The 113,538-nt window shown below is 52.0% G+C and overlaps 1 protein-coding gene across 7 annotated transcripts; it reads left to right on the forward strand.

Moving 5' to 3' along the window:
- The first annotated feature begins 1,496 nt into the window (after positions 1-1,496).
- SCN5A (sodium voltage-gated channel alpha subunit 5) lies at positions 1,497-111,981 on the forward strand. 7 transcript variants are annotated; one of them, XM_049870768.1, is made up of 27 exons: positions 1,497-1,769; positions 4,571-4,689; positions 15,976-16,065; positions 16,292-16,420; positions 23,125-23,216; positions 27,057-27,287; positions 28,940-29,003; positions 30,302-30,443; positions 30,882-31,079; positions 32,212-32,391; positions 33,044-33,415; positions 38,742-38,874; positions 40,196-40,434; positions 72,693-72,866; positions 74,348-74,704; positions 81,081-81,521; positions 82,995-83,156; positions 87,785-87,905; positions 88,753-88,907; positions 96,600-96,773; positions 100,266-100,388; positions 102,676-102,957; positions 105,868-105,921; positions 106,022-106,159; positions 106,720-106,824; positions 108,120-108,390; positions 110,597-111,981. In XM_049870768.1, exons 1-27 carry the CDS (start codon positions 1,497-1,499, stop codon positions 111,835-111,837), a joined length of 6,060 nt encoding a protein of 2,019 aa, XP_049726725.1. In that variant the 3' UTR covers positions 111,838-111,981. The 7 variants fall into 7 exon arrangements, with proteins under 7 accessions (XP_049726725.1, XP_049726728.1, XP_049726722.1 ...); XM_049870771.1 differs by having other exon boundaries at positions 82,998-83,156; positions 108,120-108,294; XM_049870765.1 differs by lacking the exon at positions 23,125-23,216 and adding an exon at positions 23,351-23,442.
- The last annotated feature ends 1,557 nt before the right edge of the window (positions 111,982-113,538 follow it).

Genomic DNA, 113,538 nt, shown 5'->3' on the forward strand with positions numbered 1-113,538 from the left:
CTTCCGAGGCCTGGCTGGTTGTGTTTGCTCACTGTTTACCTGTCACTTGGCCAGGTACTGGCTTCACAGCACTCCACGGTGCTCAGGACTAGGGCCCCTTACAGGGTCAGTGACAAGGGCAGCTCATTGGGGTCATTGGTGACGTGCGTCTCAGGGGTAAGATCAAGGCAGAGCTGGCCCTTGGTTGATGGAAAGGGATTCTGACCTGGCAGAGGTCTCCAACAGGTGTTCGTCCCACCCTCTTGAGCCAGTGCCCGGCCATTCCTGGGTTTGATGTGGTCGTTAGTGACATGGCTCCCGGTTGGTGTCACAGCCGCTGGCTGTTGGTACCACATCCTGTGCTGGGGGGGCCGTCCGGGAGCACATTCTTCTGCCTTGGTGTCATAGGCTGTGCGTGTTCACACCAGACCCTGGATCGCTGAGGCCACCAGGGCCACATTTTCCCAGTTGAGCGTCACACACGGGAGCCAGCTGGATGTCCTAGTCAATGAGTGTCACTGTTTTCTGGTTCTGCTGTCACTCAGGATTGGCTTTCTTGTTTGTCCAGATTCGGGAGGAGGGGGCGCTCTGTCAGCATTTTCCAACTTTGGAGCCGGATGGTACGGAGAGGCACTGGGCCGTGGGATTCCTCTGCGACCCTCACTGGGAGCCCACATCTGGACGGCAGCTCCAGAGCTGTTAACCAGCTGTTTCCAAAAACCCACTGGATTTGTCTGGGTCTCGAATGGCAGCTGCAGGTGCCCCATTGGTTGCCACTTTCCAATCAGACACTGGCACCTCGTGTCCCACGTGAAGTCTGGGCACGCACCCCCGTGAATGCCCCCCTACACTCAGACTGGGAACCTACCAGGAAAAGGAGGAGTTCGGGCATGGTCCGGGGGCCTCTGACCACCCTTCCCTGCGGAAGGGACAGGCTTGAGGGGAGGGCAGCGATTGCGTGTCACCCAGGTAGTCTCCATCATCCATTCCGTCATTCGTTTGTTCAGGACCAGATCCGCCGGGGGTCTGGGATACAAACGTGGTAGATTGGCCCCTGCCCCAAGGCCCAGTCCCCTCAGCCCAGGGCAGCTCTGACACCAGCTGTGAGAAGCGTCTGGAGGAGTAATAGCTAAGGAGCAGGAAGCTGCCAGTGTTGCCTTTCGTGTGGAGTGGAGCTGAATGGAGGTGTTTTTGATGACACACCTGCTCTCACCCTCTTGCGTCCAGACATGCTTTTGGGACGTTTGGGAAGGGAGGAGTACCCTCCTCCACGTCCCCGTGCAGACCCCGCACCTGTAGGCTCTGGGTTTATCCAGGTCTGTGTCGGCCATTTCTGGCTGAAGGCTGGGAGCCTGTGTTCTGGGAGCGTCTTTGCAAATGTTGTCTGTCAGTCCATGCACTGTCGCAGGCCCTCCCTACCCCGGCTCTGCACTCAGCCTCACGTCCCATATCTGTGTCTTCCAGCCCCCCGACGGGCAGCGTGAGGAGAACCTGTGCCCCAGAAGCAGGATGAGAAGATGGCAGACTTCCTGTTATGTCGGGGCACCAGCAGCTTCCGCAGGTTTACCCGGGAGTCCCTGGCGGCCATCGAGAAGCGCCTGGCAGAGAAGCAGGCCCGCAGCTCGGCCGCCTCACAGGAGAGCCGCGACGGGCTGCCTGAGGAGGAGGCGCCCCAGCCTCAGCTGGACCTGCAGGCCTCCAAGAAGCTGCCCGATCTCTATGGCAACCCGCCCCGTGAGCTCATCGGGGTGCCCCTGGAGGACCTGGACCCCTTCTACAGCACCCAGAAGGTGATGCCGTCCTCTCTTACATGCAGCCCCTGCCAACCCAGCAGACGGGGAGGAGAGGCCCTGGCCTCCCTGTGGGCTCTGTTTGGGTGGGCCCCCCCCGGGGTTTCGGGGGTGAGTCATTGCTGATCTAGATTCTAGTCACCTCAGTTTGGAGCTCTGGGATATGAGGCAGGAATCATGCAGCCTGAGATGCTGGTTTGGTGCTGGGAGGAAGAGGAGGCAGCCACACTCAAAGCCTGCCTCCTTGTGGAGGAGTGGCCTTGGGTGGTCTGTGGTTAGATTTTCACCCCTGGAGGACTTTCCGGGTCCCCTGTTGTGTGTGAATTGGAGTCCTGCCTGAGTTGAGTTTGGACCCCAGGGCACAGCATGTGGGTCCCCTCTCCTAACTGAGGACAGCATGTACCCCCCATGCCCCACCCCTCTGGCAGCACGGAGAACTTGCAGAGGTTGCCTGGGCCAGGGTGGCTCAGGCGGGGGCCACAGAGCAGCTCCCCTGGGCTTTGTTGGTGGGGGGAGGACAATGGGACCATGAAGGCCAGTGGAAAGTCTGACAGGGCAGAGGGGCAGGTTTCCTTGGGTGGGGTAATTCTGCCCCTGTCTCTCCTTTTGACTGGGGCAGGGTGACTCAGGGTTCCTCCCAGCAGGGATTTCTACCCAGGAGGCCAGTCCCCCAGCCCCCATCTCAGATCCCTGTCTTGGGCTCACCTCTCAGGACCCTGTTCCCCAGCCCTGCTCCGCGCCAGGCCACGGGCACACAGGGCTCCTGCAGCAACTTGGTACACCCACCTGATTCACCCCACTTTCAGGCCTCACTGCTGGAGGAAGGCAGGTTTGAATTTGGGGTGCAGCCTTCCCCCAGCAGGCTGGTGCCAGAGAGGACAGTGGCACTCACGACAGTGGTTAGTGGTGGCTGAGGACGCCCTTGAGGGGCAGGCAGGTCCGTGCTCACAGTGTGAGTATGGCATGTGTGACGTGTGACTGCGAGTGTGACCACGCGGTAGACGTGAGTGCTGTGTCTGTGTCACCTGGCAGTGGGTGCCACTGCACATTGGAGACTAAAAGCTGAGGGTGGGTGTGGGGCATGTGTTTACCACGTGTGTGCACATGCATGCAGGTGTGAGCAGGTGTGGGTGTGAACGTGTGAAGGGAACCCCCCCCCAGTATACTTGCAAAGGCAGGAGAGGAGACCTGGAACCTGGTCCTGCTCCCAGGCTTCCACCTGGTTCAGGTGACTCAGATGAGGCCAAGGTCAGGGGCTAGGGCAGGTGAGGCTGATATTTGGGATTATCTAGGGTAGGTGGGCTTCAGTCATGGTTGGTCAGAGCTGGACGTAAGAATTGATATTGGGGTTGAGGCCACAGCTGGTAGTGAGAGGGTGGGTGGCCATTAGGTTGGAGTTGGCTGGGATCAGGCAGGAGTCATGGGGCCAGGTGGGAGTCACAGGGCCAGGCTGGGGTCATGGGGTCAGGCTGGGGTCAAAGGGTCAGGCTGGGGTCGTGGGGTCAGGTGGGAGTCATGGCATCAGGCTGGGGTCACGGGGTCAGGCGGGAGCCATGGCGCCAGGCTGGGTCATGGGGTCAGGCGGGAAAAATGGGGTCAGGTGGGAGTCATGGGGTCAGGTGGGGATCAGGCTGGGGTCATGGGGTCAGGTGGGAGTCATGGGGTCAGGCAGGAGTCAGCCTAGGGCTCAGGTTTTGAGGGCTAGTGGCAGTTCATCCTAAGAAGAGTTAGAGACACTATCTCTTCTGTCCCTGTGTCTACCAGGAATGCCCTAAGTGTGACTGTGGCCTCTAACCTTCTGACCCTCCTTGCTGACCCTTGGCCACGCTGCCCACAAACCCACAAGTCACAGAGTCCCCACAGCAGAACTTTGTGCCCTGGTATGTCTGGTCAGCCCAGATTAAATAGAACCTTGTACCACCAGCTTCATGCTTGGAGAAGAAAAACTCCAGAGCTGTGCCCACCACAGCCATACCTGGTGCACACCTGGGCAGATGGGGCGACTCCATCCTCAGGGCTGCTGTTGGCTCCCACCTGATGTGCCCTGGCTCAGCCTCCCACTCTCAGTGTCGGCTCCCACGCCCATTTGTGCTGTGTAGATGAAGTCTTCTGGAAGCTTGGGGAGGGAGCCTCATCTTAGGGCTCATGGTCCCTCTAGAGGAGACACTGGGTTATCTGCTTTGGGCTGGAGTGGGCCTGTCATTGGTCCTGGACTCAGGAGACAGAGTCAGGGAACACGTCTACATTTACCTCACACCTGCTCCTCTTCCTGTAGCCTTTCCCCATGACACCTCCTTCCCCGCCCCGCAGCCCCCCCCGCCACACCTCGTACCTGGTGAGGAGCCTTGCAGGGCAGGAGGAGTCAAGCAAGGAGAAGGGGAAGGAGGAAGTGTCAATCAACTGGACCCTTCTGGTCTCTGCTATGATGACAGCAGAGCCTATGGGGGAGTTCTACTCTGACTATAGGGTTGCTATCAGTCAGAATCGACTCAGTGACACATAACAGTATGAAGACAGCTGGGCTAGGCTCACAAAAGGCCCCTTCTTGTCAGGAACTCTAGTTTTTAAACTAAATCCCAACCTTCCCCTAAGTCTCACCTCACCCCATTCCCTCTATGGATGAGGCAACGAGGGTCCACTGAGCCCTATGCTGGCTCCTCCTCTCCCCTAGTCCCTGTTTGCTTCTTTCTACCTCTCACAGCCAGGACCCTAGGGCTCCAAGCCAACAGCTGCCCCCGACAAGCCTCTCCCCACAGGGCCTAGGGGCCACCCCCTCACCTGACACAGCTCTCTGTCCACAGACCTTCATCGTGCTGAATAAAGACAAGACCATCTTCCGGTTCAGTGCCACCGACGCCCTGTACCTCTTCAGCCCCTTCCACCCGGTCCGGAGAGCGGCTGTGAAGATTCTGGTTCATTCATATCCTTTGCAGCTAACCCCTGCTGGGTGCAGCCTCGTTTAGGGCTGGGGGTGGTGCAGGTCCTCAGCAAGCAGCACGATGGTCTCTTGGGAGCTGGTTAGACTTGCAGACTCTTGAACCCTCCCCAAATGGTCAGAACCAGCATCTGCATTTTAACTAGATCCCCAGAGTTCTCAGGCACATGAGTATTTAGGAAAATACTGTGAGTCTCCAGGATAGAGACATCCTGGAAGGTATACAGCTGAGGAGCCCAGAAGACATGGGGCCTACCCCTGTTTCCCTGTATCTGAGATAGTCTCTGAATGTACCTCCCACTGCACCCCTTGGCCTTCCACCCCCCACCCACTTGCAAGGACCTGCAAGCAGGTTGCTGGGGGCCCAGCCAAGGGAAAGCCGTTTCCCAGTGAAGAGGCCTCGAGTAGATTCACACGTGGGCATCTTTCAAGGGAGGCAACACTTGCTTTTGATTAGGTGTTGACAAAATGTTTGCAGCTTCAGAGTATCTCAAAGAACTCTGGTTAGCATTAAATTATATAAACCACAGCCTAAAAAAAGCCCAGGCCTACAGAGGGAGCGACAGGGGTGATGCTGTGGAGTAAAGGATTCGGACCCGTCTCGAGCCACTAGGGTGCTTTGGGCCTGGGGGTGCCCTTTGCCTCCCCCTCATCCTGCCTCTCATTCAGGCAGCACGTGGGGGTGGGGTGGCAGCACCCAATCATGTCTCTTCTCTGTTTGTAGACTCAGGGGTCTCAGTATCTGCTGTCGTGCCTGGGCAGCACCTCCTTGGGCTGTGACTACTGAGGTGGGCGTACACACACAGCCTGCCCCACTGCTGACTTCCTCAGTGCTGTTGGGCTCAGGGCTCAGCAGTGCAATTAGTTGTGGGCCTGCTGGGTTGGCCTGACAGGGCTCCCCAAGATCACCCCTCAGCTCTGTCCTCCAGATGGGCGTTTTTTTCTGATGTCAAGACCAAGGCCTCACCTATCAACCTCTGGGCAGGGGTGGGGGCCTTCAGGAAAACAGCTGCCCAGTGAGCTTGGCTGGAGTGTAACCCAGAGGATGCTGACAGACCAGGAACTTCTCTGGACCAGGGAGGGATGGGTTTGCTCCTTCATGGTGCCACTGTCTTCCCCTATGCCCCAGTGCCTGGTGCTGAACCCAGGGTGAACTCGAGGGGTCCCGTGTCTCATCTGTTATCTGTACGTAGATACGTTGTAAGATGCATGTGTCCAACCACGCTTCTGCTCTGTCCTCCTCCAGCTCCCTCCCGCCTTTCTGAGGGATTCCTGCCCTGTGCGTGTGTGTGTGTGTGTGTGTGTGTGTGTGAGAGAGAGAGAGAGTGTGTGTGGGGGGGGCGTGGGGGGGTGAGAATGTGAGTGTGTGTGTGTATCTGTGTCTCTGTGTATCTGTGTCTGTGTGTCTAGGGACACTCCCACATGCAGGCCCCCACTGTGTACCAACAGTGGTCTCGGGTGGGACAGACAGCGTGAGGAGGGGCTGGATTCAGGGGACAGCCTGCCACTCCCAACAACAGCTTACTTGTGAGGTGTGAGGGTCCAGATTTAATTCTGAGCCATTCCTCAGCTGCTCCTGAGCTCCTAGCGTCAGGCACTGTGCTAAGCGCCCTGGGGGCACTGAGCTAAGTACGACCCTGCCCTTGTCCCTTGGGAATTTTACAGCCCCCTACCCTAGTGGCGCAGTGCTTAAAGCGATCAGCTGCTAACCAAAAGGTCAGCAGTTCAAAACCACCACTGGCTCCGCAGGAGAGAGATGTGGCAGCTTCCACAGAGATCTACAGCCTTGGAAGCCCTATGGTGGGGTCGCTAAGAGTCAGAACCAACTCCTCAGCGGTGGTTTGGTTTGGGTTTGATGAGTAATAAGACAACTGCACGAGCCGTTGTCCTTCCTGCCAGACCGGGGCCCCTCCAGGGGAGAAGGACACAGGGCAGGAGGGCGGGGAACCTTCGCACGGAGTCTTACTTCAAGGACTGGCCTCCCTGAAAGCATGCTCCGGCTCTCACCTGGGGCCTCTCCTCCAGGTATCTAACCAACCCTGGGCTGTTTGGCAGCCACAGCAACCCCCAGGGACGTAGCAGCAGCCCCAGGTTCCTGCAGGGCCATGGGCTGGACCTGAGGATGAGAGGCGAGGGAGGTAGGTGGGCCAGGGAGGCAGTGTGGGCACTGGGGTCCCCAGCCTGGGCCGAGGGTCCACTGAGCTGTAGCTCTGAGGCTGTGAGGTACTAGTTCACCTGGCAGGCCCTGCTCGGAGGACTCTGAGCCGGCCTATGTCCCCCAGGGCAGCTGCCCCAGGGACATGGCTTAGGAGTGAGGCCCCATACCCGGCTCCTAGCAGCTGCCTTGACTCGGCTAACTGGGGGTGGAAGCACGTTGCTGGCCTGCAACAGCACCGCTTAGTGGGCTCACGGGTGCTGGGGGAGAGGAGGGGACCTAGACTTGTGAGGTTTGGAAGCAGCCCTTCTTGTCCTGAGCCTGCCACACTGGTAGCATCAGCATCCCGAGGCTCTTGTTAGGACTCCTGGATCCCGAGCCCTGCCCCAGAACTGCTGGATCAGTCTGTGCTCCAGAAGGTCCCCAGTGATTCGGGGCACACTGCCACAGGGCACTTGTTTCCAAATGTCAGCCCATGAGGGCCACCTCAGGCTCACCTCACCAGGGAGCTTGTTAAACATGCAGGTTCCCACCTCTTTCAGACCAGCCTCTCCAGCGTGTGGCCCCGTAATCTGCGGGCTCTCCGTGCATTTCTTTCTTCTTTTCTTTTGTGATTGAGATATTATTCATATAGGAGCCCCGGTGGTGCAGTGGTTAAGCGCTCAGCTGCAAACTGAAGGGTCAGCAGTTCAAACAAGCCGCTCCATGGGAGAAAAAACCTGGCAGTCTGCTTCCATGAAGATTACAGCCTTGGAAACCAAGTGAGACAGTTCTACTCTGTTCTATAGGGTCGCTATGAGTCAGAATTGACTCAGTGGCACACAACATAATCCATATACTATAAAATTCACCCTTTAAAGTATTCGGTAGTTTTAATGTGTTCTCAAGGTTGTGCAACCATCCAAAAAACAAACCTGTTGCCATCAAGTCAGTTCCTACTCATGGCGACCCCATGTGTGTCGGAGTAGAACTGCGCTCCACAGGGTTTTCAGGGACTGTGGTCTTATGGAAATGGATCACCAGGCCTTTCTTCGTGGCACCATTGGGTGGATTCGAACCATCAACTTTTCGGTTAGTACCTAGCACAAACCATTTGCCACCACTGTTAATTCCAGGACATTTTTGTCACCCCCAAAAGTAACAATCTCTGTGTTTCTGATATGTAGTCAGGGTCAGTGTCTGTGTTTCTGATATGTAGTCAGGGTCAGTGTCTGATTCACGAGCTTTCACTTTGCCCTCATTGTTGTATCTACTGAAACATCTAAGTCCCTAAATGTGCGAAGTCTGCGCCCTCTGGAAAAAGTGGGAGGAACCAAGAAGAAATTAAAAAGGAGACAGGGATACAGCCCCTGCTCTCAAGGAGGCTGCCGCCGGGCAGGAGAGAGCCCCATGAAGACGTTTCCAGGGGGCATGCCAGGGAGTGAGTGCGTGATAACTCCGCGTGGCTTTGCTGTCTGCTCCACGCTTGCAGCGCATCCCAGGAGGGGAAGCTGCCGATAAAGTAAATATGGATGTAGAATTATTTTTTCCTGTGTCTTTTTGTTACTAATCCTGCAGGACTTAATAAAAGAAACCCACTGGGCTCCAGGTTGCACAGCGGGCACATCAGGAGAGGCCTCACGTTCATGTGGAAGGACGCTTTGCCTTCCTGGGTGCACGGGCTCTGTTCACAAAATCCTCCCACGTCTCCACCAGACTCAAGTGGCCAATCAAGCCACATGGTTTGGAATTGTTGTTTTTTTTTTTTTTCCTTCATACTCATTTAATAGCACAAATATATGAAAATACCCCCCACCATTCATTTCTCTCTTTAGGTTTTTTGACTCCCTGGGGACTGAGGGCTTAGGCAGCCCAGGCCTTCAGGCATTTCCCTATCAGCCATGCAAGCAGTCTTTGCTGGCATTTGAATCACAAGGCTGACATGGTCCCTTTAAGGCGAGTGGGTGTTTGGGGACAATGACAGAACAGGGTTAAAGATGTTCAGCTGAGCTCAGGCCTGGAGAGCTGACGTTGGCCTCTGCTCACATGTGGCACCAGCTTGATCACTGGCCTGGAATGACCAGGCTGTGCAGACAGGTGTGCTCTGGCCAGTCGATAGGTGATTCATCTATCTCGTCCTGGCCGCGTGCTGAGCTCCACGGGGGATCTGGGGTTCTAGGGCCTTACGCACATGGACTAGGGCTCAGTCCAGTTAGGAGAGATCACACACACACAGGAGTGACCGAGAATACTGTAAGAGCCATCCTCAAGGCCAGGGGATCCAGGAAAGGACTTGGAGCAGGCACGTGGCAGAGACAAGCCGCTTGCCCCACTGTCAGCCGTGGCTGGGTCTGGAACAGTCAGCACCCAGGTGGGCTGCTCCTGTCGTTTCTCACCGTGGGACTCAGGCCGTGGCTGGCAGGACTGAGAAGGGCTGTCTGCCCTGGCTCCTCCCTGTCTTGACGTTGGTGGGCTTCTCACCTCTATGTCCAGCCATATTCTCAGGTCCAAGGCAGCTATCTTGTCCACACTTCTGCGCTTTGTAGAGGTGTGAGAGCCGTGAGCAGCCTCGCCAGAGCTGAAAACGCCTGCGCAAAGAGGGGCCAGATCTGTGCCTGAGCGATGAGTCCCCCTCAGTCCTCAGCCCACCTTGCTTTGCCAAGTCCAGCAGGGCTGGATGATTGCTGGAGGAGACAGCCTTCCTGCTGTTTGAATGCCTCTTGCAGGAAGCCTTCCTGCTGCTCCAGTGCCTCTTCCACAAAGCCGTCCTGCCTAGCCCAGCCAGGGGCATCTCTGGCTCTCATAGCATTCCACCTAGAGTGCTTCAGGGCTGTGGCTGTGATCCGAGGCCCCCATCACATAGGGCCAGGCATACATGCTCAGTTGGGGTTTATTCTTTTTTTTTTTCTTTTTTTACAATTTTTATTGTGCTTTAAGTGAAAGTTTACAAATCAAGTCAGTCTCTCACACAAAAACCCATATATACCTTGCTACACACTCCCAATTACTCTCCCCCTAATGAGACAGCCTGCTCTCTCCCTCCACACTCTCTTGTCCATTTCGCCAGCTCCTAACCCCCTCCACCCTCTCATCTCCCCTCCAGGCGGGAGATGCCAACATAGTCTCAAGTGTCCACCTAATCCAAGAAGCTCACTCCTTACCAGCATCCCTCTCCAACCCATTGTCCAGTCCAATCCATGTCTGAAGAGTTGGCTTCAGGAATGGTTCCTGTCCTGGGCCAACAGAAGGTCTGGGGGCCATGACCACCAGGGTCCTTCTAGTCTCAGTCAGACCATTAAGTCTGGTCTTATGAGAATTTGGGGTCTGCATCCCACTGCTCTCCTGCTCCCTCAGGGGTTCTCCATTCTGTTCCCTGTCAGGGCAGCCATCGGTTGTAGCTGGGCACCAACTAGTTCTTCTGGTCTCAGGATGATGTAGTCGCTGGTTCCTGTGGCCCTTTCTGTCTCTTGGGCTCATAATCGCCTTGTGTCCTTGGTGTTCTTCATTCTCCTTTGATCCAGGTGGATTGAGACCAGTTGATGCATCTTAGATGGCTGCTTGCTAGCGTTTAAGACCCCAGACATGGGGCTTATTCTTAGAAACAACAGATAATTCCATCCGTCCTTCTATATGGCATCTCCCCACATTTTATGGAAACCCTCGCCTCATTTGGAGGGTCCCTGGGTGTAATGAATGGTTTGTACTCATCTACTAACCAAAAAGCTGGTGATTTGAATCCGCCCAGAGGCACCACAGAAGAAAGGCCCAGTGACCTACTTCTGGAAAATCACAGCTATTGAAAACCCTGTGGAACACAGTTCTAATCTAGCACATGGGGTTGCCAAGAGCTGGCAGCTGGTCTTGTTTTGGTTACCTCCTTTGGTTTTCATACCTGCCCTGCAGGTGACAGTGGCCAGGCATTAGAAGGCATTCCCGTTTGGCACACAAGGGCTGAAGCAATGTGACTTATGCAGGCTGCTGGGTCTGGAGGTGGGAGAGGGGGCCAGGTGACCCTTGATGTCTTTGTGCAGAGGTGGTATAGTAGGGGTTCAGATGGAGGCCTGGACTGGGGTGACCAAGGGTCGGAGCTGCACTCTGCCCTTTACCATCTTTGTATCTATGTAGTTTCCTGTTGTTTTTATGGCCTAAAACAACACAAATTTTTTTTTTTAATTTTATTGTGTTTTAGGTGAAACTTTACAGTGCAATTTAATTTTCATTCAAAAAAATTTAAACAAATTGCTTGGTGACATTGGTTGCAATCCCCGAAATGTGTCAGCACTCTCCCCCCTCCACCCCAGGCTCCCCGTGTCCGTTTGTCCAGTTTTCCTGTCCCTTCCTGCCTTCTCATCTTTGGTTTTGGGCAGGTGCTGCCCATTTGGTCTCGTGTACTTGACTGAATTCAGAAGCCCGTTCCTCACGTGTGTTATCCTTTGTTTTATAGGCCTGTCTAGTCTCTGTCGGAAAGGTGGGCTTCTGCGGCGGCTTCAGTTCTGAGTTAGCAGGGTGTCCTGGGGGCCATGGTCTCAGGAGTTCCTCTAGTCTCTATCAGACCAGTAAGTCTGACCTTTTTTTGTGAGTTTGAATCTTGTTCTGCATTTTTATCCTGCTCTGCCCAGGACCCTCTATTGTGATCCCCGTCAGAGCAGTCAGTGGTAGTGGCCAGCCACCTTTTAGTTCTGAGCTCAGGCTGGGGGAGGCTGTAGTTCATGTGGTCCATTAGCTCTTTGGACTAATATTTTCCTTGTGTCTTTGGTTTTCTTCATTCTCCTTTGCTCTGGATGGGATAGGACCAATAGATGTATCTTAGATGGCTGCTTGCAACCTTTTAAGACCCCAGATGCTACTCACCAAAGTAGGTTGTGGAACAATTATGAACTGGGTTATGCCAGTTGACCTAGATATTCCTCGAGACCATGGTCCCCAGCCCAACATGAATTTATTATCTTATGGTTCTAGAGGCCAGAACCCAAAGTGGGTCTCACTGGGCTAAAAACAAGGTGTCATCAGGGCTGTGCTCCTTTCTGTAGGCTCCAGGCAAGGATTGTTTTCTAACTTTTTCCAGCTTCCAGAGGCTGCCCACATTCCTTGGCTCATGGCCCCTTTCATCTTCAACACCAGCAATGGCCAGTCAGGTCTTTCTCATATGCATCACTCTCACCTTTCTGCCCCTGCTTTTCTTTATAAGGACTTGTCTTAGTTATCTAGTGCTGCTATAACAGAAATATCACAAGTGGATGGCATTCACAAACAGAAGTTTATTCTCTCACAGTCCAGTTGGCTAGAAGTCAAATTCAGGACATGAGCTCCAGCTTTTTGTCAGCTCCAGATGAAGGTCCTTCTCATCAATCATCCCCTGGACTAGGAGCTTCTCAGTGCAGGGACCCTGAGTCCACAGGACGCACTATTCTCCTGGCTCTTGTTTCTTGGGCTTACGAGGTCCCCCCATCTCTCTGCTCACTTCTGTCTTTTATATCTCAAAAAAGATAGACTTAAGACACAACCTAATTTTGTAGATTGACTACTGCCTCACTAACATAACTGCAGCTAATGCCACCTCATTAATATCACAGAGGTAGGATTTACAACACATAGGAAAATCACATCAGATGACAAAATGGTGAGCAGTCACACAACTGGGAATCATGGCCCAGTTAAAATGACAGATGTTTTTAAGGGACACAGTTCAATCCCTGACAGGACCCTTGTGATTACGTTGGGCCCACCGGATTATCTAGGATAATCCCCCCATCTCCAGATCTGTAATGACATCCACAGAGTCCCCTTTGCTGTGTGAATTAGCATATTCACAGGCCCCTAGCATTAGGACATGGTCATCTTTTGGGGGCCGTTATTCTGCGTAATACGATATCCTTGGCCTTAACCTCTTTGTGCATCCATGAAATGGAGACAAAGTCTCCACCCCACAGGGTTGTTGGGGGAATCGGATGAGTTGAGGGATTCAGAAAACAGAGCCTGACACCTTGGAAGGGCTTACCGTGCATTCTTAGCATCCCAACGTCCATCTTTCAGGAATCGCCTGGCTTCCTCGGTAGATGGCTTAGCCACAAATCTGCGGGAAAGGGCAAGGGCTGGTTGAGGGGCTAACTGTCCAGTGGAGAAAGCCTTGGCAGGTTGGCTGGGTCGGGGGAGGTTGTGTGAGTGTGTGTGTGAGAGAGTGTGTGTGAGAGTGTTGTGAATATGTGTGTGAGGGTGTGTGTCTGTGTGTGTGTGTGTAAGGAAGTGGGAGTACTAACCCTTGAGAAATGGCAGAGGGAAGTCAGCTGGCCGTGGAGACTCACACAGGCAGAAAGTTGGGCAGGTACCAAGCTGAGCGACCTTGCTGACTGTGGAGCTGCCTGGTGACCAGGGAAAAATCAGGCTTTCTGGAGCCACTGGCATTTGAGCTGAGCAGTGGTGTCGTCCTGGTCCTGGTTTGATGAAGGGGCTTCCCAAAGCCTGATGCCCTCTCTTTCAAATGAGAAATTGGAGAATGAATTGTGAACGGGGGCCAGGTTTGGGATGCAGAGTTCCGAGCTGGATTCCCTAGCAGGAGGGCTGGAGGCTTGGAGAGCACCTGCCTTGTGAGATTCCTTGGAGGCCTAACCCCTCCACTGCTGAGGCACCCCCAGAAGTCAGCACCCAGCTCGGCCTGGCCTCAGGTCTGACGCCCTGGCCTCCCCACCGAGCCTGAGGCTAGGCCAGGCCATAGAAGATGGCGGAGCTGTGGTAGGGAGGAAAGAGGTTGTCCCCTGGAGCTCAATTACCCTGCTCCAGGGCAGCCTGTGGGAATCGCCTGCTTGGTAGCTGCTACGTGTGGGGCTGGGGTGGGGCGTGGTGTCAGGAGCCTGGGGGATGCCCAGGGAGTGGGAGGCCCGCCTCTCAGGTCAGGCCGTGGAGAGGGAGAGGGTTGGTGAGCACAGCAGAGTGCCCCTGTTCTGAACCTGGCCCTTTGGGGTGCCCTAGTCAGGAGGCCCAGAGTCGGCCCCCTGCTCCTCTGTGGAGGAGGAGCAGAGGAGGTCAGTCAGCTGCGCCCAGCCTAGAGCAGCGAGGACTTGGAGCCAGACAGTCAGAGAGCAGACAGGCCATGGGACCGTTCAGTTGAAGGAAGGGTTCACAGGATGCCGAAGACAGGCCTAGTGTCTGAAGAGCTCAGCTCTGGTGGAGGATGACCATTACCAGTCAGCAAGCAGCCAGACGCCCTAAGAGAGATGTCCAATGGCCTGGGTGGTGTGGCAGCAGCAGCAGCTCCCTGACCAGGAGTCAGGCCGGCTGCTCAGAGGGGTGCCCCTGCCCAGTGAGTGGAGCAAAGAAGGGTGAAGAGTTTGTGCAAAGGCAGGAAGCAGCCAGAAAAAAGGGACCCATCTCCCCCAGGGTCCATGTGTCCCGAAAAACCAAAAACCCAAACCCATTGCCATCGAGTCGATTCTGACTCATAGTGACCCTAGAGGACAGAGTAGAACTGCCCCATAGGGTTTCCAAGAAGCGGCTGGTGGATTCGAACTGCCAGCCTTTGGTTAGCAGCCAAACTGTTATCCACTGTGCCACCAGGGCTCTGTGTCCTGACAAGGTTGTGTTTTTCAGGCAGCAGAGCATTTCTTCAGAGAAGCCCCAGGCTAAAGCCCAGCCTGGGCTGCTCTAATACAGGTGGGAGGAACTGGTTGGGGGGGGCTGTCACCTGGCCTGCCCCTCCCCTCCTCTGGGGTCTGGGGTCCTCAGGGAATAGGCCCCACAAGGAACGCTTCCAAAGGGGTGTTTCAGGTGCCTGGTCCCTGCTGGGTCCGCTGCGAAGCTGGGACAAGACAGAGGCCAGCCTCGGTGGTGGCAGCCCTGGAGGGACTGGCTTCCTGGCCCCGGTGTCTGTCCTGGCAGCACTGGCCTGGCGGTGACCACCCAAGGGGCGTGTCTTAGTCCCCTAGTGCTGCTGTGCAGAAATACCAAAGGTAGCCGGCTTTAACAGATGGAAATCAATTTTCTCACAGTTCAGAAGGCTAGAAGTCCAAATTTGGGGTACGCCTCAGGGTAGGGGGTGTCCTTCTTTGTCTGTTACAGCTTCTGGTAGCCGGTAATCCTTGGTTCCTTGACAGCCTCATATGGCATCTGTCCTCCCTGTTTGTGCTCGTCTCTCTGTCTGTCCTACTGTTTATATGGCTCAGAAGTGGTTGGTTTAGGACACACCCGATGCTGATAAGCCTCACTGACATAAGAAAGCAAAGCCTATCTCCAGATGGAGTTACATCCGCAGCTATAACCCTGCTGTCAAGTGATTCCAGCTTATAACCCACTGCCCACTGCCATCCAGTTGGTTCCGACTCATAGCAACCCTATAGGACAGAGCAGAATTGCCTCCACAGGCTTCCCAAGGCTGCAGTTTTACGGAAGCCGACTGCCACGTCTTTCTCCCGCAGAGTGGCTTGTGAGTTCAAACCGCCGACCTTTCGGTTGGCAGCTGAGCACTTTAACCTCTGCACCACCAGCGTTCCTTTCCACAGGAGTCAACTCTGACTCATAGTGACCCCATACGGTTTACGAGGAGCGGCTGGTGGATTCGAGCCGTTAGGATTTCAGCACGTATTTCGGGGGGCACGTCCGATCTGTAGCAGGCAGGATCCAGGGGCGGTGGTGGACTCAAGCTGCTGGCTCCTGGCTGTTAGGATTTCAGCACGTATTTCGGGGGGCACGTCCGATCTGTAGCAGGCAGGATCCAGGGGCGGTGGTGGACTCGAGCTGCTGGCTCCTGGCTGTTAGGATTTCAGCACATATTTCGGGGGGCACGTCCGATCTGTAGCAGGCAGGATCCAGGGGCGGTGGTGGACTCGAGCTGGTGGCTCCTGGCTGTTAGGATTTCAGCACGTATTTCGGGGGGCACGTCCGATCTGTAGCAGGCAGGATCCAGGGGCGGTGGTGGACTCGAGCTGCTGGCTCCTGGCTGTTAGGATTTCAGCACGTATTTCGGGGGGCACGTCCGATCTGTAGCAGGCAGGATCCAGGGGCAGTGGTGGACTCGAGCTGCTGGCTCCTGGCTGTTAGGATTTCAGCACATATTTCGGGGGGCACGTCCGATCTGTAGCAGGCAGGATCCGGGGGCGGTGGTGGCGGGCGGCCCTGCGCTGTGGCTTTTCTTGACCCCGAGCCACACTCTTCAACATGCTGATCATGTGCACCATCCTGACCAACTGCGTGTTCATGGCCCAGCATGACCCCCCGCCCTGGACCAAGTATGTCGAGTGAGTACCGCGGGGCCTCTCCGCCAGCGGGCCCCGCCCTGCCCTTTCCACGCCTTGCCACTCCAGAAGTCACCCCAGAAAAGGGCTGTGTCCGGGCCCAGGACTCACCACTAAGGGGTCCTTGGCGAGCCCCTCCCCTCTTTTGCCGCTCCCGGTCCTGGCGAGTGAGCAGAGCTGTGGCATGTGGGCAACCTGGCCTGAGGGCTTCGTGGCCTCTCTTCCCCAGGTACACCTTCACTGCCATTTACACTTTTGAGTCTCTGGTCAAGATTCTGGCTCGAGGCTTCTGCCTGCATGCGTTCACTTTCCTTCGGGACCCGTGGAACTGGCTGGACTTCAGTGTGATTGTCATGGCGTAAGTACCCTGCTTGCTTCACCGGGCCGTGCCACGCCGGTCACGCCATGGGGTGCGTGCACCACCCCGGCCCTGGGCTGCCCCACCCTCAGCTTCCCACCATGGCCACACGCAGCTCTGCTCATGGGCTGGTTCTCCTTACCGCTGTGGCAGGAGACAGAGGCGAAGAGGCCCTCGGCTCATCTGGTGGGGAAAGAAGGATCCAAAATAGCTGAGGCAGGCCATGGTGGTCAGGTCCGCTGTCTCCTGTGGGGTGCGGTGGCCACCCTGTGCTCTGGGGACATCATTAAGATTCTGGTTTAGCATCCTCTGCCCTTTCCACCAAGAGAAACCAATATTACAACCCAAAATCCCCGGACCGCTGTCAACAGTGATCTGATTCCAAGGTGATTTAAGACTGCAGCTTCAGTAAGAGAAGGAGCCTGGAGAAGCAAGCAGGCAGTCCAAAAAACATGCCAGGTGTGCTGGCCTGACCGCTGCCTCTGCTCCCAGGCTCCAAGTGGTGCCTTTGAAAGTACCTGGTCACTCACCTGAGCAGTGTATCATCCACCAGCCAGAGAGGTTGGCAGGTTGGGGTCCCTCATCCCATTTTACAGATGGGAACACTGTTGCCCGGGACACACAACGAGTCCACAGAAGGTGAATGTGATCTCAGGCCTGCTGAGCCCCCACTTCCTGGCCTAGGAGGAGACCCATGCTGAGGGTTGGCGCTGCAGGCAGCACTCCACTCTGGGGGTCTCAGGCAGTGGACACTGTGTTCTTGTGGGTACAACTGACCAGGGCAGGCCTCATTCAGAGTTGTATTTAGGGGCTTCCTGAGAGCCTGGTGTGTGCAGGGAACCCTGTGTGTGCAGGACTGAACACCGCACCCCAGCAGGGAGCAGGCTGGGTGAGGTGATGCTCCCTGCCCTTACACAGCCCCCCACGGTTTCCTGACCATGAAGGGCTGGCTTTGGGCTAGGTGATTTCAAAGGTTCAGTTCAACTCCCACTTTCTGGGATTCTTGGATTCACTGAACCCACCTCTTCATGACAAAGTGTTTACTTAACCCCAGCCACAAGCAGGCCTGAGCTTAGTTGTGCTGTGGGGGAGCGAGGAGAGAAGGGGAGAGCTGAACCCTCCTATTAGGGAGCTTTCAAGCTGGTTGGAAAACCAGGTGATTAGAAAATACGTCAGAACCTGTGTTTGTAGATATGCTGATGTGAGCTGACCCCAGCCCTCCATTTTACAGATGGGGAAACTGAGACTCAGAAGCTACCACTCTCCAAATTCAATACAGACTTAGGGGTGGCTGGAGCTGAATGAGCAAGGAGGAAGGCAGTAAGAGATGAGGGTAGAGAGGTGGTGGGCTGGGGACAGACCGTGCTGGCCTCATAGGCCATGGTCAGATCTAAGTGCGTTGGGAGCCACCTGCTTTGCATTCTTAAAGGTCACTGGCTACTGGGTGGACAGTAGACTGGAAGGGAAGAGTGGAAGCCAACAGACCAGTTAGAAGCTGTAGGAGTAGCTGGAAGAGAGAGGGAGATGGCTGAGTTGAAGTGGAGGAGGTGAAACACAGCAGGTTCTGAATACATCCCGAAGGAAGAACCAACAGGAGACCCCACCTTGGTTTTTGGAATGAGCGTCTGGGTGAAAGGCGCTGCCTTTTTTGGGGAATGGAGAAGAATGGAAGGAGGAGCTAGCTGAGGGAGGAGGGGAATCCAGAACTTGGTTTGAGGTGTATTAAGTTTGAAGCATCCGGGAGAGATGTTGAGCAGGCAATTGGATGTTCCCTTCTGGAGTTGAGGAGAGAGGTCTAAGGCCGAGATACAAATTTGGAAGCCATCAGGGTCTAGATGGTGTTTACAGCTAGGAGGTTGGATGGGTCTCCGAGGAGTGAGTACAGCCTAAGGAGAGAAGTCATCTGGAGACTTCAGTGGGGGACGCTCTGGCATGTCAAGGTCAGGAAGACAAGGAGGAGCAAGGGAAGATTCCCAGGAACTGGACGGCGAGGCTGGAGGAAAACCAGGAGGGGTTGGTCTCTTGAAACTGACTGAGGAACGTGATCCAACTCAAAAAAAGGCCATGAAGAGGTCGAGTAAGGTGTGAACTGAGAATGGACCATTGGATTTGACAACGTGAAGGTCACCAGGGACCTTGACACGAGTGGTTCCATGGAGCAGTGGGGCGTCATGAAGTAGAGAAGGTCCGGGAGAGGGTGGGAGGAACAGATAGCACAAGCACAGACATCTGTTCTGTGGGCTGTAAAATCAAACAGAAAGTAAGGTGGTGGCCAGAGGGGAGTATGGGGCCAGGGGAGGATTTTAAAGAAGTGAGGTGTCTTTGCAAGCTGATGAAATGATCCAGTAGAGGGAGAGTTCGATGACGTAGAAAGGGGGGAAATTGCAGGAGCAAAGTCCTGGAGTTGGCTGAGGGGGTGGGAGCCAGCGCCCAGATGGAGGGTTGGCCTTAAGCACAGGGAAGAAAGGCAGACTTTCCTCTGAACGTGGAGAGAGAGAGAGTCAGTGATGAGAGAAGAAGGGTCGCTCTTCTGATTGATTCTGTTTTCTCAGTGAAATAAGAAGCAAGATCATCAGCTGAGAACATGGGGTGGGGAGGCCTGTCTGTGGTGTGAGGAGGGAGCTCTTCCTGACGGAGCCAGGAGGCTGCAGCAGCTTGAGAATGGAGCAGGGTCGCCAGGCTGGGCTGGGGCTCCAGAGTGCTCCATGTTGGAGGACAGCACTGCATGGGAACCCTGAGGGCCCATTGTCATTGGGAAGGGGCTTTGGGCAGAATAGAGGACAGTGTCCTCTCCCCCTCCCCTCCTGTGCTGGGGCCTGAGCAAGACTGTGTCACCACAAAGATGCTCCGAGACCCCAGGAAAAGCATCGCCTGGTTGATGCAGGAGCCAGGCTTTGACCTGTCCTTAGCCTGTATCTCCGGGATGTGCTCTGGGTGACTCAGGCCCTGGAGGAGTCCTTCTGCCCTGTCCCGTGGGAGAATCCCAGTCTTATTCCCCAGGGGTCCCCATGGGGAACCCTTTCACCACCCAGCATCACAGAAGAGCTGTGCCTTTTTCTTCAAGCCTTCTTGGCCTTTAAGCCGGGGGTGTTGCCGAGTGTTGCACAGAAATGGTACATGTATGTCCCATAAGGCTCAGGGTTTCGTCTCTCGGCTGGACTGACTTGGCAGCTTTGATTGACAGTGATTTCTGCTTTTGATTATGAAAACAAATTAACTACTGCCTCTGAAATACGTGCTACTATCGACGCTAGGGGCTCCTACCCATTGCGAAACCCTTTGCCGTCGGTTCCAAGTCATAGCGACCCTATAGGACAGAGGTGAACTGCCCCATTCGGTTTCCAAGGAGCGCCTGGTGGATTGGAACTGCTGACCTTTTGGTAAGCAGAGGGGCTCTTAGGATAATAAAGAAGTCTTTACCATAGGAAACTTTGATTTAATCAGACCTCCCATCTGCTCCCCATTTCACAGATGGAGAAACTGAGGCTCAGGGAGAGCCTACCACTTGCCCAAAATTATAGAATGATGAACTGCAAAGCTGGGACTGAAACGTCTCCTAACTCCTAACCACAGGATAGATGGAAGAGACCCCCAAATCCGATGTTTCTGACCAGGTCTCAGCCTGACCTGCCATCCCACCCAATTTAAAGGTAGTGGGAGGGTTGGAGGGGGTGCGGGGAAACCTCCCAGGCTCAGCTTGTGACTCTCCCGCCACAGCTCTCCCTGTGGCCCCCTCCTGGCTGGGCATTACCTGTAGTTAGCACAGCCTCCCACCTTCTGGGGTTGTTATGGAAACCAAACCTGGAGGGGAAGGGAGGGAGGGCAGAGAGGAGATTGTCCATAGCTAGCGCCATAGCCCATGGGAGTTGCCTAGCAGCCCTGGGAGCCCGGCAGGGGGACAACATGTGTTGAATGGGAAATTCACACAGCACCAGAGATGACAAGGGTCTACCTCTGGCTGCACAGCAAGATGGGGTAGGGCAGGAAGAAGGCCAGGGTCTGCCTCTCCTCAGGACCCCTAGCTTGGCCTCCCAAATGGCTCCCCGCTACACTGGGGCTGGTGTGATGGGGTGGAATTCCCACCCACCACCCTCTTCTCCTTTGTGGCAAGGCCCACAATCCCACCCAGCTGTCTGCTCCTGTCCAGGAGCTGGGCCGTAGCAGAAGGAGAATGGCCAGCCGAGAGAAGAAACCCTGACACCCCGATGGGCCTACGCAGCCTTATGGGACATAGACGTACCATTTCTGGCTCCAGCAGTACCCCATCACTGCTCAGGCTGGCCCTCTGCTACACTCAGGGGCCTTCCAGGAGGCCTTGTCCGGGTCTGGCGTGGGAAGAACAGGGCCCAGGCTCTGGCTGGTATAAGTGGTACAGCCCCTCATGGGGCAGGCCCTCCCAGACACGGCATGCCCTCGGGACCACCAGCCCCCTCCTGCTCTCAGCCACTCGGCTGGCCAGCCTTACAAGGCTGCTAGGAGAACAGTCACCATCCTCGCAGTTCTGTCACCAGCCCGACCTTGTCACCCTGAGATTCCGCCTTCTCTGTACTCAGCAGCAGCCGCTGAAGGGGTAGAGGATGAGAGGAGGGCCAGCACTGTGTGGGGACACAGCAGTGGGGCAGCTTCTACACCAGGGAAGGCAAAGGACAGGCAGAGTCTAAGCTGAAGGCACCAGGGGACAGGCTGGGTCTGTGAGTGACAGCTAGGGAGAAGCAAGGACAGTCAGTTCCCTCTCTGATCTGCTCCACTCACTCCCTGAAACCAGAAGAGGCAGCCTCGCAACCAGTGTCCTGAGCAAGAAGGAGCTGTTGCCCCAGGCCACCACGGTTCCCATGTGATGGCAATGCCGGGATGGCAATATCCCAGGCTCGGCTTGAGAGTCCCGGGGCAGCACCGTGTGGGGACAGATTCCAAGCCTGAGAGAAGAACGTGGGACAGAGGCCTGAGGGTCTGAGCCATCACAGAGAATAGAATCGCTGTCAAAATTCAGCGGGAACTTGGGTCAGTTTAAGAGAGATTTCTGCTCCCTCCTGGAAGACAGAGCGCACATTGGCTGCTGCTCTGGAGACAGACATGCACCTGAAGTGACTCCAGGGGGTGGAATGGAAGCCACCGCACAGAAAGGGCCTGGTGTAGCCAGAGGCGGGAAAGCGCCGGGAATGTGGGTGCAGACTTCTCATCTCCGGGGGGTGCCACGGGTAAGCGGGGAGCAGCACGGTCCTCGGAGCCTCCGGAAGATGCAGAGGAAGGACGCTGTGAGTGGGTGCAGAGGAAGTTGGTTTCATCCCAGTGTCGGTCAGAGCTGGACCAGGCGGACCCACTGACCCAGGACCCTGAGTCCTGTCAGTAGGCACCACACAGCTTGCAGGTGAATCAGATGCTCCGAGCAGAGCAGAGGGGCCTGCAGGTGCAGACTGACCGGCAGACTGAGCCCAGCCAGCCCCTGTCAGCCCACCTTGGCACTCACCCGGCGTCACAGGGCTGCCGCCCTGGATCTGATGTCACTCAGACACCCTGGTCAGACACCCCGGTCAGACACACGGCTGAACACCAGACATCCTGAGTCCGATGCCCTTTGTTAAACATCAGACACCTTCGGTTAAATGTCAGGCACTTTGGAGCCGAAGTCCTTGGTTAAATATCACAAGTCTGTTGTCCCTGTCCCAGCAGCCTCAATCACACACTGTCCGTCCATCTCTCAGACATCCTTGTGGTCATGTGGCCCATCCACTGCGTGTCCTCACACCCTGCTTGGGCAGACCCTGTCCCCCGAGACCAGCTCCTCCTCTGTGTCTGTGGAGGCCAGGAATGGGACAACTGCCCAGGCTCCAGGTATGAGCCCCACACCACCCAGCCCTGCTGAGCATCACTCGGGCCACACAGGGCAGACCCCTGAGGTGGGCTGCTCGCCTCCTAAGGTCCCTCCTCCTGTGGAGACAGACGCAGGACACCGAGAGTCCTGGGGTGAGACAGTGGCTAGATTCCTGGAGGAGGGGCCAGCTTCACCTGGGACCCCTCATGCTTCTTGTTGACTGTTGGCTGTAGAGCTGGGTACCCAGCAGCCTGCGTTCTCCTCTTCCAATGCCTGTCTTGGGGACTCAGAGGACTTTCCATTGAGTGCTTGAGCCATCTATCCCTCATGACTCCAGGACTTCCTGAGCAGCTCCTCGCACAGGGATTTGTGGCTGGGAGGGGAAGCCCGTGAAGACCCAGCTACCCTCCGCTCCCTGAGGTGGTCTCAGCCAGGGCTTCAGGGTCCCACAGTTGGAACAGCCAGGCACTTGCTGAATCTATGCCCCCTCTGCGACCAGACTACAGAAGACACAGAGGAAACTAGGACCAGGAACCCACTCGCTTCCTCCATCACCTGACTGGAGCCTCCTGGCAGCAGAGCTTCCCTCTTGGCTGTGGCGTGTCCCCAACCTCAGGCCCTCCCATGCGGTCCCCAATGGCACAGAGAATGTGGCCGGTTTTTATGGGAACATCCCAAGAGAGCTGCGCGGGAGCTTGCTCTGTGGCCAGCCATACAGCACCCACACGGAGGTCCCCCGTGTCGAGAGGGTCGAGATCAGGAAGAAAACTGGGGGAGTCCTGGGACCACCCACAGCCTTCCCTGCGGGAGGGGAGAAGGGCGAGGGCGGGTCGGGGAGGGTGGCCTATGGTTCTGCTTTGTAATTCCCGATAACTGTGGTTTGATTCTGCAGGTATGTATCAGAAAATATAAAACTAGGCAATTTGTCGGCTCTTCGAACTTTCAGAGTCCTGAGAGCTCTAAAAACTATTTCAGTTATCCCAGGTAAGGTGCCAGGCTGTCCTCTCGGGCCTCAGCCACAAGTGACTCTCTCTCTGTCTCCCCGCCCCTCGTCTTCTGACCGTGTGTCCCTCCTGGCGTGTTGTCACTGTCTTGTGTGTGACTTTCCCTTGTTACAGATACACAACTGAATTTGTGGACCTGGGCAATGTCTCAGCCCTACGCACCTTCCGAGTCCTCCGGGCCCTGAAAACTATATCAGTCATTTCAGGTGAAAATCAGGTTAAACGCCAAGGCTGGAGGGACACGCCCAGCCTTACCAGCCACCTGGGAGCCAAGGCGGCCCTCGGGAATGCCCCTTCGAATGTGCCTGTCACCAGAATACCTTTCCCAGAGCTTGGGCGTAGGGGCTGTGGGCGGTGGGCACAGCTGTCCCCCCAGAGCCTCAGAACGGGCTTCAGACTGCCCACCCCAGCAAGGGCCATCCTCACAGACACCCCAGAGGGGCTCAGAGCACCCCACGGCAGGGACTGCAGTGAAACCAAGCTCCCCAAGACAGAATGCCAAATTCTTCCCAAGATAGTCAATTTCTTTTCCAAACCGAGCTCAGCTATTTGAGTGGCTTCAAAGCTTGTACGTGAATTGCTTCAGCCTGAAGCATTACCCTGTGATAAGGAAACCGAGAGAACTGTGTTTGAGAAAACCCACATACACACAGAGAACCAAAAGCGAAAGCCCAGGTGCTGTCTCTGCCAGCTGAGTGCCCAGTCCCTGCCTTCTACGCCCTCTGATGATAAACCCACAACGGGAGCCCCGGTGCCCCTTGGTGAAACAGCGTAATCTGGGGACAGGCGTCTTCGGGCCTTGGCGTCTAACGGCCCTCACTGCATGGTGCGATAGGGGTTTAGCAAACCGTGCATGGTAGCCTCAGGAAGAGATCCTCCTTGACAGATGTTGGCAATTGTACCTGGGAAATCTCCGAAATCCAGGCGGCCTCACTAGAAAGCCCTTCCCCCTCACTCGTCCAGGAAAGCTCTCCAAAGACTCGTGATAATTTCCCAGTCACCTTGCGTGATAACACTGGTGCTGAAGCTGAGAGCCACCCAGGAGACTGTTTTATCCCAAGTATTCATTCACTTTTCCAGATTAAAGAGAGTCCAAGCTCAAAGGTCTTCCTGCCATAAGGCACTTGCTTTTGGAGGGGCTGTGCCCAGGGCTCCCTCCCAAGCCTTTTCTGAACGCATCCACACTGAGAACTGGAGAAGGGACTTCGTTTATGAAGGTGGCTGAAGACAGGTTGCATGCCACCGTTATGGGGATGTGTTAAAACTCAAGGGAAGAATTAGGTGGACCAGATGGCTGCATCCCTTCCTGATTTGGGGAGTAGGTGGTTCCCAGGTCCTTGGCCTGCATTAACTATTGCTGCACCCAGGAAGACAGGGGCCTGGCTCTGAGCTCCCTCTGGAATTCAGACTCCCCGCAGTGGGTTAATTACCTTGTAAAAGGAGCCTCCACTTAGGCTGTGTTCAAGCTGAATGTCACACCTGGCCTGTGAACCCACTGTGGGTTGTACGCAGGACCCACCTGTCCCCTGCTTGTTGTAAGGGTGCCGTCAGGTCGATTCTAACTCTTAGTGACCCCATGTGACAGAGTAGAACTTCCCCGCAGGGCTTTCTAAACTGAAATCTTTCCGGAAAGAGATCGCCTTGTCTTTTTCCCTTGGAGCTGCTGGGTGGGTTCAACCAACAACCTTTTGGTTAGCAGCAGAGTGCTTAACTGTTGCACCACCAAGGCTCCTCTGTCCCCTGTAGCCCTCCCCCACAGATCAAGTAGCCCAGACCTTTGCCAAGAGCCAATAGCGTGTGAGGCAGTCTGCCCCCAGACAGTCCCATGGGACTACACCATTGACACAGACGTCACTGGGTCTTGGCACACACATATGTGCTCAGCAGCCTGCCTGTCCTCTGGAGTCCCAGGGATAGCTTCTCAGCAGACTACCCAGCAGAGTGTGGATACACACACTTACACAGCAGTTAAGAAAAGATGTGTTTTAGTCTGCTTCATAAGAAAGGCTTACAGAAGAAAACATTTCTCAGTCCTGAGGAAAAGGAGGAAGCCCCTCCCCCCCCACCAGGCCCAGCCCCACTGGATCTTTTCTAAAACTGCCCGCACCCAGTGAGGGTGCAGACAGACCCTGAAAGCAGTCATTACAAATAGGCTGTGGTCACCATTCTGGAGGACTTCCTGGAGGAGGTGTCCCCCAGCTGAGTCTTAAATAGCCTAGGTCCTCTCTGAACCTCAGCTTCCTTCCCCTTAAAATGAGAGTGAAGTCAGAATGGTTGCTTTCCTACCCCAGCCTTTTAGGACATCAGTGGCAGAGAGGGTCTCCCCCCATGGACCCCCAGGACTCATCCAGAAAGAATCCTGTAATTTCACTGGAGTCAGTCTTGCCAGGAGTGAAATCTGTCATCCACGGGAGGAGCATTTAAAAGGGTGGGTCTTTGCACACCACCTGATTTCCTTGGGGCACTGTCTATGCAGACAAGGTCAGGAGGAGCCTCCCTGAGCCTAGAACTGGATAATTTGGGCCAAAGATACCGCAGCTTGAGTGTCAAGGCCGAGTCCCATTTGAGTTTGTGAGCTGTGCCCCCCGCCCCTCACTTTGTTCCCCGTGTGAGCCAGGGTCTCGAGGCCCATGAGCAAGACCACGTGAGTGCCGGCCGAGAGCACAGACCCCATGCTGGGATGAGAAGTCCCACCACCACGTGGTACCACCCTGCAGGGCCCCCCACTGCCAGGCAGTTGCCAACATCTGCCAGGACGATTTCAACTGTGCGCACTGAGTGCCTCTGAGCCTGGGCGGGCGGCAGCATCCGGGCACCACGGGGAGGATGCCCTCTCCCCTCTCAGATATCTTTGCCCGCCGCTGCCTCCTGGTCTCTGGGTCACTGGCACAGCAGCCACGGGTGCTCCTAACACATTAACTGGCTGGACGATGGATGGATGGAGCTTAACCTGAGATCTGGCCGCTTGCGGGACTGCGGGGGGCAGGGCCCTGCTGCTGGTGGAGGAGCCCTTGGCTCCTGATGGTCACTCACACTAGTCGCGGGTCGTAGGATGGTACCCAAGGCCAGACTGAACGAGCTTTTCTGTCTCTTTGCTGTGTGGGGGGCTGGCTTCCGTAGGGAGGTGGGCCGGGCGACTAACAGATCACAGCCTCTCAGCTTTGGGGAGTGTGGTTGAGCCCAGAGGGACAGCAAGTGGGGAAGATGCCATATAGGTTCACCCCTCTCCTGCCCCAGAACTTTCCCCAGAGGTGGGGCTCGAGGACAGAGGCCCCTTAGGACTTTACCAAACCCTCCCCTCAGCCTCCAGCACATACACGCCAGTCCCCAGTTTGTCCCCAGGCCCTGGGTCCCTTAGCTTCCTCTACCACTTAAGACCCCCTGGGCCATCAAAGATCACTGGTCCCAAAGAGAGCAGGGGCAGAGGACTCCTACCAGGGATAGCTGAGTCTCTCCTCACCTCAGGCTGAAGACTGAAGCCCTTCCCTTGCTCAGGGGCTACATTTAAGGGGTGAGTGGCAAGCCTTGGGACCAGCCGGAGGGAGACAGACTTTGAGTGTTTGTGGCTTCAAGAAAAACAGCATGTTTCACAGCCATGTTATATATTTGGCTGGTGAAGAGGAGAGAGGACCAGGGCCCCCTCTGAAGGTACGAGACCAGGAAAGAATCCCAGAGGCTAAAGAATAGGGGGCTTTGGCCTTAAATGCTCAAAAGAAGCTTCTCTCCTTTTGCCCCCATCTCATGGCTGCTGATTCGGCCCCCAACCCACCTCAACTCAGGACCCCTGAGGTGACCTCACACTCCTTCTCACCTCCCCCAGGCCTGAAGACCATCGTGGGTGCCTTGATCCAGTCTGTGAAGAAGCTGGCCGATGTGATGGTGCTCACGGTCTTTTGCCTCAGCGTCTTCGCCCTCATCGGCCTGCAGCTTTTCATGGGCAACCTGAGGCACAAGTGTGTGCGAAACTTCACGGTTCTCAATGGCACCAACGGCTCAGTGGAGGCCGACGGCCAGGTCTGGGACTCGCTGGACATGTACCTGAACCATGAAGGTGTGGACTCGTTCCCTGCCTGACTGGGTGTCCTGTGGCCCAAGGAGGTCTCTGTGAGGTGACCAGGGCCAGGGCACCTCCCACATAGACCTCTCCAGAGCTCAGGCCTCCAGGGCCCTTCCTGCCCCACCAGACCCCCCGAGACCCAGCTGCATGCTGAGGGACCCCAGACCCTGCCCTTTGGGGCTCCAAGGCAGAGGCTAGGAGGGGAGCAGACTTGGGGCTTGCCTTGGTGACATCCCAGGCTGAGGGGACGGTGCTCGAGGAACAGGAAGGATGTAATTCAATGGAGAGGCAGACGGGGAACCAGGCTGCAAGGTTTAGAGTGTGGGGAACGGTGCGGACGGCCTGCAGAGGAGCGTGAGCTTGGGGAAAGGTTGGACCCACAGCCGGGTGGTAGGTGAGACCTCAGAGTGGAGGCCCCACCCGCCGGGCAGGGGGATTTCCCAGTCGACTTTGGTGTTCCTCGCTAGGATGCAAATTCCACATACATGTACCCCCAGAGCACTGCAAGAGGGTGGGAACAAGCTCGGCGATGGTACAAAGTGGTGTGAGCCCCTCTCATTGTCTCTCCCTGCCCCCGGTGGTTGGCACTTCCCTTCTCAAGGCTGATGGCCAGCACCTCTCTTGACAAGCGCCATCCATCTAGATCAAAGGTGGATTTCAGGCTAGGAGGACGTGCTCCGAATCTAGAGCCTCTTGCATAAGACAGCAACCCACTTGGGCTGCCACCACATCTTTCTCCATGGAGCAGTCCACTCCCCCAAAAATTACAGCCTTGGAAACCCTATGGGGCAGTTCTACTCTGTCCTGTAGGGGCACTATCAGTTGGAATCGACTTGACAGCAGTGGGTTTGGCCATATAGCAGTGGCTGTGTGACTTCATTGTCACCAGAGTCCCTGGAGGGCTCCTCGAGGCACAGATTGCTGGGCCTCACCCCCTGGAGTTTCTGAAGCAGCAAGCCTGGTGTGGTGTGTGGCAAGTTGCCTTAATAACCAGTCCCCAGATGAAGCTGATGCTGCTGGTCCTGGGTTCACACTCTGAGAACAGCTGCCCAAGACGAAGGCAGGCAGTGGTGTGCAATGGGGACTGACAAATGGCCACAGAGAGTTGAGGACAGGGCCTGGAGTCCTGTGTCTCACCTGGACTAGCCCACTCCCTCCTTACCTCCGCATCTGAACAGACCAACTTGTTGCCACGGTGACTGCAGCAGGCATCACTTCCGCCATTTTGTACATGGCAGAGTGGGGCCAGAGCTGGGCAGTAATCTGCCAAGACCAGGCAGTGACTCAGCAGCCAGGCTGGAACTCTTCCCAGACCCCTGCCTCCTAGTTCAGGGCCTCTCCTGGCCCTTGCTGGCCCCCAAGTGGTTTGGACAGGGCCGGAAGCTACCCTGTGGGGACAGCTGATCTCTGCCAAGGACTTCCTGTGTCCCCCAAGCACACAGGGGACATCGGCAGCTGGAGGTGTGAGGAAGAGCAGGAGGAAGGCCAGGGAAGCAGCCAGAGCTGGCAAGTTAGAGGAGTAGGGGGCAGGGCAGGGGTGGAGAAGAAGAGGAAACACCACCAGCTACGTCCACACCTGGAAGCAGGGTGGGAAACCAGGGAGCCTGAGCCACGTGTGCCCATCACATCAGATGTCTGTCTTACAGACAATTACCTGTTGAAGAACGGCACCTCGGACGTGTTACTGTGTGGGAACAGCTCAGATGCCGGGTACGTGGTGCTCACCACCCAGGGTCACCTTGCCCAGCCAGGGGAGGGGGATCTCCTGGGGCTTTCTCCACTGATGGTGCTTTTTGTTTAGGCACCTGGCCTCAGGGACAGTGAGGCCTTCCCTGCTTCCCTTCCCTGCCAGGGCTCTGTTGGCCTCCCCACCTCCACCCTCCTCAGAGGAGACAGCTATGAAGGAGATGAAGCAAGGCCAGGGACAGGTTCATAGGAAGGGCTAAGGGGGCCTTGAAAATGGGGCAGGGGCAGGAGGGCAACCTAGGAGCCCTTCAAAGTCCCCCACCAGCCCAGCCCTGGCTCCATTGCTTTCAGAAGCCCCCCAGGGCTGCTCTGTCCCACTGCTGTCTTCACTCGCTCCCTGCTGGTCCTGTCAGGGGTGAGCCTGACCTCCCCAGGCAGCCTGGAGTCCCCCTGAGGGCAAGCAGGACCTGAGTAGGGTACTCAGAGATGCCTGTACAACTCCTTAGGTCAGGGTCAGTGCGGCTGAGGCATGGATTATTAGGGGAGGGGGCGCAGACCACCTGGTTGAGGGTGCTCTGTGGAGTTGTATTCCCACGTCTCTGAGTATGACATTCCAGAGCCCGTGTTTGCTGCCTCCTCGTTGCTAAGGAGATTGTCTGGAGGTTCTTAGGGCATCCACAGGTACAGAAGCTTCTTGGCTACATCCTCCCGCTTGCCAGGTCTGCGTGTGTGTGTGCGTATGTGTCACACACACACACACACACACACACACACACACGGTTCCAACCCAGCGCTCTCTCTTTGGGAGAGAGACTGTCGCCTCCAGTTCCATGGACTGTGGCTCTCTGCCTTAGCTGAAGCAGCACCCGGGTGTGCCGTTGTGCAAATGGGCGCATTCTCCAGACACGGCCAGGCCCCAGCCCGCCCACCCCAGAATCCTTACTCAACCTCATGACCCTGCCTTTGCCCTGAGCTCCATCCTGTTCAGCCCAAGCATTGCTGCTTTTCTCTGTGTACCTGTGCTGTGCTCAGCTCCCCGTGGGTTAGACAGGCAGAGGAAGAGACAGGAGCCAGGCCCTCGGATGGGGTTTCATGTGGGCAGAAGGGAGATGGAGAATACAGGTAGGTGGAGAAAAGGGGAGACAGTGTCCCAGTGGGAGGCCCGGCACAAGCAAAGCCTTGGAGGCAGGCCCTGCAGTGGGCAGGAGGCTTGTGAAGCCTGCCTTGGGGACCGGCAGGGCATGTGCTATGCTGCCCAGGGAGATGTGGCAGGGGCAGCGGTCTCCTTACAGCATGAGGCGAGGTCTATGTGTCGACTGCAGGGCATGTCCTGAGGGCTACCGGTGCCTAAAGGCAGGCCAGAACCCGGACCACGGCTATACCAGCTTCGACTCCTTTGCCTGGGCTTTCCTCGCGCTCTTCCGCCTGATGACGCAGGACTGCTGGGAGCGCCTCTACCAGCAGGTGCGTGGGTGCCTGGTCAGCAGAGGGGCACCAAGTATGGGGCTCAGGGCCCAGGCCTGGGCTGCACAAAGCCTCCGTTTTCCTTTCCCCAGTGAGACAGCAGCTGTCCTTACAGTGGCGGTGGGGCCCCTGTATGTGAAGGATGAGGTCCAGCAAGAGACTTTCTTTTTACTTGTGACCAGGAGTCCATCCTTTATATAGAACGCCTCCTTCTCTGTGTGTGGGACACGCCTCCACCCAATAGGATGGCGTATTCCTTCCCAGTGAGTGCTTGGGACATTCTGCCCTCCCTCTGTGGGACAGGACACTCCCCTCTCTACCACCCAGGTGGTGGCTATGTGAACCCCCAGCACAGCCAGCTGCGTGATTTGGAAACCCCATGGCCCAGAAGGGACCTAGAGAGTGACCTCTGCTGCTCTTGTCTCCCACCCACCCCAGACCCTGAGGTCTGCAGGCAAGATCTACATGATCTTCTTCATGCTTGTCATCTTCCTGGGCTCCTTCTACCTGGTGAACCTGATTCTGGCTGTGGTCGCCATGGCCTACGAGGAGCAAAACCAAGCCACCATTGCCGAGACCCAGGAGAAGGAAAAGCGCTTCCAGGAGGCCCTGGAAATGCTCAAGAAGGAACATGAGGTGGGTGAGCAGCCAAGGGGCTTCCAGATCAAGCCCTCGCCTGGCTGGATGCCTGTGAGCACGGTGCATGCTGGGGAAAGCTGGTGCCTGTATGCATGGCGCATGCTGGGGAAAGTTGGTGCCAGTACGAGTAGTGTCTTTTGGCCAAAAGGTGATACCTGCTGGTTAAAGGTGTCTGCTGAGTAAAAGTGGAAACCCTGGTAGTGTAGTGGTTAAGAGCTACGGCTGCTAACCAAAAGGTCACCAGTTCGAATCTACCAGGTGCTACTTGGAAACTGTATGGGACAGTTCTACTCCGTCCTACAGGGTCGCTATGAGTCAGAATCAACTCGACAGCAAGGGGTTTGGTTTGGATTGAGTAAAGGTATTTTTTACGAGGGTGCATATGCTGGGTAAAAAGTTGTACCTGCTGGGTAAAGGTGCCTGTTAGTGAGGTCCCTGCTAGGTACAGGTGGGCCCTGTGAGCAGGTGTATGCCAGGTAAAGTTGTTCTCTAGGATCGTGGTATCTTCTAGGTGAAGGTGGTGCCTGCTGGGTAAAGGTAGTGGCAGTTGGGTAAGAGTGGTCCCTGTGAGCATAGTGCAAGCTGAACAAGAGACCCGTATATCCATGGACATAGTTTATTCTGGTCAAGGGCTGCCTTCTGGTGGGGTAACGAGGAAGGCCCACGGCTTGAGCCAGCTCAGGAAATAAGCACTGCACTGGCTACCCACAGTTCCCCACACCGAGGGTGCTGAAGGCTGACTGCAGAGCAAGCCTGCTAGACGCCCCGCTGTGGGCATCTACTTTTCTTCTCACTGCCCCACTCCACCTCCCCCAGTGCTCCTTTTGGCCAGCGGAACCTTCTGGAAGATCCCCTGCCCTCTGGTTCCACTGCTTCCTCTGCTCACCAATACTCCCCTTATCAGTCCTACACGCTTCCTGTTCCCAGCGGCTGCTCACTTCAGCCGTAGTCAGCCCCTGGATCTTGGTCTTTCTCAAAAAATTCTGCGTCTGTCTGAACTTACTTGTCTGCGATGCCCTTGTTTGGGGTCAGGTGCCAGTCTACTGACGTTCGGAGTTGCCTGCTCTGCCTCAGCCTGAGGCTGCACAGTGTCATTGACTGAGAAATCCCTTTCTTCACCCTTTTTCAGGCCCTTGCCATCAGGGGTGTGGACACTGTGTCCCGCAGCTCCCTGGAGATGTCCCCTTTGGCCCTGGTAACCGCCCACGATAGAAGGAGCAAGAGGAAGAAACGAATGTCTTCCGGGACGGAAGAGTGTGGGGATGACAGGTTCCCCAAGTCTGACTCAGAAGATGGCCCCAGAGTACTGGTAATCCCCGCTGCAGCTCTGGCTCTCTCAGCGTGGTCTAGCAGGGAAAGCCCATCGTGCCGGGCCCCTGATGTGGTCACAGTCCCCACATACACTCCACAGCATCTTTGAACTCCCTCCCAGCCCTGCCTGCTTCCCAGGCCTTAGGCAGCAGGGCAGGGCAGGTTTGGGTGTGATGATATCCCAACCTGGGGCTGAGTCCCCCAGCTTTGGAGCTGGAGTTAGGGGACCCCCTACGGTATGGATTGGTAGGAGCCCAAGAACATGCCCAGGTGAGTAAGGGGGCATAGCTGACCACTGCACGTTCTGCCCAGGCCAGGCCTACCACAGCTACAGCCTGCACATGCCAGGAGCCTTCTTGCCTCCTTGTCCCCCTGCCCAGCCTTAGCCTCACCTTCAGGCCCAGATAAGCCGCAATCTCAAAGCCCCAGATACCCAGACTTCAGGAGGTCCCAGAAGATGCAGGATTGCCTCTGACCCTGCATTGCCTCCTGTAAACACTCCCTGGCTCATCGCACCCCCCGCCCCCAGCTCCTGTGTGGCAGGCAGAAGCCCTCAATGTCCCAAGGAGTTGAGCTGGGGTGGTGCCACAAGGGCTAGGCTGGGAGCACATGAGACCGTCTTGGTCAGGCCCCCCCCTCCATGCCCCCAGAATCGTCTCAGCATCACCCCTGGCCTCAGCGGGACCTCCATGAAGCCACGCTCCAGCCACGGGAGCATCTTCACCTTTCGCCGGCGAGACCTGGGTTCGGAGACGGACTTTGCAGATGACGAAAACAGCACAGCCGGGGAGAGCGAGAGCCACCGCACATCACTGCTGGTGCCCTGGTCCCTGCGCCGGCCCAGCACCCAGGGCCAGCCTGGCCCCGGGACACCAGCTCCCGGCCACATTCTCAATGGCAAAAGGGACAGTACCGTGGACTGCAATGGGGTGGTCTCCTTGCTGGGGGCAGGCGAACCTGAGGCCACGTCCCCAGGGAGCCGTCTTCTCCACCCTATGATGCTGGAGCGGCCCCCAGACACGGTGAGCCCAACCATGGTGCAGGTGCCACTCAGAGCTGCTCTCCTAACTGGTCACCTGTTGCCAAGTCCAAAAATACCAAATATCTATTGAGTACCTGTGGAATCCTGGGCAGTATAAACAGTTAATGCCCTCAGCTGCTAACCAAAAGGCTGGAGGTTTGAGCCCACCCAAAGGCACCTTGGAAGAAAGGCCTAGTGATCTACTTTTGAAAAATCAGCCCTTGAAAACCCTGTGGGGCACAGTTCTACTCTGACACACATGGGGTCTCCATGAGTCTGACTTGACTCAACAGCATCTGGTTTGGGTTTTTTTTTGTTTGTTTATCATGTGCTGGGCTCTGGGGTTAAATAAGCCCACAAAAAGTCTCTGCTTTCATAAGCTTCCATGCAAATGGGGGCAAACAGACAAAAATCAAATAAGGAAAAAAACGTGTATACATACATACATAGGCATGTAATGGTGATAAACAGAATAATAGTTATATGTTTAGCAACTGGTAAGGCACAGGCAAGGAGCCGTGGTTGTGCAATGGTTAAGCACTCAACTGCTAACTGAAAGGTTGGTGGTTAGAACCCACAAGCAACTCCACGAGGGAAAAAAGACCTGGCGATCTGTTCCCATAAAGATTACAGCCTAGGAAACCCACTGGGGCAGCTCTGCTCTGCCCAGCATCGTCAGGCCGTGTGTTAGCCCGTGCTAGTTGCCGGATCATGGCCAATCCAGGCGGTCCTGGGGGAGGGGCCAGAGTGGTAGCGGGGCATTCTAGACAGCAGTTATTAACCAAGTTTGAAATAGTTTAGTGTTTTACCAACTGGTAACTCAGCATAAGCCCATGTAATAAGTCCTATGTGTGGCAGGGGATGGGGAGGGGGCCGCAAAACGAAGGCCTGAAGGGGATGAGGTTGGGAGCCTGCTGTGTTCTGAAGCCGAGGAGTGGTACAGAGGAGTGGTTAGCGCCGAGACTCGAGAATCCCAGCTCACACCTGACTAGCTAGTGGCCTATGGGCCGTTCCTTACATGACTTCACTGTGCCTCAGAGGTCTCATCTGTAAAATCGGTTAAATATTCCCATCCAGGATCGTTGCGAATATTACACGTGGGTCAGGCAGAGCCCACATGCTGTGTATAAGTGTATGGATGTAGTTAGAACACCGTTGTAACATATTGTCACCGTCATCATCTGGAGGGACCATGTTTAGGCGGAGGAACAGCTAGTACAAAAGGCCCTGAAGCAGAGACATTGATAGCCTGTGGGAGGAGACCTCACGAGCTCAGCGTGGCTGGAGCAGAGGGAGAAAGGGAAGGGAAGTTGGAGTTGGTTTCAGAATGCTAATGGGGGGAGGTGACCAGATGGTGAAAGGCCAGTCTGGTGACAGACTAGTGACTGCCCAACCAGCTATCTGGCATCCTGCTGCCCCCTGCTTCCCCCCACACAGTGTCCAGAGCAGCCCACCCAGGAGAAAGCCTACTGTGCAGCTCAGACTCCCAGGCCACCTACGGGGAGCTAGAGGGTGCCAACAGTGAGGAAGCTAGCACAGATCAGGGAGACTGGATCAGGAAGATGGAGGTGGACGTAGGAGGAAGGACCCAGAGCCAAAATATTGGCAGTTCAAATCCACCCAGAAGTACCTCAGAAGAAAGGCCTGGAGATCTCCTTCTGAAAAATCAGCCATTAAAAACCCTGTGGAGCACAGTTCTGCTCTGACGTAGAGGGGTCACCCGAAGCCAGAGTCTACTTGGGAGCAACTGTGTTTGTTTGTTGTGGAAATAAAAACAATACAGCAGCCAGTTGTGGTGGTGAGGACTGTCGTTGTTGTTGTCTCGGACTCATGGCGACTCCACGTGTGCAGAGTAGAACTGCTCCCCAAGGTTTTCAAGACAATGCCCTTCCTGAAGCAGATCGCCAGGCCTGTCACTGAGGCGCCTCTGGGCGGGTTTGAACCACCAGCCTTCCAGTTAGCTGTCAAGCACTTAACTGTTTGTGCCACCCTGGCTTCTTGCAGTGAGGACTAAAAGAATTAAAACAGGCTGAGTGCTCAGACCAGTGCTCAGTTCATGGTCAAGGCACTGTTATTATCTGTAATTGTTCCTGGAGCCCTGGTGGTGCAGTGGTTAAGAGCTTGGCTGCTAACCAAAAGGTCGGCGGTTTGAATCCACCAGCTGCTCTTCGGAAACCCTGTGGGGCAGTTCTGCTCTGTGCTGTGGGGTCTCTGTGAGTCGGGATCGACTCGACAGCGACAGGACTAACTGTAGAGCAGTGGGGACTCACACCTCTGGAGCAGGGCGTGGAGGGTGGGTTCCTGGGAACGTCAGGATGGGGGAGATAACCACAGCCTCTGGAAGGGCGGGGTACCTGGCTCCCTGGAAACGCCAAAGCCCCGAGCTGCAGCCTCCCCCGCAGGCCCACCTGGGAGCCTCAGCCGGTGGACTCACAGCGGAGCCTGAGCGCTAATAGAATTTCCTAATCTCGTTAGGGAGAGAATCATCTCGTTCTGCTGCACATGTCAGGAGGAATCCAAGTTCAAACACTTCATTACCCGGAATCTGACTTCACCCGTTCTCACTTCTGTGGGGCCCATTTGTACCCTTAAAGGGATTAGCAGGCCACGGCGGGGTCATTTGCAAAGTTAAAGGAATTAGTGGACCAAGATGGAGACATTTGAAAAGTTAAAGAGATTAGTGGGCGGTAGGCCCCTGGGAATGCCTTCCTCCGCTTCCACCCCGTCCGCAGTGAGACCGTCTGCCCAGCTGTAGTCTGAAAACAGCAGCGTCTGGCATGTGCCACCATCTGCCATCAGCCAGCCCTGACACGTGCTGACCCCGTGTGTGTCCGAGTCGAACTGTGCTCCACGGGATTTCAGAAATAGTTGCTTTTTAGGAAGTAGATGGCCAGGACTTTCTTCCACGGCACTGTGGCTGGACTAGTTGCTTTTTAGGAAGTAGATGGCCAGGACTTTCTTCCACGGCACTGTGGCTGGACCTGAAGTTCTGGTCTTCTAGTTAGCAGCCAGTCACGTTAACTGTTTGCACCACTCAGAGATTCCTGGCACGTGTTGTTGTTGTTGGGTGCCGGTGAGTTGATTTTGACTCGTAGCGACACCACGTGACAGAGCTGAACTGCCCCATAGGGTTGTCTTGGCTGTGACCTTTACAGAAACAGTAGTGGGTGCTTGATGGACACAGAGGCAGGGGGAAGGGCAAAGCCAACAGGTAGCTCACATTCACTTTATTTCGATGGGGGGGTGGTGAAGACTTACTTTGTCCCACACCTTTATAAGGAGCCTGGTCCCAGAGGGCACATGGGGCGGAGGGAGACGTATGGAAGCCATTTTTTTCCTCCCTCCACTTGTTAGGCCTTCGCCCCTACCCCCGGTCATCTGACAAGTTAGAGGCAGAGCTAGAACTGCTAACCCAAGCCTCCAAGTTAATTTGTCCATCCAACTAATATTCATCTAGTGCCAGCCTGCCACCCCCCACGTGTCTGTCAGTTTGTCATACCGTGGGGGCTTGTGTGTTGCTGTAATGCTGGAAGCTACGCCACGGTATTCAAATACCAGCAGGAGAAAAAAAAAAAAAACCGACAGGGTCACCCACGGCGGACAGGTTTCAGCTGAGCTTCCAGACTAAGACAGACTAGGAAGAAGGACCCGGCAGTCTACTTCTGAAAAGCATTAGCCAGTGAAAACCTTACGAATAGCAGCGGAACACTGCCTGATACAGTGCTGGAAGGTGAGCCCCTTGGAAGGCTCTTGGATTGACACAGTGGCCGCAACGATGGGCTCAAGCATAGCAATAATTGTGAGGATGGTGCAGGACCAGGCAGGGTTTCCTTCTGTGGTATATCGGGTCGCTGTGTGTCGGAAACAACGGGACAGCACCTAACAACAACAACAAAGCCTGCTGCATCTGGAGCCCTAGTGGCACAGTGGTTAAGCACTCAGCTACTAACTGAAAGGTCAACAGTTCGAATCCACCAGCCACTCCTTGGAAACCCTATGGGGCAGTTCTACTCTGTCCTATAGGGTTGCTATGAGTCGGAATCGACTTGACAGCAGTGGATTTGGTGTTTTGGGTTTTTAGCCTGTTGCATTGGGAGCCAGGCAGTGTTTGTAAACAGAATACAAAATCCCTGCCCTAAGGCTGTTTGGAACCCACCCCAGGCCCTGGCTCTGCCACCCTGGGTAGCCCGGGCCCACCTCTGTCCTGTAGAGGTTTTAAGTCCAAGATCTCATCTTCCTCAGCTGAACAGCCGGGTCCTCCCTCAGCCCCGGCCTGGGCATGTGGGCTGCCATCACGCTTGGCCCAGCTGATGTAAAGTCTTTGCGGCTCCTCCTTGCTTGTGTGGGGGGCTCCAAGAATGCCTGCCTACCACACTTCATCAGGACACTCTAATCTCTGCTTTCAGTCATGGTGCCTTTACATACACGCATGTTGAAAAGTAACCCGACAGTGCAGAAGTGCATAGAGTGAGGTGTGAACCCCCCAGCCTCCCACAACCCCATTCCCCAGGTAGACCCACTCCAACAGTTTGGTGCATATCCTTCCAGAGCTTTTTCTTGTTTTCCATCAAACACTGTGCCCTGGAGATGCGTCCATGGGCGTGCACGGGTCAGCCTCCCCCTCTTCACTGTCTGTGCCCTAGTCCAGAATTGGCCCGTATCCATAATTGATTTTAACATTCTTACTATCAATTCGTTGTCCTTCATTTTGATGATATTAGGAGCAGCGCTGCAACAGGACAGCATTGTACGTATATTTTTGGTGCACGTGTATAATTATTTATGAAGTTAGATTACTAGACAAGAAATTGTAAGGCAATTTAAATTCTTAGTAGCTGCAGCCAGACTGCCTCCACGGAAGCTCCTGTCAGCCATGTCTAAGCGCTGTGCTTTATGTTTCTATTAATGTCCTCTTAGAGCATGTTAGTTTTTTTTTTTTTCCCCCAGCTTCTTTGTGCTCTTGACTCTCGGGAACTTGTGGTCAATTAAGACTCCCAGATCGTTTTTGCATGTACTAATGTATGTGACAGCATCTGGCACAGGGAGGCCTGGTACCTGTGGTTTCCTGTCCACATTTAATAATCTCCACTGGTGAGAGGTGGGAAGGAGAAGAGAAGAGAATGAAGGTGATAGGTAGGGTGGGAAGGTATTAACTGGGAGGGAGTTGGGAGCAGAGCAGCCCAGCAGCCAGTGTCCCATCAAGATCCCCATCTTGCCCCTGTGACCTCTCCAGTCTAAGGCTGGGCCAGGCACCCAGGTTCAGCAGGACTAGGGCTGAGGCAGGACTCCCGTACCCGGGCTGACACACATCTCCTGGTTACACGCAGACCACACCGTCGGATGAGCCAGGCGGGCCCCAGGTGCTGACCCCCCAGGCTCCACGTGTGGACGGCTTCGAGGACCCAGGAGAGCGGCAGCGGGCCCTCAGCGCGGTCAGCATCCTCACCAGTGCACTGGAAGGTCAGCACACCCAAGCTTCGCCCAGCCGCTCCCCATACCAGGCCTACCCAGCCTGACCCAGTGCTAGTCTTCTAGTGCTGCTATAACAGGAATACCACAAGTGGGCGGCTTAAAGAACAGAAATTTATCTCACAGTTCAGGAGGCTATAATTCCAGACTCAGGGCGCCGGTTCTAGAGGAAGGCTCTATCTCTCTCTTTCTCCCTCTCTCTCCGTCAGCCCTCGGAAAAGGTTCTTGTCCCTTTCAGCTTCTCTTCCTTGGTTCCTTGGTGAACTCCGTGTGGCTTCGGCCTTTCCCTATTTCTGTTTGCGTGCGTCTATGGCTCATCCGCTCTTTTTATGTCTCAAAAGTGGTTACCTTTAAGACATACCCTACACTGCTAGGTTCCCATTAACATAACAAAGGAAACCCTATTCCCAAATTGGATTACATCCACAGGTATAGGGATTAGGATTTACAACACAGATTTTTGAGGTCACCATTCAGTCTGTAGCACTTGGCCATCCCCCATCTTGTCTTGGCCAGCCTTGGCCATCTGCACAGCTCTCCTGGTCTTTCCTGTCCTGTGTATCATATGTCCTGGCCTGCTCTGGATGTCTTTTCATCTGTACCGGCGTGTTCTTTCCTGGGCGTCCACGTGTCTGTGTGTCTTTCAAACATCCACACATCTGTCCTAGCCTGTCCCAGGCTGTTCTTATTGGTCTCATCGCATCCTCTCCCAAGCGTCTCCATGCCTGTTTTAGCCTATTCCCAACCTTTCTAGATCTATCCCAGACTGCTGCCGGCATCCACCATCTGTCTGGCCAGTCTCATCCTAGGCAGCCCCACATCTGTTCCCATCTGAACTTGGAACCCTCTTAACTTGTTCCTTCCCTCCCAGATGTACTCACATCTTCCCAGCCTGTCCCAGGCATCCGTTATCTGTCCTGACAAGTGCCAGATGTCACCTGTGTTCCTCCTGCTATTCCCTGCATGTCTTATGTCTGATCCTTATGTCCCAAATGTCATCTCATCCTTTTCAACAACCCACCCGTGTCTGTGTAGGACTAATGCCTCAAGCAAGCCCACATCTGGCCTAATCTGCCCTACCCTGTTTTCCCATATCCATCCTGGTCTCCTGTCCCAGTGTCCAGTCCTCATACTTCCAGGGTATGGAGCTAGCACAGGTCATCCCTTCCCTTAGCCTTCGCTGCCCTCCCTCTCTTCCTGTCACGTAGCAGCCCCGTCGTCTCCCTAAGTAAGTCATAACTTTCCTGGAACATTGTCAATTATATACTGAGTTAGGCGGCTCCAACAAACCAGCCCCCTGGCTGTTCCCCAGAGTTGGAGGAGTCTCACCGCAAGTGCCCGCCCTGTTGGAACCGCTTTGCCCAGCGCTACCTGACCTGGGAGTGCTGCCCTCTGTGGATGTCCATCAAGCAGGGAGTGAAGGCCATGGTCATGGACCCATTCGCAGACCTCGCCATCACCATGTGCATTGTGCTCAACACGCTCTTCATGGCCCTGGAGCACTATAACATGACAACGGAATTCGAGGAGATGCTGCAGGTTGGAAACCTGGTAAGGGCCACTGGCAGCTGACCGGTGAATGGGCATCCCTGGTGGGACGGGCTCTCAGCCAACTGGCACAGCCTTCGTAGGTAAGGGAGGAGGTGTCCTGAGCACAAAGGGATCTTATCATGGTGGGAGTCACCATGGAAGACATCTTAGAAGAGGGAGTCTCAGAGTCAGCTTTTAAGGAGCTGAGAGGTGTGGATTGGGGGTGGAAGATTGGCAATGTAAGTTTATGATGATGTCCGGAGACTGGAAAAAAAGGTGAATTGGGGTGAGCCCGAAATGTGTGAAGAAGTGAGATTTTGCAGTTGGTGGATGGGGGAGGAGAGGGTATGAGGAAAGAGGCAGATCTCTTATTGACTAAGATTGCAAAGATGCTCACCAGTGTTTGTTGGCTGGGAGAAAGGATGGGTAGTTGATTGGATGGGTGGATGGGTGGATGGATGGATGGATGGATGGATGGTTAGATGGATGGTTGGATGGATGGATGGGTGGGTGGGTGGATGGGTAGGTGGGTGGATGGGTAGGTGGGCGGGTGGGTGGATAGCTGGGTGTCGTGAGTAAATCAGGCAGAGCTAGGTTTGAATTCTGACTTAGCTCTTACTAGCTATGTGACCTCAAGCAAATTACTAAGTCTCAGTAATTGGTATGATGAGTATTTGTTAAATTTAATAAATGTAAAATCAGTATGACAGCATCAGCCTCACAGGAAACTAACGAAGGTTGAGTAAGATAATATCTGTAACGGGCTTGGCTAGAGTTTGATATACAATAAGCATTCAAAATAAATGATAGTTGTGGTTATTGTTGTCATTGTTGTTATTAAACAGACTAACCCTGGAAGTCAGAATATCTAGGTTTTAATCCTGATTTTTTTTTTCTTGAGATCAAATCCTGCCTCTTTGCTATGGGGAAGACAATGCCCCAAGAAGAGAAGGGCGACATAGTGATAGCAGAGTGGGCCTGCAACCACTGGTCCTGACACCCAAGGATAGGGTTCTGTCCAGGTAAACACAGAGTCAGCCTTCTCCACTGGCATCAGAAAGGGGCTCCTGGATCCCTGGTGAGTTGTTGTGGGGACAGGAGGACCTCTGGCCACCTGATCTTGGCTCACTCTGACTGATACCCAGCCCTATCTTGGGCCCGCCCACTCGGGTACCCCCACAGGCAGGCAAGTCTCCCACACTATGGAGCGTGAGGATTTTCTTCTCTTGCTACTTTCCAAGCCCAGGACTCTTGATAGTTCTCTGCTAAGTCTATTCAAACTTTTTCACAAATAGAGTTTACTTTGCTGTACTTTTTCCCCCCTTCTTCTATACTTGCCCTGGTTGCACAGTGGTTAAGAGTTCCGCTGCTAACCAAAAAGTCAGCAGCTTGAATCCAACAGCTGCTCCTTGGAAACCCTATGGGGAAGCTCTACTCTGTCCTATAGGGTGACTATGAGTTGGCATTGACTCAACGACAACGGGTTTATACGCAAACAGAAGGGAAAACTGTATTCCAATCTATAGGAGTCTCACAGCGCCGTTGTGCCTGGCATGTACTGGGTGGCCCTTAGATGGTGGCTACGTAGGGCTTCAGCTGAGCTCAGTTTGACTGGAACGTGACAGTTGGGTGGACTGAGCAGCAAGTCAAGTGCGATGCGTAAGCCCTGCTGGCTGCGCTGGATCATGAAGTTTTGTTTTGTTAATATTTTATTGAGTTTTTGGTGAAAGTTTACACAGCAAGGTAGGTTCCCATTAGACAATTTCCACACAAACTGTTGAGTGACATTAGTTATATTTATCACAACGTGCCAACATTCTCCTTAGTTGCGTTCTGTTTTTTCCCTTTCCAGCACTCTGGTTTCCCTGTGCCCTTATCTTCTTATCTTCGCTTTTGAGTAATTACTGACCTTTAGCTCTCCTACTGGTGGTTTTCGAGTAGCGCACTGTGGGTCGTTACGTTTTGGTTGAATTTCAGATGTGTTACTTTTGTGGTTCAGTTATTGGTAAGAGGCCACGTAGCTGGGTTATAGCCGTGTGTGGTTCAGTTATTGGTAAGAGGACATGTAGCTGAGTCATACCCGTGTGTGGTTCACTTATTGGTAAGAGGCCACGTAGCTGGGTCATAGCCGTGTGTGGTTCAGTTATTGGTAAGAGACGATCTAGCTGGGTTATGGCCGTGTGTTGTTCAGTTATTGGTAAGATGCCATGTAGCTGGGTCATAGCCGTGTGTGGTTCAGTTATTGGTAAGAGACGATCTAGCTGGGTTATGGCCGTGTGTTGTTCAGTTATTGGTAAGATGCCATGTAGCTGGTTCATAGCCATGTGTGGTTCAGTTATTGGTAAGAGTCCAAGTAACTGGGTCATAGCTGTGTGTGGTTCAGTTATTGGTAAGAGGCCACGTAGCTGGGTTATAGCCATGTGTTGTTCACTTATTGGTAAGAGGCCATGTAGCTGGGTTATAGCCGTGTGTGGTTCAGTTATTGGTAAGAGGCCATGTAGCTGGGTTATAGCGGTGTGTTGTTCAGTTATTTGGAAGAGGCCATGTAGCTGGGTCATACCCGTGTGTGGTTCAGGTATTGGTAAGAGGCCACGTAGCTGGGTTATACCCGTGTGTGGTTCAGTTATTTGTAAGAGGCCATGTAGCTGGGTTATAGGTGTGTGTGGTTCACTTATTGGTAAGAGGCCATGTAACTGGGTTATAGCTCTGTGTGGTTCAGTTACTGGTAAGAGGCCACGTAGCTGGGTTATACCGTGTGTGGTTCAGTTACTGGTAAGAGGCCACGTAGCTGGGTCATAGCAGTGTGTGGTTCAGTTATTGGTAAGAGGCCACGTCGCTGGGTTATAGCCATGTGCGGTTCAGTTATTGGTAAGAGGCCATTTAGCTGCGTTCTGGCTCTGTGTGGTTCAGTTATTCGGAAGAGGCCATGTAGCTGGGTTATAGCCGTGTGTGGCTCAGTTATTGGTAAAAGGCCATTTAGCTGCGTTCTGGCTCTGTGTGGTTCAGTTATTCGGAAGAGGCCATGTAGCTGGGTTATACCCGAGTGTGGTTCAGTTCCTGGTAAGAGGCCATGTAGCTGGGTTATAGCCGTGTGTGGTTCAGTTATTGGTAAGAGGCCACGTAGATGAGTCATAACCGTGTGTGGTTCAGGTATTGGTAAGAGGCCACGTAGCTGGGTCATAGCCGTGTGTGGTTCAGTTTTTGGTAAGAGACCGTCTAGCTGGGTTATGGCCGTGTGTTGTTCAGTTATTGGTAAGATGCCTTGTAGCTGGTTCATAGCCATGTGTGGTTCAGTTATTGGTAAGAGTCCATGTAGCTGCGTTATAGCTGTGTGTGGTTCAGTTATTGGTAAGAGGCCACGTCGCTGGGTTATAGCCATGTGCGGTTCAGTTATTGGTAAGAGGCCATTTAGCTGCGTTCTGGCTCTGTGTGGTTCAGTTATTCGGAAGAGGCCATGTAGCTGGGTTATAGCTGTGTGTGGTTCAGTTATTGGTAAGAGGCCATTTAGCTGCGTTCTGGCTTTGTGTGGTTCAGTTATTCGGAAGAGGCCATGTAGCTGGGTTATACCCGAGTGTGGTTCAGTTCCTGGTAAGAGGCCATGTAGCTGGGTTATAGCCATGTGTGGTTCAGTTATTCGTAAGAGTCCATGTAGCTGCGTTATAGCTGTGTGTGGTTCAGTTATTGGTAAGAGGCCATGTCCGGGGTTATGGCCGTGTGTGGTTCAGTTATTGGTAAGAGTCCATGTAGCTGGGTTATAGCCGTGTGTGGTTCAGTTATTGGTAAGAGTCCAAGTAACTCGGTCATAGCTGTTTGTGGTTCAGTTATTGGTAAGAGGCCATGTCCGGGGTTATGGCCGTGTGTGGTTCAGTTATTGGTAAGAGTCCATGTAGCTGGGTTATAGCCGTGTGTGGTTCAGTTATTGGTAAGAGTCCAAGTAACTCGGTCATAGCTGTGTGTGGTTCAGTTATTGGTAAGAGGCCATGTCCGGGGTTATGGCCGTGTGTGGTTCAGTTATTGGTAAGAGTCCATGTAGCTGGGTTATAGCCCTGTGTGGTTCAGTTATTGATAAGAGTCCATGTAGCTGGGTTATAGCCCTGTGTGGTTCAGTTATTGGTAAGAGTCCAAGTAACTCGGTCATAGCTGTGTGTGGTTCAGTTATTGGTAAGAGGCCATGTCCGGGGTTATGGCCCTGTGTGGTTCAGTTATTGGTAAGAGGCCACATAGCTTGGTTATAGCTGTGTGTGGTTCAGTTATTGGTAAGAGGCCATGTAGCTGGGTTATAGCTGTGTGTGGTTCAGTTATTGGTAAGAGGCCATGTAACTGTGTTATAGCTCTGTGTGGTTCAGTTACTGGTAATAGGCCACGTAGCTGGGTCATAGCAGTGTGTGGTTCAGTTATTGGTAAGAGGCCACGTCCCTGGGTTATACCCATGTGTGGTTCAGTTATTCATAGGAGGCCATGTAGCTGGGTTATACCCGTGTGTGGTTCAGTTATTGGTAAGAGGCCATGTAGCTGGGTTACCGCTGTGTGTGGTTCAGTTATTGGTAAGAGGCCACGTAGCTCGGTTATACCGTGTGTGGTTCAGTTACTGGTAATAGGCCACGTAGCTGGGTCATAGCAGTGTGTGGTTCAGGTATTGGTAAGAGGCCACGTCGCTGGGTTATAGCCATGTGTGGTTCAGTTATTCATACGAGGCCATGTAGCTGGGTTATAGCCATGTGTGGTTCAGTTATTCAGAAGAGGCCACGTAGCTGGGTTATACCGTGTGTGGTTCAGTTAATGGTAATAGGCCATGTAGCTGGGTCATAGTATTGTGTGGTTCAGTTATTGGTAAGAGGCCACGTCGCTGGGTTATAGCCATGTGTGGTTCATTTATTCGTAAGAGGCCATGTAGCTGGGTTATAGCCGTGTGTGGTTCACTTATTGGTAAGAGGCCATTTGGCTGCATCCTGGCTGTGTGTGGTTCAGTTACTCGGAAGAGGCCATGTAGCTGGGTTATAGCCGTGTGTCGTTCAGTTCCTGGTAAGAGGCCATGTAGCTGGGTTATACCCGTTTGTGGCTCAGTTATTGGTAAGAGTCCATGTAGCTGGGTTATAGCCATGTGTGGTTCAGTTATTCGTAAGAGGCCATGTAGCTGGGTTATAGCCGTGTGTGGTTCACGTATTGGTAAGAGGCCACGTAGATGGGTCATAACCGTGTGTGGTTCAGGTATTGGTAAGAGGCCATGTACCTGGGTTATAGCCATGTATGGTTCGTTTATTGGTAAGAGGCCACATAGCTGTTTTATCGCCGTGTGTGGTTCAGTTCTTGGTAAGAGGCCACGTAGCTGGGTCATAGCCGTGTGTGGTTCAGTTATTGGTAAGAGGCCACGTAGCTGGGTCATAGCCGTGTGTGGTTCAGTTTTTGGTAAGAGACCATCTAGCTGGGTTACCGGTGTGTGTGGTTCAGTTATTGTTAAGAGGCCATGTAACTGGGTTATAGCTCTGTGTGTTTCAGTTATTGGTAAGAGGCCACGTAGCTCGGTTATACCGTGTGTGGTTCAGTTACTGGTAATAGGCCACGTAGCTGGGTCATAGCAGTGTGTGGTTCAGGTATTGGTAAGAGGCCACGTCGCTGGGTTATAGCCATGCGTGGTTCAGTTATTGGTAAGAGGCCACGTAGCTGGGTTATACCGTGTGTGGTTCAGTTAATGGTAATAGGCCACGTAGCTGGGTTATACCGTGTGTGGTTCAGTTAATGGTAATAGGCCACGTAGCTGGGTTATACCGTGTGTGGTTCAGTTAATGGTAATAGGCCATGTAGCTGGGTCATAGTATTGTGTGGTTCAGTTATTGGTAAGAGGCCACGTCGCTGGGTTATAGCCATGTGTGGTTCATTTATTCGTAAGAGGCCATGTAGCTGGGTTATAGCCGTGTGTGGTTCACTTATTGGTAAGAGGCCATTTGGCTGCATCCTGGCTCTGTGTGGTTCAGTTACTCGGAAGAGGCCATGTAGCTGGGTTATAGCCGTGTGTCGTTCAGTTCCTGGTAAGAGGCCATGTAGCTGGGTTATACCCGTTTGTGGCTCAGTTATTGGTAAGAGTCCATGTAGCTGGGTTATAGCCGTGTGTGGTTCAGGTATTGGTAAGAGGCCACGTCACTGGGTTATACCCATGTGTGGTTCAGTTATTCGGAGGAGGCCATGTAGCTGGGTTATAGCTGTGTGTGGTGCACTTATTGGTAAGAGGCCACGTAGCTGGGTTATACCGTGTGTGGTTCAGTTAATGGCAATAGGCCACGTAGCTGGGTCATAGCATTGTGTGGTTCAGTTATTGGTAAGAGGCCACGTAGCTGGGTTATACCGTGTGTGGTTCAGTTACTGGTAAGAGGCCACATAGCTGGGTCATAGCATTGTGTGGTTCAGTTATTGGTAAGAGGCCACGTCACTGGGTTATAGCCATGTGTGGTTCAGTTATTGGTAAGAGGCCATTTAGCTGCGTTCTGGCTCTGTGTGGTTCAGTTATTCGAAAGAGGCCATGTTGCTGGGTTATAGCCGTGTGTGCTTCAGTTCCTGGTAAGAGGCCATGTAGCTGGGTTATACCCGTATGTGGCTCAGTTATTGGTAATAGGCCACGTAGCTATGTCATAGCAGTGTGTGGTTCAGGTATTGGTAAGAGACCGTCTAGCTGGGTTATGGCCGTGTGTTGTTCAGTTATTGGTAAGATGCCTTGTAGCTGGTTCATAGCCATGTGTGGTTCAGTTATTGGTAAGAGTCCATGTAGCTGCGTTATAGCCGTGTGTGGTTCAGTTATTGGTAAGAGTCCAAGTAACTGGGTCATAGCTGTGTGTGGTTCAGTTATTGGTAAGAGGCCATGTCCGGGGTTATGGCCCTGTGTGGTTCAGTTATTGGTAAGAGGCCACGTAGCTTGGTTATAGCCGTGTGTGGTTCAGTTATTGGTAAGAGGCCATGTAGCTGGGTTATACCTGTGTGTGGCTCAGTTATTGGTAAGAGGCCATGTAACTGTGTTATAGCTCTGTGTGGTTCAGTTACTGGTAATAGGCCACGTAGCTGGGTCATGGCAGTGTGTGGTTCAGTTATTGGTAAGAGGCCACGTCGCTGGGTTATACCCATGTGTGGTTCAGTTATTCGGAGGAGGCCATGTAGCTGGGTTATAGCCATGTGTGGTTCAGTTATTGGTAAGAGGCCATGTAACTGGGTTACCGCTGTGTGTGGTTCAGTTATTGGTAAGAGGCCATGTAACTGGGTTATAGCTCTGTGTGTTTCAGTTATTGGTAAGAGGCCACGTAGCTCGGTCATACCGTGTGTGGTTCAGTTACTGGTAATAGGCCACGTAGCTGGGTCAGAGCAGTGTGTGGTTCAGGTATTGGTAAGAGGCCACGTCGCTGGGTTATAGCCATGTGTGGTTCAGTTATTGGTAAGAGGCCATGTAACTGGGTTACCGCTGTGTGTGGTTCAGTTATTCGTAAGAGGCCATGTAGCTGGGTTATAGCCGTGTGTGGTTCAGTTATTCGGAAGAGGCCACGTAGCTGGGTTATACCGTTTGTGGTTCCGTTACTGGTAATAGGCCACATAGCTGGGTCATAGCAGTGTGTGGTTCAGGTATTGGTAAGAGGCCACGTCGCTGGGTTATAGCCATGTGTGGTTCATTTATTCGTAAGAGGCCATGTAGCTGGGTTATAGCCGTGTGTGGTTCACTTATTGGTAAGAGGCCATTTGGCTGCATCCTGGATCTGTGTGGTTCAGTTACTCAGAAGAGGCCATGTAGCTGGGTTATAGCCGTGTGTCGTTCAGTTCCTGGTAAGAGGCCATGTAGCTGGGTTATACCCGTGTGTGGCTCAGTTATTGGTAAGCATCCATGTAGCTGGGTTATAGCCATGTGTGGTTCACGTATTGGTAAGAGGCCACGTAGATGGGTCATAACCGTGTGTGGTTCAGGTATTGGTAAGAGGCCATGTACCTGGGTTATAGCCATGTGTGGTTCATTTATTGGTAAGAGGCCACATAGCTGTTTTATAGCCGTGTGTGGTTCAGTTATTGGTAAGAGGCCATGTAGCTGGGTCATAGCCGTGTGTGGTTCAGTTTTTGGTAAGAGATCGTCTAGCTGGGTTATGGCCGTGTGTTGTTCAGTTATTGGTAAGATGCCTTGTAGCTGGTTCATAGCCATGTGTGGTTCAGTTATTGGTAAGAGTCCATGTAGCTGCGTTATAGCCGTGTGTGGTTCAGTTATTGGTCAGAGTCCAAGTAACTGGGTCATAGCTGTGTGTGGTTCAGTTATTGCCTAGAGGCCATGTCCGGGGTTATGGCCCTATGTGGTTCAGTTATTGGTAAGAGGCCATGTAACTGTGTTATAGCTCTGTGTGGTTCAGTTACTGGTAATAGGCCACGTAGCTGGGTCATAGCAGTGTGTGGTTCAGTTCTTGGTAAGAGGCCACGTCGCTGGGTTATACCCATGTGTGGTTCAGTTATTCAGAGGAGGCCATGTAGCTGGGTTATACCCGTGTGTGGTTCAGTTATTGGTAAGAGGCCATGTAGCTGGGTTACTGGTGTGTGTGGTTCAGTTATTGGTAAGAGGCCATGTAACTGGGTGAAGGCTCTGTGTGGTTCAGTTATTGGTAAGAGGCCACGTAGATCGGTTATACCGTGTGTGGTTCAGTTACTGGTAATAGGCCACGTAGCTGGGTCATAGCAGTGTGTGGTTCAGGTATGGGTAAGAGGCCACGTCGCTGGGTTACAGCCATGTGTGGTTCAGTTATTCGTAAGAGGCCATGTAGCTGGGTTATAGCCGTGTGTGGTTCAGTTATTGGTAAGAGGCCACGTAGCTGGGTTATACCGTGTGTGGTTCAGTTAATGGTAATAGGCCACGTAGCTGGGTCATAGCATTGTGTGGTTCAGTTATTGGTAAGAGGCCACGTAGCTGGGTTATACCGTGTGTGGTTCAGTTACTGGTAAGAGGCCACGTAGCTGGGTCATAGCATTGTGTGGTTCAGTTATTGGTAAGAGGCCACGTCACTGGGTTATAGCCATGTGTGGTTCAGTTATTGGTAAGAGGCCATTTAGCTGTGTTCTGGCTCTGTGTGGTTCAGTTATTCGGAGGAGGCCATGTTGCTGGGTTATAGCCGTGTGTGCTTCAGTTCCTGGTAAGAGGCCATGTAGCTGGGTTATACCCGTATGTGGCTCAGTTATTGGTAAGAGGCCACGTAGCTGGGTTATACCGTGTGTGGTTCAGTTAATGGTAATAGGCCACGTAGCTGGGTCATAGCATTGTGTGGTTCAGTTATTGGTAAGAGGCCACGTCGCTGGGTTATAGCCATGTGTGGTTCATTTATTCGTAAGAGGCCATGTAGCTGGGTTATAGCTGTGTGTGGTGCACTTATTGGTAAGAGGCCATTTGGCTGCATCCTGGCTCTGTGTGGTTCAGTTACTCGGAAGAGGCCATGTAGCTGGGTTATAGCCGTGTGTGGTTCAGTTATTGGTAAGAGGCCACGTAGCTGGGTTATACCGTGTGTGGTTCCATTAATGGTAATAGGCCACGTAGCTGGGTCATAGCATTGTGTGGTTCAGTTATTGGTAAGAGGCCTTGAACCTAGGTTATAGCCGTGTGTGGTTCAGTTATTGGTAAGAGGCCATGTAGCTGGGTTATAGCCGTTTTTGGTTCAGTTATTGGTAAGAGGCCATGTAGCTGTGTTATAGTCGTGTGTGGTTCAGTTATTAGTGAGAGGCCATGTAGCTGAGTCATAGCTCTGTGTGGTTCAGTTATTCGTATCAGACCATGTAGCTGGGTTCTGGCTCTGTGTGGTTCAGTTATTGGTAAGAGGCCCTTTAGCTGGGTTATAGCCGTGTCTGGTTCAGTTATTGGTAAGAGGCCTCCTACCTAGGTTACAGCCGTGTGTGGTTCAGTTATTGGTAAGAGGCCATGTAGCTGGGTTATACCCGTGCGTGGTTCAGTTATTAGTGAGAGGCCATGTAGCTGAGTCATAGCTGTGTGTGGTTCAGTTATTGGTAAGAGGCCATGTAGCTGGGTTATGGCCGTGTGTGGTTCAGTAATTGAGAAGACACCATGTAGCTGGGTTATAGCCGTGTGTGGTTCAGTTATTGGTAAGAGGCCAGGTAGCTGGGTTATCGCTGTGTGTTGTTCAGTTATTCGGAAGAGGCCATGTAGCTGGGTCATAGCCGTGTGTGGTTCAGTTATTGGTAAGAGGCCACGTAGCTGGGTTATACCCGTGTGTGGTTCAGTACTTTGTAAGAGGCCACGTCGCTGTGCTATGGCCGTGTGTGGGTCAGTTAATGTTAAGAGGCCATTTAGCTGGGTTATAGGTGTGTGTGGTTCAGTTATTGGTCAGAGGCCACGTAGCTGGGTCATACCTGTGTGTGGTTCCGTTATTGGTAAGAGGCCATGTAGCTGGGTTATACCCGTGTGTGGTTCAGTTACTGGTAATAGGCCATGTAGCTGGGTCATAGCATTGTGTGGTTCAGTTATTGGTAAGAGGCCACGTCGCTGGGTTATAGCCATGTGTGCTTCAGTTATTGGTAAGAGGCCACATCGCTGGGTTATACCCGTATGTGGCTCAGTTATTGGTAAGAGGCCATGTAGCTGGGTTATACCCGTATGTGGCTCAGTTATTGGTAAGAGGCCATGTAGCTGGGTTATAGCCGTTTGTGGTTCAGTTATTGGTAAGAGGCTACGTAGATGGGTCATAACCGTGTGTGGTTCGGGTATTGGTAAGAGGCCATGCACCTGGGTTATAGCCATGTGTGGTTCATTTATTGGTAAGAGGGCACGTAGCTGGGTCATAGCTGTGTGTGGTTCAGTTATTGGTAAGAGACCGTCTAGCTGGGTTATGGCCGTGTGTTGTTCAGTTATTGGTAAGATGCCTTGTAGCTGGTTCATAGGCATGTGTGGTTCAGTTATTGGTAAGAGTCCATGTAGCTGGATTATAGCCCTGGGTGCTTCAGTTATTGGTAAGAAGCCACGTCGCTGGGTTATACCCGTGTGTGGCTGAGTTATTTGGAAGAGGCCACATAGCTGGGTTATAGCCGTGTGTGGTTCAGTTATTGGTAAGAGGCCTTGTACCTAGGTTATAGCCGTGTGTGGTTCAGTTATTGGTAAGAGGCCATGTAACTCGGTTATGGCCGTTTTTGGTTCAGTTATTGGTAAGAGGCCATGTAGCTGGGTTATAGCCGTGTGTGGTTCAGTTATTAGTGAGAGGCCATGTAGCTGAGTCATAGCTGTGTCTGGTTCAGTTATTGGTATGAGACCATGTAGCTGGGTTATACCCGTGCGTGGTTCACTTATTGGTAATAGGCCATTTAGCTGGGATATACCTGTGTGTGGTTCAGTTATTGGTAAGAGGCCATGTAGCTGGGTCATAGCCATGTGTGGTTCAGTTTTTGGTAAGAGGCCACGTAGCTGGGTTATAGCCGTGTGTGGTTCAGTTATTGGTAAGAGGCCATGTAGCTGGGTTCTGGCTCTGTGTGGTTCAGTTATTCGGAAGAGGCCATGTAGCTGGGTTATAGCCGTGTGTGGTTCAGTTCCTGGTAAGAGGCCATGTAGCTAGGTTATAGGTGTGTGTGGTTCAGTTATTCCGAAGAGGCCATGTAGCTGGGTCATGGCCTTTTGTGGTTCAGTTATTGGTAAGAGGCCTTGTAGCTGGGTTATAGCCGTGTGCGGTTCAATTATTGGTAAGAGGCCAAGTAGCTGGATTATAGCCGTGTGTGGTTCAGTTATTGGTAAGAGGCCACGTAGCTGGGTTATAGCCGTGTGTCGTTCAGTTATTCGGAAGAGGCCACGTAGCTGGGTCATAGCCGTGTGTGGTTCAGTTATTGGTAAGAGGCCACGTAGCTGGGTTATAGCCGTCTGCGGTTTAGTTATTGGTAAGAGGCGACGTAGCTGGGTTATACCCTTGTGTGGCTGAGTTATTGGTAAGAGGCCACGTAGCTTGGTTATAGCCGTGTGTGGTTCAGTTATTGGTAAGAGGACTTGTACCTAGGTTATAGCCGTGTGTGGTTCAGTTATTGGTAAGAGGCCATGTAGCTGGGTTATAGCCGTGTGTGGTTCAGTTATTGGTAAGAGGCCATGTAGCTGGGTTATAGCCGTGTGTGGTTCAGTTATTGGTAAGAGGCCATATAACTGGGTAATAGCCGTGTGTGGTTCAGTTATTGGTAAGAGGCCACGTAGCTGGGTTAGAGCCGTGTGGTCCAGTTATTGTTAAGAGGCCACGTAGCTGGGTCATAGCCGTGTGTGCTTCAGTTCTTGGTAAGAGTCCATGTAGCTGGGTTATACCCGTGTGTGGTTCCGTTATTGGTATGAGTCCATGTAGCTGTGTTATAGCTGTGTTTGGTTCAGGTATTGGTAAAAGGCCATGTTCCTGGGTTATAGCTGTGTGTGGTTCTGGTATTGGTAAGAGGCCACATAGCTGGGTCATACCAGTGTGTGGTTCAGTTATTCGTAAGAGGCCACGTAGCTGGGTTATAGCTGTGTGTCTCAGTTATTGGTAAGAGGCCACGCAGCTGGGTCATAGCCGTGTGTGGTTGAGTTATTGGTAAGAGGCCATGTAGCTGGCTTATAGCCGTGTGTGGTTCAGTAATTGAGAAGACACCACGTAGCTGGGTTATAGCTGTGTGCGGTTCAGTTATTCTGAAGAGGCCATGGATCTGGGTTATAGCTGTGTGTGGCTCAGTTATTGGTAAGAGGCCACGTAGCTGGGTCTTCCCTGTGTGTGGTTCAGTTATTGGTAAGAGGCCACGTAGCTGGGTCATAGCCGTGTGTTTTTCAGTTATTGGTAAGAGGCCACGTAGCTGGGTTATAGCTGTGTGTGGTTCAGTTATTGGTCAGAGGCCACGTAGCTGGGTCATAGCTGTGTGTGGTTCAGTTATTGGTAAGAGGCCACGTGGCTGGGTTATAGCCATGTGTCATTCAATTATTAGTAAGAGGCCACGTAGCTGGATTATACCCGTGTGTGGTTCAGTTATTGCTAAGAGGCCATGTAGCTGGGTTATAGCCGTGTGTGGTTCAGTTATTGGTAAGAGGCCATGTAGCTGGGTTACAGCTGTGTGTGGTTCAGGTATTGGTAAGAGGCCACATACCTGGGTTATAGCCGTGTGTGGTTCAGATATTGGTAAGAGGCCACGTAGCTGGGTCATAGCACTGTGTCGTTCAGTTACTCGTAAGAGGACACGTAGCTGTGTTATAGCCGTGTTGGTTCAGATATTGGTAAGAGGCCATGTAGCTGGGTTATAGCCATGTGTGGTTCAGTTATTGGTAAGAGGCCATGTAGCTGGGTCATAGATGTGTGTGGTTCAGTTATTGTTAAGAGGCTACGTAGCTGGGTTATAGCCATGTGTGGTTCAGTTATTGCTAAGAGGCCATGTAGGTGGGTTATAGCCGTGTGTGGTTCAATTATTGGTAAGAGGCCATGTAGCTGGATTATACCCGTGTTTGTTTCAGTTACTGGTAAGAGGCCAAGTAGCTGGGTTATAGCCGTGTGTGGTTCAGTTATTAGTGTGAGGCCATGTAGCTGGGTCATAGCTGTATGTGGTTCAGTTATTGGTATGAGACCATGTAGCTGGATTATACCGTGTGTGGTTCAGTTATTGGTAAGAGGCCACGTAGCTGGGTCATAGCCGTGTGTGGTTGGTTCAGTTATTGGTAAGAGGCCATGTAGCTGGGTTATAGCTGTGTGTTTCAGTTAATGATAAGAGGCCATGTAGCGGGGTTATGGCTGTGTGTGGTTCAGTTGTTGGTAAGAGGCCATGTAGCTCGGTCATAGCTGTGTGTGGCTCAGTTATTGGCAAGAGGGCACGTAGCTTGGTTATAGCCGTTTGTGGCTCAGTTATTGCTAAGAGGTCGTTTAGCTGGGTTATACCCGTGTGTGGTTCAGTTATTGGTAAGAGGCCACATAGCTGGGTTATAGCCGTGTGTGGCTCAGTTATTGGTAAGTGGCCACGTAGCTGAGTCATAGCCATGTGTGGTTCAGTTATTGTTAAGAGCCCACGTAGCTCGGTTATAGCCGTGTGTGGTCCAGTTATTGTTAAGAGGCCACGTAGCTGGGTCATAGCCGTGTGTGGTTCAGTTATTGGAAGAGGCCATGTAGCTGGGTTATAGCAGTGTGTGGCTCAGTTATTGGTAAGAGGCCACGTAGCTGGGTTATACCTGAGTGTGGTTCAGTTATTGGTAAGAGGCCATGTAGCTGGGTTATAGCCCTGTGTGCTTCAGTTATTGTTAAGAGTCCATGTAGCTGGGTTATAGCTGTGTGTGGTTCAGGTATTGGTAAGAGGCCATGTTCCTGGGTCATAGCTGTGTGTTGTTCAGTTATTGGTAAGAGGCCACATAGCTGGGTTTTAGCCATGTGTGGTTCAGTTATTGGTAAGAGGCCATGTAGCTGGGTTATAGCCGTGTGTGGTTCAGTTATGGGTAAGAGGCCATGTAGCTGGGTTTTAGCCTTGTGTGGTTCAGTTATGGGTAAGAGGCCATGTAGCTGGGTTATAGCCGTGTGTGGTTCAGTTATTGGTAAGAGGCCATGTAGCTGGGTTATAGCTGTGTGTTTCAGTTATTTGTAAGAGGCCATGTAGCTGGGTCATAGCCGTTTGTGGCTCAGTTATTGGTAAGAGGCCATTTAGCTGGGTTATAGCTGTGTGTGGTTCAGTTATTGGTAAGTGGCCACATAGCTGGGTCATAGCCATGTGTGGTTCAGTTATTGGTAAGAGGCTACGTAGCTGGGTTATAGCCGTTTGTGGCTCTGTTATTGGTAAGAGGCCATGTAGTTGGGTTATAGCCTTGTGTGCTTCAGTTATTCGGAAGAGGCCATGTAGCTGGGTCATATTCGTGTGTGGTTCAGTTATTGGTAACAGGCCATTTAGCTGGGTCGTAGCCGTGTGTGGCTCAGTTATTGGTAAGTGGCCACGTAGCTGGGTCATAGCCGTGTGTGGTTCAGTTATTGGTAATAGGCCATGTAGTCGTGTTATAGCTGTGTTTTGTTCCATATGGATAGCTTTATTGCTAGCGTGTAAGATTTTGGTGTCTCTCATTTAATGTATTGTAGGTGGTTTACATATTTAAATGTAAAAAAAGAAATTATAAAAATACAACATGGGTAAATAATGTTGGTATAAGCATGTCACTAAATACAAATTCCATAAAGGATCCAATTGAGAGATTTGACTAGATTTTCAGGCATCGGATAAACAGGAGAAAAGGCAAATGAGACTTCTGTTTCCAGAAGTTTTGTGGACAAGAAAACCTGGAAAGCCTCCTACTGTGACACAACTAAAGTCGTACAGGAGAGATGGCAGATGTTTTTTGATTTGCTTAGCTAACCTCTCGAGAAGTAAAAGAAATCCCCAAGTGCCGAAAACAAAGGAGTTAAAGAGCACAGTAGTGAACATGTGTGGAGCCCTGGTGGTACAGTAGTTAAATGCTCACTTGCTAACCAGAAAGTTGTCAGTTTGAAACCACCAGCTGCTCCTTGGAAGCCCTGTGGGGGCAGTCCTACTCTGTCCTCTAGGCTTACTATGAGTTGGAATCGACTGGACGGCAGTGAGTTTGGTTCCCTTTTGGTGAAGGTGTAAACTGATTCTGTAATTGCCCTAGATTGGGGGAGGGTGACTGTGGGGGCGGGGGAGGTAGGTTGCTGATTTTGTTAATCTGGGGACTTCAGTTTTATAATGAATATGTAGACACAAGACATCCAGCCTTGGGACAGTGTGTGGCAGGAGTTCAAACAGAATGGCCCCATAGGATACGAGCAAACATTCAGTAAAATGGTGAAACCAAAAAAAATTCACAAATTGACGCTGGGAAATGATACAGAAGTAAGCCTTTCTGTCTCGGCCACGGTTGTACAGGGGAAGTAAAGTAACCCCAGGAAGTTCATAGACTCTGCAATAGCTTCAATAGAATCCAGAAGGCAGTAGAATAACTTCAAGTGTTGAGAGAAAATATTTGACAACCTAGGATTTTATACCCAGCTAGCCTACCATTCAAGGAAGCTATTGAACAAAGACATTGGGAAAACAAAGACTGAGAGAGTTTGCCACAAACAGAATTTCTCTCTAAAACAATAAGTAAAGTCTGTACTTCAAGAAGAGGGAAAATGACTACAGAAGAAAGATCTGAAATACAAGAAGGAACTATGAAACAGGTAACAATATGGGTAAAGCCAAGCAAGCATTGACTGAATAACGTAATAATAAGAAGGAGGACTAATGTGAGGGTATGAAAAGGTGGAACTAAAATATTGGGCAACAACAGCATGAAAGATGGGCATCGGGCAGGGAGTACAGTTATTTAAAGACACCTGGTCTTCGAGTACCCTGTGGAATATTAATTACCTCAGACTGTGAGTTCATGCCTGGGTGTTAAAACCTTTAGGGTAACCACTGAAGGGATAGAAGTAGAATGTCTTAATTGGCAAACCAGTAGAGCAGAAAATGGAGAATTTTAAAAATTCAATCCAATAGAAGGAAGAAAATGAGAAAAAAAAAAAAGATACAGACATAAATCCAAATTATTAGAAATCACAATAAACAAAGGTGGATTCAAGTCACCAGCTAAAACACAGATTGTCTGATTGGTTAAAGAAATAAAACTCAGCTATATGTTTTTTACATAAGATACCCCAAATATAAGAGAGTGAGAAAAAAGGGATGGAAAAAGATATACCAGGCAAACACTAGCCTAAAGAAATTGATGTAGCTATATTAATATTGAACAAAATAAATTTTAAAGCAAAAAATATTATTGAGGGATTAAAAAGACCCACAACATAAAAACAAAAGGAACAATTCACCGAAATATATACTCGAAACTTGCGTGCACCAAATTACACAGCCTCAAAATATGTAAAGCAAAAAATATGAAAAATTTAACAAGTCCACAGTCTCAGTGAGAGATATCTAATATACCACCCTCAGTAACTGATGGATCAAACTGACAAAAGATCAGCAAAGATATAGAAGGCTTGAACAACAGAGTATAGATAGAGCCCTGCTCCCAACCATTAAAGAAAATACACAGGAAACCTTTACAAAATGACATTTGAAGGCTCAAAACAAGTCTCAGCAAACCCCAAAGACTGGGTATATAATGTAGCTTTCAATCTCTGACTATTATGTAATTAAATTAGAATCAAAAACAGAAAGATAAATTTTTTTTTAAATATACTTCCAAATAACTCATGGTCAGAAAAGATGACACAATGGTTATTATAAAAGCTTTATAATGGAAAGCGGGCTTCTAAATGAATTTTAGAAGTAATCTAAATATTTTTTGTTTGAGTTGCAGCAAATGCAGTAGTTAGAGGGAAATTTATGACCTAGAGTATGTATTAAAAAAGAAGATAAGTTGAAAATTAATAAACCAGCTGTTTGACTCAAGTAGAAGAAGAACAAATATAAATGCAAGAAAGCTGAAAAAAATTTAGGTTAAGAACAGAAATTAATAAAATAAAAAGCAAAGATTAAATAGGAAAAAAATTTTTTTTAACTTTAAAAAAAGAAAGACAAAATAGACAAGCTTCTGGCAAAATTAAAACAGAAAAAAAAAAAGAACACACAAATAAATAACATTAACAATAGAAAAACCAACCCTCAACCTTATATGGAAAGGCAGGAGGCCCCAAACAGCTAAAACAATGCTGAAAGAGAACAAGGTAGGAGGACTCACACTTCCTGATTTTAAAACATACTATGCGGCTACAGTAATCAAAACAGCCGGGACAACAGACACATAGACCAATGGAATAGAGTTGAGAGTCCAGAAATAAACTCACACATCTATGGTCAACCGATTTTTTACAAGGGTGCTAAGTCTATTTGTTGGAGAAAGAAGAGTTTCTTCAATAAATGATGCGGGAAAATTGAATTTCCACATGCAGAAAAATGAAACAGGACCCATGCCTCACATCGTACACAAAAACAAATTCAAAATGGATTAAGGACCTAAATGTGCAAACTAAAACCGTAAAATTCTTAGAAAAACAAGCAGGGGCAACGCCGTCAGGCTTAGCTTTCAACCATGGATTATCTAATATAATAACAAAAACACAAACACCAAAAGACAAAAATAAATAAATGGGGCCTCATGAAAATTTTAAAAACTTCTGGTCATCAAAAGGCTTTACCAGAAAAGTGAAAAGACAAGCTACTGACTGGGAGAATATCTTCGGAAACCATATATCCAACAAGGATCTAATAACCAAAATAAAAACTTTGACAACTTCACAACAGAAAGACGAATAACCCAATCATAAAATGGGCAAAGGATTTGAATAGACGTTTCACCAAAGATGCTCAGCGTCATTAGCCGTCAGAGAGATGCAAATCAAAACCATAATGAGACACCATTACACTCCCACCTGGGTGGTGTCATGGATTTGACTTTTCTCCCCCCAAAATATGTGTAAACTTGGTTAGACTGTGAGTCCTAGTATTGTGTGATTGCCCACCATTTTGTCATCTGATGTGATTTTCCTACATGTTGTAAATCCTACTTCTGTGATGTTAATGGGAGCCCTTGTGGCACGGTGGTTAAGAGATGAGACTATAATTAAAAGGTCAACAGTTCAAATCCACCGGATGCTCCTTGGAAACCCTATGGGGGTTTTGCTCCGTCCTATACAGATGCTGTGAGTCTGAATCGACTCCAGGGCAATGGGTTATGATGTTAATGAGGCAGGATTAGAGACAGTTATGTAAATGACGCAGGACTCCATCTACAAGATTAGATTGTGTCTTAATCTATTTTGAGTTATAAAAGAGAGGAGGGAGCAGAGAGACAGGGAGACCTCATACCATCAAGAAACAAGAGCCAAGTCCTTTGAATCTGGGGTCCCTGCACTGAGAACCTCCTCAGCCAAGGAATGTTCAGGACAAGGACTTCCCCCAGAGCCAACAGAGAGAGAAAGGCCTCTCCTGGAGCTGGCACCCTAAATTTGGACTTCTAGCCTTCGAAACTGTGAAAGAATAAATTTCTCTTTGTTAAAGCCATTTATTGTTTTTTACTTGCGGTATTTCTGTTATAGCAGCACTAGATAACCAAGACAGATGGCTAAAATAAAAAAGGAAAACAGAAAATAAAAAATGTTGGCCAGGTTTTGAGGAAATTGGAACCCTTATCCATTGCTGGTGGGAATGCAAAATGGAACAGCTGCTGTGGAGAACAGTGTGGCAGTGCCTCAAAAAACTAAAAATAGAACTACCATATGACCCAACAATTCCACTCCTAGGTATATAACCCAAAGACTTGAAAGCAGAGACTCACTGTACACCCATGTTCATTGCAGCACTATCCACAATAGCCAAAAGGCAGAAGCAACCTAAATGCCCATCCAGAGATGAATAGATAAACGAAATGTGGTACCTACATACAGTGGAACACTACTCAGCCAGTAAGAGAAGTGAAATCTTGATACATGCTACACTGTGGATGGAGCTCCAAGACATTATGCTGAGCAAAATAAACCAATCACAAAAGGACAAATATTGAATGACCTCACTAATGTAAAAAGACAAGAAAAGGGAAACGTATAGAGACCAAAGTTTGTTAGTGGTTACCAGGGCCAGGAGGGAGGGGGAAAAGGGGGTTAATGGCGATGGGAAACTGCATTAATTAAGGGTAGGGTTGCACAGCCAATTATTTTAAGTGCTGTCAGTAAGTTGTACATTTGTAAAAAGTTGAATTGGCAAAAGCTGTGTGATAGATATATTTACAACAACAACACAAAAAAAGAGTAGCTGCTAAGGCTGCTTATGTACACCTCATGGGATTTGGTTCCTTGGTCTGGAGGTTTAGGGTCATGGTTTCACGGGACATCCCAGTGAATTGGCCCAATAACGAGTTTAGTGCTTCTGTTCTACCTCCTAGTTCATTACTAGCGCCTGGGGTCTTAAAAGTTTGCCATCCAAGGCGCAACAATTGGTCTCCATTCACCTGGAACAACAGAGGAAGGAAGTCAGGAATAGGAGGAGGACATGGAATGTGTGGCTAATGGCCTCCATGAACAACTGCCTGCTCTGCCGTGAGACCAACAGAACTGGATGATCCCTGGCTACCATACTGAACAGTTTGATCAAAGATTCCGTGGAAGAATCCTGATCAAAAGGCGGGAAATGCAGAATTTCAGATTCCCGTGGACTCTAGACTTTCCGGAGCCGTGGTGGGTGACTGAACCTCTGAAGCTGTTGCCCTGAGATAACCTTTGAACGTCGAACCAAAAATATCCCCGAAAGCCTTCTTTAAACCGAACAGTACTTCAGCTTAACTGGTAAAAAAGGTCTGCCTTGAGCGTTATGCTCTTTTAAGAGCTGTCAGTATGGGATCAGACTGACAACAGCAACTAGAAAGATTGGATGGGAACCTTAGGGAGGCAGTGAGTTTATGTCAATGAGGGAGGAACAACTCAGAATAGGAGGGTGAGAATGGTTGCACAACTCGAAGAATGTAATCAGTGTCACTAAATTGTACACGTAGAAACTATTGAATTGGTGTGTCTTTTACTGTGTATTCTTAACAACAACAAAATAAAGAAAAAAAGACTAGAAAAGGGAACATAACTACACAAACAATAAAGGTTTTTTTAAAGTAAATTAATGGTAAATTTTGAACATGAGTGAAAATTTTCCTTGAAAAATATGAATTATCAAGAAAAGACTTGAAATCATAAATAAAAGAGAAAAATACAGACCAAACTATTCCAGCTGTGTATATTTAAGAAAAATCACACAAATCAGAAACTCCTCATGGTCAAGTTGGGTTTACTCCAGGAATTCAAACTAAAATCACCATATTGTTCCCCTCAGAAGTGGAAAAAAAATCATTTAATAAAATGTTAAAAGTTCTTCCGTGATAAGAAGTCTTAGCAAACTAGAAATAATCTGACAAGAAGTCTTAGCAAACTAGAAATAATCTGACAAAGATGTCTACTAAAAATCTACAGTAAAAAACATATTTACTTATTCACGAAACATCAGCAACCTCCCTATTGAAGTAGGAACAAACACAGATGACGATGATGAAGCCGATGGTAATAATAGCTAATACTTTTGGGGCCCCTACTATAATCACTATAATCACAGATTTCAAATTTCTGATAACAACCCCATGGGGGAAGTGCTAGTATTATTATTATCCCTGATTTACCGGTGAGGGAACAGGCACAGAGTGGACAAATAACACACCCAAGGTCACACAGCCAGGAAGTGGTGGAGCCAGAATTCAACCCCAAAACTTTGAACCTACAGCCCACGCTCTTACCTGCTGCATTACACGGTGATGACGCAGCTCTGCTTTGTGCTCGTTTCTCTGCTTCCAACCCAAATTATACCAGAGATGGTTGTCAGATGCATGTAAGAAAAGAAGGGAGGAAAACAGATCTGACATTATTTTCCAGGTTGTATTGTTGTCAGTCCGTATGCTGAGCAAATAATCCAAGAAGCTGGACTGTATGAAGAAGAATGGGGCACCAGAATTGGAGGAAGACTCCTTAACAGCCTGCATTATGCAGATGACACAACCTTGCTTCCTGAAAGCCAAGAAGACTTGAAGCACTTACTGATGAAGATCAAAGACCACAGCCTTCAGTAGGGATTGCACCTCGACATAAACAAAACAAAAATCCTCAAAACCAGACCAATAAGGGACATCACGATAAATGGAGAAAAGATTGAAGTTGTCAAGCGTTTCATTTTACTTGGATCCACATTCAACAGCCATGGAAGCAGCAGTCAAAATATCGAAAGACGCATTGCATTGGGTAAATCTGCTGCAAAGGACCTCTTTAAGGTGTTGAAAAGCAAAGTTACCACCCTGAAGACTAGATGCGCCTGACCCAAGCCATGGTGTTTTCAGTTGCCTCGTACGCATGTGAAAGCTGGCCAATGAATAAGGAAAACCAAAGAATTGATGCCTTGGAATTGTGTTGGCGAAGAATATTGAATATACCATGGACTGCCAGAAGAACGAACAAATCTGTGTTGGAAGAAGTACAACAAATTGGACAAAGTAATTTTTTAAAGTTAGCACAATAGCAATGAAAACTATAAGGAATCTACGATCAAATGTAATAAAAAGTGTGTAAATTGTATATGAAAAAATATAAATCTGTGTTAAACATAAAAAGACTAAATGGAGAGGTATGCCATTTTCGTGGATGAAAGAAATATAGGTTCTTCCCAGATTCAGATAAAAATTCAATCAAAATTCCAACACTTGTTTTGTTAATGGAACTTGTGAAGGTGATCTTAAAGTTCATTTGAAAAAATAAAGCCTATCAAGATACAGAACCTGGTGGCACAGTGGTTAAAGAGTTCAGCTGGTAACTGAAAGGTCAGCAGTTTGAATCCACCAGCTGTGCCTTGGAAACCCTATGGGGCAGTTCTCCTCTGACCTATAGGGTCGTTATGAGTCGGAATTGACTAAGTGACTATGGGTTTGGGTGCTTTGGGCTTTTGGGTTTTGGTTTATCAAGGTAAATTGAAGAATAAGGTAGGGAACTTACCTACTATACACTGAGAAGTATTGGTGCAGAGATTAAAAAAAAAAGGACCAGTGTAGCAGAATTGAAAGCCCAGAAATTGAAAGATGCATATTGACAGACTTGATAATTAACAGAGATAGCATTATAAATCCGTAGGAAAAGGATGAGCTTCTCAATAAATGATGCTGGAAAGCATGGTTATCCATATTGAAGAAAACAAATTTAGATCCCTACCTCACACCATACTCATAAATCAGCTTCAGATGAATTGGATTTGAGACCTAAATGAAAAGAAGCACATGCCATACCATACCTGTTGCCATCGAGTCAATTCCGATTCATAGCAACCCTATAGGACAGAGTAGAACTGCCCCATAGGGCTTCCAAGGTGGATTTGAACTGCTGACCTTTTGGTTAGCAGCTGAGCTCTTAACCACTGCACCACCAGGGCTCCGAAAAGGAGCCCAGGGATATAGAAATTAAAGCCACACCGAGATACACTTTCTCACCCATAAGAAAGTAAAAGGTAAACGCCCACCCGTTTTCTGTTGCACTGGTCTATTGACCACACAATTCCATTTCCAGAAATTTATCCTAAGAAAATAATTGAGCAGGTTGTTTTAAAAACACTCATGTAAAAAGATATTTATTAAGGGTATGCTTTTAGTAGAAAAAAAAAATTTAGTAGAGGAAATAAAAAAGGCTATCATCATAGGGGAATGGTTAACAGTTACGGCACACCTGTATTGCAAAATATCCCGAAGTGTTACCAAAAAAAAGATGGTGTTTTATTGGCATGAGAGGACTTCACAAGGTACTGTGTTTCCAAAGCAGGTTTACAACGTACACAGTATGGTCCCATTAAATACATATGTCAAGGTCAAGGAGAGTTTGGGGTCCTCCAAAGGACCCTCCACTTCTCGGGAAGACGCTATTAGCTCACAGTCTCTGTCTGCAAGGATGGTGCTGATCCCATTGAACCTATGAAACATGCAGAGCTGTTTGTGTCTGGTAGGCAGCCCCTGCCTGGGCCCAGAGCTCTCACCGGTCTCAGCAGTGACAGTAAATGCTGATGGTAACGGTAGTTGCCCCCTCACACACAGCCTCCACTTATCCATTAGCTCTGACTCTTAGAAACCTCCTATGCAGATAGACATTATGCCCATTTTATAGATGAGGACAGCCGAGGCTCAGGGAGATAAAGAAACTGGCCCAACCCAGTGGCAGACCCCCGTTTGGAACCTGGGTCTGTCAGCAGTTCTCTGCATGTCTTAAACCACCAGCTTGGATGACACTGCCTTGGAAAGCCTGAGGTGGTTCTCTGGAAGGAGAGGAACTGGTGCTCAAATTCATTTACTTCCAAGCAGTGGTTCTCAAGCTTGGCTGCTTTTAAAAATCTCAGTACCCGGGCTACACTCCAGTCCAATTAAACTAGATTCTCTGGGGGTAGGACCCAGGTGATTCCAAAGGGCACCAGGTTTGAGAACAGTATGGATAAACCAGACCAACAAACAAACTTGTTGCTGTCGGGTCGATTCCAACTCATAGCAACCCTATAGAACACAGTAAAACTGCCCCCTAGGGTTTCCAGGGAGCATCTGGTGGACTCGAACTGCCCACCTTTTGGTTAGCAGCCAGAGCTCTTAACTACTGTGCCACCAGGGCTCCATGCGGGAGAAACCATAAAACCCCATGCCATCGAGTCGATTCTGACTCATGGAACAGTGCTTCTCTAGTCAAAATGCAGACTCGTTCAGCAGGTTGGGGTTGGACGTGAGATTCTACATTTCTAAAGAGCTTCCTGGAAACCCTGGTGGCGTAGCTGTTAAGCACTACGGCTGCTAACCAAAGGGTCGGCAGTTCGAATCCACCAGATGCCTTGGAAACTCTATAGGGCAGTTCTACTCTGTCCTATAGGGTCGCTACGTATGTCCTGTAGGGTCCGACTGTGAGTTGGAATCAACTCGACGGCAATGGTTTTTGGTTTGGAAAGAGTTTCCAGGTGATGCAAATGCTCTTGGTACCAGAAGAGTTCTTGGTTCTGACTGTCCCAAAGGCACTCCTCAGGAGGCTTTTGTGTCTTTTTGTTCCAGACTTCCAGCTCCACCTGGTATCTTTCTGCCCAGAGAGCAGGGCCTCGGCAAAGTGAGGAGCCCTGGTGGTGCAGTGGTTAAAGGGCTTGGCTGTGAACCAAAAGGTCGGCCGTTGGAACCCATCAGCCGCTCTGTGGGAGAAAGATGTGGCAGTCTGCTTCTATAAAGATTACAGCCTTGGAAACTCTGTGGGGCAGTTCTACCCTGTCCTATAGGGTCCTATAAGTCAGAACTGACTGGGCGGCAGTGGGTTGACAAAGTGAGAGTTGGAGTGGGGGGCTCCTTCCTGAGATCCCTTCCCCAGGCATGAGTATTGGCACTCACTGGCCTGTCACATAGGCCTTCCTGAAAACACATCCACCCTGGGGGCCCAGACATGTGTTATGGAGACCAGAGGGCTCTGGCCTGGGGAAGCTCCCAGGTCCCGGGCTGGGGTCAGAGGAAGGGGCACCTTGAGTCCTACCCTTGGGGGCCCTCAGGGAAACCCAGTGAGGGAGTGCCGCCGAGGGAGGTGCTGTCCACAGCTGTGTGAGGTCTGTGGCTGGGCAGGGAAGGCCTCCTGGAAGACAGGAGCAGGGCTGGGCACTGCCCCCACAGGACAGGAGGACCCAGTACACTGCCCAACCATTTGTACGCTGACCCAACAAATACTAGTGGACGCCTCTGTGCTGAGCACTGTTCTAGGTACAGAATAAAAAGCAAACCCGTTGCCGTCAAGTCAGTTCTGTGTTTCAGAGTAGAACTGCTCCATAGTGTTTTCGTCGCTGATATTTGGAAGCAGATCGCTAGGCCTTTTTTCTAAGGAGCCTCTGGGTGGATTTGAACCGCCAGCCTTTTGGTTAAGAGTTGAGCACTTAACCATTTGCACCACCAGGGGACTCCTAAGACAGAGCAGGACTTTGCTATCATAGAGTTTACATTCTAGCCGGAGGAGCCTTGATAAACAAATACCCACAATCACAAAAACCAAACCCATTACCGTCAAGTCGATTCCAACTCATAGCAACCCTGTAGGTCAGAGTAGAGCTGCCCCATAGGGTTTCCAAGGCTGTAAATCTTTACTGGAACGACTGCCACGTCTTTCTCCCGCAGAGCAGCTGGTGGGTTCCAATTGCTGACCTTTATGATTAACAACCTTAGCATCCGAGCTAACCTACCAACCCCTGGTCCACCAAGGCTCCTTAAAAAATCATTGCCATCGAGTCGATTCCAACTCATAGCAACCCTGTAGGACAGAATAAAACTGCCCCATTGGGTTCCTTAAATACTGCGCCACCAGGGCTCCTTAAATACACAGCTACATATATTGTATGTCAGGTGGCGGTATATGAGAAAGAGAAATAAAGCCGTGGAGAAAAAGTCAGGAAGGTGGGTAAGGAGCTGGAGTGCATGATTTTAAGTAGGGCAGTCAAGGAGCTGCCCCTGAAGGGAGGGAGCTGTGTGGAGAGGGCATGGGGAGGTTCAGGGAAGGGGCAGCTAGTGAAATGGGCCTGCGGAGGGAACAGCAAGGAAGCCAGCAGGGCCATACTGGAGAGTAGTGGGAGGTGGGGTCGGAGGGGTGGAAAAGCCCTGGGAACAGGCCTGGGTGCTGGGAAAAGGGGAGAACTCAAGCATACCCCTCCACATGGGAGGTCAGGAATTTGACCTGAGGCTGGAAATTTCAGGTCTCTCTTCTCCCAGGACCCTGGCTGGTGGAGGGCCACTTCCCTCTGGGTACCAGCAGTAAAGAGGCCACTGCAGTCCTGAGGGCTGGGCCGGTGGAGGTGCCAGTGGGGCAGTGTCGAGGTGCCTACCTCTCCTGCCATCCTGCTGCCTCCCCTTGGGACAGCAGCAGCCCCCCACCCCAGCCCACCTCCACAGGGCCTCATCTGAGCAGAGGGAGGAGGGCTGGTGCTAGGGCAACAGCAGACACCTCCCTCCTTCCTTTTAGCTCAGAGCCCTCCCGGGGTGAGGTGACCTCCCCCTCTGAATGCTGACCCCATCAAGTTTCCTGACCCATGCCTCTGGCTTTGACCCCCTCCTCCTCCACAGATGCCGAAGACCTCACACTATTCCAGCGGTGCCTCAGGCCGCTGACCTCAGCCCTCCCTTCAGAAGACCTTCAGTACCCTCAGGATAAACCCCCAGCTGCTCAACATGGCTCACAAGGCGTGGCATACAGTCCCTGAATTCCCCACCAGCCCTGCCCTTACAGGACATTCCCCCACCCCCAACCCAGGAACCATGCTTCCTTGCCCATCCCCCTGTAGGCTCCTTGACCACAGTGCTCTGCCCGCCTCAGGAGCGTTTCCAGAAGGGAGCAGTGTTTGCTGTGGGTCATGAAGGTGACAGCACTGGGTTCACCATCGGGATATCAAGCTTACTAGCTCTGTGACCCCACACAAGTTACTTAACCTCTCGGTACCTGTTTCCTTACGGTTAACAGGCTTGGCTGCTAACCGAGAGGCTGGAAGTTCAAGTATATCTGGAGGTGCCTCTGAAGAAAGGCCTAGCAAACAATGAAAAATCAGCCATTGAAAACCCTATGGAGCACAGTTCTACTGACACACGGGCGGTCACCATCAGTTGGAATCGGCTCCATGGCAGCTGGTACAATGGGGACAATGACACTTACCTTATCAGGCTGTTGGGGGCATTAAAAGAAATGATACATGCAAAGCAGCCCAGGCTTGGCACCTAGTCAGCCCTCAAGAAACAATCACTCTACAAATTCTTGACTTCGGCTCTGCTTTATGGGAACTGAACCCAAGACAAAGGCCCAGTTAAAATTAGTAGATAACAACTTCCAGTGGTATCTGTCTACCAAAATGTGATACTCTAGCAGAGCTGAAATGGACTGGTGTTGGCCATTTTCAATAGGACAATCATATGGTCTACTATGTCAGGAATGACAAATTGAAGAGGAATGGTGTCGTGTTCATCATCAAAAGGAACATTTCAAGATCCATCCTGATGTACAACACTGTCAGTGAGAGGATAATATCCATATGTCTACAAGGCAGACCAGTTAATACGACTTATTCAAATTTACACACCAACCACTAAGGCCAAAGATGAAAAAATTGAAAAATTTTCCCAACCTCTGCAGTCTGAAATTGATCAAACATGCAATCAAGATTAATTGGTAATTACTGGTGATTGAATTACAAAAGTTGGAAACTAAGACGGAGGATTCGTAGTTAGAAAATATGGCCTTGGTGATAGAAATGATGCCAGAGATGACACGATAGAGTTTTGCAAGACCAATTACTTCTTCATTGCAAATACCTTTTTTCAACAACATAAACAGTGACTGTACACATAGACCTCAATGGATGGAATACACAGGAATCAAATCGACTACATCTGTGGAAAGAGACAATGGAAAAGTTCAGTATCATCAGTCAGAACCAGGCCAGGGGCTGACTGTGGAGTTCATTGCTCATATGCAAGCTAAGTTGAAGTTGAAGAAAATTAGAACAAGTCCACAAGAGCCAAAGTACAACCTTGAGTATATCCCACCTGAATTTAGAGACCATCTCAAGAACAGATTTGATGCATGGAATATTGATGACCAGAGACCAGACGAGTTTGGGAATGACATCAAGGACATCATATGTAAAGAAAGCAAGAGGTCATTAAAAAGACAAGAAAGAAAGAAACGACCAAAATGTGTATCAGAAGAGACTCTGAAACTTGCTCTTGAAAGTAGAATAGCTCAAGCAAAAGGAAGAAATGATGACGTAAAAGAGCTGAACAGGGCAGCTCGAGAAGACAAAGTAAAGTGTTATAATGAAACATCCAGAGAACTGGAGATAGAAAACCAAAAGGGAAGAACATGCGCAGCACTTTTCGAGCTAAAAGAACTGAAGAAAAAATTCAAGTTTCGAGTTGCAGTATTGAAGGATTCTATGGGGAAAACATTAACGCAGAAAGCATCAGAAGAAGATGGAAGGAATACAGAGAATCACTATACCAAAAAGAATTGGTCGACATTCAGCCATTTCAGGACGTAGCATATGATCAAGACACGATGGTACTGAAGGAAGAGGTCCTAGCTGCCCTGAAGGCATTGGTGAAAAACAAGGCTCCAGGACTTAACGGAATACCAATTGAGATGTTTCAACAAACGCGTGCAGCACTGGACACGCTCATTCATCTATGCCAAGAAATTTGGAAGACAGCTACCTGGCCAACTGACTGGAAGAGATCCCTACCCATTGCAAAGAAAGATGATCCAACAGAATTAAGATATTATCAAACAATATTGTTAATGTCACGCACTAGTAAAATTTTGCTGAAGATCATTCAAAAGCTGTTGCAACAGTACATCAACAAGGAATTGACAGAAATTCATGCCAGATTTGGAAGAAAACGTGGAACAACAGATATCATTGCTGATATCGATGGATCTTGGCTGAAAGCAGAGAATACCAGAACGATGTCTGTCTATGTTTTATCGACTATGCAAAGGCATTTGGCTGTGTGAATCATAAATTATAACATTGGGAAGAGTGGAAATTCCAGAACACTTAATTGTGCTCACAAGGAACCTGTGCATGGATCAAGAGGCATCATTTGGACAGAACAAGGGGATACTGCGTGGTTTAAAGTCAGGAAAGGTGTACATTAGGGTTGTATCCTTTCACCATATTTATTCAATCTGCATGCTGAGCAAATAATCCAAGAAATGACTATATGAAGAAAAATGAGACATCAGGATTGGAGGAAGACTCATTAACAACCTGCGTTATGCAGATGACACAACCTTGTTTGATGAAAGTGAAGACGACTTAAAGCACTTACTGATGAAGATCAAAGACCACAGCCTTTAGTATGGATTAAAACTCAACATAAAGAAAACAGAAATCCTCACAACCAGACCAATAAGCAACATCATGGTATAGAGAGAAAAGATCGAAGTTGTCCGGGATTTCATTTTACTTGGATCCATAATCAATGCCCACGGAAGCAGCAGTCAAGAAATCAAACGACGTATTCCATTGGCCAGGTCTGCTGCAGAAGCCTTCTTTAAGGTGTCAAAAAGCAAAGATGTCGCTTTGAGGACTAAGGTGTGACCCAAGCCATGGTGTTTTCAGCCACCTCATGTGCATGCGAAAGATGGACAATGAATAAGGAAGACCGAATTAGAATTGATGCTTTTGAATTATGATGTTGGTGAAGATTATTGACTGTACCATAGACGGCCAGAAGAGCAAACAAATCTGTCTTGGAAGAAGTACAGCCAGAATGCACCTTAGAAGCGAGGATGGTGAGACTTTGTCTCACGTGCTTTGGACATGCTATCAGGAGGGACCAGTCCCTGGAGAGGGGCATCATGCTTGGTAAAGTACAGGGTCAGTGAAAAAGAGGAGGACCCTCAATGAGATGGATTGGCACAGTGGCTGCAGTAGACTCAAGCATAGCAACAATTGTGAGGATGGCGCAGGACTGTGCAGTGTTGTGTTCTGTTGTATGTAGGGTCGCTATGAGTTGGATGGCACCGAACAACAGCAGTAGCCTGGATATGGAGAAAAAAACACACACAGATAATCTAAATCACAAAGGATAGGAGATTTTGCAACAAGTACAATAGAAATGATGAGGCATAGGAGTTTAAGATTTTGGCAAGAGAGTGCTGGAAATGGTCAATCACTGAATTTAAGGCAAATAGGCGTTGGCTGATTAACAGGGGGAGCCCTGGTGGTGCAGTGGTTAAGCCCTCAGCTGCTAACCAAAAGGTGGGCAATTTGAATCCACCAGCCGCTCCTCAGAAACCCTACGGGACAGTTCTACTCTATCCTCTGGGGTCGCTATGAGTAGGAATTGACTTGACGGCAACGGATTTGGTTTGGGTTTTGATGGACAGGGAGAATGTATGTGGGCGGTGGATTAGACACCCTGAAGCAAAAAAGACAAAGAAAAAAAAAGGTATTATGAGAGTCCAGCAGGCCATGAGAGGAGGTAAGCTGTGGTCCTAGAGAGATGTCCAACTTAGTGGTTTTGGAGATGGGAAGTTTGTGCACACCGTGCCTGAGCCTGGGTGCCTGTACTTCATTATTACGTTAGGAATTCAAGAATTCCTGAGACTGGGGTTGGGATAGTCTGTCCGCACAGATACTTAAGTCATGTTTGGTGATGGGGGAACCCTGGTGGTGAGTAATTAAAGCAATCTGCTTCTGAAAAGATTACAGCTTTGGAGACCCTATGGGGCAGTTCTACTCTGTCATATAGGGTCACTATGAGCCAGCATAGGCTTGATGACAACGGGTTTGGCTTGGGGTTTTTTTTTTGTTGAGAGTGGTTTGGAAGACCCTGAGCCAGGTCACTCTTTATAAGGGCTGCCTGGTAAAGCTACTTCCACAGTTTACCTAACCAGCTCCTGCTGGTGGGCCATACATTTGTTTCCTGTTTTTCAAAATTAGAAACGAAGTGTGAATACATCTTTTCACATAGGTACAGTGACCTCCTTGGGGTAGAGTCCCACAAGTAGAATTGCTGCAGGAAGGAGTATGAACATCTTAAGTTTGGGTACATCTCATCTCATTCCACAACTCAGCCATATCCCTGCGGGGTGGCTGTTCTCCGTTCCTACAGAAGAAGCAGAGAGCACACGTTTCTCCCAGCCTTGTCAGTGCCTGAGTTAGATCAGTTTTATAAAAGCTTTGCCAACCCGATAGGCAAAAATCATTTCATTGTTGTTTTAACTTGCCTCTTTGACTATTAATGAAGTTGAATATTTTCTCATGTTTATTGACCATTTTCGTTTTCGATGGCCTATTTGTAATCTTTTTTTTCTCTTGGAGTTCTTATTTTTCTTGATTTGTATGCACTATTTTAATATTGGAGCCCTGGTGGCACAGTGGTTAAGAGCTCAGCTGCTAACCAAAAGGCCTAGCAGTTGGAATCCACCAGCCACTGCTTGGAAACCCTATGGAGCAGTTCTGCTCTGTCCTGTAGGGTCGCTGAGTCCGAATCTTGGGTTTTTTATTTAGTGTTACGGATGTTAACCCTTTGCCTTCTGTAGTGCAACAGATATTTTCCTCAACCTGTCCTTTGTCTTTTAACCTGACACATGGTGGGGTTTGTAGGGTTTTTTGTTTGCTTATTTTTGTTTTTGCCCCATGGAAGTTTTCAATTGTTTGTACAAAACATTATCCATATATCATTTTTCCTATCTTCTATTACTTCTGTTTAAAATTTTTTACATTTAAAAAAGAGAAAAGGAACAATGGCAGTTATTATAGTGAGAAGCGATTACCACGTGGAGAGGGAAGGGCACTCCAGGCCACGGGGGTCCTGAGAGGCCATGAGTGTCTGTGGGAACACATGTATGTGGCACATGTACGGTGAGGGAGCTTCTTGTGGAGATGTGAGCTGGAAAGAGTCTGTGGCTGGGCCATGTCACTGCCTACGTCCGCCTCTTCTGCCCCGAGGGTCTCCTAGAGCTGAAGTCCAGAACCCACAGTGGGTGTGGGCTGGCTCTGAGAGCCAGGCTGCCCTTTCTTGCTTGGTGAGCAGCTGAGAGGGCTGGAGGCGTAGGCTGGGGACAGGCAGTACCCTGAGGGGCTGGCCATGCAAACAGAGGGGCCATGGGGAAGCCCTGGCACAGCCAGAGCTGGCAGCCCAGGGAGACAGCCCTACCCAGAGCAAGAGTAGGGAGGCAGGGTGCCCCTGGCCGGCCAGAGGACCCTTCCAGCCCAAACATCAGGAACCCTGATCCTTGCTCCTTCCTCAGGTCTTCACAGGGATCTTCACAGCAGAGATGACCTTCAAGATTATTGCCCTGGACCCCTACTACTACTTCCAGGAGGGCTGGAACATCTTTGACAGCGTCATCGTCATCCTTAGCCTCATGGAACTAGGCCTGTCACGCATGGGCAACCTGTCAGTGCTGCGCTCCTTCCGCCTGGTACCTGGTGGGCCCGCTGCAGAGGGGTGGGGAAGGGTCTGCAGCACTGAGGTGCACCCCGAGACACCACTTGGCCACCTCTACTTTGTCTATCATGCCTTCACCCAACAGCTATGTGCTAGGTGCTCTGGGTGCCAGGCCCAGCGCTGGATATGTGGGGGGTGCAGAGGTGGGCAAGACATCCCCAGACAAGCTTTGGGGCGGCCGCTCTGATGACTTGAAAAGCCCTTTTGGGTTCACAATGGATGACCCCATTAGTCCTCCCAGGATCCAGGCATGGGAAGGGTATTACTGCATCCCCACTTCACAGATGGAGAGACTAAGACTCAGAGAGGTGAATTTCCCAAAGCCTCAGGAAAGGAACAGGTGCAGCCCAGTCTGCTGACAGCTCAGCTGGGGCTCTGCCTGCTGGCTTCTGAACCTTGCTAAAATGCAGGTGCTGACTCAGTAAGTCTGGAATAGGACCCAAGATTGTGAATTTCCAACAAGATCCCCAGTGAGGCCAAAGCTGCTGGTCTGTGGACCACACTTTGAACTCAAACTACCTGAGAAGTCCAGGCCTGGGCTGGAGGCCCAGGGAGAGAAGATCACCTCCAGCTTGGGGCATGGTCAGAGAAGGCTTCCTGGAGGAGGTCCTGAGCACTGTTGGCAGCTTTATTGGGAGATGCAGGATGGTGGGAGCAGTAGAGAAAGCCCAGGCTGTGGGTTCTAATTCCAGCTGAACTGCTATGAGCCAAGGGACCTAGGCAAGGTACCGCACCTTTAAGTGTTGGCTTCCTCATCTACCAAACCAGCCAATGATAATGCTAACCTCTTGTGTTTATTGGGAATTCTAAATGAGCTAAGGAGCCCTGGTGGTCCAGTGGTTAAGAGCTCAGCTGCTAGCCAAAAAAGGTCAGCAGTTCACATCCACCACCTGCTCCTTGGAACCCCTATGGGGCAGTTCTACTCTGTCCTATAGGGTCACTACCAGTCAGAATCGACTCGACGGCAGTGGGTTTGGTTTTGGTTTAAATGAGCTAATCCACCCTGAGTACAAGGCCTGGCAGATAGTAGGTGCTTGATAAATGTCAAGCGTCTGCTCCCTTTCTCCGTGATAGCTGACAGAGGAGGGAGATGGAGGTGGTCAGGCGAGTCAGAGATGGTTTGAGCTGGCCCTGAAGGATACCTAATGGGAATGTGTCTGAAGGAGGAAGGGCATTTTGGGTTTGGGGGAATCTATTGGGAAGCTCATGGAAGTGAGGGGTGGGTAGGGTAGGAGGCTGCTGTGAGGACAAAGAGAAGGGCCAAGTTGGGAAGATGAGGTAGGAGCTGTTGGCTGGGCTCCAAGAGCAGAGCCAATGAAGCTGACCCTTGAGCTGTAGAGAAACAGGGACAGGTGTTGGTGACCTCCAAGCTGGGCTTCCAGGCAGAACCTGGAGTAGTGTGTCCGAAAGGAGCCAGAGCCCCTCACAAGGACCCGTCCTCTTCTCCCTCCCCAGCTTCGGGTCTTCAAGCTGGCCAAGTCATGGCCCACCCTGAACACACTCATCAAGATCATCGGGAACTCAGTGGGGGCACTGGGGAACCTGACACTGGTGCTGGCCATCATTGTGTTCATCTTTGCCGTGGTGGGCATGCAGCTCTTCGGCAAGAACTACTCAGAGCTGAGGTTCCGCATCAGTGACTCAGGCCTGCTGCCCCGCTGGCACATGATGGACTTCTTCCACGCTTTTCTCATCATCTTCCGCATCCTCTGTGGCGAGTGGATCGAGACCATGTGGGACTGCATGGAGGTGTCTGGACAGTCACTGTGCCTGCTGGTCTTCTTGCTTGTGATGGTCATTGGCAACCTAGTGGTGAGTCGGCCAAGGCCTCCCACACACTCACCCACCCATCCAGTCATCCATCTATCCATTCACATACCCACCCTCCCATCTCTCCACTCACTCGCCCAGCCATTTGTCTGTCAAACCATCCATCTGCCCGTCAGTCTGTCATCCATTCATGTATCTACCCATCCATCCATCCATGCATCTACTAATTTACTCATCCTTACATCTGTCTACTCACTCACCCTTTCATCCATCCATCTATGAACCCAATCAACCATCATTTATCCACTTACCATCACCCCATGTATTCACTCACCCATTGACTCACCCATACATTTACCCATTCAACCGTCAATCACCCTCCCACCAGCCTACCCATCCATCGCGCCACCTTTCCATCTATCTGTCTGTCCAGACACCCATCCTCCCATCCATCTATCCACTTATTCACCCAACACCCAGCCATCAACCTTCATCTACTCTTTCACTCACCTATCCGCCTACTTATCACCCATCCACTCATTCACTCACCAAGCAATCTGTCCATCTGTCCATCAACTTCCCATCCATTTTTCAACCCCTCTTTACACACACACACACCTATTAACTCATCAGTTTACCCACTGTCTATCCACCTATCCAGTCACTTACCCATTCATCCACCCATCTACTCATTCATCTACCCCACCATCCATCAACCCACCGCTCCATCCACTCATCCTATTCATCTACTCACTGTCCACCCAGCTGTCTATTCACTCACTCATTGACTCATGCACCATCCATCCACTCATCCTGTTCATCTATATATCTGTCCACCCAGCTGTCTACTCACTCACTCACTGACTCATCCACTATCCGTCCACTCATCCTATTCATCTACACATCTGTTCACCCAGCTGTCTACTCACTCACTCGCTGACTCATCCACCATCCATCCACTCATCCTATTCATTCACTCATCTCTCCACTCAACTGTCTACTCACTCACTCACTGACTCATCCAACCATCCATCCACTCATCCTATTCATTCACTCATCTGTCCACCCAGCTGTATACTCACTCACTCACTGACTCATCCACCATCCATCCACTCATGCTATTCATCTACTCACTGTCCACCCAGCTGTCTATTCACTCACTCACTGACTCATCCACCATCCTTCCACTCATCCTATTCATTCACTCATCTGTCCACTCAGCTGTCTACTCACTCACTCACTGACTCATCCACCATCCATCCACTCATCCTGTTCATCTACTCACTGTCCATCCAGCTGTCTACTCACTCACTCACTGACTCATCCACCATCTATCCACTCATGCTATTCATCTACTCACTGTCCACCCAGCTGTCTATTCACTCACTCACTGACTCATCCACCATCCATCCACTCATCCTATTCATTCACTCATCTGTCCACTCAGCTGTCTACTCACTCACTCACTGACTCATCCACCATCCATCCACTCATCCTGTTCATCTACTCATCTGTCCACCCACTTGTCTATTCACTCATTCATTTACTCATCCATCCATTCACTCAGTCTTCACTGCATTTTACTCATTCATTCATTCACCCATTATTTACCTTTTTATTCATTATTTACTCATTTCTTATTTATTTATTCACTCATCTAGTCATTATTTTATTCAATCATTCACCATCAATGAACTGTCACTTTTTTTTTTTAATTCAGCTTAACAAACATTTGCTGAGCCCCTGTTGCATGCAAAATACTGTACCCAACGCTGTTGGGCTTATGGAGGTGAATGTGGCCTACCAGGTCCCAGCCCTGGTGTTGCTCACCAGGTGGAGAGTCGGGGAGGGAGTTGGGGAATTGGAACAAGTTTGGAATGACTCTTAAACCATTCAGAGTGGCCAGAGCCATTAAAGAGGAGCCCATGAAGACTGACCCCCTCCAACTTGGGAAATCCAGGAAGGCTTCCCCAAGGAGGGTGTAGAGCTAACTGGACGAGCAGGTGAGGCTAGAGAGGGAAGGAGTAGAGCAAACAGAAAGCAAAGCACAGATGCAGGCAGGTGGTGGTCCAGGGGAGGGGGGCCATGGGAGCCCTTTACGCACCCCACCTTGAGCAGCTGTGGTGGGAGACCCCACAGTCCCATCATGAGAGGCACAGGCCTCTGCTCCTTGGCCACCTGCCTATCCTAGGGCAGGTGCATCTAGCCTTATGTCTTTACAATGTGGAGAATTCCAGAGTTGAGAAAGACCAAAAGCTAAATGCCAGAGAAGGGCCTTAGGAAGACGTGAGGATGGAGGTGAGTGGATGGTTCAGGCAGTCAGTGTGCACTATGGACATGGGCCACCTTCCTGGGTAAGCAGGGGCCCATGCATGCTCAGGCCTCACACCTGTCTAGCCTGGCTCCCTGCAGCTGTTGTATCTCGGTCATGGGCATGTCAGCTCCCAGAGGGGTCTCAGGGGCCACCTGTTAGCCTGCTGTGGGGCCCTGGTGGTGCAGTGGTTGAGAGGTCAGCGGCTAACCAAAAGGTCAGCAGTTCAGATCCACCAGCAGCTCCTTGGAAACCCTCTGGGGCAGTTCTCCTCTGTCCTGCAGGGTTGCTGTGAGTCAAATCTACTCGACGGCCACGGGTGTGGTTTGATTGTTAACCTGCTGTGGCTGCAGGTACCAGAGCCTCCCTCAGAGCTGCCTACTTCTTCCTCCCGGGTGCCTTCACCAGGCTGGGACGGGCAGGCCTGGACCAGTTAGGTTCAGTTCCATCAGGCCCCACATACGAGCCCAGAGCACAGACAGGAGCCCAGGGCACCGATGCGCAGTGCCCGCAGAGCCCAGCTCTTTGGCCAGCTCCACGCCTGCCCCCCACCCCCCCTAGCCCTTAGACCTGGAGCCTCACTCACCCCTGGCCCAGCCCCAGCCAGCCGCCAGACTCTGTGTGTGCCCAGCTCCCAGCCCAGGGCCGGCCAGGCCACCCCTCACACACAGCCCTGTGATTTCCCAGCGGATCTGCCTGGGGGTGAGAAGATTAGAGGCTGCTGGAGGAGGGGAGCTGATGCCAGCCGACACAGCCCCCTCCTAGGCCGCCTCAGAAATTGGGCCGCTGCTGGCGTGGGTGGAAGCAAGATTGCGGTTGAAATGGAAAGTGATGATCAGGCAGGGGCTGGGGTGCAGCAGCAGCATGATTGACAGGGAGAGCACCGGAAGAAGCCGAACTTCTGAAGCCAGAGACACAGAGGCCCTAGATCCCCTGAGTGGGTGGTCCCTTCCCTGCCTCCAGCCCGGGCCCACGTCTCCTGGAGGTCAGATGTGGGCCAGGCGTGGGTGAGGGTCATTGGGGAGAATCTGTGGGCATCCAGGAAGCAGAGGCAGACCGTGCCTGGGCCGGTGTGGACCAGGCCAGAGGCTAGGCCAGCAGTCAGTGTAGACAAGAGACTGTGAACCACAGCACACGGTCCACTCCCCCATGTCTGCGTAATAAAGACGTCAGGTGTCAGCAGCGATCAGCTCTCCATTCCAGACGGCACGAAGGTCTTCCTTCTTAACCTTTTCATGCTGTCCACATGAATATGTGTCACTGCTTAAACCCAGGCATGTTTCGTTCATCAGAATGCTCACTCCCAGCCTCGTGACAGGTGTGGGGTCCCTGGGGACAGCACCTCTGGGGGGCTTGTGAGAACCAAGAGCCAGAGCCTGATGGGTTACTAATGAGAACCGAGTGCCGACCCTCACACCCCACCCTGCCATGGGCCCCATTCAGCTGCACTCCCTTTGGGGCTGGCTGGGAGGACAAGGTGCTAAGCCAGTGGTGGGGATGCTGCGTCTTCGTGCCTGTCACCTGGTGATGTTCATGAGCCAGTTTGACCTGTGTCTGGGGGCGAGCCCACCACCACCTTAGTTTTACCGTCCACAGGTCTGGGATATGACCCGTGTCTGGGGGCGAGCCCACCAACACCTTAGTTTTACCGTCCACAGGTCTGGGATATGACCCGTGTCTGGGGGCGAGCCCACCACCACCTTAGTTTTACCATCCTCGAGTCTGGGATATGACCCGTGTCTGGGAGTGAGCCCACCACCACCTTAGTTTTACCATCCTCAAGTCTGGGATATGACCCGTGTCTGGGAGTGAGCCCACCAACACCTTAGTTTTACCATCCTCAAGTCTGGGATATGACCCGTGTCTGGGAGTGAGCCCACCACCATAGTTTTACCGTCCACAGGTCTGGGATATGACCCGTGTCTGGGGGCGAGCCCGCCACCACTTTAGTTTTACCGTCCACGGGTCTGGGATATGACCCGTGTCTGGGGGCGAGCCCACCACCACCTTAGTTTTACCATCCTCAAGTCTGGGATATGACCCGTGTCTGGGGGCGAGCCCACCAACACCTTAGTTTTACCATCCTCAAGTCTGGGATATGACCCGTGTCTGGGGGCGAGCCCACCAACACCTTAGTTTTACCATCCTCAAGTCTGGGATATGACCCGTGTCTGGGGGCGAGCCCACCAACACCTTAGTTTTACCGTCCGCGAGTCTGGGATATGACCCGTGTCTGGGAGTGAGCCCACCAACACCTTAGTTTTACCATCCTCAAGTCTGGGATATGACCCGTGTCTGGGAGTGAGCCCACCAACACCTTAGTTTTACCATCCTCAAGTCTGGGATATGACCCGTGTCTGGGAGTGAGCCCACCACCATAGTTTTACCGTCCACAGGTCTGGGATATGACCCGTGTCTGGGGGCGAGCCCGCCACCACTTTAGTTTTACCGTCCACGGGTCTGGGATATGACCCGTGTCTGGGGGCGAGCCCACCACCACCTTAGTTTTACCGTCCACGGGTCTGGGATATGACCCGTGTCTGGGGGCGAGCCCACCACCACCTTAGTTTTACCGTCCACAGGTCTGGGATATGACCCGTGTCTGGGGCCGAGCCCACCACCACCTTAGTTTTACCGTCCTTGAGTCTGAGATACGACCCCAAGCCCAGCCCCACCTTGGTTTTACCGTCCTCGAGTCTGAGATACGACCCCAAGCCCAGCCCCACCTTGGTTTTACCGTCCTCGAGTCTGGGATGTGACCCCAAGCCCAGCCCCACCACCCAGCAGTAGCTCTGTGTCTTCACGAAAGCCAGAACGTCACACCAGCAAGATGGTTTGACAGCAGGCACCCCAGAACCTCCAAAGGCTGAGAGATTATGCAGCCCCCCCTTACGGAGGTCTCAAATCCCTAACTCTTGAGAGAGAGTTTTATTAGAAGCAAGTGTTGAGCCTTCTGGAACCAAAACCTGAGCCTTTCTCCTGGCCCCCTTCAGCTAATGGGCCTTGGAGCCGGGGTGGACCTGGTGCACCAGCCACAAGTCCGCCCACCCCATCTCAGGCATCTGGTCCCACCTCAGCATCGATGCAAGCACCGCTCTCCCCCAGACACAGCTCTCGCTCCATGCCTGGCCCCACATGTAGCCAGGGCTCCCTGAGGCTGCCCAGCGCCCTGCATCACACCCATCTCTGCTTGTCCCCGGTGGGCTGGAGGATCCCAGGGTCAGGCCTTCTTTGCCCATGAGACCCAACGCAAAGCATCTGCCCCAGGCTCTGAAGTCCCTGGTTGTCCTGAGCCTAGTCTCCGGAGCCCACAGAATCAGGCGCCTCACCTGGAAAGGTGATGCTGGCAGAGTGTGCCCCACGGCAGGAGCCCCAGGCCTTTATCTGGCTCTAAGGGAACTCAGGTGGAACACTGCCCTTCCTGCACCAGCAGATGCTCTGGGTGTCTTTGGTAATCCCACGCTGGGCTCCTGCTTCCCACAGGGAGGAGGCCTGTGCCTACTCCCGACCCCACTGCCCCCATTGCTCCCAAGGCAGCAGGAAAGGGCAGAGCAAGGCGTGTGTGGACAGGGCTGACCCAGACTCCGTGTATGGCCCTTTGCAAGCCCCTGCCCTCTTGGGCCTCGTCCTCGTCTGTGGGCTTTGACATTAGATGAACCATGGTTTCCCCGTTGAGCCTGGGCCAGCACACAAGGGAGTGTAACTGTCCTCCACTCAGACTGTGTCGGCCTTTAGGAAGAGGAGTTAGAGTTGTCTTCTCTTTTGTAACCAACCCCTCCAAATTCAAGAGAGTGGGGGATCAGGATGACAGCCCCGGGTCCTGGGTTCGAGCCGCAGAGCTGTTGACCGCCAGCAGTCCTTACGGTCTCTGGGCCTCAGTTTCCCCATCACGGGGCACCCGGGGCCTGGCACCGCGCTTTGGTGAGCGTGGCCTGCTGCCTTGACAGGTCCTGGCCTCAGTTTCCCCATCACGGGGAACCCGGGCCTGGCACCGTGCTTTGGTGAGCGTGGCCTGCTGCCTTGACAGGTCCTGGCCTCAGTTTCCCCATCACGGGGCACCCGGGCCTGGCACTGCGCTTTGGTGAGCGTGGCCTGCTGCCTTGACAGGTCCTGAACCTCTTCCTGGCCCTGCTGCTCAGCTCCTTCAGTGCGGACAACCTCACAGCCCCCGACGAGGACGGCGAGATGAACAATCTGCAGCTGGCCCTGGCCCGCATCCAGAGGGGCCTGCGCTTTGTCAAGAGGACCACCTGGGGCTTCTGCTGTGGGCTCCTGCTCCAGCGACCTCAGAAGCCGGCTGTCCTTGCCCCCCGCGACCGGCTGCCCAGCTGCATTGCTGCTTCCGGGTCCCCACCACCCCCAGAGGCAGGAAAGGTGCCCCCAGCCCGAAAGGAGACACGGTTTGAGGAAGGCAGCCGGCCAGGCCAGGGGACCTCTGGGGACTCTGAGCCTGTGTGTGTGCCCATAGCCGTGGCTGAGTCAGACACGGACGACCAAGAAGATGACGAGGGAAACAGCCTGAACACTGAGGAAGAGTCCAGCAAGCAGGTGAGCCCCACCCCAGCGTGCATGCAGCACTTCCTGTGCACAGGGCCCAGGCTCAGCTGCCCAGGACGCTCAGAGTGGCTGCCAGGCTGCCTCAGTAGCGGGGCGGAGATAGGCCTCCCCCAAAGCCAGCCTCTTGGGAGAGATGCTGAGACCAGCTCTCAGGAGGGGACCTGGGAATGGGCTGCGGTCATTCCCTGGCTGGTCACAGGCAGCTGACTGTACAGATGGGGAAACTGAGGCTTGACAAGAGAAGGACTTGCTGGGAGCTCCCCCATGAGTCTAGGACACCTGATCCCAGTGCCCTCTGGCCCCAGTGCCCACCCTGACTGTTGGCCCCTCCAGAGCTAACAAGGTGGGATGTCATGGTGAGGGAGGGTTGCAGAACCTGACCTTCCACCTGCCCCTTCCCCTCCTCCCAGGCCCAGGGCTCGTTCTGAGATTTAAAAATAAGCTTCCGTGAGACAGGAGGTGTCAGAGACGGCACTATCTTATCTCCTAACCTGTTATTTTTAACACTTGAAAGCAGAGTCTGGACAAAACAGACAGAGCCTTTCCCCCAGCTTTCCCTCGGCCTGAACCAGGCTCAGGGGTTTCTCCTGGGGTCTTTAGGTCAAGCAGTGAGGGGTGGTTCTCCGTTTTGTTGGGCCCAGCCTGGCAGCTTCCTCTGGGCCACTCTGGGGGGACCTGGCTGTGAGGGCAGCCCTCCCGCACCTGTGGAATTTGATCCTGCTGCCTCCCTGTGGTCCTAGAGGCCGGCTTTGGCCCTTAAGTCAGGTTGCGGGGCAGCGCGTGTCAGCTGGGGCAGGCGTCGGGGTGGAGGTTGTTGGCATTGCCAGGGCCACAGCTTCCAATTATCTCCAGGACACTCCCAGCGTAGGAGTACAGTTCTGGCTGCCCCTCCTTTTCCTTCTGCCTCCTCCTCTTGAGCCTCTTGGTTCCGGGGCCAGTGGCAGTAGTGTGTGTGTGTGCACGTATGCGTACGTGTGTGTGTGCGTGTGTGAGTGCATTCATGTGTGCACACGCGTGTGTATACTCATGCGTGTGTGTGCATGCCTGTGTGAGCACATGCATGTCTGTGTGTGGGTGTGAGTGTGTGTGCGCGTGCATGTGTAAACGTGTGTGTGTGTGTGTGTGTGCACGCAGGCAAGCAGGAGGAGCCGTGGGAACTCATGAGGGAAGTCAGCACGTCCTTTCAAAGTGGAGCTGCCAGCATGCGTCAACTGGGCATCATAGCCAGGGAGTGGTGGGGCTGGGGGTAGGTATGCCAGGTTGGTTGGGAGCCTGGCTAAAGGCCCTTTCCCTGGACCCACCAGGAGCCTCCTACCCACCCACTCAAGGCCCCTGAGGGAGGGGTCTTCAGTGAGATGAAGACCTCATGAAAGGGGCAGGAGGCAAGGCTCCAGGTTGCCCAGGACCCCTTAACACCCTCTGGCCTGGTGAGTGGGGGCAGCTCACAGGCTGGGGTCTCTCCAGCAGGAATCTCAGCCTGTGTCCAGTGGCCCAGAGGCACCCCCAGAGCCCAGGGCCTGGAGCCAGGTGTCAGAGACCGCCTCCTCCCAGGCGGAGGCCAGTGCGGCTCAGGCAGACAGGAGGCGGCAGCGGGAAGCAGAGCGCCGGGCCCCAGAGTGCAGTGAGGTAACCACGTACGCCTTTGTCCCTGAGGCCGGCTGGGGCGCTGCCACTTGGGCCTGAGCCAGGCATGAGAGGGCCGGGCCACACGCCTGCATGTCTGCTGGGAGCCACAGCCACTGCCGTCCCAGGCAGTGTGGGGCACCGCCCACACAGGGGAGGGATGGTATGGGGCCCAGAGCCCCTGGGAAAATTCTGGAAGCAGCCAGCCCAAGGCTCTGGTGCAGGGCTAGCTGGGCACCGTTGTGCGTTCACCCTCCTCGCACTCTGTCCCTGTGACCTGGTCCTAATTGGCAGATGTGTGTGCTGTGAATGCCGCCATCCAGGGGTCTTTCAGGAGCTCTGAGAGCAAGTTCCTGACATGGGGGCCACCAGTGGCTTCTCACCTGGATAAAGCAGAGGCTGCGAGCAGGAGGCCCACCCAGCCTACTGCTGGAATTTGTTCTGGCCACAAAAAGTCTTTAATTGGAATTCACTACAGAAAAATAAAACCAAACCCTTTGCCATCAAGTCGATTTCAACTCATATTGACTCTATAGGACAGAGTAGAACTCCTCCATAGGGTTTCCCAGGCTGTAATCTATACAGAGGCAGACTGCCATGTCTTTCTCCTGTAGAGCAGCTGGTAGGTTCGAACTGCCAACCCTTTGGCTAGCAGCTGAGTGCATAACCATGGTGCTACCAGGGCTCCTTTTAACGGGCATACCAAAACCAAACCTGTTAACGTTGAGTCGATTCCAACTCATAACGACCCTATAGGGCAGAGTAGAGTTGCCCCATAGGGTTTCCATCTTTATGGAAGCAAACAGCTGGTGGAGCAGCTGGTGGGTTCAAACCACTGACCTTTTAATTAGTAGCCTCAGCACCTGAACATTTAACCACTAGCCCATCAAGTCTCCTTAAAACACTCATTGTCACTGAGTCGATTCCAACTCAGAGCGACCCTATAGAACAGAGTAGAGCTGCCCCACAGGGTTTCCAAGGAGCACCTGCTGGATTCAAACTAATGAGAATAAACAAGCCACAGCTAAAAGCAAAAACAGGGATGAATCCCACAAATATAAATTTGCTCAAAAGAAGCCAGACACAAAAGAGTTCACACCATATGATTCCATTTCAATAAAAATCAAAACCAGGCAAAACTAACGTGGGACCCAGCAATTCCGCTCCCAGGTATAGACCCAAAGGGCTTGAAATCAGGAACTCAAACAGACACGTGTTACACCAATGTTCACGGCGGCACTGTTCAGAACAGCGAAAAGGGGGAAACAACCTAAATGTCCGTCAACAGATAAATGGAGAAACAAAAGGTGGTGCGCACACACCACGAAATGTCAGTCAGCCATAAAAAGGAATGGAATTCTGATACAGGCTACGACGTGGATGAACCCTGAAAACAACATGCCAAGTGAAAGAAGCCAGTCACAAAAGGACAAATGCTGTATGACTCCACTCACGTGAAATATCTAGAATACGAAAATTCATAGAGACAGAAAGCAGGGGCTGGGGGAGGGAGGAGATAAAAAAAAAAAAAACCAAACCCATTGCTGTCAAGTGGATTCTGACTCATAGTGACCCTGCAGGACCGAGTAGAACTGCCCCACAGGGTTTCCAAGGAGTGGCTGGTGGATTCAAACCGCTGACGTTTTGGTTAGCAGCCGAGCTCTTAACCACTGTGCCACCAGGGCTCCTTACTTGAAACCAGGAGCTTTTATATAAAAATCTGCATTTCTGGCTTCTCTTGCAAAATAGGAAGAGGAACCACCCTGCTAAGGACGTGGTGACAGCTCCCTTGACACCAGCTGAGGTCTGGTTTGCACCTGCCTGACATCACTCTGTTACCTGCTTGGCCCCCAGAACATTTGAGTTCAACCCCTGACCTTGAGGATGTGGTGCTGCCCACTACAGAGGGGCTTCTGTGCCCCTCACTCGCCCACCCCCGCCCCACTCCCCACTCCCGTCAGGCATCAGGGAAGGTGGAGGTCATGTGTGGAGAGACGGTCCTTGTGGGTCACTGTCCTGCAATCTGACCTCAGTCTTCAGTCCAGGAGCTCTGATTTTCTCCACTGGAGCGTAAGTCCTTCACGTCCCTCCAGATGTCCTCCAGGTATCCCTCCATGTGACCCTTCATGTGACCTTCCACGTGTCCCTGCACTTTGTCACTCCACGTGTCCCTCCGCTTTGTCCCTTCAGGTGTCCCACCATATGACCCTCCAGGTGTCCCTCCACATGACCCTCCATGTGATCCTCCAGGTGTCCCTCCACGTGACCCTCCATGTGTCCCTCCACGTGTCCTGCCAGGTGTCTCTCCACGTGTCCCTCCATATGACCCTCCAGGTGTCCCTCCACGTGACCCTCCATGTATCCCTCCACGTGTCCCTGTGCTTTGTCCCTCTAGGTGCCCTCCATGTGTCCCTCCACATGACCCTCCATGTGATCCTCCAGGTGTCCCTCCACGTGACCCCCCACGTTGCCCCTCCACGTGTCCCTCCGTGTTGTTTCATGGGAGGTTCTTCCATCATGGTCAGTTTTGGAGGATGAGGGCCTGATGGAATCACTGTCCTAATGGCACAGGCCACGGTTCTCTCCCTGGATGGTCTGACTCATGAAAGCATATTGGGAACAGGAAGACTTGGAAGAGGCCGGCAAGGTGCAGGAGAGAAGGGGCTCTCATACTCGAATGTTGACCTTTGAGTTCCTTTGTTCAGATCTGTTCGTGGTGGGCCTATAAAAGGGAGAGAGATGGGCTGTGGCTTTCTCGAGAGAAGGGCGCCTCCCTTGATTAGCAGCTAGATCCTAGGAACCTTGGCTTCCTCACAGGCTTTAGGCAGCTCCAGTGTCCAGAAGGCTGGTGGTTCGAACCCACCAGCTCTCCTCAGTAGAAAGATGTGGCAGTCTCCTTCTGTAAAGATTACAGCCTTGGAAACCCTATAGGGCAGACCTACTCTGTCCTGTAGGGTCCCTGGGAGTCAGAATCAACTGGAGAGTAACAAAAGGATGGAAGGAGTGTCTGAAAAAAGCAGTGTGAGGACCTCCTCTGGCCTGCTCCTTTCACAGCTGCAAGCGTGGGTACAGCCTCACATCAGGCCTTACTCCACCCCGCACTGAGGGGCTGCCTCTCCTTCCCATCGGGATTCAACCCCTTCTCCACCCCAAACCTCACAATTAAAGAGGACATTGAGACATCGTTGGAAGGATTCATCAAAGGAAGAGAAAGCAGTTATGGAAGCCTAGGCATGGCCGAGAATGCAGACAGGCTCACCTCTAAGCGAGCTTGGTGCTGGGCCCTGTGAACTGAGACCAGCAGAGGCTGGGTAGCTTCGACAAGAGCTGAAGCAAATGAAGGATTTCCTTCCCTCACAGCACTCCTTCTCCCCGGCCACACCTGTCTTAGGCTGGGTTCTTTAGAAGCAGAGCCTGGGACTAGGCTTCTTGTGCAAATGATCTATTGAGGCCGTGTTTTCTGGAGAGACCTGGGAACCACCGACCTTTTGGTTAGCAGGTTTCACTTAACCACTAGGCCACCAGGGCTCCAGAAGGAAGTAAGAGAAGCAGGGTGAGGCAAAGGAGGGTGCTATAAAGGGGTGTGTCTTCAGAGTCTAGCCTCAGCCTGGAACCCAGCCTGTGGGGACCTCCAACACGAGCTCAAGGCAGGAGGGCCAGGCTTCCATAGTCCCGAATCAGTCAGTCACTGGCTGTGGGCCACCCCTGGGTTCGGGTCACAACCCCTGAACATTTCTAAGGCAGGCAGCTCCGTGGCTAGAAACAATGTTTTGGAGAAGGGGGCAGCTAAGCAGCCAACGCTCACAGCACCTGGCAGTGGGTGCCCTGCCCACAGCCAGGGGGAGCTGGGCAGAGCACCCGCAGTGGCCACTGCAGGAGCCCCGTATACCTGCGCACACACAGGGCGTGTCCAGACACTTACAGGGGCCCACCCTCGGGTCCACCCTCATGCACACAGGGCGTGTCCAGACCCTCACGAGGGCCCACCCACGTGCACACACCTCCCTAGAATCCAGGTCAGGTTATGGGAGAAGGGAAGTTTCCAGCACCTTCTGGGCCGTGCACATCACACCAGCATCCAGATGAATTGGGTGCGAAGCGTGGTCGGGGTTGCTGGCCTGTTGGCTGCACGTCTGACCTTGCCACCTGTGTGTGCTCATGACCCTGGTGCTGACTCTGCTCTGGATGTGGTTCCGTGTCCCTGGCATGGCACCAGCATGCCTCTTTCCAGTGTGCGTGCTGAGCCACCACTATGTGTCCGTGTTCCAGTGTGTCTGCGTTGCCACTGCTGTCTGTTTTGTTCCCAGCTCCGTGTATTCCCCATCCCCAGGGTGTTCTCAGCCCTGTCATGCCCCCGCACCCCTGGCCTGGACTCCAGCAGACCAGAATCACAGACCCAGGCCCTCGAGGCAGCAGGAACCTGAGCCCAGCCTCAGCTCGGCCCTGTCTGGCCTGGGAGGGCTCTGTGGAAGGTTCTCGCCCGTCGACCCCAGCCTGATTCCCACCATATGCGATGGAGGCAGGCTGGCACCTCCTCTCAGGGATCCCCAGGCTCCCCCAGGTGACGGACCTGAGGCTGGAGGCCGCCGCCCCACTCACGGCCTCCCCACCCCACCATGCCCCGCCCACAGACCCGGGAGGACAGCGTCTCCGAAGGCAGCACAGCAGACGTGACCAACACCGCCGACCTCTTGGAGCAGATCCCCGACCTCGGGGAGGACGTCAAAGACCCGGATGACTGCTTCACGGAAGGTACCCCTGGGCAGCCCTTCACCCCAGCCTCAGCCCCGCCTGGAGGGGACACAGGAATCAGCAGCCCCTCGGGGTCCCACACCCGCCCTGACCCAGATGCCTGCCCTCCCTTCCCCACTCCTCGCTGCCCCTGGGGGCTCCTCCATCTGCCTGTGACGTGAGTCCTGGCAAGCCTGCCCATGGTGCACCGGGGCTGGGCAGCTCTGGGTCAGCTGCACCCAGCACAGGGCGTTTGCACTGTGGCAGCACCTCTGCTGACCCCCAGCAGCAGGAGCTGGCCCTGGACGCCCAGCCCTGGCATGGTGCCCAGCACGTAGTAGGTCCTCCGTAAATTCTTGAAGTGGGCGGCATGGGGCTGTGTTGGTGATGCACCTGTAGCTTCGATGAATTGGAGCGTTTGGAGGGAAGCTGTCGATAAAACAAGGGTTGCCCTCCAGGTGGCACATCAGCTGTGGCTGTCAGAGAGGGGCCCCCTTCCCCAGGCTCAGAAACTGCCAGCTTGGAGAAGCCCCCGGAACAGAGCCCCCCAGGAGTTCCTGAGCATTTCCCCAGGGGGACCATTTCCCAACCCTGGCCTCGCCCTCCCCAGACCTGCAGGGCCATGCACGCTCTGGCTGGGTGCCTGGTCCAGCTAGCCTCTCCAGGCTGAGTGTGACCCCTGTGGGCAGTTCCCACCGTCCTCCCCCGCGCACCTGGCCCTCACGGCCCTGTCCCTTACCCCATCGGTTGTATCTCTCTCCCCGTCGCTCCTTCAGTCATCCGACTTTCTGCTCTCAGACGTGGGCGTTTGCCTGCTCTGGGCTGGGCCTGACCGGGCTGAACCCCACCCACCCCCTACCCCCAACAGGCTGTGTCCGGCGCTGCCCCTGCTGCACAGTGGACACCACGCAGGCCCCCGGGAAGGTCTGGTGGCGGCTGCGCAAGACCTGCTACCGCATTGTGGAGCACAGCTGGTTCGAGACCTTCATCATCTTCATGATCCTGCTCAGCAGTGGCGCACTGGTACCCTCCGGGGGGGCAGCGGGTTGGGGGGGGACAGGAAGTCTCCAGCTGGTACCCTACGGGGGGGTGGGTTGGGGGGGACAGGAAGTCTCCAGCTGGTACCCTCCTGGGGGGGCAGGGTGGGGTGGGGGGGACAGGAAGTCTCCAGCTGGTACCCTCCTGGGGGGGCAGGGTGGGGTGGGGGGGGACAGGAAGTCTCCAGCTAGAAAGCCAGGCTGGAAACTGGGGCAGAGCTTCTGCTGAAAATGTGCCCCCCAAGTCCCCAGAGCCAGAACCAGTTTACACGGTCCCAGCACCCACTGCACACATGGCAGTCAGGGCAGGAAGATCCCAGAGGTCGTCTGTCCAGCCTCCTTGTTCCACGAAAAGGGAATGATTGGCCCAAGATCACAGTCCCAGCTGACACAGGCCACACACAGGTCACCAGCCTCCTGCACCAGAGCCCTGGTGCCACATCCACCAGCACCCAGCATCAGAGGCTTGGTCGGGACCCTCGGGATGTAGTTAACGACGCTAGCTGCTGGTGGCACAGCAGTTAGGAGCTACAGCTGCCAACCAAAAGGTCAGCAGTTCGAATCCACCAGGCACTCCTTGGAAACCCTATGGGGCAGTTCTCCTCTGTCCTATAGGGTCACTATGAGTTGGAATGGACTCCACAGCAGTGGGTTTTTGGTTTGGCTACTATGGACAGCGGTGGCTCTGCTGGCTCCATGTCTTCTGTGTGTGAGGCCGTGCTGTTTGTCTCGTGGACAGCCACATTTAGTCTCCACAACAACTCTCTGTAGAAACACTAAGTAACTTGCCCAAGGCCCATCACCCACAAGAGGCAGATTTGGCATTTGAACTCAGGCAAATGGATTCCAGAGCCCTAAATGGTTTGTGCTCAACTACTAACCTAAAGGCTGGCAGTTCAAACCCACCAAGTAGTACCATGGAAGGAAGGCCTGGCAATCTGCTTCCATAAAGATTAACCAAAAAACCAAACCCATCGAGTCATTCTGACTCATAGTAAAATTGCCCCGTAGGGTTTCCAAGGCTGTAAATCTTTACGGAAGCAGACTGCCACATCTTTCTCCCGCGGAGCAGCTGGTGGGTTCCACCCTATCACCTTTCAGTTAGCAACTGAATGCTTAACCGCTGCGTCACCAGAGCTCCTATCCATAAAAGTTACAATCAGATAAACCCGTGGAGCAGCTCTAGTCTGTAACATGTGGGGTCGCCATGAGTCAGAATTGACTCAACAGCAGTAGGTTTTGTTTTGTTTTGTTTGCCCCGACCTTCCATTTGTTCATTACGTCTTTTTCTAAGCTCTCCTTGTGTCTATCTCTGTGAGTTATGGGGGAGGAATAAGAGGACCAGACCTCAGCCCTGGCCCCAGGGGCCCCCAGTCTGTCTGGGGAAACCATGTTCAGTAGGATCGAGACAAAGACCAGCAAGAGAGAGAGCTGAGCAAGGACCGGAGCAGAGTATTCAGGGTGATGTGAGGTCAGAAGGGGCTGGAGCAACCAGGGAGGACTCCCTGAAGGAAGCAGATGGAGCTGGAGGCCAGGAGAAGTAGTGAGGCCCGCCAGAGTGGCCCCGTGTGGCTCCCAAGCTCTCGGCTCTCATCTCTCAGGAAGTGGCATAGCCCCGGAGAGGGTCCTAGAAGTTGCTGGTTTGTGGAAAAGGGAGCAATTGAGAAGGAATAAGAAATAGGACCGTTCCGGGCCCCAGCAGAACAAGCACCTACTAGAGTTGGGAAGCAAGACTCCCACAGATGAGAAACTAACAGGGAAGTTTTGGACCACAAAAGGAGAGAGCACTGTGCCCCAAGGCTGTGTGCCTCCGCTCTGTGCTGCCTCCTCCTGTGGGGACAGGGCACAGGGAGGCACTGTGGCTGTCACTCCGAAGCCTCTGGGCCTCCACCCTGGCTCTCCCCCTCCCTTGTTCCCGAGTGGGCCTGGAGCCATGACTTGCAGCCTGCCTGCTGTTCTGCCATTAGCAGCCAGAGCCAAATCTCTGTAGGCTTCAGGAGAAGGATGGTTTGACAATATGTTAACGAGTTTTGTTTTTAAACAGCCACAAACAAGGGCAGCCAGAGCCACTGAGTTGGGCTGTGGAGGAAAAGCTCAGCCTGGCATCAGTGAGGGGGAGTTTTGGCAAGAGTCTGTTGAATCTAATTGGGGTAGACAGCCAAGCACGGTTGTTAAAAAAACCATGTTGATGATGTACCAAGAAAAAGAAGTCTAAGTGTGTTGTTTAAAGTTATAAACTCGCTTAACAAGAAACAGACTATCCCTTCCAAATTGCTGGGGGAAGCTTTTAAGGAAAACAGATCTTGCAGCAAAAGATAGGGGAAAAAAGAAGCAGCTAGGAAGCATAAAATCAGAAAACAGAGAATAATATGACAGAAGCAAGATCAAACTTGTCTGAATAACAAATGTAACTGGGTAAAAGTCATCTTTTAAAAGAAAAGGACTCTGAGTAGGTTAAAAAGAAAAAAGTCAGCTGTGTGCTCCCCAGTGGTAAACCTGCAGTGTGACTCAGAAATGTTAAAAGTGAAATAATGGAGAAAGAGACATCAGGCAAAGGCAGACACTGCCAGCAAAAACCAGGGGCTCATGATAGTTGTATTAAACAAGGTTGACTTCAAGGTAAAACGCTGAGATGAGACAAGGAGGGCACAACCTATAGTAAGACTATAACTACTATGAATATTTTTGCTTGGGTGGCATAGCATTTAAAGACATAAAGCAAAACCCTTTGGAAAACCAAGAAAAAACTGACAGTGGGACAACAGTAAAGAGAGGAGCTAGAGAAAAAAATGTGATTGGGAAAAAAACTGAAAAATAACAAAAATGAGAACCCTGCATAAGAGATGCAGCCAAAGCTACAGTTAGAGGAAATTTCGTAGACTTAAACACTATTATTGTAAATAAAGAGGTATAAATCAATTACTTAACTCGAGAAATATAGCAACAAAATAATCTTAAAGAAACCAAAGGAAGTAATTAATAAAACCATAAATTAATGAATTAGAACATAAATAGTAAAACTGATATAAAATTCCAAAGCTGATTCCTTGAAAAATTAAAACAATCAAATAGATAAACCACTGGCTAATCTCCAAGAGCAGATTCTTTCAAATTCTCAAGAAAGAAAATAGAAAATAATTTTAATTCTAATTAAAATATTCTAGTATATGAAAAAAGATAGAAAGTCCATACATTCTTTTTACCAAAGCTACCCAAAACCAAACTAAACCCAAGGCCATCAAGTCGATTCTGACTCCTAGTGACCTTATAGGACAGAGTAGAACTGCCCCATAGGGTTTCCAAGCCTGTAGTCCTTCCTGGAGCAGACTGCCACGTCCTTCTCCCACAGAGTGACTGGTGGGTTCCAACTGCTAACCTTGCAATTAACAGCCAAGCCCTTTAACCAGTGAGCCACCAGGGCTCCTTTTTGAAAGATAAGTAATGCTAGTTTCAGAAACCTCAAGTATACCAAAGTGAAAGCCATAGACCAGCTTTTATTCTTCATGCTTAAGAATACTGATGCAAAAATACATGCAACTAGGGTCCAGCAACACCTTAGAAAGACTAAACATTGCACAGCTTGATACGTTCTAAAATGTCAGAATGGTGCCTATTTATACGAGGATGACAAAGATGAAAAACCATGCAGCTATCCCAATGCCTGATTTCAGATTTCTTGCTAAGAATAGAAGTAAAAGATGTTTCCTTGATTTAGTAAAAAATTTATCTCTCCATTTAACTTCTGTCATCATCATTGGTAGTAAAGCACTTGAAATATTTTCATTAAAGTCGGGAATAAGAAAAGGATGATTTTACTATCATTTAGCTGTTGTTCGTTACTTAATATTATTCTTGGAGTAGTAACCGGTGCAATTAATCAAGAAAACGAAACACACAGTATAAAAATTGGGAAATAGAAGAACTGAAGTACTGGCCAATACAATTAGTCAAGAGTAATAAAATGAGAGTCAAAAATAATGGGAATAAATACAAATATATAATTATTTATAGATAATATGATTGCCTAGGAAAAAAACCTATTAGCAACATGATATGGCCAGTTAAAAAATAAGTATACAAAGAACTGTTCTTGTTTTTTATGTGAATAGAAACCATTTAATCACGAACAGCATTTCTCAAATTTTTTTTTTTTTTTAAGGGGTGGATTATCCGATAAGCAAGGTAAACACGGGCTTACTTGTGCGTACTTAATCTGTCGTGAACAATTTCACGTGGGTCTCACCACATGAAATCAAACTGAAATTCATGTAAAATTGTTCACTGGAGATTAGTAAGTAAACAAGAATAAGCCCACGCTTACTTGGCTTATTGGCTAATCTGCCCCTGCTTACATGCCAGGCACTGTAAGTATAAAACAGCTGGAAATAAATATTATAATAAACATGTAAGAGTTGCATGGGGAAAACTATGAAACTCTTCTAAGGGATGTAAGCAAAGGCAAGTAGAGAAATATACTCTGATCTTGGATAGGAAGACTGTATTAGTTTCTAAAGCAGTTAATAAATTCAGTGGAATAACAATAAATTTCTGAAAACATTTTTGAGAGAGTCTGACAAAACGTCACAAAAGTTTATCTAGAAAATTACTAAAAATGACCAGGGACATTAGTGTGGTACTAGTTCAGGAGTAGACAGAGCAGTGCAACTGTATACAGAGGTCTGAGATCAATTTAAGCAAGTAATTTACTATATTGTAGAGTTGAATTCTAATCAGTGGGTTTGAAGTGGATTCTTTGACGAAGTATTGGGATGGTTGACAAGACACTCTGAAAAATTTATTAAAATGGGTATTTACTCCTAATCAAAATAATACGGGTTAGCAAAAAAGAGGAAGACCCTCAATGAGATGGATTGACACGGTGGCTGCAACAATGGGCTCAAGCATAACAACCATGAGGATAGCACAGGATCAGGCAGTGTTTTGTTATGTTGTACGTAGGGTCACTGTGAGTCGGAATTGACTCAATGGCACCTAACAGCAACAAGATGATATGAGTTAGATTCTTTAAATATTAACGTAAAACAATGAAACCACAAAGTGAAAAAAAAGTTATTCACTGCAATGTTGTGTTTGCTAGGAATAATTTGGAAACAAATATCCAATAATAGGGTTTTTGGCTAAATACGTTATAGTGTACGCAAATAATGAAATATTATGCAGCCTTTAAAAAGAATAATTTAAAAAATTTTTTAAAGAATAACAGATTATTATCATGTGTATTCACATTGTGGAGCCCCAGTGGCGCAGTGGTAAAGAGTTCGGCTGCTAACCAAAAGGTCAGCAGTTCAAATCTACCAGCTGCTCCTTGGAAACCCTATGGGCTAGTTCTGCTCTGCCCTGTAGGGTCACTATGAGTCGGAATTGACTCGACAGGACCTCACAACAACAAATTCACATTACTGAGTGGATAAATGTTCACAATGTATTGTTAAGTGGAAAAATAATTTCAAAACAAAACATTACCTAAGACAATTGCAAAATTGTAGGGTGTGCACGCTCACACAGAGAAAGAGATACCGGGAGGTTGTTCACCTAAGTGCTGGCAGTGGTTACTTGGCATCACAAGATTAGGGGTAACTTTTACTTCCTTCTTTATAATTTCTGTGAGCTGTGTTGGCGTAGTGGTTAAGCATTCAGCTGCTAACCAAAAAGTCAGCAGTTCAAATCCACCAGCAGCTACGGGGCTGTGCTACCTTGTTCTATAGGGTTGCTAAGAGTCAGAATTGACTTGACAGCATCGGGTTTGGCTTGTCTTTGTTTTTGTTTTTTTAATTTGTATTAAATTGTGCTTTAAGTGAAAGTTTACAAATCAAGTCAGTCTCTCATATAAAAATTTATATACACCTTGCTATATACTCCTAACTGCTCTCACCCTAATGAGACAGCACACTCCTTCCCTCCACTCTCTTTTTGCATCCATTCGGCCAGCTTCTGAACCCCCCTCTGCCCTCTCATCTCCGCTCCAGACAGGAGCTGCCCACATGGTCCCATGCATCTACTTGGTCCAAGAACCTCATTCTTTACCGGTATCATTTTTATCCCTTGGTACAGTCCAATCCCTGTCTGAAGAGTTGGCTTTGGGAATGGTTCCTGTCTTGGGCTAATGGCTTGGCTTTTTATAATTTCTATATTATTGAATTTTTTTACATGAAGCATACATCACTTTTATAATCAGAGAAAAAATACACACAATTGTTATCTTGAACAACTCCTGACGTTCATTAAAAAAAACTGAACCTGTTGCCACTGGGTCGATTCTTGCTCACAGCCACCCTAGAGGACAGAGTAGAACTGCCCCATAGGGTTTCCAAGGAGCTGCTGTTGGATTTGCACCACAGACCTTTTGGTTCGAAGCCGTAGCACTTAACCACCGCGCCACCGGGGCTCTCCAAAGTCCACTGGGGACCTGAATTATGCTCTTGAGCTGTCTACACTGACCAAACTAGCCACATATGTACTTCAGCCGTGCATACAGCCTGGGCACAGTGCAGGCGCCCAGCTCGCTGTGGCACCTGGAGTCCCCAAAGTCAGGTGAGGAGCCCCAGAAGTGACAGGCCGGAGGCTTCTCCTTGGGGCCCTCTCTGCCATGTGAGGTTGCCTAGACTGGGAGCCACAGAGCACACTCCTGACTGGTGAGGAGTAAGTCTCCAGGAGCGGGTACAACCAGAAGCTGCATGAAGCTGGAGGTGGAAGAGGGCAGCTGGGATCCATTGGGGTCTCTCTGTCGGCTCAGGCATATGGACTGAGGCAGGAATGAAGAGATGAAGACAACTTCTAGCATTTTGGAAAAGTGACGCCTAGACTCTGAAGATTGAAAGAGGTTTGACTTTATCTCGCTAGTCCAGTTGTGTTTCCTAAGCTTCATGCCTACAGACTGCCTTTAGTCTCATTTATTTAGAATTCTGCTTTAAATCAACTCAGTGGTCTTTGTTTAAATAAACTCATAAAAACCAAAAGAGCCCATTACCTTCGAGTCGATTCTGACTCATGGCGAGCCCATGTGTTTACAGAGAAGAGCTGAGCTCCATGAGGTTTTCTTGGCCGTCACCAGGCGTTTCTTCCACAGTTCCTCTGGGTGGGCTCCAACCACCCACCTCCTGGTTAGTAGCCAAGTTGAGCACAAACCACTTGGGGCACACAGGGGCCTCTAAAGGAGACTTTTTAACATAACTGGAAACTGACATTATTTCCTGTAAAAAGTGGGGAGCTATCTAAAGTAAGACTAAAAAAAAATAAAAATAAGACTAGTGAACGCAAAATAGAGCAAAAACAAAAAAGTTGTATGAGGTTTCCAGCACGCCTCTCTCCCTGTTAAAATGGAAGATTAGCACGTTTTTGAAAGGTGTTAAGGACACACTAATCCCAAACTGAGACATGCTCATAATGTAAAGGGAGGCACTTTCTCACTTGGTAGTTGGCCTTATCGTTCACACACCAGGTAAGGTCATCTCACAAGCCACCAACGGTACACACCCCTTGCTGGGTGGAGGGCTCACTGCTCCGCCCAGCATCAGCCCCTCCACACGGTTCTCACCTCTGCTTCCTGCCCTCCTGGGTCATCGTTAGATATAACCAGTTACCTTAGAAAACAGAGCCTGGCACAGGGTGGCCTCTGCAGTGGGTCAGTCTTTGTGTCCTCGTCTGACCTTGCCTGCAGGCCTTCGAGGACATCTACCTGGAGGAGCGGAGGACCATCAAGGTCCTGCTGGAGTACGCTGACAAGATGTTCACCTACGTCTTCGTGCTGGAGATGTTGCTCAAGTGGGTGGCCTATGGCTTCAAGAAGTACTTCACCAACGCCTGGTGCTGGCTGGACTTCCTCATCGTGGATGTGAGTGGGGCCCCCGAGGGCGCAGGGGAGGGCGGAGGCGCTGAGGCAGAGAGGCAAGATGTCAGGGAAGCCAGCAGGCTGGGGTAGAGGCACTCAGCCGTGCCGCGGGGCAGGCAGAGAAGAGGCCGAAAGTTGGGGTCATGGAGGAGAAACATGGTCCCAGTCCAAAGGCCCCCAGTCTGGGAGGAAGAGGAGAAACGGGAGACCCGGGCCTACCGTAAGAAACCCCCAATATGGGGGCAAACCTGGGCCTTCTGCCCTTAGGAGCCCCCAGGCTTCTGTGGGAGACTATACTCACGTTGGGGACTGTCAGAGTCAGTCCAGGCTGGGGTGTGGGCCAGGGCAGGGGGCTCACCTGCTCAGAAAGGAAGTGAGTACTGGTCACACTGGTGTGAAGTGTCTGCCAGGCCCACGAGACAGACAGACGGCCCAGGAGAGCTCAACCACCACCAGATGAGGCCCTTCTGTACAGGGGGGTGGACTGAACTGAGGCCAGAGGGGAGGGGGCGGGGAGACCTCCTGACTCAGGTAGAAGGTGCCATCTGGGGAGAATGAGTCACCTGTAAGAAGGAGGAAGCCCGTGGACACTGTCCAAGAAGCTCTGAGTTGCTGCCCTGGTCATCCTGGTGGTTTTGTGGGTTTTCCCGCCCAGGATGTGACCAGGACGGGGCTGAGCAGCAGGTTGGCAGATGGAGTGGGGGGCCCTGCCACACAGCTACCCAGACCCCAGGGCAAGCACAGTTCCTATCCACCAGGTCCTGAAGCAGTCACGTGGTAGAGTAACCAGAGGGGGAAGAAAAACAAAGAAGGCCAGGGGTGCTGAGCAGCCCTGGGCCTGCACCCACTGCAGCCGAGGGGCTCACGGTGAAGGCAGAGGGCTTGGGTGACTGTTCCAGGCTGGTGTGGGGACCAGACTGTGTGGACTGCAAAGGGCTTTCCGAACTGGGGCCACCAAGCCTGGGTGGGGGGCCAGCTAGGAGTGGCCGTGGCAGAGAAGGCTCCGTGCCAGATCGCGGTGTACCAAGGTGCAGGCCCAGGTTCTGGGACCTCCAGTGCAGGCCTCTTTCCGTCACTCCAAGTGGCTGAGAGGATGCTAATGCTGGGTGAGGAGTGCTGGGGTGCAGAGGGAGGGAGGAGCCGGGCCCAGCCCTCATGGCCTCGCTGAGAGGACCTAAGCGGGCGGCTGGGGGAGGACTCAAACTCTGGCCGCTCAGCCCTTAGGCTCCTTGGCCCAGGTGTTCCTGCAGCTCCTTGGGAAGCTGGGCCTGCTGAGGCATCCCCCAAGGCAGGTCAGGGGGAACCTGCGAAGACTTCTGGGGAAGCCCACCTCCTCACCTGCCACCTTGGGGAACTCAGTGCTTCCCTGCTCGGTCCCAAGATGGGAGAATGAGCCTGCGGAGAAGGATGCTGAGGCCCAGGGCAGGAAGGGACCTCGCCCAGGTCAAGCATAGGGGGTGCTGGAATCCAGCTTTTTGACCCTGACCCTGCTGCACCCCACCACACACTTCGTGGGCAAGCAGAGCCAGAGTCTGGGCAAGGATGTTTCCGGGATCATTTGATGCGTTTTTTTTTTTTTTTTTTCAATAAATACGATTGAGCATCTACTGTGTTCAAGTACCGTTAGGGGCTGGGGATAGCAGGGACGATGGTAGAGAAGAATCCTTCCACACATGGAACTCATGTTCTGGTGGGGGGAGGTGGCTGCAAACCATAACATAGCAAATATTATCAATCAGCTCTTTGTTAGGAAGTAGTATGTACCTTGGAGGAAGCGGAGTTGGAGACAGGAAGAAGATTCAGTGCCAGGACTGGGCGGGGAGGTGCAGGGTACAGCTTGAAACCAGCTGGCCAGAGTGAGCCCCCCAGGAGGTGACATCTAAGCAGATTTGAAGGACGTTGGGGTGCCAGGCAGCTGTCTGGCAGAACCTTCCAAGCAGAGGTCGGATCAGCAATGCAAAGGCCCCGCGGCAGGGGTGTGCCAGGCACAGCTGAGGGACTGCGAGAGGGCCAGAGTGGCCGGAGTGGAGGGAGTAGGGGCTGGGGGCAGGGGGACAGAGGACGAGGCCAGATGCATTGGGGTGTGCAGCTGGAGAAAAGCAGGGGGGTTTGATTGAGAACGAATTTGGGAGGCAAAGAGTGCCATGACCTAACTCATGCTCTCAAAGGACCGCTGGGGGCGAGGGGCGAGAAGCAGCAGGGACAGAAGTCCAGGGACGATGGCGCTGGCCTGGCAAGGGTGGTGGCCATGGCAGTGGTGAGGAGTGTTTAGACACAGGCTGTGGTTTGAAGGCAGAGCCAACAGGAAATCCTGACGGGTTGGACATAGCGTAAGAGACAGAGAAGCAGCAGAGATGATGCCAGGGCTTGAGGTCTGAGCAGCTCCAAGGACCGAGTGGCATCAGCTGCAATGGGGAGACTATGGGTGCCCCGGCTGAGAACTGGGCAGGCAGCTGGTGGTCCCGGTGCCCTGGAGGCCCTGCCCTCAGGAAGGGGGTCCCCTGAGAGACGCAGTTGAGGGGCACAGTGGGGTGGCACACAGGGCACCCGGGATGTCTTCCTCCCCCAAGCCCCTGTGCCCGCCCCTCCCACCTGGAGCTTCCAAGCCGGAAGGGGGCTGTGGTACTCTCCACCCCCAGCCACCCTAAGCCTGGAGAGGTGTTGATGGAGATTACAGGAGAGCTCAGGTGGAGACCACCGCAATCTGCAACCACTGGCCAGTAGTAACGTGAGATGGAAGTGGGCGCTCAAGGCCCTTTAGAGGGCTAAAACCCACAGAGTAGAAATGCCCGGGGAGGGTGGGCAGAGGGCACACAGCTCCGTGGCTCCCATCCCCACCGAGCCCGCACCTGTGCCCCCCTCCTGGAAGATGTTGGAGTGTGGCAAAGCCCCGCTTCGGGGAAATACCCCAGGATTGTCCCTCTGCTCGTGTCCAGGCCCCACCAGCCTTCCTTCCCAAAAAGAGGCTTCTTTTTGACTTTTGGATGTGACTTGAAGGAAAGCCCAGCTTTGAATCCCTGCTCCCCCATGCCAGCCAGGGGTCTTGGCACTCAGTCCTTCCTTTCATCTGTAGAAAGGGATACTGCATTTCAGCACCCTAGAGTTACTGGGGAGACCTGGTGGCACAGTGGTTAAGCGCTCAGCTGCTAACCAAAAGATCAGCAGTTCAAATCCACCAGCCGCTCCTTGGAAACCCTATGGGGCAGTTCTACTCTGTCCTATGAGGTTGCTATGAGTCAAATCGACTCGACGGCAATGGGTTTGGTTACTGGAGCTCTTACCCTGTGTGTGAAGTGCCTGGCACACCTGGGCTTGCCCCACACCTCTTGGCTCAGGAAGCCTGGTGCAGTGCCTGGTGGGCCTGAGAAGGTGGCCCAGCCCTGGGATAATGAAGACGGAATGCAGGAAGGCCTGCCGGCTCTCTGGCACCCAGCCCTGTCTTAGGTGGGCAGAGAGCCTTACCATCCACCCCAGCTCACCCCTCTGCCTTCACAGGTCTCGCTGATAAGTCTGGTGGCAAACACCCTGGGCTTTGCCGAGATGGGCCCCATCAAGTCTCTGCGGACGCTGCGTGCACTCCGACCTCTGAGAGCCTTGTCACGGTTCGAAGGCATGAGGGTGAGAAGGGGCTGCTGCTTCCCACTGGGGGAGTGGGAGGCGGTTCCACTGAGGGGATCCCCAGGCTCAGCTTGCTGACCAAGCAGCCCAGCCTGGAGCACAGACCTGTGGCCTTGCCTGACTCAGTAAGACTGTGGTCCAGAATCTCCAGGAGAGGCCAGTTGGGGCTTGGAGGCCCTGGAGGGGTAGAGAACAGTGAAAACCCTCTCCCAGGGCTCTCAGCGTCCAGCCCCACGGGCACTCGAGGCCCTTCCACTTCCTGTTCCTTGGGGCCTGGCGTGTGCCTGTGGCAGGCACAGGCTGGCCCTCCCCCAGGTGTGATGGGCAGTGGGGCCGTGGTGAGGGCCACGGAGCAGGCTGTTCTCTCTCCCCGGGTGTCAGTTTGCAGAGTGAAGTGGCCCTTTGCTTCGTAAATGATTCTGCACCATGTCCTTAGTGAAGAGCCCTGTGCGGTTTTCAAATCACCAAATTCCACCAAGGAATGTGAGCATATGAAGCAAATAAAAGAGCCCCTCACGGAAAACAGTAGCCACGATACCCACAGTCGGAAAACAAACAAGCACAGCATAAGTGTGTGTGTGTGTACGTGCACGCGTACACACACTTGTAGTTTACGAAATGTGCCAGATTCCTTGTGGCTTCAGAAGACACCTCCGTCTCTCCCTCGCTGGCCCACCATTTGATTGGTTGCTTTGACTTTGCCCACACCCCCAATTCATGGAGCAACAAATCGCTTATTCCTAGGGGGAAACCATCAGCAAGTGAATAATCTGACCCACGTTCAGCGTAACTTCGGGGGCAAGGACATTTGATTCCAGAGGGACAGAGGGGAGACGCTAGTTGCCAGGAACACCTCTGCAGTGACCGTTGGCCGCAGAGCCAGGCCGGGGGCAACCTCCAGGGCCTCACACTCACCCGAAGCTTGGTGCCTCGAGAGTTGGGTTTCCCGCTCTGCTCCTGTGGTTCGTCAGGGCTGCTGAGGGACTGAGGGCTCCTTCTCGTTTGCCCGTGTCGGCATTACCCACCCTGACACCTAGGCCATCTGCGTGCCTTACCGCATAGCCCCACACCCAGCTCGTTTTCAGCCTGGGTTGCAAACACATTGCTGATTCACAGACAACGGGGGCCGTGGTCCGAGTGGAGTGTGCTGCCCCAAATGCATTTGCCACGGAAGCCTCTGTTGGGTGTTGGGATTATAGATGATGAGTGTGGGGCTCTGGCTCCATGGGGTCAGGAACGGCTCCCACAGGTGGGAGGAGAGGGACATGGAGCCACCTACACCACCTGCCCTCCCGGCTCTTGGCCTTCCAGAGCCCTGCGGAACGGTCACGGCTCCCTGCAGACATACCGCACCAAGGCCCCTGGGTACTTTAAGGGGGGACACCCATCCAGGTAGCAGTAACCCTGAAGTGTACCAGGAATTTATCTCAGAGAATGAAAGGGCTAATGGGAGGGACAGGAGGCACGAAGTGTCAGGGGAGTGTCTCCAGACGCCTGCTCCCATCAGATTCCTGGCATACTCAGCCAGCAGAGACCCCGTGGAAGGTTCAGTTTAGAAGGTCACGGGTGCAGCCAGGGCCAGTAAGGAAGGTATTTGCTCTGGAATCGCACATGACTTCGGGGTGACCCAGAAAAGGCTCCTGTGCACCCTCACTCCCCGCCAGGGCGTCCAGTCACAGAGCTGGCCTTTCCTTCGGGACAGGAAATGTTGCACGCAGCCCGAGACCTCAAGACACCTCCCACGCCAGGGGTCTGTAGTCAGGGAGTTTGGTTGGTGGGGGTCCTGTGTACCCCCTGGGCTCCCCAGGAGCTGATGGGCTCCCCAGGAGCTGAGCCTCTTCTCTCTCTGGTTGGTGGGGGTCCTGTGTACCCCCTGGGCTCCCCAGGAGCTGATGGGCTCCCCAGGAGCTGATGGGCTCCCCAGGAGCTGAGCCTCTTCTCTCTCTGGTTGGTGGGGGTCCTGCGTACCCCCTGGGCTCCCCAGGAGCTGATGGGCTCCCCAGGAGCTGAGCCTCTTCTCTCTCTGGTTGGTGGGGGTCCTGTGTACCCCCTGGGCTCCCCAGGAGCTGATGGGCTCCCCAGGAGCTGATGGGCTCCCCAGGAGCTGAGCCTCTTCTCTCTCTGGTTGGTGGGGGTCCTGCGTACCCCCTGGGCTCCCCAGGAGCTGATGGGCTCCCCAGGAGCTGAGCCTCTTCTCTCTCTGGTTGGTGGGGGTCCTGTGTACCCCCTGGGCTCCCCAGGAGCTGATGGGCTCCCCAGGAGCTGAGCCTCTTCTCTCTCCACTGAGGTCGTGGTCAATGCCCTGGTGGGTGCCATCCCATCCATCATGAACGTCCTCCTCGTCTGCCTCATCTTCTGGCTCATCTTCAGCATCATGGGCGTGAACCTCTTCGCGGGGAAGTTCGGGAAGTGCATCAACCAGACCGAGGGAGACCTGCCCTTGAACTACACTGTCGTGAACAACAAGAGTGAGTGTGAGGCCTTCAACGTGACTGGCGAGTTGTACTGGACCAAGGTGAAAGTCAACTTCGACAACGTGGGGGCCGGGTACCTGGCCCTTCTGCAGGTGGTAAGTCCTGGGGAGGAGGGACTCCTTCCTCCCGCTGGCTCTCCAGCAGCAGGTACCTTCACCCATGGCGTGGGCAGGAGGGGGGCAGTGGGGCCACCCTGCATCCTCCCAATAGGGTCACACTGCCCCCCAAAAAAGGTTAAGCATTCTCCAGGGACCTCGTGGCTCCTTGGGAAGTCCCCAGGTGTTCAGCTCTAGAGCAGACACCGCTTTCTCCAAGGTGCGTGGCGTGGTAACAAAGGTGAGCCCTGCGGCAGAACTCACCAGCCAGCACTCAGTTTGACCTCTCCGTGCTATGAGTTTGGCAATGTAAGGGCTCAGGTTAAAAATGGAAGCCCTCAGCTATCCAGGGACTGAGCTATTACAAAATTGTGACTCTGGCCATCCTGCTATTAAAGGTAGTGATACCTGTTGGGTTGTTCTAAAGGATGTGTTTGTTTCTGGTTTTGTGATGTTTAAACGTGAATGGCCCTACCCAGGCCCTCCAGAGTCTCCACTGATCTGTGAGTATGGGTGGCTTCCGTGATTATAACACATGCCGAAAATGAGCCTACCACCAGACCTGACGACGGAAAGACAAACAGAACCACAAGGCATATAGCTGCAGCTGGCTCTTCTTGCTAGCCCAGCCTCAAGCTCAGACACACGTCTCTAGTCCCCAGTAGAGGAGCAGTCAGTGGACTCTCCGGAAAACCTGCGCGTCCACTCACGCCTCCACCTGTTCCTTAGACTCTGGCTGTCGCTTTTCCAAAGACTCCCTGTAACACCTAGGGGAGTACAGGATTGGGAGCCTACCGTCCCCATGGCTGTCCCTCTGAGCTCTCAGACTTTGTCTCCCAGAACCTTCAGATGGGCCAGACTTCTCAGTGACTGGAAGAATTTGTTCATAAGCACCTCGTAACCGGGGGTGGGCCCTGGCAGTTTCCAAAACAAGGAACAGGAGCATACTGTTTTCTCTCACACAAGGCACAGGAGCACACGGTGCCATAGTGACACAGGAACCAAAACCAAACCCGTTGCCTTGGAGTCAATTCCGATTCATAGCGACCTTATAGGACAGAGTAGAACTGCCCCATAGGGTTTCCAAGGAGCGGCTGGTAGATTTGAACTGCCGACCTTTTGGTTAGCAGCTGAGCACTTAACCACTGTGCCACCAGGCTCCACACCGTGGCACAGAAAGCTGGAGTAATTTGCCGTCCCTGGGCCTCAGCTTCCCCATCTGACCTGCCTGCCTCATAAGAACTCTTAGACAGAAAGTTTGTGCAGCTGAGCTTGTGCCCTCAAAGGGGGCCTGGGGCAAGGCTGGATTTCGCCAGGGACTCACTGGGCAGTTCCTACAACCACGTGCGTGCTTCTTGGGCTTTTTCAGAATCTTCGTAGCAGCCAGCACTAGGGCCTGGTGCCCTTCAGCCTCCTGCTTTTCTCTCCTGGTGTGGTGTGCTTGAGCCAGCTTGTACCGGCTGACAAGAGCCGATTTGTACATTTCCAGGAACTTTGCAAATTGGTTGCTAAACACAGCCATTATTCAAAATTAAATTATGTAAACTTTTAATTAACTAAATGATATCAAAGCACAGATAATAAAGCCTTCATTGCATTTTCCTATCATCTATGCACTAAAACCAAAAAACCCAAACCCATTGCTGTCGAGTCAATTCCGACTCATAGTGACCCTATAGGACAGAGTAGAACTGCCCCATAGGGCTTCCAAGGAGCACCTGGTGGATTCAAACTGCTGACCTTTTGGTTAGCAGCCGCGCTTTTAACCACTGCACCACCAGGCTTCATCTGTGCCCTGGGGGTTATTTATGTCCGTCATACCTGTACAGGGGAAATTCTGTAACAACACACTCCTGTGTATCCCTTCACAGCTCTGTGTTCCCTAACGCCATGTTGGCAGCTGGAAATCAGCCATGGTGGGAGTATTTACACCAGAGAAATTGGCAAACGCGACAATCAGAGCTTATTTTTCTTCTGGAAAGCCAGTTGTTAAACATTTACCAGAACAACACAGGCAAAAGGACCCCCTTAAGTACAAGGGAAGGTTGGGATTCTTAAGGGACAGCCTTTGGAAGTCCATGGAACAGAAGCCACATGGTTCTCTGAGCTGCATGACAAGGGGGACCTTAAACTGCAACAGAGAGCCCGAGCCCCACCTCTCTGTCCCTGACTCCTGCTGTCAAGACAAGGGGCGGATTATCCAGTAAGCAAGGTGCTCACTGGCTTACAGTAAGCAAGGCACTCATGGGCTGAGTTGTGCTTACTTGATGGCGTAGTGGTCAAGTGCTACAGCTGCTAACCAAAGGGTCGGCAGTTCAGATCTGCCAGGCGCTTCTTGGAAACTCTATCGGGCAGTTCTACTCTGTCCTATAGGGTCACTATGAGTCGGAATTGACTCAACGGCACTGGGTTTGGTTTTGGTTTTACCAATCTGTAGTACGGAAAATCCCATTTTCACCACATCAAACATGTGAAATTGTGCACTACAGATTAGTAAACACAAATAAGCCCATGTTTTTTGCCTTGTTTATTGGGTAATCTGCCCCTGGTCGGGACCCTGTGTCATTTTAGATTCTGAAATGAATGTGGATCTGAGGACAGACCCCTTCGGGCCTCATCAGCCTCTGGATTTCTTGTCCTCAATCAAGAAGCTGGCTCCCCATTGCGTGGCTCCATGGGGTGTCTGCGGAGCAGGTTTTCCCTGCACCCCAGCCCGTGCCACCACCCCCTAAACCAAGAAGGCTCTTCCTTGACCTCCTGGCCAGTCGGACATTGCTGAAGGGGGTTGGGGGAGGCTGCTTGCTTCTTGTAGGGCTCAGTCCTGGTCTCATGTGTCCAGACAGGAACCCTGAGTGGCTCAGGAAAGGCATGGAGTGAAATGACCTTCTTGATCTTATCTTTTCCTTCCAGGCAACATTTAAAGGCTGGATGGACATTATGTACGCAGCTGTGGACTCCAGGGGGGTAGGTGGTCACACTGACCTCTCTCACCACATCTGAAAGCCCCCCAGACCATGCCCCTCCTCGTCCCTTAGACCACACCCTGTCTGGTTTCTCCCCTTAGTATGAAGAGCAGCCGCAGTGGGAATACAACCTCTATATGTATGTCTACTTTGTCATCTTCATCATCTTCGGATCCTTCTTCACCCTCAACCTTTTCATCGGTGTCATCATCGACAACTTCAACCAACAGAAGAAAAAGATACGTAGAGCGTAGGCTCCCCACCTGGGCGGGGTGGGGTGGGGCGGGGCAGGGTGTCAGTCCCCATCTCCCGTCCCCTGCAGGAATGAGGTGGGCAGAGGGGTACGTCCATGGATGTGACACCTAGGCCTGTAAGGCTCTAACAAGCACCTGCCCTAGTCTACCTGAAAGACGAGACTCCTGAGTGAAGCTGGAGTGGGAATGGAGCCTCTTCACGTGTCCATCTTCAGGAAACATGGTTGGAGCCTGTGCAGAGGCCCAGGGTCTGCCCAGAGCTACATCACAGGGCCATGACCAGGTTGCAGGCAGCAAAGTGGGTAGAGAGAACCCTGGGCTAGCTGAGCGGGGCTGGAAACTGGATTTCCAGGTCACAAAGCCAGAGAGACTTCAGGTTGAAGGGGGAGGAGGGACCCTGGAAAAGCAGGTCTGGGAGGAATGTCAGATGCAAGAGAGGGACATACTTTCCCCCACCAGGAGAGGAAGTGAGGAGGCGGCCAGCTTTGCACCCCATGCTGGGGCCTCTGAGGACTCCAAAATGAGGTGGTGCTGTCTCTCTGCACTTAGGGGGCCAGGACATCTTCATGACAGAGGAGCAGAAGAAGTACTACAATGCCATGAAGAAGTTGGGCTCCAAGAAGCCCCAGAAGCCCATCCCACGGCCCGTGGTGAGCCAGGCTCCCGATCCGGACATAAGGAGGGTCTGCTCTGAGGACCTTGGGAAGCCCCTGCACCACACAGCCAGCCATGGGGCCTCTTCATGGTCTCTTGGTCCAGCCTGGGGCCCTTGGCCAGTCCAGGGAAGGAGGGACCCTCCCAGGTGTTTGGCTACCCAGCAGTTTTGATCTCATGGAGCTAGTGAGGAAGCCATGAGAAGGCTATGTCTTCCAGGGGATGTCCCCACCCACAGGAGCCCGTCTGCCTCTGAGGCAGCCCTCTCCTCGCCTACCAGGGCACAGGCTTTCCCCTCCGAAACCCCCAGCCCCATTTCACAGCCTCATCTTTGCAACCCCCGAGCAGTCGGGCAGCTGAATTCTGGAGTGTCCTGGTGGGTGGAGCCAGGAGAAGGTGCCATACCCTCTGCCAGGCTGACCCCCTTGGCCCGATGGAGCCGCTGTCCAAAAAGTGTGTGTGTGTGTGTGTGTGTGTGTGTGTGTGTTTTACGGTGGTGGGGATGGGGGTAACAGAGTAATCAGGTGACACAACCTAGTAAGTGGCCACCTCAGTTTTTCAGTCCAGTCAGTTCCATCTAATTTTTTCTGTTTACTGTGCTGTGTTGTGTGTTGGTTGTGTGTGTGTGTGTTCACTTATTTATAATTTCACCTCTTCCCTAAAATAATATGGGCCCACTTACAGTTAAAGACACATGTAAATATAGTTAACCCACAGCCCGTTGCTGTGGAGTTGATTCCGATTCACAGCAATCGTGTAGGACAGAGCAGACCCACCCCACAGGGTTTCCAGGGAGCAGCTGGTGGATTCAAACTGCTGACCTTCTGGTTAGCAGCTGAGCTCTCAAGTGCTGTGACACCAGGGCTCCGTAAATATAGTTGGTAGAATAAATAATTCCTTAAAAAGAGTAGAGAAAGTCTATTAGAGCTGAGAGCTAATACAATTACTAGGATGGAACTTTAAACTTGAACTAGTGGGAGCAGAAAGAGAAGCACAAGGTGCTAAGACAACTCAGGTGGGAGAAATCCCTTCCTGAAGAGCCATCAGCGAAGGCCCGGGGAGGAAGTACCTCAGGGCTGGGTCTTGAGGGCGGGGAGTGTTTCAGCAGGAAGCCCAGGCTGCCTCAGCCCCATGCCTTCTTCCTCTGCACTCCCAGGGGCAGCATGGCGGGGTTGATGGCCTCACCAGGGGGTAGGGTAGAAGAGTAGGTGACTGGGCTGAGAGGCAGCAACAGGGGCTTGCTGGCCTATGTGGTCCCTGCTGAGCCCACCCCCTCTGCCCCTCCTTTCAGAACAAGTATCAGGGCTTCATATTTGACATCGTGACCAAGCAGGCTTTCGACGTCACCATCATGTTTCTCATCTGCTTGAACATGGTGACCATGATGGTGGAGACGGATGACCAGAGCCCTGAGAAGGTCAACATCTTGGCCAAGATCAACCTGCTCTTCGTGGCCATCTTCACGGGCGAGTGCATCTTCAAGATGGCTGCCCTACGCCACTATTACTTCACCAATAGCTGGAACATCTTCGACTTTGTGGTTGTCATCCTCTCCATCGTGGGTAGGTATGCAGGTCAGCTGGACAGAGAAGCCCTCCTCAGGCCGGGCTCTCTTCCAGTCCCTGGGTCTGGGGCGGGTCACCATTAATACCAAGTACAACACTAGGCTTCTTTCTTCTTTCCCATCTACCCCTCCCCCAATCTCAGTCTCTCTCACACACACACAGACACAGACACACAGATAACTCCAGAGAACTATTTTGGGAGACCCACTCAAGCCAAGGGGGTCAACCTGTCAGAGGGCCCAGCAGCCCCTCCTGGCTCCACCCTCCAGGGGACCCAGGAACACAGCTCTCTGACTGCTTGGGGACATTTAAGGATGAGTCTGGGAAAGGGGGTGGAGGCTGTGGAGGCTTTCCTACGCTCCCAAGGGAAAGCCTGAACCCTAGGTTGAAGGAGGAAAAGGCCCCCTCAGGGTGAGGTAAGTACTCAGAACATTCTGGAATCTAGCCACCAGGATGTGTGTCAGGCTCCCTCAGACATCATCCATCTCATGCAGTTTGCCTCATAAAGTCAGCACTGAGGACACAGCTAGCAAAGCTAGGAAGCAGCAGAGAGGATTCAGACCCGTGTCTGCTGAACTTCAGAGACCAAACTCTTTTTCTGTAACAACTTTATTGAGATATAATTCACGTACCACTAAAGTCATCCTTTAACATGTACAATTCATTAGTTTTTGGTATACGCACAGAGTTGTGCACCCATCAGGACTATCTGATTTTAGAACATTTTCATCACCTCACAAAGAAACCCGGCACCCATTAACAGTCACTCCCATTTTTTCCCCTCTCCCAGACCCGGCAACCACTAATGTAAAATTTTGAGGAACTGCCAAATTGTTTTCCAAAGTGGTTGCACCATTGTACATTCCCACCATCAGCGTATGAGGGTTCCCAATACTCCACATCCCTGTGAACACTTGCTACTGTCTGTCTGTATTTTAGCCATCCTAGTAGGTGCAAGGAAACCCTGGTGACATAGTGGTTAAGTGCTAAGGGTCGGCAGTTCGAATCCACCAGGCGCTCCTTGGGAACTCTGTGGGGCAGTTCTACCCTGTCCTATAGGGTCGCTAGGAGTCGGAATCCACTCGACGGCGCTGGGATTGGTTTGTTTGGTTTTTTAGTAGGTGCAAAGAGATATTTCATTGTGGTTTTTGAATACTTTTTCATGTACTTTTTGGCCATTGTATATCTTTTTTGGAGAAACGTCTATTTAAATCCTTTGCCTGTTTTTAAATTGGGTTATCTTTTTTATTGTAAGAGTTCGTTATATATTCCGAATACCAGTTCCTTATTAGACATAAGGTTTGCAAAAATCTTCTCCCATTCTGTAAATTGTTTTTTCACTTCCTTGATAGTGCCCATTGAAGCACAAAAATTTTTAATTTTGAAGCCCCATTTATCCTTTTTTGTTGTTGTTGTTGTTTGAGAGTGCAGACTCTTGACCACCCCCTGCCCATGGACTCTGCCTTGGGGCGTCTGACTTTAGTCGTTTTGCCAAATGCAGCCCCTCCCTTCACTGAACTCATAGTAACACAGGCGCTAAGGTGGGCTGCTGTCACTGTAGTGATGGGCAGGTCGTTAGAAGCACCAAGGAAGGTGCAGAAATGCTCTGGGGGGTCCCAGGTGGGTGTGAGGGTGAGGACATGCCTGGGGGGACTCGAGAGAAGCTCGAGTGAGCAGCAGGAACGAACTGTTGAGGGGTCAGTCTTGGAGGCTTCCAGAGGTGAAGGACGTGAGCGTTCACTGTGCACGTGAGTCATCTGGGCTGGCTGGAGTGCAGTGGGCCTGGGGGTGGAGCTGAGACTCAGCATTTCTAACAAGCACCCAGGAGACCACACGTTGAGAAGCAAGGAGTTAGTAGGTCTGAGTTCTGGTCTAAGCTGGATCACTGAGATGCTCAGGCCTTGGAATCCATCATGTAGAAGACAAGTCTGGTTCAGCTCTGTTGCATAGGTGTACTCAGAAGATTGAGTGGCAGAGGGGCTGAGAAGGTGCTCTGGGAAAGATGTGGGTGCTGCGGGTCCTCGTTTTCTGGATCATTGATGCAGAAATGGAGGCTCAGGGAGGTGAGAGGAGGCAGGGTCCTAGCGTTGCTGAGTTGGCCCAATCCTCCAGGCTCCTCACTACACAGAGACCCAGTGGTGCTGGGCCAGAGGGGGGATGTGTCGTCAGTGGCCACATTCTCTGTCTCCGCTGTTCCCCACAGGCACCGTGCTCTCAGACATCATCCAGAAGTACTTCTTCTCCCCGACTCTGTTCCGCGTCATCCGCCTGGCCCGAATTGGCCGCATCCTCAGGCTGATCCGAGGGGCTAAGGGGATCCGGACTCTGCTCTTTGCCCTCATGATGTCCCTGCCCGCCCTGTTCAACATCGGCCTTCTGCTCTTTCTCGTCATGTTCATCTACTCCATCTTCGGCATGGCCAACTTTGCATATGTCAAATGGGAGGCTGGCATCGATGACATGTTCAACTTCCAGACCTTTGCCAACAGCATGCTGTGCCTCTTCCAGATCACCACGTCGGCTGGCTGGGATGGCCTCCTCAGTCCCATCCTCAACACAGGGCCCCCCTACTGCGACCCCAATCTGCCCAACAGCAATGGCTCCCGGGGCAACTGTGGGAGCCCAGCCGTGGGCATCCTGTTCTTCACCACCTACATCATCATTTCCTTCCTCATTGTGGTCAACATGTACATCGCCATCATCCTGGAGAACTTCAGTGTGGCCACAGAAGAGAGCACCGAGCCCCTGAGTGAGGATGACTTTGACATGTTCTACGAGATCTGGGAGAAGTTCGACCCCGAGGCCACCCAGTTCATTGAGTACTCAGCCCTGTCCGACTTTGCCGACGCCCTGTCCGAGCCACTCCGTATCGCCAAGCCCAACCAGATAAGCCTCATCAACATGGACCTGCCCATGGTGAGTGGGGACCGTATCCATTGCATGGACATCCTCTTTGCCTTCACCAAGAGGGTCTTGGGTGAGTCTGGGGAGATGGACGCCTTGAAGATCCAAATGGAGGAGAAGTTCATGGCGGCCAACCCATCCAAGATCTCCTACGAGCCCATCACCACCACCCTTCGGCGCAAGCACGAGGAGGTATCAGCCACGATCATTCAGCGAGCCTTCCGGAGGCACCTGCTGCAACGCTCCATGAAGCACGCCTCCTTTCTCTTCCGGCAGCAGGCAGGCAGCAGTGGTCTCTCCGACGAGGATGCCCCCGAGCAAGAGGGCCTCATCGCCTATATGATGAACGAGAACTTCTCCCGGCGCCTGGACCCACCTTCCAGCTCCTCCGTCTCCTCCACATCCTTCCCACCCTCCTATGACAGCGTCACCAGGGCCACCAGCGATAACCTCCAGGTGCGGGTGTCTGACTACAGCCGCAGCGAAGATCTCGAGGACTTCCCCCCGTCCCCCGACAGGGACCGAGAGTCCATCGTGTGAGCCTTAGCCCCAGCTAGCTGGACACCGAGAAGAAGCCCATTGTGTTGTGGCACACCTGAACACGGTCACAAACCTGCATCTCTGGGGGCCTTCCTTCCTTTGGGCTCCAGGGTGATAGATGGGCCTCAGCCCGATGGCTCTACAAGGCAGAGTGACTGGCACCCGTGTCGACAGCCTGCACAGTTGGCAGAGCCGACTGTTGGGGGGGCCTGTCCCTGGAGGTCCCACACTTATCAGTGGCCTGCTCCGTCAGGCAATGCCCTGCGGCTCTGGAAAGCAGCTCCATCCCAGCTGCCGAGGCAAAACATGAAACTGAGACTGTATAGGTTCTGAATGGGCTTTCATAAATTTATTATATTTGATATTTTTTTACTTGAGCAAAGAATTGACCTTTTTTCTTCTGGACATGGGCGGCAATTCACACGGCCTCTTCTTGACTCTGAACAAGCGTATCTACGGAGCTGCTGCACCTGAGGGGAGCCTGCTCTCAGACTACCCAGGGTCAAACTGGAGTTCCCTGGCTGCTCGGGCTGAGGGGCCAGGGAGGGCCCAGCCTCTCACTCCCACGCTGTGCACGCTCCTCACACACAGGGCAGGCTCCCCTGGGTGGTGTCAGGCAGCCGTCTCGCCCCCAGCATGAGGCAGACAGGCCCTTCCTCCCAGCCCCATGAGTAGGGCTCTTGTCAACAGGGCTCACTCCGGCCTCCCATCATCTCCCAAGGCCCTGTTTTTTTCCTGTAGGGTCAGTCCTACCAAAAAAAAAAAAACCTTCTAGAGGAGGGGCCTAGAGCCCGGGCTGCTCCTAAGCGCTGAGGTTGGCTCCTGCACAAGTATTAGCATTAAAACTGAAGGGCACCAGGAGCCGCCTCTCACAGCCAGGCACACAGCCACTCCTCCATCCTGGAGTCTTCTCCCAGCAGGCCGAGGGAGAGGAAGGCTGACTGAGCCATGTGGGCTCAGGGCTGAGCAGCTTAACATGGCCCGAGCAGCTCTCAGCCCATCTGCAGAAAGGCACCTGCTGTCATCTCCCCCTGACCACGGGGAGGGGGCCTATGTGGCCCCCAGCTCCTCTCTAGATGCCATAGCACAGAAAGGGGAGGTAACTTGGGCTTTGTGGAGGGAAGGGGCCTTGTTGGTGCCTTGGGTGGAGAGGGAGTCGTGAGCCCACTGGGAAAAGGAGCAGTGTGGGCCAGACCAGTCTCTCTGCCGGCCCTGGGTCCTGGGGGCATCCACAGCCAGGAAACTTCCCAGCAGGAGCAGATTAACTCGAGGGCTTGCTCGTGCTTACTCATCTGTAGTGCAGTTTGACCTGTTAGTCACGTGGCGAAAACAGGTGAGATTGGGCCCTGCAGATTAGTAAGTAGGCACAAGTAAGCCTGTGCGTAATCGCTTTACAGGGTAACCCGTTCCTGCTCCGGGGGAGGGTCCAGGCTGCCCCATAGGTCTAATTGCTTTACAGGGTAACCCGTTCCTGCTCCGGGGGAGGGTCCAGGCTGCCCCATAGGTCTCGTGGGAAGGCTTTTTCAGGGAAAAATACTTTTTCTAGTCCGATTACCCCAGGGCCTCTTCAGCTGCTGACAATCCATTTAGCATATGCAAATCTTTCAAACTGTCCCCAGGAGAGCGACAGCGTAGGCTGGCGGGGCCTGAGCAGGCAGGGGCTCGCTGCCCGGTCCCAGCTCCCCAGCAGAGCGCCCTCCC

Source organism: Elephas maximus, chromosome 27, assembly GCF_024166365.1.
Source record: "Elephas maximus indicus isolate mEleMax1 chromosome 27, mEleMax1 primary haplotype, whole genome shotgun sequence".
NCBI classification, from domain to species: Eukaryota; Metazoa; Chordata; class Mammalia; order Proboscidea; family Elephantidae; genus Elephas; species Elephas maximus.

Excerpts from the sequence above, each read along its gene's own strand:
- SCN5A (XM_049870768.1), top strand. The coding sequence starts at position 1,497 with ATGGCAGACTTCCTGTTATGTCGGGGCACCAGCAGCTTCCGCAGGTTT. Across the intron at positions 100,389-102,675 it reads CACGGTTCGAAGGCATGAGG|GTCGTGGTCAATGCCCTGGT; the intron begins GTGAGAAGGGGC and ends CTCTCCACTGAG. Across the intron at positions 106,825-108,119 it reads AGCCCATCCCACGGCCCGTG|AACAAGTATCAGGGCTTCAT; the intron begins GTGAGCCAGGCT and ends CCCTCCTTTCAG.